Raw genomic sequence first — 110,662 nt, forward strand, 5'->3', positions numbered from 1 at the left:
TTTTGAGTGATTAGATTTTAGGGCTGCATGTGAGTGAAGTTGTTCTCTAGTTTCAGAAGCAGCTGAAGAGGCGTTTCCAGAGCCATGGCTCCTGTATGGATTTCTCCTCCTGGTGCCCATCACCTTCCTAATCGGAATCATCCTCATCCAGATGAGCCGATGCTGAGTTTGACGACATCTGGCTGTAACAGAGAGATTATGTGACTGAGATTTATGATGGAGGTTTCACTTTCTGTCATCTACTGTGTGAACTTCCGTTTCTTCTCTACAGTTTTCAAAATCAGTCCAGTCTGCCCTCTTTCCTTGTTATAAAACAATAGAAGGCTTTTCTGATTTTTTATCTCCATCTACTGGTGACTGAGGGTCGCTTCATAAAGGGGAATTAACTGGAAGAGTCAGAGGCAGTTTGAAAGGTCAACTGCACACATTTCTCTTTTTTTCTTTTTGTTACTTAGATTTCAATTTTTCAAGGGCATCAAAATTAAAACATTTTAAAAAGATAAAGGGCTGCATGATGTCAAGAAAAATTGTATTGCAAAAATGACCAACCTTCCAAGATTGTATCCAGGATGTGGCGAGTGATGGCGATGGCCCTCTTATAGCACGTAAACATGAGACGTCAGTCAGCTTGATCATAATAATTCTTTCTCGAGTTTCTGCTGAGGTCGTCAAAATCAGATTAGAACATATTAGCTAAAATCATGATAAAACACTTACAGCTCCATAAACAGGCATTTTGGTGAGAAAAAATGTGTAGATCAGCTGTATTCTCTCCAGGATTTTACCAATGAAACAATTGAAATTGATGCAGATTTTTGTGGCAGTGTATCATTGTCTTTCATGTCGGTTTTGGGAGGGCTTGGCTTTTCTTAGGGTGCTTAACACTAGAATCACAGACTCAGATCTGAGCACACTTGGGCCCAAAGTTTGGTTCTGTTTGGTCAGATTGAACGCAACCATCACCAGGCCTGAATGTGTTTGGAGAGGTGGTCTAGAGCAGTGTTTCCCAGCTGGTGGGTCAGAACCCAAAAGTGGGTCGCGAAGACCTTTTCTGTGAGTCAGGGAAAAAAAAGGCACCAAATTGTCTATGAGACTCTATAAAATATGCATGTTTTGTCCTGTTTCATTGCTTTGTTACACCTTTTGTACTGTCTGAGGCCCGAGCTGTAATATTTTTCATTAAATACATCTGATTGACCCACACAAATCTCCAAAATTTGGGTCGCAGTTCTCCTTGAGGAGTTGATGGTGGGTCCAGTGATTCAACCAGTTGAGAACCACTGGTCTAGAGTACGATTTAAGTGCTTTCTGGCACAGTATGCAAGAGATGTGAATGCAACCAAAACCCAATATGAGACAGAGAGTTGCAGCAGCTCTATGGTGTCTTAATGATAGTATTTTTTTGTGTCAAATATGGCTGCAAAGGGATCTCTGTGGAGCAGTGAAGAGGTGAAATGTTTGATGGAAATTTGGGTGGATAAGAACACACAGAAACAGGAAGACATTGTACATTCAAACTTTGGGGATTTTTGCTGCCAGAAGGCAGAATTTCAGTCACATGGTTAGAGCAGGACAATCAAACTGTGCCATAACACGCATAAAAATCTGCAGCATCAGCAGTTTCACAAAGCGGGAGATACAGGTACATCTAAAAAAAATTAGAATATCATGAAAAACTTCAATATTTTTTGTCACTAATTTCAGAAAGGAAACCCATATGTATATTATATAGACTCATTCCACACATGTAGAGTGAAATATTTCAAGCCTTTATTTCTTAAAATGATAATTATGGCTTACAGATAATGAAAAACCAAAATTCAGTGTCTCAGAAAATTAGAAAATTGTGAATAAAGTTCAATATTGGAAAGTCATGGTGTCACACCCTAATCAGCTAATTAACTCCAAACACCTGCACCAGTTAAACCAGGTGACCAGCTCTTGAAAGAGTCTTGGTTGTGCCAGACTTCTTCCATTTGAGAATTATGGAGGCCGCTGTGGGAACCTTCAGTGCAGCAGTGCTTGTTTTTATAGCCTTCTCCAGATCCGTGCCATGTAACAGTCCTGTCTCTGCACGCAGCTCCGTTGACCTCATGGCTTGGCTTTTGCTCTGATATGCCTTGTCAGCTGTGAGGCCTTCTATAGAGAGGTGTGTGCCTTTCCAAATTATGGGTTACCAACCTGGGGACTCTTATCAAAATACAGGAACATCTCTGACTCTGAATACTAATGTCAATATGATTTTTCATCTTTTTATTCTTAATAATTTGCGAAAGAATTTACAATTCTGTTTTCACTTTGTCATGATGGAGTACTGAGTGTAATTAATAAAAATAAGAATGATTCAGGCTGCAACAAAACAAAACTGATAAAAGCTTGAATGCATGAGAGGAGCTCTAAACATCTTTTACAACAAGAAAAACTTTCAGAGCAGCTCTTCACATTTCCTTTAATAAATAAATGCCCTATTCTGATAAAACTGCAGCATAGCTACACCCACCCTTCTCTTCACTGGCTGCCATGTTTACAGTCTTGCAGCATAAACCATGCTGTAATTATTACCACCTTGTTCTCTTCAAATAATGCTGATTGGTTTAGTCGTTATCTGGCTGGGACCAAATGTTTCAGCTTGAAGTTTTCCAAGATTGATCCGCCTGATGACAGAAGTGGAATCTAGCCAGTCCATTGGCTGCATGGTTATGAAAGCATTACTTGTGACTGAGACATTTCAAATATAAATCCAACAAACTTTAATTTTTTGATAACCAGATGTATTTTGACAGTTTTTAAATTAAACCAGGTCATCCTTATTGCATTTAACTCCATCAGTGAATTCTAACCTCACTAGTATTGATGCTCTGATTGAATTTAATCCACACATTTACAAAGATGAAAAGGGATGCTGCTGGAATTAGGGACAGAAAGGTCACCCACACATGCACACATAAACATACACACAAACGGTACATTTGCAAGGGTTGGGACGGGGATGCAATCAGCATAGTAATCCTCACTACTGGCATAATGAAATGGCCAAGAGATCAGTGAGCAGATTCACAGAGAGAGGACAGATTTTCCTCTGAGCTTAGTAGCAGGGCGATGCACCTGCATTCAGGATGCATGTAGATGTCAGGGTTTTCTATGACTGAAAATTGAGTTAAAGGAAAAGGGTTGTAGAGATACCAGAATTTAAAAATTAGATACAATTTAAGTATAAATCAAATGACAGTCCTAAGCACTTCAAATCTAGTTTAGTTGTTAGTTACCAAAAAAATGCAGGCACCTACTCCCACACACCTTGCACAAATCTGTAACAGTATACTGAAATGTTGCCAAAATATTTGAACAAATTAGACATTTCTTGTTCTCGCTCGCCCCTGAAGGATCTTGGTTAATAATATAACTCTCTCCTTTTTAAATTTCAATACATTTAGGTCAACAATGATTAAAATAAATACTGTATCTTTTTAGAGCATGCAGAAATAGAGTAACCTTGCAAAGCAGATGGATACGCCCGTTCCCGTGTTTCTCACTGGCAAATCCATCTCGCAAAGCTCCTGTCTGAACTGTTTGGGCCCAGTTAGAAAGTGACAGGACCAATCAGTGATGAGGGGCAGTATTTCAGGCTTGGTGGAGTCAAGCAAGCAGCAACAGGAGGCCGGTGCAGTTATGGTGGAAGAGCTTAGGGTGGATGCTGCTAAAGTGTAAGTTTTAGCAGAACTTGACGACATTTCTTCATTAAAAGAAGAACAAAGAACAGCAGTAAATTTTGAATCAGTACTTTTACTTCCACTTGAGTAAGTTTTGATAATGATTAATCAGAGTAACTTTACTTTTTACTTCAGTTCCTCACTCTTGTACTTTTTCAACCTCTGTTATCTGCACAGCAGCACATAGTGAGAGAATTATTCCACATTACATCCATAAACACCTGCTGTACACGGCAGAAACTGGAGTGTTGGCACTCATTCTGAGTGAGCTGGTCTTCTGTGTTGGAATAATTTTACAGTGTTGTTCCACCAGTGTTAGTTCAAATCTGCAAAGAATCAGTTGATCTAAGCTCTGCCTGGTGCTAATTCAAATCTGGGAAATGTACGTGCAGTTTCCAATCATGCAGAGTGTAGATTTGTTAAGCTGTTGCCTGATGTGCAGTGATCTCTGTTGGGGTTCTTCTGCTCATGTTTCTGGTGGGTTGTTGGGTTTTTTTATATATATGAGACACATTTGCACCATAAGTGAAGTTATCCACTGAGTTAGAGTTCCTGACTGTGACTTTAGGTGTTCCTAAAGAATGCATGGTGCATATTTTTATCAGTATGCATTGTCTTGCTATGAGGCTGACTCTGCTTTTGTATTACCAGAGGAGAGTCACGTTGACACAGATTTCTAAGAGTGACTGCAGCTCTGTCAAATTGTAAATATTTAACACTTTCAAAAGTGTAGTTCAACTATATAGGGGGGACTGATACACTTTTAGAATGTTAACTTAAACTCTGTAAGTTTAACTAATACTGTCAATTTTGCAGTTCATTCAACTTTATCATAAAAGTAACTTCTCTCTTGTTGTTCTTGCCGTAAAGGAAAAACATATTTTACTGTACTATAGCTACTCAGTGCCCCAAGTAAACTTTAAATCAAATACTTTTTACTTCTACTTTAGTAGATTTATAGACTAGTACTTTCACTTTTACTCTAGTGAATTTTAACCAGAGGAACTGCACTTTTAAAAGAGAACAATTGTTGTGTATACCTCTGCAAATGAGCTAAAGATGTAAAGCAAATCATGTTCACTCAACTAAAATTGAATCCTTGTTTTGTTTTACTAGTTATGACTGCCAAGCCACAGGCACAGCTAGTTATTTAAAAGTTAAAGTAAAATAAAAACATGCACTCGCACTTTTCCCTCTCTGTTTAGCTGCAGAGCCTGGATCAGACATCACTCAGACTACTGCAGCCTCCAGTAGATAGAAGGGAAGGTAAAATTCTATTCCTAAATGATCTCTTGGTGATCGTACAAAAATCAAAAGACATGCAAACGTAGAAGGCAAAAAAGGTGGTAATTTCAACGTGTAGCTGCTAACCTGCTTACTGCTAGCTTGTTTGTAAATTCAGGATGACACACAGGTGGGAACTATCAACAGTCATGCAGGGGGATTTCAAAATAACAGCATAGCTTAAAGGTGATAGTGTTGATGGATGTTTTTTTCTTTCTACTGATCAGATTAAATAATTAATCAACCAATCAATGTACATTGATTGATCGTTACACCCCTATTATACAGTAAGTGTGAGCATGTTTTAATACTGTATGTTCAAATGTGGATCTGAGTTAACCTTCAAAGCAGATGGATACGCCTGTTTCCTGTTTTTTTTCACTGGCAAATCCATCTTGCAAAGCTCCCATCTGAACCGTTTGGGCCCGGTTAGAAAGTGACAGGACCAATCAGCGATGAGGGGCAGTACTTTCAGGCACAGCAGAGTCCTGATGTAAACAAGCAGCAGCAAGAGCTGGAGCAGTTTTGAGGGAGAGCTTAGCGTGGATTCTGCTAAATCGCCAGTTTTATCAGAACTTAACATTTCTTCGTTAAAAGAATTAACAAACAAGTGAGTTGTTTTCTCTTCAAAAACGACAAAAGTCGAGTATTTACATGTCTATAGTCGCTATGTTTCGCGTTATTCCTCAGTAGCTGCACAGGCACAGCTTGATAGCAGCTCCCTTATGTGTTTTGTGCTCCATCACGTGTTTTGTTGCTCTGATTGGCCTGTAGAGATGTGACAGACAGAAAGTTAACCCAATCATACTCTGAGTGTTTTTCAAAGCCTCTGCCTTTTCTCAAACATTTCCTATTGAAGCTTTGTGTGAAACACATCCATCTGGCGTGTCAGGTTAGATCTGAGTACCTCAGAGCAGAAAGAGCAGAGTCTTTGGTGCCCCTTGGGGGTCCTGGATCACAAGTTGGGAACGAGTATCTTACATGATGCATTTACTGTATGTATGATGCTTGCTTTTGAAGATTGTATGCATATATGTGGTTGTATTTATGACATGTGTGAACTGTCTTCATGTTTTAAAGTATCAGCTGGCTGTGATCAGACATGTTTACTTTACTTAGCCTTGTTGTTCACTATTATGTAACACTGCTTTGACAAAGCTCAACCTATATTGTTGTTAGAAACTTTGATGATAATAAATGGAGAGCAGTGATTTTGGCAGTAAACCGAGCCACTCTTAGATCCACTTTAACATGATGATAATGTATGTGGGGCTGATATTGATAGTTGTATCCTTTACAAACACGTGGGGGTTTCTGGAAGGGATGAAAACATTACATATGATCACTGTTGCCATAACAACGGCTCTATACTTCTCTCTCCTCCTCCTCTCGTCTCCATCCCTCTGCTACTGCAGTGCATCACACCCCCTTCTCCCTCCTCCTCCTCCTCCTCCTTTATGCACCTCCCTCCCCCCAGCCGTCACCCATCCCAAAGACTGATTAGCGCGGCATCCTCGCGCTGACACATCATGTCAGTTCTGGACCTTTCTGGTTTCGTGTCTGCACGCGCGAGCGTCCCTCTGCGTTTTTTTTCATGTTTGAGGTGTCGCTGTGCCTGTCCGGGAGGAAGACTGGGGTCATCAACGGACACTGCCCACCGTGAATTTTTATACTGAAGGCAATAAGAAGAAGAAGGAGGATCTTCATTTTTTGTTGCTGTCCTGTTTTACTCCTAAAATCTCTCGGACGGTTCCCCGGTGTGAGGAGAAGCACGTCCGGGATCTGAGAGCCTGACGCGGCATGGAAGCCGTCAACCTCTGACCCATCTATAAGCCGAGAGGATACCAGTGAGAGGAAAAGCCAGGTTTATTTATATCAAAGTGATTTTGTTAATGAGGTGGCAGTAAAGGGACGCGTAGATTGGTATATTTTAGAGGAGGACATAGGGGGTTTAAGCGATTTTCAAAATAACTTGATTCCAGCCTCTTAAAAATAGAGACCTATAATTAATTTATAGCCACGTTGCTGGAATGCACAAAAGAATAGCGCGTATTTTAGCCTCCAAAGACGCACAGAAAGCAGGCTGTCCATAAATAGCCCCATTTTGCTGATCGATGCATGCCTTTGAGTCCTGTTTTTAGTCTTTGTGTCATGTAGTGGTGACCCATTTGAGACACCTGTGCAGCTGCAGTCCAGCCTGAGAGCTCCACATGCAGACAGCAGATGGTTTAAGTGATGTGCAAACAATGTGCATGATCTTGCTTGAATAAATCAAAAGCCTGGATCACAGCTTCTAGGTCCATCTGAGGAGCTATGTAAGAAAGAAGGTGCAACTTAGACCGCAGAAAGACAGCAATAACACTAAGATGAGGCAATAGTAATAGAATAATTGTATTTCTTCCAAAGCCAAAGAGGAGTTCTCTTTCTGCTTCCATTTCACTCACACTGTGACAAACACTGACCCTCCTTTTTTGGCCACCTGCACACGTGCACTAAAGGAAAAGCTGTTTTGACTTCCCTGCACAATCACTACAGCTTTTCGCTCCTTTTTCAATCAGCATCTTCCATTTTTCCATTGCACACTTTGGAGCAGATCTTCCAGTTGGGATAGCAGATCCTCAGCGTGAAGCCAAACAGGTCTAAGGGTGTGCCACGCTGTATAAATAGTTGAACAAAGGCCCATTTTGGATTGACAAGAGGCCGAAACCTGACACTGGGAGTGATTGCACCCTTTGGAAACTCTACACGCTCGCTCAGACAGAGGCTGGACAGAAACATAGATTTAGAACCTGGGAGGTTGAAGAGAAGAGGCACGCTGCTGCTTCCTCTCCTGCTGGAGCTGAAAGCTTTTTAAGAAGATCAACTAGAAGACCAACCCTCAAGTCTGTCCAGCTTTAATATCAGCTGGCAATAAGGAGGAGAAGAAGACAGGAGGGAGGACCACACCCAGAGTCCCAGCAGTCTCCTCCTCTCAGTGTTAATCCAGGACATCTCTTGTGTAGATCTGTCTCTTCCTCTGTTGTGAAGTGTCAGTGAGTGAGTGGGCGAGTGAGTGAGAGAGTGAGTGGGGCGTGTTGTGACGCTGTTTACGAGGCACCACCAGTCTTCTTTCTCCCGTCAGGATGTCTGCACTGAAGGACCTGATGATGCTGTTACCTCTGGCCCTCCTGGCACTCCAAGGTGAGTGGGCAGTGTTTTGTTACCATGACGATGCTGTGATGGAATCACCTCAGCATGCATACAACTACACCACCATCGAATGTAAAGTTTGTTAGTGTAGAGCTGTTCTCTGTCACTGTCTCATGCTGTTATGCATCCTTATCTGCTGATGTTTAATGGACATGTGTTGGGAGTGTTGAGCTGTGCATGTGTGAGTGTTTTTGATTCCATTATTGTGCTGGATTGCTCACTAAAAGCCCAGATGTTGAGGGTTTTTCATTTTTCAGAGTAATGAGATGAGGCCATGTGGCTGTTTAAGTTGATGGCACACACAAACTTAAACACAAATAGAAGCTGTTGTGTATTCAAAGCTGCTGAGCAGTGGCCATTGTACAGTTTTCTTGTGTGTTACTTTTGGATGCATTCAGTTCTGCCTTTATGGTGTGGTTTTGTTAGGGATGCTGGATATTATTGGCACTATATCGGTAACAGCAGATATGAACATTTCTGCCAATCTTTACACCTGATATTTCGACTGTGAATATCAGCTGTTTGCAGCAGCAGAGGACTCCAAATGAGGGCGAAAAAGGGATTTTTGCAAAGAGAAACGCTCCCAAAAGACCATGTTTAGTGCCGTCTATGACTATGCCAAGCATGCAAATTGCAAAAATAAAAACATTCTTATGCTACTTTTGCGTCAAAACAGGGCAGAAAATGGCAACAAACGGTAGAAGATCTGAAGCTTGGACGAGTGGTGTCACACCCCGCTCCTGTATGGTTTGGTTCAGTAGTTTTCCGTGGCCTAGCGCATTAAACCCTGATCGATCTTACCCAGGTTTCCTCAGCCATTGTCCATCCAGCCTTGTTCGTTGTGATGGGAAATCCATCTTTGTTTAGAGATTCAGATCATTTGTCTCAGCTCAGTAGAGCTGGCTGTTTGACTCCCAAACGGCTCTTCATTTGGCACCAGATTAGCTTTTTAATTGTGGAATAACAACTAAGGAGGGAGGAAAGGAAACTGGCACTCAAACTGGAGGTATAGCTCACATTAAAGAACTGTTTCGTAGCACAGGCTTGTTTGTGAACTGCAAATCATTACTCGATCACTCACCCCACAAGGTTTATTCAGGTGATGGTATATCATCATTTCAATTAAAAGCATTTTTGTAACAAAGTTAGGGTTTTTTATATGTTAAGGGGGCTTGACTAGCCTCTTCAGTTAAATAACTCAAGACTTGTCTTCCTTCATCTACCTAGACGATGCTAGACCTCAGGTCTGCAGGGCTGGTAAATCACCAGGTAAATCTAGAAAAAATCCTGTTATTTAAAGTGTAGGGATCAAACTGCAGCATGGAGGTCCATCTAGAGCTGTCAGGTACTAACTTTACTCCGTTCCCATTCATTCCTGGTGGCTGTCGCCCACTTCCTGACCCCTATCAGACATTCCTGCGTCAGCAGGATCACATGATTGCAAACAACCTATATCAGCTGTAAATATTAGTTTTATGAATGAACAAGTTGTGAAGTTTCAGGCAGGTCCATCAAGTCTTTTCTTTGTTAATCCTCATTCCTTAAACGAAATGTTCCAATATTTGGTGCACAAGACTCCTTTTTTGGTGTGATGGTGTTGAAAAAAATCATTGACTTCATTAGATTTTTGAAGACCATCATTTTTCTTTGTCAGCTTTATGGTTTCTCTCTATTTTTTTAAATCCTGCCTGATGAAACTTTCTGAAGACAGTAGTGATAGTGAGTATGACACAGAAACAAAAAGATGTTCAATGATAAAAACTGAAGAAGTTAGAGACAGAACTTTTAACTCACCCTTAAAATCCAGCAATAAGAAGAAATAGTTAATGAGAATGTCTAAAGATGCTTTAATCAAGTCAAGTCTCAGTGAGTTCTTGTTGAGAAAAAAAAGTTTAGGCTATGTTTTGTACATTTGTACATTTGGTAATAATCTGATGATCTGTGTTTACGCATTAAGATGCAACTAAAATGTTTTATAATAAAAACAGAAAGATGTGCATCAAGACAGAAGCAGCATTAAATAGGAATAGCAAAATAAAACACTGAAGATAATAACGGGCAAACTAAGATGATGATTCTGTGTGTCAACGCTGCATAAATCTGTGCATGTGCTGCAGGAAATTCAGCTTTTACACCACAAGAAAATCTAAACTTAGCAAGTGGATTTGTTTGGTCTCTTGTCAAAAATGCTTCATTATACTAACTCTATACCAGAATCATTTTATTTCAAGATGTAAAAAGGAAAAAAGAAAGCCTGAATTGTTTATATCTTGACTTGTCAGGGGAATGTGGCTTATGATAACTATAATAAGATAGACTTGCCTGGAAGTTGGACGTATACACTTAAGCAGATTTAAGTTTTTGCAGTGTGAATTTCAGTCAAGTCTCAGCTAGATGCCTGCTTTAAGCAACCACAACCCAGGGAAACAGGAGTCAACAAATTATTTTGAAAAGAGCAAACATTCCTTTAAATTTGTGCCAATCATCTTACTTGCTCTCATTCTTCTCCACTCCTCCTCCCGGCGTCTGTATCACAGCTCAATTTCCCACCTTCACAAGAAGCCATTTGCTGCCATTCATTCTTTTATGGCATGAAAAACACCCTCCAGTGAGATGGAGGCCCCCCTCCCTTCCCCAGCGACGTTCTGTAATCCATCACCTCTAAGTTACTGTCAGTCTGCTGACTGCCTCATGAAGCTCTGCACAGAAATCATCCTTCACCATCCTGTCGGTGAAAACTTATGATCATAGCCTCGTCTCTTAATTTACAACCTGGAGATTTATTTTGTAACACGTCTTCATGAAAACAGCCCACTGACATCACTTTCAAAGAACTGAATGCATTTAAGACTGAGATAAAGATCATAGAATAGAGGAACGGAGAAACAAATGTGATTAAATGATAAAACATGATGAGTGATATGTTGTTTTGTGGATAATTTTTCATAATGAGGGAAAAAACCTGTTAAAAGTGGTCTTCTTGGTTTGCACCATAAGCTACCCTCAAAGCATTCTGGTGTCCAGCAAGGCCCCTTTAACAGCTTTTCTCCCTCCTATTATGTTGAATTCATAGCAGTCTATGACTTAACCTCCAGTGTTTTCTCAGCCACAATAAACACGTCATGCATTCATAACTTTAAGTCTTGTGACCTGAGCAGAGGCCTAGAAGGCAAAAAAGCATGGAGCAGTGGCATTTAACACTTTTCACTCTGTGAAAGAGCTGTTGGAGAACTATTGGAGTGTCCATCCATCCATCCATTTTCCATACCACTTATCTGGTTTGTGATCGGGGGGGGCTGGAGCCTATCTCAGCTGTTATTGGGCGAGAGGTGGGGGAACTCCCTGGACTGGTCACCAGTCAATCACAGGGCTGACATATAGAGGCAGACAACCAGGTACACTCACATTCACGCCCATGGCCAATTTTGGAGTCACCAATTAACCTAATGAGCATGTTTTTGGTGGTGGAAGCTGGAGAACCCGGAGAGAACCCACGCATGCACGGGGAGAACATGCAAACTCTGCACAGAAAAGCCCTGACTGGGAGGCAAACCAGGGACCTTCTTGCTGTGAGGCGACAGTGCTAACCCTTGCACCGCCGTGCAGCCTTATTTGGAGTGTTTCTGTGGGAATTTGAGTCCATTCATTCTGCAGAGCATTTATGAGGTCAGGCACTGATGTTGGACGAGAAGGCCTGGCTCACAATCGCCATTCCAGTTCATCCCGAAGGTGCTCAGTGGGGTTGAGGCCAGTCAAGTTCTTCCACACCAAACTCATCAAACCATGTCTTTATAGTCCTTGCTTTGTGCATCGGGGCACAGTCATGTTGGAATTGAAAAGCTGAAAGCATAGCATAAGGGGCCCAGCCCAAACCATGAAAAACAGCCCCATACCACCATCCCTCCTCCACTAAACTTCACAGTTGGCACAACATAACAAGACAGGTAATGTTATCCCGGCATCCACCAAACCTGGTCTCACCCATCTAACTGCCAAACAAATTATTGGGATCCGTCACTCTACAGAACATGTTTCTTCTTCTCCACAGTCCAGCGTCAGCGTGCTTTACACCGCTCCATCTAATGCTTACCGTTGGACTCGGTGATGTGAGGCTTGCATATTGCTGCTCTGCCATGAAAACCCATTCCATGAATCTCCCACTGTAGTGTTTGAGCTTACATTAATGCCAGAGGTAGCTCAGAACTCTTCGGCTATAAAGTCAGGAGAGCATTGGTGACTTTTGTGCACCATGCACCTTAGCAGTCATTGGCCCTGCTCTGTGATTTTAATTGGTCTTCTGCTTCATGGCTGAGTTGCTGTTGTTCCTAAACGCTTCCACTCTCCAACAATATCACTTACAGTTGACTCTGGAATATCCAGCAGGGATGAAATTTCCCAAACTGTTTTATGGCAAAGGTGGCATCCATCACAGTACCAATCACTGAGTCACTGAGCTCTCCAGAACGACTTCTTTTGAATCACAAATGTTTTCAAATGGAGACATCATGGTTAAATTTTACACACCTGTGGCAACAGGTATGATTGAAACACCAGAAATTAATAATTCAACAGGTGTGGCCAAATACTTCTGTCCATATAGTGTATCCATTGTAAATGAAATGTTCATATGTCAGTAATATCATGCATGCTTAATTTAAACTAAGTTTTTGTCACCAGCACTTAGAAGGCTATTTATATTGCTAAGATTGAGAAGTTTGAATGAGAACTTAATTCCTGTGATGTTTTAGCTCTTGCATATGCACCAGAATTAAAGCTTACAAAAGTATGGACAGCTTTAAGTATTTTTGATGCTTTTTGTCAGTGATGCTGTTCAGGAAGTGAAGGGCAAGACTTTCTTCATTAACATCTAGGGGATTGCTAATTAGCTAGTTCAGGATCACTGTCAGCTGTTAGTCAGTGTTCTGGATCTGTTATGGTTTTTAAAGGATGGTCATATTTTGTTAAGACAACGATCAGCTGCAACATTAAAAGTCTGTTTGGCACTGCTGAGTGTGTGATGTTATGTGAAAGCTATAAATAGTCACACTGGCCCTCATGGTGGCTGCCATAACAAGGCATGGCCACTTTAATAATCAAGAATTTCTCCTGCTTTGAAAACTGTTGAAATAACTGAGGTAATTTTAACTAGAAATACATATATAACACAGGCGTGGACATTGTCTAAGTCATTTTTAGATTTCAGTGCACAAAATTCATCATGCTGTAGCTTTAAAACCAAGTTAAAACACAAACAGTGGGATTTTACCGTGACCACAAACAGGAAGCAATGCATTAAACCAGAGATTAACTGAGCACTTAACAGCCTACCATCTGCTCCATCACTCCACTGGCACAACAAACATACAAACACGTGAGGGTGTTATTCATCAACATGAACTGGCAAAATGAAGCAAAGCAGGCAGAGCGACAAGAGCTGAGTCACTGAGAAGACTGCAAAAAAGTTCAACACAGAAACCGACAGAAGCATCTAGTTTGTTTAAGGAGACGATGGGTTAGTTAATCACTAATCAAAGTACAAACATCTGGAACCAGACGCATGGATGAGGACAGAAGTGAGACTGAAAATTGGATAAAATCCTCAGGAAAAAAAGAGGACAGAGGAACAGACTGAGGGTGAGAAAAAATAGCAGCTTGTGCTTTTTTGTGTCTCTCAGTGTGGATTATCGTTTCCTAAAAATAAAACAGGAGATTAAAATTAATAAGCTGCTGGAAAGTGACAAGAAGAGACAAAAAAACTCTCAGTTAAATGTGATGAAAAGCTCCACCTACGCTCTTTCACACCAGGCTCCCTCTGAGTTAAGTTTGACGACGGAGAAAAAATGTGAGGAAAAAAAATAGAACAGCTCCTCTGTGAATAGAAAAAAATCTAGTTCACAATTAAAAACCAACATGAATCCACAGATTTCATTAAAACTTTGTTTTTACAGAACATACATGGATTAACATGTAGTGACTCTAAACCAATATGCTGGAAAGCTTGCTGCCTCGCTTGCTGCTCAGAATGACACCAAAGAAAAAGCAAAAATCTCAAGACAGCATAAATGTGGTGTTGTTTCATTGTTTATGGGGTAAAAAGTTTCATTAAAATTTTAACTCATCTTAAGAAATGCTTTTTCCACAGTTTTACTTTTACTCAGTGAGTAATACTGACTGACGGTGGCTGTGGAACACTTGAAACGGATATTCAAAGTCTTTGCAATTTTACATTGAGGTACATTTTTCTGAAATTATTCCACATTTTTAGACCGTTTTTGCAGGTTGGTGAACCTCTGCTCATACTTACTTCTGAGAGACTCCGTCTCTCTAAAATGCTCCTTTAATGCTAAATTACTGACCTGTTGCCAATTAACGCAATTAGTTTACTCACTTTACCAGCCTTTTGATGCGCTGGCCCTACTTTTTTGAAACGTGTTGCTGCTATCAAACTTAAAAATATTTTTCATGAAATTTTAAAATATCTCAGTTTAAACATCTGATATGTTGTTGTTTTATTGTGAATAAAATATGAGTTTATGAGATTCGCAATGAACTGCATTCTGTTTTTTATTATCATTTTACACGGTGTCCCAACTTTTTTGAAACTGGTGATGAAGATCCAGACTCCTAGCAATAGTCCACTGCTGAAATGAACTCTTTAGCTTCCTTGTAACAATATTGCTAAAAGACTAAAGACAGAAACTGACTTTAAAAACATGACTATGTAACCAAAGATGAAAAAGAAAACCTTATTTTTGTGACATAACAACTTTAACCACGAAACTGTATTTTTCTTTTTTTTAACATGACACTTGTACTCTGTCAGAAATGTTTACCGTAAAAATAATCCTTAAACAGGAACCTATAAATAGGAAAACAAGAGATAAAAAAATACTTATTTTAGGACAGATCTCTACTTTTTCATGTTGTGTAGATACAGATGATAATAGTCATAACATGAAGCCTTAAAATTATTGTCTGTAGCTCAGCGATGCTAAATGCTCGTTGAATGACGGACGTTTGCTTTCAGAGGAGAAAGGGAGCTCAGACAGTCTCCTGAATATCTTGGCTTAAGATAAATAAATCATGAAAGAATGTTTTTCCCTTTTAATAATTGTTTCAGGAGGATTTAACAATTAAAAACAGGCTAAAATTATGAGGCATTGTCACGATATTTGATTCAGAATAGGCCGTCATATGACAGAGTCATGTGTTGTTATCTGAAATGCAGACCAGAGGCTCATAAAGCCTCTAATACCTGACAGAAACAACAGAGACGCTTTGTTTCTGCAGTCACAGCCATTTAGTCTGCAAACGGTCTCCAGCTCGATCTTATGGTCAGAGAGAGCTCGCTGTAAACAGGATGTTTGAACAACCACACCACCTCTCCTTCCCTGGACCATTTAGACGTCACCTCCATTCCATCACCCCATCCAGACCACTGCGTCTGAACGGAGTAGAAATCACATTACAGAGAAGCTCATCACTCTAAGTAGCAGAGGGGGAGCATAAATGAATTATAACTTTTGGAGTAATGCACTGAAGCGCAATTTTAAGAAACCATTAAGCCTGATTTATGGTTTTTACTGTAAAACTCTGCCATGTGATGCTATTTGAGCTCATTGGAGTGAAGGATGTTTGTCCTGAGGGCTCAAGGCTCTCACAGATTTTGTTTTTCTGGAAGATCTTCCTTTAAAAATTGAATAATTTGATAGAATCTGGCACAGCAAAGGTTGTGCTTTCTTCTGGCTCGCTTCCCTGGTCAACATCTTCAATGATTGTACCAGCTGGTGTTATTTATCTTGTCATGACTGTTTCAGTCATAGTGGATATAGCGATCTGTATTGCCCATACAGTCAGCAGGTGCTATGAACAATAAGTCCTGATTTATGCACTTGATTTGCATGGCCTCACAGTTTGAACAAAAGCATGCATGTAATTTTTAGAGAGTCAAACAGTCGCTCATTTGTGCTCCAGCCTGCAGCTGCTGCCAGAATCTGCACACATCTTTTTCTATAGAGGGGTTAATTTCCTATTTGAGGCTTTTTGTAATTGCCACATTGATTGTAACCTGCTAATCTGGAGCAAGATACTGTGCCGTGACCTAATTGCAAGTTACATGTGCACAGATGCATTTATATTAAGTCCTTGTTCTTTCAGCTGTGTGCCAGAGGTCTGTGAGGTTGGGGGGTTAAAGAGGGGCTTAGAATAACAGGATGGTCTCATGCTCAGCTCCATTTTTATTTGCAGAGCTGAGAACTAACCTTTTACTAAGTAACACTTACAAAACAGTCCAGCATTTGCGTTTATCCTTAAGTTCAATTTCATTTTAAACAAGGCTGTGATCAACAAGGAAACATACAACTCAAACTAGATGTAACTACTGGAGGTTTAATGACCCTGATAGATATAATGCCGGCACAGTGAAAGCACCGTCATGTTCACAAGCGAGTGATGAGTATGTGGTCCAGTGAACTTGATCTCTGACATGCAACCTCCAAAATCAAATGAGGCCATTTTTGAGTCAGGGTGAGCATTTGTGCTGGAGAAGATCCATAAAAGTGTTCTTGAGATGCCACGTTCACTTGCAAGTCACGAGCATGTAACCTAACGGGCTCGTGCAAACACTAGATGGGACGTTGCAATGGAGCCAGAGTGCTTAAATACATGCTTGGTCTGTGCATAGCCTTAGAAATGTATCAGCAATGGTAATATCTCTGACCCTTTCCGCTTTCAAATCTGGAGGCTTTTTAAAAACAGCATGGAGATGAAGAGGGAGAAAAGCCTGGCTCTGCAGCTCTACCTACGGGAGCAAACTTCTCTTCTTCATGTTTTTTTTGTTTTGCCAGCTTCTTTCTATTCTTCGTTGGTTGTTTAATAGTGGTTAGCAAACACTTAAAATCATGACTGCCACCTGGATTGGCAGTAAACACTTTCATATTTGTATTCTTTTTTTCCCTTTCTTTAAATAGTTCAGGTGTACTTCAGGTGTCGTTTGACTACATGCACCGAAAGAGTGAATACAAATACCTTAAACCTTACACCCCAATCACTAATCCAATCCCTTTATTCATGAGTCACAGTGGACATTTTAAGGGTTTAAAAAAATCCGGAGATTATTACATATGAACATCCTGAAAACATAAAGTCTCCTGCCCTGCCTAGCACCAGTGTGGAGGCATAAAAAATAACCAGCCAATAGCCAGAGAAGATGCTGGTCAGTGTGGGATAAGGGGGGAGAGACCGGGTATAAAGGTATGCATAAAAGGTAATTTGTTCTATGGGATTTAACTATTTTATGAAAAATCAAGCTTGAAAGCATTCTCGGTTACGTGAATGCTATAATGAAACAATTCACAGCACTTAGGTTTCCCATAAGCGGTCCACTTTGTCGTCATACATCGGCATATTACCTAACTTGTGTTCACTCACTGCAGCGTCTGTATCGGCACTCCAGCCAGTCCATCTTAAACCAATAAATAAGCACATGCTATGGCCATTATGTCATGCAGAATCAGGCACTAATGATCACTTCGTTATCACATTAAAAGCTATTCTGTCTCAGACATTCATGATGATCAACATGACTTCATGGGAAATTATAATCCTTTTCATAATGTTACCAAACTTATTAATATATTGACCTTTAATTTAATACACAGACGAAAGTAGATTATAGTGTTGTTTTTGTGTGTGCTTATGTTTAAAAGATAATCCTGACGTCTTGTAGACAGACAGGCCAATAAGAAGATAAACATGAAGCTCATAAGAGCTGTCACTGCTGCGATGTTTTATCAGCTTGATGACGCACTTCCTCCCTCCTCTCATACACTTACTTCACTGAGGTAGTGCTTCTCGAAACTGAATGTGAGACAGTCTGTGTATGTGTGGCACAAGGGCAGACAAGGACGCGCACTTTATGAATCAGGACATGATGAACATTTTGTGTTTGGGGAGATTTTTAAACTATAGCTGGCCTGTCTGGACATAAAGACTGATGGACACAAAAGAAAATCAGCTCTTACGGTTGCTAAATGTTTAGATATACCGGCTGCTTAATAATGGAAATATGGCAGATTAACCCCAGATGGACTGTTTAACATATACATGCAATAGGTTATATTCTACATCCATAAGGGCAACACTATAGACAGTTTTTTGGAAGGCCAAATGCCACTCCACAAATAACACTGATTGGTCTGGTCTAGGGACAAGCATGCCAGCTTAAAGCTTTGCAAGGATCTGCCTAACAAACGTGGAATCCTGCCGATCCATTAGTTTGCCAAGCTTAAGGACAGACATCCCGTTTCTGGAAAATACATCCTTTTTATAAAACTCCTACAATCAATACTAATAATAAAACCCCTTGAATAACTGCATTGTGCATAACATCCAGGTATTATTTAAAGACTACCAATATCCCCTTACTATGAGGAGTTTTAGCCTCTTTTAAGTCATTGCTTTTGTTAAGAAGTTTGCAGCTTTGCTGTTTAACACACCAGGTCCCTGTCCGGGAGGTAGACCTTAACTCTTACCCTTACTAAAATTATAAAAAGGCACACATTCAAAATTATGAGTGTGTCTCAGAGGGAAAATGCTGCGGAAACACTGTTCTAAACCATCAACCTTTCCTAACTTCTTTGGCAGACCTGAAACTCAAACACCAGACTTTTTCTACCCACAAATAGGTCTGGGTTGGTTAGCTTTCCTGATGGTGAAGTTTTGTGTTTAGGGCTTTAGAGTACAGTTTGTTCTGTTACTGTAGCCAAGCCAGTCTTTGAAAGATGAGCATTGTTTAATTTCATTTCAGTCATTTTGGGCTATTTTTTAGTTTCAGAACAACTGTTCAGTGTTCAATAGCTGGCAGTTGGAAAGACATCTTCTGGTCCCCCAAGGTTCAGGAATAATTGGCTGTGGGAACAGTTGCACGGCAGCTTGCACCATGTTTCCACCAGCTGGATGTTAGTTCAAATGCAGCCTAGTTTAATACATGCTCTAACTTGGTTTTTATGATCTAACATTTAAGGCGTGGCTCAGGCTGAGAAAGTTACAACATGAGTTATAACTTACTTTACACTTTGCACTTAGTAGGTGTACTGTCTGCTCAATATACATAAAAAAGGAAATGAGGTGCTGAGATTTTAGTTGCAATGAATCATGTGTTTATTTTAGCATGGAGAGATTTGTCCAATGGGAGCCTCTAACCATATCTCAAACCTTGATGGCATACTGTCATTTATTACTATTATAAAAGTGACACTACACTCGGGTATGAAGGCCTACAACTAGTGAAGAATAGCCAATTTGTGGTACATAGCTCTGAGAATATCGTAGATCAGAGAGGCTCTCTTACAGAAAGGCAGGACTGAGAGGTAAAGGCTCAATCATAAATCAGTCTGATATTTCAGCACCACAGACAGCGCCATGGATTCATCAATAGACAGCACAGTTCTGTCTCTGATATTTCAGGGCCTGTAGTTTGGTCCATAGAGTTTCTCATGTACAAACAACAGTCAGACAGGTGATCAATGGAGGGAGCAGACCAGACTAAACATATTTAACACCATCCTCTACCCCTGAACTCTCTGTGCAGCCAGTCGATAGAGAGGAGGCTTGGCAGGTTAGCAAGGAAAATTCATTGTAAGCATTCTGCCAACACACAGACATCAGACCTTGAATCATCTATCCTTTAAGCATGTAACGCAAATCTGTTTCTAAGCACCCACATGCACTGATTAAACCGTCTTAATTTTGCATGTGGGAAAAGATTAGCTTCTATTTTGCAAAACTTCCCGTTTTCTCGTCACTTCTTGTGCTCTTGACTTCATCTTTATGTGTACATACAGAGCAGTATGCACCTAGTGCTGGGGTGTCTGAATGAATCTGTCATGTGTGATGGGTAACAGTGTCCTTGCATAAATGTTTTTTTAAGACGCTTGTAAAACTGAATTTTAAAGGAAAGGGAAGATGTGAATGTCAAAGAAACTGGAGGGAAACAAGAGAAAAAGATTAAAATGGGGCAGCTGTAGACAAGTCAAAAATCTCTCAACTGGATGGTCACGGTTTGATCTGAAATGTCTTTGAGCACAACACTTAACTCCAAACATGCAGCAGTGCCATGTGAGAGTGCTTTTATACCTCTGGGCAGCTAGGGCAGTGGACAATATGTTTGCAAGTTGTACACCCATCTAGGCAATTCTGAAAATCAAATAAATCTCAAGAACAATTTGAGGGATTTCCCTGGAACTTTGTACAAGTGTCCTCTCTAACTCAAAGATGACTTAATTAGATTTAGAGATCAGAGGTCAAAGGTTAGGGTCATTTGGCTACATGCTCATCTTTCAACCTTGCTTGAGAACAAAATATCTCAAGAGTGCTTTGAAGGATTGTCCTCAAAGTCAGGTTCTGTAGGTCAAAGGTCAGGGTAGTTGCCCCTTCTTTTTCATCTCTTGCTTGCAAAGAAATATATCAAGATTATTACCTCCACCAAGGAGGTTATGTGATCAGGTGGGTTTGTTTGTTTGTTTGTTTGTTTGTTTGTTAGCAACATAACTCAAAAAGTCATGGACGGAAATTTTCAGGAAATTTCCAGGAAATGTCAGAAATGGCATTTGGAAAAACTGATTAGATTTTGGGAGCGATCCGGATCACTGTCTGGATCCAGGAATTTTTTTTAAAGGATTCTGTACTGTTGGGAGTTAGGGCTAATGGCAGAGGTCTGCGCTGTTGCCACTTTACACCAGGAGATGGCGGACATGAGTAATTTATTCAAAGTTTTGGAGTTTGTAGAGTTTGAAAGATGCATGCCCAGTTGAGGAGACGAGTCAGAGCGTAACAGAGAGAAAGGCAGAGAATTGTAGAGAGAATACTCACAACGCTGGGAGGAATAGAGGAATATTCACCCTCTGCCATGACTTCCACACGTAGTGAAGCCAATGCTTTGCCTCACTGTGTCTCCACCACACCGGGGAGGGAGTAATCGGCGAATTAGATTTTGGGAGTGATCAGGATCACCGTCTGTATCCAGGAATGTTTTTAAAGGATTCTTCACTATTGGATAGGGCTAGGATAGGGCTAATGGCAGAGGTCTGAGTGCTTTTCTAGTTTTAAAGGAATTTCTTTAAATCTTTTACTTATATCCACTCTCACTAAATGGATTTACTAAATTGAGCATAAAGCGTTGGCACAGGCAGGCTTTGAAGTCAAGAACTGCCATATAATTGAGATCAATCGATCTCACGCAAGACCTCATCAGATGACTGCCACCTGGTTTGCTTTTAAGCGTGCGGTTGGCTAATTTTACTCACGCCATGTAACTTCTAGCCTGCCTACTCTTTGCTAGTCCTTTAGCAAGCTGCCTTTTTTCAACCCTCCTCCACCCCAGCTCCTCCTTTATCCATTGAGATCCTGACTGAAATACATTTGAAGAACAAGGTCAGATAGAAAAAAAATCTATTTTTAAAGAGTGCCCCTTCCAAGACAAACAGCAGCACAGTTGGCAAAAAGTGTGAATGGGAACGAGGTCAAACTGATGGATACAGTGTTTACCATCAGTGCGTGAATATGGTGTAAATCTCTGTGTGTAAATATACAGCAGCTTTCAGGCATTAGAAGATAAGAAAAGCTCTATACAAGCTTAAGTTCATTTATCATCGCCTTTGTCTACAGCCTCCCCTAGTGGGGCGCCAAAAATGAAGATAACCTGGTAATTGTTATGCAAAAAAGTCTTTTTTTTTTTTTTTTTTGTAAGGAAAAAGCCCCCCCAAACTTTTGAGGTTATAAAGTCGTATATTTACACAGAATCAAACTAAAGACTTCCGAGTTTGAAAAGTCAGGAATTTGCAAAACAATTATAAGAATTATTTAAATTTTCAAGTTTAAAAAAACTCTTACATTTTGACGCTAGAAAACTCAAAAATGTCAAGTTTTTAAAATTGTAAATTTACAACAGTCCTAAGACAAGCAAAAATGAAGTGAGAATAACAGACAACAAGACAGCAGAAAATTGTGTTGTTCTGAATCTAAACTGGTATCAAAACATGCTCACAGTTGCAGTATTTAAATATTTTTGTCACAAACATCGCTCTTTGGAGACAGCACTGAACAGAAAAGGTATTACTGGTTTCCTTTTCATTTCATTTAATATTTGTAAATAATATGAGAGTGAAATCTGCTGATGCTTGCTTCCTTTTCTTATTTTAGTTTTTTATATTTGTGTCTTTTATTAAAGCAGTGACACACTCTTCCATAGCATGACACCAAAGTTAATGTTATGAGAAATGTGTTCAACGATGGTCAGAAAGTTTTATTCTGTCACTGTTATGCCCTCATTACTTTAGAGCCTCTTAAAAGTCTTGGTAACTTTATTTTTGACTCACTGAGGATTCTCTTTGCATGCTTTTGTTTTTAAAAATCTGGGTATGAGAAATGTTTGATGTCTTATTTTGGTGTTTGGATCCCCTAAAAAACAGAAACTGCTCTCCTGTGAATGGAGTATTTATTTAAAGACAAGATGTAAAGACAGAAAATACGACAGGGATTCCTCTGGCGTGTGCTATTCTCAGAGCTGTGTCATTTTACCAGCTTTGTAGAATAAATGAAGGAGTTGCTCACAGAGCTGTTTGCTTCGGTGCTTTCTTGTTCCAGTGGAAAGTCTCTTGCTCACTGCGTGTCAAGGGAAATGTCATGGATGCTTGGCATTCCCCCCGGTTGTGTATGCCTACACTTTATGACGTATGTGTTTATGTCTGGAGTCACCCCGCCTTGGAAACAGATGTTGAGAACTTTGTCTATTTTTATTCAGTTTTCCTCCCTATCACCTTGTCAAAGGCCTGTTCAGCAAAAATCCCTGACCCTTTTTATGCTCACTTTATCTTCCAGTGACATGCTAAGCTAGCTAACCTCAGTGGGTGGATGGTCTTTTGAGCGGCTAAAGCTATAAGTCCATTTTTCTGCTTCGTCGGCCTCGTAGGTATTCAGATACTGATATGAGGGATTAACCAGTCAGCCCCCCGTCAGGAAGCAAAAACTCCTAATCTGCAATTTCTGGAATATCCGTTGCATAATCCCAAAGCTTAGATCCACAGATTATGCAACGGGTTTGCATTTCTGATGGCCTGTGTGTTTGTGACCTGCTGCTGAGGCAGTTTGGTGATGCCTCTGTTTAGTCTGCACTTCGGATGTGCAGTTTCTTTTGCATCTGCTTGCATATTTGTCTCCTCCTCTCTCCTCTGCTGTCTTCTTTACTCATTGTTTTCTTTACTCGCTGTCTCAGCTTGTGACAATCAGCAGCATCCCTGCTCACCTTGCACAATCCCACCTTTTGCCTTGTCACTGCCCACCCTCAGGATTACTGCCTCTCTGTCTCAAATTTTCATCTGTTTTTGTTCTTTCTGTCCTGTTACTAACTTTCTCTCTTGTCTTCTTTAGTCATTTTCCTGCTGTAACATGTGCTTCGTTCTTGTAATGTGTCTCCTTTCTCCTCTTGTATTTCCGAGCAGTCAGTATGCGAGCCATCTCAAACCCTTCTGTGCTTTCTGCATGTGATGTCTTGCTCTTGAATTTTCGTTCCTCGTCTTCGTACTCTCTGATTTTTGCACGTTAGAAGCTGACATGATCTAATCTCCCACAGACTTGAGTCAGAACATCATTATTTGGTAATGTTTAACCAGAAATGGAGCTGTGTCTCATTTGAAAAATGGCTCTTGGTTGATTTCCTGTGAGATTTTACAGGGGCACTAGGTGATGAATGACTTTCATCGACCTCTATTGGCAGCCGAGGATTAGCTGCAGCACTGACAGCTGGTGCAGCTTACAGCAGGCTGTAATTAACACAAACAATCAAGTCCTATTTGTAACACACAAGAAAGCTAATTAGAGCAGCTATCCAAAAGAAAAAAAAATCCACAAAAATGTAGATATGTATTTTAAGCTTTATTATTGAGAAAGTGCGCCTGTTCTTTCACAGATTTGGAACAGCAAATGATGTTTGACTCAGGTCTGTTTAATAATCTGGAGCTATTTTGTAGACCACCCCCCCAGAAAACCTGAAAACCGTTAAACCACACTTTAACTGGAGCCATTTTTGAAGGTTTAAACATTAAGGAATTTTCAACTGGACTATATTAGCAGGTCTCAGGACTGTGCAAATGCTGCTATTAAAGAAATGTTGGTTTATTACAACTTAGGTCAAATTCTCTCTCACTTTTGCTGATTGTTTTAACAAGACAGAAGCTTAACAAGATTAAAACAACTAGTGACCCAGAGGTTATCAACCCCACTGACCACTACAATACTCCTTTTTCACCAAGCCAGCCCCAGTGCTGGTGCTCGGGCAGAGCTGGAGCTGGTTTGAGGTTGGTTCAGTGAAAGACTAATAAAGAACTGCTTGCTTTACCACAGGCTGGAGTCATTATATGACCGTGTGTCTCTGTTTTTCTTGCAAAACTAGCACCAAAGTCCAAAACAGCAACAAGTAAAAGTGGTGTTGTGTAGCCGTTAGCTTTTAGGCTGAATGCTGAGGCCACCCGACACATGGGTGTGTATGTAGCTGACTGAGTGACTAAGTGAGTGACTATACTTTCAGAGCCGTACAGAGTTGTGTCAGCGGAGGAGTCACACCTATCAGCGTTATTTGAGAACAAAGCAGAAGCTATGGTAAATGGACTTGAGCTTGTATAGTGCTTTTCTAGTCATCCGACCACTCAAAGCACTTTTACATAGCAGGTTACACCTATCCATTCACTCACACATTCATTCACTAATGGCAGAGTTTGCTATGGAGAATTGGCCATCAGTATAAACTAATCCCATTCATACACTTCCATACCCCTTTACACACCACTAACGCTGCAGTGGGAGCAAATTGGGGTTTAGTGTCATGTCCAAGGACATCATAGACTTTAAGCAAAAAGTTTTTTCCTCCAAGCGCTTATTCATGGCCACTGAAAAGCAGCTAAGACCAGTTGAATACCACTGATCTATCTTCATTATCTGATCCTTAGTTTGAAGCTCAGCAGATCATCTTGACCATGTTTACATGCCTAAATGCACCCATGCCATTGATTAGACATTAATGTTAATAAGCAGGTGTACCTAATATAGTGGTCGGTGAGTGAGGACAGTGGAGTTGTTCAGATCTATACCACCTTGTCAAGAGATGTAAAAATCCTAACAGGATACCTGAAACTAGCCCAGAAATCTTTAAAATATTGGCATCAATTACATTCATTGAGTGTCTATGAAGGGATCCAAAGCTCATCAGACAAAAATAGGCTGGAAACTGACAATCAAAACTACTTTATAATGAGATTAGACACCCAGAAATTCGTTACTTTTCCTCTTTGTGAAGAAAAGCAGCATGCATACTACTATAACAAGGATCGCAGATATCAATCCTGTGATTCCTTTTAAGAGGCTCCATATTTCTGCATTTAACTCCTGAATCTGTACTGATATCCATGTCAGTCGAAGTTCAGGCACAGGTTTTGTGATTCTCAGGTTTATGCTGGGTTTGTTTAACACGTCTGTTTTTATATTTCAATGTGGTAGCAGTGGGTCTGTTTATGTTTAAGTCTATAATCTGCGGCCTCTAAGGACTTAAATTGTGTTCTTAACTTTGTCCTTTTCCTTCCTTGCCCCTCGTTTTCCTCCCCTTTTATCTCTTCCTTCTTTCTCTCTCTGCAGTACGTCAGCCAGCCTTTTCCCTACCTTTTCCCATGCTTTTGTAGAAATGGCTATTTATACTCAAGCATATGCTAACTTTCTCTTTCTTCCCTTCCTCCTCTTTCCTTCCCTCCTGTTTCATTTCTATGTGGTGGCATTTCTATTTGTTTTCCGGTGTTGCAATGTTGCATCCCAGGGAGCCAAAGTAGTCCTTTGTTGTGTACATGTGGACAAGGATGATAAGCAGCCCCTGTCAATCTCAACCAAACTTTGAATGATTCTAGTTCGTCCTGAATTCATCTGATCAGCGTTGTTTCCTGTCCTCTCCCTCCTTTCCTTCCACTCTTGTGAATCGAAACTAAAGCATCCCCAGAGGTGAAAGTTGAGAATTGCACAAGATCATTGGTTGAGAGCCAAGCTGAGGTCTCAGTGGAAACTGCAAGGTGCAGTGTGAGAAACATTTGGAGTTACAGGTGTGTAACTCCCGGCCGATGAGAAGTATGTGTCATGATGATAATGGCATATATAGATTCACGCTTCTATATATGAGTTTTAGCCCAGTCACCAATTGGCAGAATGCAAGAAATTAAAAAAAGCTCACTGCAACCTCTTTATTTCCTCTCAGTTTCACAAGCAAACACCTAAAATATAATTACTTTACAAATGAGAACCAAATTAATCAAATTCACAAAGACCTAAAAGCTGAAATGATGAGTGGAAATAAAAACAATGCAAGAAGGAAGCTATGCCCATAACAAAGAAAAAACACGCATGCAATGACCTTTGGAGATAAGCACATGAAACTACAAAAAAAAAAAAGCAGCTACTGTAGCTAACATTGTTTGTAAAGTGCTGTTTAGACAGCTTGCCTGCCAGTCCTAAGACACTGAAAAAAAAACAGAGCTCAGTCATGTATAAAGCTTTCCCTCGAGTCATGGGAACATGAAAAGGAGGACAAAGCCACCCACAGCTCTAACCTCTGAAGCCTGCGACCTGCATATAGAGACAGAGTAGTTGAAATGATCCAGATGGTTCCTAACTGAGCATTCTTCATGCTTTTTCACTCTGTAGCATCTTTGTGCCATGGAGCCTGCGTGGAGGTGGAGTCGGACACAGAAGCCGAGGTTGACAAAGGCTTCAAACTTGGCTGTATCTACTGTAAAATGAGGGGTGAAGTGGAAGCCGAGGCATCTGTCGAATGGTATTTCAAGGCCAAAGATGAGTCTGACTTTTCCCCTGTAAGTATTCATGGAGTCATAATGAAAAAGAAGTATTCAGTAGACATTTTGTAAATATGCTCATTTGAAGTCTTGCATATAGTTAGACAGGAAGATTGTCTCCACTTTAAAATCTGATAGTATACAGCTACAGCTAGCAGCCAGTTAGCTTTACTTACCATGAAGACTGGAAACAGCATGTGTGGTTCTAACCATGATTCTTCTAACCAAGAATGAATTTAGGGGGTTCCCTAAAATTTTAGTAACTCTTGTGTCCAGAAAGGTGTAGGTTACCCCTTACTTGCAATTCCACATACTTTGTGTCCGCAGTTTGCTTGACTGAAGGTCAATCATTCCCCAATGAATCCATTTCTGATGGAGCTGCACAGCAGAGTCCAGCTCTGAGCAGCTGGAGAGGAAAGATTACAAGATCAGAGGAAAGATACCAGTTCACATAGGAACTGGGAAATCTCACAATAGCAACAAGTTACTTTGCCTTCCTGAGGTTGTTTTGCTTTCATTTTTATATTACTCTGTACTTTTTGCATCTGCCATAGGTGAGTCTATGAGGAATTTAAAAGATTTATGTTTCCTAGAAAGGATGCATGGTGTCAGAGTGGTTTTATATACAGTACTGTGCAGAACTTCTAGGCATGTCTGGGACAAAAATTTAGGCTGAACTAAGGTGTATATCTGTCAACTAAGCTGTCTGAGGGCACTATTGGCCGTTAACCCCGGTTGTGCTCTGGATGTCTTTGCATATTACCAGGGGCTTAGGAAAATGCTCTGTTGAAAAAATAAACCTTTAGGACAGAGTACAGGGTGGATATGGCAAGTAAGCATGGCCTAGAGTACAATCCAGTTTGGTAGCAAGGTTGCCACAAGCCCCTGGTCCCCTGCTGTGGATGTCCCACGGGCCCAAAACTGCCAATGAGCTGCATCCGTTATCCTGGGGTAAAAAGGCCCTGACAAAAAAGAGGCCACTGAGCTTGACCTTGGCTGAGACACACGATACATGTGTGCCAACATGTCTCACGCCTGACTCCACCCCCCTTCCCACCCCAGATTGTGGCATGTCAGACCCAGCAGTGAATCCTTAGCATACATGCCTAATCCTTTTGTACATGACTGTAAAATCCTTCAGTTGACTGAAAAGTTATTTCTTTGTATTTATGTCACCCTATGACCTCTGTGACCAACTGATGGAATATAATATTCTTATAGTGAGAGAAATTTACATTCAGTGTGCTGATTTTTGAAATTGATCAGTTTGAACATGCTTGTTCCTGTTTGAGTCAATCTTTCCAACGTAGATCGACACATTTGGGCAGCGGTTTCTGCCTAAGATAGATCTGGAATGAATCTTGAGCATTGCGTGGCACTTCTGGCAAATGACACAGATGGAGCAAAGTGCCTGCTGGGGAACTGCAAAGACTGACTAGAAAAGAATTGATTTGCTCCATAGTACACTTAGCATGCAGATCGTTAGACTGAGTATGTGGAATTTTAGGGTTAAAGCTATCAAGCAACCAGTGGAGACTTCAGAGACATTTTTTCGCTTATTCAATGGCTAAGCCACACTAACCATCACATGACTTAACCTTGTATTTCATGTACAGACATATAATTGTAATCTGTGAATTTTAAGAGCACAAACCATGCTTCTGAAAAAAGTGGCCTTGGAAGTGCACTTGCAATTTTTTTTTTGTTACACAGGTGCAGGGATGAAGGCTTGATTAAAAAAGATATTTAAAAAGTTTACCGTCAAACTTGTGTCCATCCATTCCTTTAAACAAGCCTGTTTTCAACTTGATGACATAATTTGTGATGCATCAATGTAGAGAGAATTAAAACCAGCAAAAAAACCACAAACACATCCATCACAACAAGGCTATTTGCTTATCCATCAAGAAAACAGATGCAATGCATTTATCCCCAGAGAGAGCAGAGTCATACATTTTTCATGACAGACTTTTCCCACTCCTGTGTCAACTAGTAGACAGCACTTTTGCAAACTGAAGAAGTCCTCGCAAGGCAAAGCAAAGAAGCCATTACAGCTTGTAGCTGAAGAAGAGCAGTCCCCATTAGCCTGTTTAGAATCAGTATCCAGTAATTCACCAGAGAGAGCAGAGGTGAAGCCGTAACAGCAGCTCAGTCGATGCTGAAAATCAGCAGCAGAGGTGAGGAGGAGACTGAATGTCTATTTCCTCAGGAAATGACTGGAAATCTTCACAACCACTTTGTTTTATGCAGAGAGAATGTTATAGCACATTTTTGTTAAGTGAAATACAGCGTCAGTGTCCTTTTTTTCTTTATAACTGTTTTATGTATGCATTAACAATAAGCAACACTTGAATCATCCCCAAACTAGCTTGATCTATTATGAGCATGGCATTAATTTGTGTCTTGTTTGTAAAGACGAACACATTTATTAGTGAGTGGATACTGATATTGGGTTCACAGTGTAGTTTTACTATCAAAAATCTTTTACAATCAATATTTATGAAGAAATGAGATTGAATTCAGCTCATAAAAATCCTTTTCATTTCTTTTTTCTGATGATGAGAAGCATATCCATTTCCTAATTTTCGTTTTCAGAACTTTAATATCAAATATTGCAGTCTTCTTCCCATTGTCTAAGCATGTTTTAACTATCTCAAAGATCCTGTTTTAAGAATAGTTTTAAGAATAGGTTAACATTTACAGCATTTATGGATAGAAAATGTCATCATCAGCCTAAACACAACAAAGGAAAACAAATAGAATGAATAGCAGACAGACTATAACGTGCAACATTTAGATTTGAACATCCAGGGACTATGGTTTAGTCTTTATCACTTTTCCAAATGTTAGCTATCTCACTTTCACTAACGTAATAATTACCTGCATTCTGTATTTTTCTTTCAGATATATAGCTATGAATATAAATCATCCTTAGTCATTGACCCACGTTTCTCCGATCGCCTGGACTGGAGTGGCAGCAAAGACACCAAAGACCTGCAGGACGGCTCTATATACATCCGCAATGTGACCTTCAATGACACCGGAACTTACCAGTGCACGTTTTACCGCACCCTCAAGTACAACGGCTTTGACCATCCAACTAACCATACAAAGCTCATCCTTCTGAATGTGGTGCCAAAACGTAAGGAAAAGGGGGAAAGGGGTTCAATGGGGAAGTAAAAGTAACAGCATTACTCGGTGTGTTTTTTTTTCCCCCAGAAAGAAACAATTCCCAGCTAAGATGCTTTAACAGTTGTCAGGAGACAATTGAACATTAGCTCAGGGGATAACAATGCAGTGAAGTAGAAGAACAACGTTTTTGAGCCCACTTGAGCTAAAATACGCCAAATCACAAACAGAAACTTTCCCTGTCCAAAGCACTGTATAGCCTATTTTCCTCGCCAGTACCCACAGGACTCTCCTTTAAGGGGCCACACAGGCCAAAGTTTCTTTTGGCTAATATTATCATTATCACCAAGTGCCTTATGCAACTCAACTCCAAACATCTTTTAAGGCCAAAAAGTATTTAAGTAAGCAAAGAGGCATTCCCCAAGGTTCAACGTTCGGTTCTCTTAATTCTTGTACTCATACGTAAATGTTTTTCTCTTAACTATAAGGCTACGTTTGTCCTTAATGGGGTGCCAAATGTAAGGACAAGGAGGAGAGAAGGGAAAAAGGAGAATGAAATAATAGCATTTGTAGGTCTGTTCTATACTTCCAAGAACAAAAAATATTCCTTGCCGAGATGTTTAAACAGTAGTCAGGAGATAGACATAAGAGCTGGGGATAATGTAAACTTAGGTGGCTATTAGAATTACTATTACCAAGTAGCTTATGCAGCCCAACTGCAAAAACAACTTAATATCTCTTTAAGGCCCAAAAGTGTATAGGTAAGCAAAGAGGTGTTCCCCAAGGTTCAATGTTCAGTCCTCTTAATTTTTACTCAACTTGTCAATGTTTTCTTCTTTACTACAAGATCACATTGTGGAAAAACACAACAAAAAACTGTCTGGAACTTTGTTTCTAAATGGTGGGAATGTATTACTAATATTTACTTAAGAACTTCCACATAAATATGATTGAAAAAACACTCTCTTAAGTTTTGGAAAATCAAATTGGAAAAGAGCTCAGTAGCTGTTTGGAACATTTTTCAAAGCTGAGTTGGCCTTAGTCATATTTGCAGAACTTAACTCTTTTCTTATGTGTACATATGAAACAAATAATAAGGACGCTGCTGTAGATGTGGGATTCTGTTAGATTTGTCTACAGCATAACACTGAACCAATGCGTTGAGGATATTTTACAAGTATTAGCAGCAGGGTTCAGGAAATGATCAATTACACCACACTGGAACTAAGGACAGGCGGCATGAATTATTACAGGCCGCTTATTGAAAAACTGTATGACCTGGGCAACTCTCATCCATTTAATGTTACAAATTAAGTTACATTCAATTTCCATATGCACACTGACACCATATATCTCACCTTATCTTCCTCTGTCTCTGTAGTCACAAGGGGGATGGCATCCATCTTGTCAGAGGTAATGATGTACGTCTCCATCATTGGGCTGCAGCTCTGGCTCGTGGTCGAGATGATTTACTGCTACAGAAAGATTGCAGCAGCAGGGGAGGAGGCTCTGAGAGAGAGCGCGTGAGTTACACTTGAAACACAAACACATGCCAGCATTTCATTTCCAAATCCTGCTGAGCCGTCCAAATGTCCTGATCTCCCACCAACTGTTTTGACCTCTTGTTTTTCTTTCCAGACACTGTTTGGAAAGCAAAAACACAACCAATTTCACTTTCAATCTGCCCTTTTCTAAATAACATATTTCCTTTTCCCTCCAGCACCGATATATTCTTATTCTGATCCACTGATCTTGACTGTCTGCTTTTTTCCTTGTTCTTCTTTCTACCATACCCCCATCAGGGCCGAGTATTTAGCTATAGCATCTGAGAGTAAAGATAATTGTGCAGATGTACAAGCTGCAGAATAGCACAGGTAGGTCTGGATTTTTTTCCCCCATTGTAATTTCTGTATTCACTTTTTAATTGTGCCGTCATAAAGGTTGTGACAGTATAAATCAATGCAATTTAAAATCAATAAATAATATGGCCAATATGAATCAATTTGATAAACATATATATTGCAGCGCTTTAAATCAGCAGAAGAAATTACAGATTCCCTTTTGGCTTCTCCTGTTCATTATTGAAGGATGCACATTTATCAAGTGTCATGATGTACATCATATTTTAAGCTGAGGGTATTTTTATATCCCTACCTTGTATTTCTTCATTTAATGTTGTTTTCTGTATCCCTCGTATTTTATTTATGTTTAATATAACCCACTTTTCTTTAAATAATTTGTCCTTTATAACAGAATTTTTCATCTTTTTTTGGCAAATCACATTCAGCAAAAGAGCTGAAATTTATGAATACTTTAAGATTTTTCTCTCTCTTTTCATTACAAGCCAGAGAGATACCCAATTTCAAAAAGTTGGGGAGCTGTGTAAAATGTAAATAAAAAAAGAATGCAAATCTCATAAACCCATATTTATTCACAATAGGACGTATCAGATGCTGAAACTGAGACATTTTATCATTTTATTAAAAATGTAAGCTTATTTTGAATTTGATGGCAGCACCACATCTAAAAAAAGTAGGGACAGGGCCACTTTTACTATTGTGTAGCACCCCTCCTTTTTTAACATCAGCCTGTAAAGGTCTGAGAAGTGAGGAGATCAGTTGCTGGAGTTTTGAGAGAGGAATGTTGTCCCATTCATGTCTGATGTTGGATTCTAGCTGCTTAACAGTCCTAAGTCCTCTTGATGTTTTTGTCTTGGTGAATGGTCTGGACTGCAGTATGTGGTTAGCATTGTCATGCTGAAATATGCAATGCCTTGTCTGAAAGTGATGGTCTGAATGGGAGCGTATGTTGCACTAAAACCTTGTTATACTTTTTAAGCATTGATATTGTGTTTCCAGATGTGTAATGGAACCCAGTACCAGCGGAGATGTGGGCTTTTTAACTGTGTACTGTTAAAAAGGTAGATGGTCCCTCTCCTCTTTAGTCCACAGTACACAGTGTCTGTGGTTTCCAAAAAGAGTTTCAAATTTTGATCCACCTGACCACAGAACAGTTTTCCATTTTGCCTCAGTCCATTTTAAAGGGGCTGTGGCCCAGAGAACATAGTTACGTTTCTGGATCGTTCTCACATATGGCTTCTTCTTGAATTGTAGAGCTTTAACTTGCATTTATGGATGGTACAGCGAACTCTGTTGATGGACATTGATTTCTGGAAGTGTTCCTCAGCCCAGATAATGATTTTAGGGTGCGAGATCCCAATCATCCAGTACTGACATTCAGCATTGTCCTTGTCCCCACAGGGATTTTTCCAGATTCTCTAAATCTTTTGATGATACGATGTACTGTAGATGGTGGGATATTTAAGTTGTCACAATTTTACATTGAGGAACATTTTCCTAAAATTGTTCCACAATTTTCAGATGCAGCTTTTTCACAGATTATTGAACCTTTGCCCATCTCAACTTCTGAGAGAACCTGCCACTCAAAAATGCTCCTTTCATTCTCAGTCATGTTACTTACCTGTAGCTATTTAACCTTATTAGTTGCAAAATGCCCTGCTGTTTTTCATTAGTACTGCTTACTTTTCCAGCCTTTAGTTGCCTTGTCCCTACTTTTTTGAGATGTGTTGCTGCCATCAAATCCACAATGAGCGAATACTTTTCATGAAATGGTAAAATGTCTTAATTTTATCATCTGCTATGTTGTTTATGTTCTATTGTGAATAAAATACGGGTATATGAGATTGTCATTCTATACTTTTCACATTTTACACACCCCATTTTTTGTGTGCGCACATCTTGGGCCATGATACAGACTATTGTATGCTCTGTTTTACAGTCTATGACATCATCTGAACACATTTTCTATTTTTAGATAGAGCCTTGTTTGTTTTTTCCAAAAGCTAGAATAAATATACTTGAACAAAGTTAACCTTTGACCTACATCTGTCATTTTTACCTTGTTCCTTTTCCTGACAGACTTTTGTGGTTTTCTAAATTTCCAACTACAGGTCAAGGAAGACTTCAGGACTGCTTCCTTGAAGAATTTCACCTTCATGCGCTCTCTTCTCACCGTCACTAACAGCCCACCATCCTCTCCACATGAGGGAAAAAATGACTGACAGAGAGGTGGAGCATCTTCATAGAATGGTTTTTAAGACTTTCTGCTGAAGGACTTAACTGTATTACATACAGAGGGACAGGAAGGATGCATCACGTCCCAATCCACCTGAAACATAGGGGGCAGAGAGAGTCAGTGTGTAAATAGGTGTACAAGTATGCACAGATAATCTCTGAACATATGTAGAGTATATTATCAGCACTGTATATCCACCATCTGCATGCTAATAAGCTTTCAAAACGACTGGCATCATGCTCTTGATGTTCTGTCACAGCCATGGTTTTTAAAGAGTTTTTAATCTTTATTTTTCTTATTTTATTTAATGCCACGTGTTTGGGACAGGTTCAGGTTTTATAAATCTGATTTTTAATCAAAAACTGTGTTCCTTTGTTGATTTATAGCACTGTGGTTCAGATTTAGAATTGCTTCTAAATACTACATGGACTAAATCTGCCAGCTTTTTCCCTGATGTTGTGACGTGACTACAGTAAAAATGCAGAGAAAATACTGGAAGAACTGCTGGTGTTTGTCCAGGCGATTAAATGTTTAGGATCTATTTACAAAATCGGTATTCGACACTGTTGTGCATTATTTTACCAAATCTGGCTAAATTTGACGTATGAAATTTGACACTTTCAGATTCAAATCCCAGCTGACAACACAGATTTATGTCATTCATACTGTTGTGTTTTAACCAACAGATCTGTGGTGCATTTCCATATATGGATCTGGCCGGACTTGGCTTGACTCTTCTCTACTCAGTTTTAGTGTCAGGCATTTTGTTTTTTTAAATGTAGTCTGTTTATTGGTAGTACCTCTCACATAGTCAACAACATCCAGCTCAACAGTAAGGACGAACTCCTGCTGCATTTCCACCAGATGGTCCAGTTTAATGGGGTATGGTTTGGTATGGTAAACCCAAAATAGCTTGTACAGACACTCCTACCCTCACTGGATGGGTGGACTGTAGAGGGTTGCATATGATATCACAGGCAGTGCGAGTCTCTGTCATTCAAACCATTGGGTGGCAGAAAGGGTGAGCTGGTACTAGACTATTAATGTTGTTCAGTGTGGTCAGCACAGATCCTCAACTAATGGAAAAATGCTTGCAGCTACAACAGTAGCTTATTGGAGACACTAGATGAAGCTGGGCTATTACAGTAGCTACGACAAGCATTCATTTAGTGATTAATGTAAACTTCAATTCATTCCCATTCCTCTTATCTCAAAGCAAAATTAAGACCTTAAATTTCAGTAAACCAACCATATGGTAAAGTAATATCTGAATCTAATATCTGTATACTTACCACAGATTAAATAAATTAGCCTTTGTAAATTTACATGATTTCTCTTTGGTGAAATACTGAAGTTATTCCCATGAACGCGTCATAAAGTGTAACCAATGCTTTAACAGTTTATAAGACCCAATACCCAGTATTTAAGTTAAGAGCTGTACCATGTGAATTTGTTACATCTAATATAAAATTAAGGTTTAACTGGGGTTAAAAATTTAACTAGATTAACACACATTTCTGTATTAAGATTTAATAACAATAGAGTATTCTTTTTATAGATTAGTAAAAAGAAGTAAATGAATCATGGTAATACTGAGAATCAATTTTGCTGAAGTGTGTCTTTAGGCTCTACTTTGTGTACTTAAAATCAGGCCCATATAATATCAGGTAACTCATTTTATGACCACCTATCAATGTCTATAGTCCACTGTGTCTTTAGGAAACAGCATGGATCCCTGTCAAGTTCAAATATCCCTAATTTAAGAGGAATTTAGTCCATTTCTCTCCCATTTTTACCCCCTCCTCATAGAGCAGAGAGCTGTGTTTTGCAGATCAGTTGAACAATTGTGTTGTGTGTTGAAAGGGACTTTAGTGCAAACCCTCTATTGTTTGTGTAGCTCCACCCTTTTGGGACAGATAGGTAAGCTTGGCCCCTACAACAGGGGGCCATAAAAGTAGGAAGGCCAGTTATTTGGGACTGTTTCCAACTTTTAATTATGGGAACACAAATAAACATGTAAGTACATTAGAGTTTGAGAAGTCAAACCGCAGTATGGAGAAAACAAGGAGAAGGGTTTGATTCCCTTGTCTAGTGGTCAGTAGTGTCTTGACATCACATTTCAGTATCAGATCAGCTTCACTGGAGCTTTGCCATAGGTGATACTAAAAACATTAGCAAATACCAGGTACGAAATTACATAATTTTTAAATGACAACGGAAAACCAACAAAGAGTATGTCAAGATGAGTCGAGCCAGTACCAAACAGTGGAAAAGCACCATCAGAGGGATGTTGTTAGCTCATACAGTACTGTGCAGAAGTTTTAGGCATGTAGAGCGCTAACGGTTCTTCACAGATCCTGATGTTCCACAACCCCGGGCTGAAAAGAGGAGGGTGGGCGGCCAGAGTCAGTGACGACACATTTGACATGTATGTGTGTAGCTCAGCAGCCAAGGTCAAGCTTAACAGCATTTCTTTTGTCCGGGCCTTTGAACCCCTGGTAATAAACCCAGCAACCACCAACAATCTTCAGGTGCTTAGAACACACACACAACGACCAGGGGGTTGTGGCAACCCTCCTACCCGCCCTAACAGTACCCTAGACTATGTTTAAGCGCCACATCTACCCATAACTCTGCCCCAAAGCTGTGGTTTTTGTTTTGTTTTCATCAGATTATTTTCCCATGCCCTTGGTAATGTACAAAGACATCCAGAGCATGACCTGGGTTATGTCAATCCTCCTTCCCGCCTGATGGGGCCCTCAGGTGGGCACACTCGCCATTACACGCCTTAGTTCAGCATCAAATTTCAGCCAAAACATGCCTAAAACTTCTGCACAGTACTGTATATGTGAATGTGGAATGAGTTGCCATTTTTAGAGCACATAAAAAAAAAGAAATAAGTGTTGAATGCCACATATAATTTTTTGTTTTTTTTTTACCTGCAGGTTTAACTCTACAGGAATGTGACTGCACTTGCACATTTACCCATCAAGAGAAAAGTTATCTGTGTTTATTGTGAGGTCTAATTCATCTTAGGCTCCTGACTGGAGTTTCTTTGATGACAGCTTTTGGTTTAAAGAGGGAATAAAGTCATAAGGTATATTGTATGGGTATAAGTACTCAAAGTTTAAGTTAAAGGTAAAAATTTAGGCAAAATAAGGTTTGACTGGGGTTTAGATGTTTAGCATCTGGCTAGGAAATAAACAGAAATAAGATGCTGTTTCATCTCAAAATTTCTATTAATATATATATTAAGCTTTTCACTGTTTCCAGACTCATAAAAATGCCCAAAGACTAATATGCTACCTTTTGTATTAAAACAATCAAAGCCAAATGGCAGTGAAATTCTTATTTGGCGCATTGTCACATAATTTGTTTTAAAAAGAAACAATATCTGTAGTTTTAATTATTATAAAAATGGAAAATATTCTGATCTTCACTTGCATTTTTCAACCAAAAGTTCCTACCAGAGAGAGAAACAGAACCATCTCAATTGCACAAAATTATGGGCAGAATTCTGCATCATTTTTTTGCGCAATTTATAGAGTTTGCCTGCAGTAGTTGGTATTGAATAGCCTACATCCACTATCCAGTAACGGGTGCCTAGGTCTTCTATTTTGTAAAGTTGATAATATTGTTGGACGTTTAAAAGAAATGCATCATGATTTGGTAATAATTTGATGGCGTTAATCCTGGCTGTGCTTTACAACAAAGCAGGTTAGCTACAAATTCACAAGTAGAGAAAAATGTCCCTGAGGAAGAAGTGACTTCCTGTGATGTTTGAGAACATTATGTCTATACATTAGCATACATGTGTATACCAAACCCTGAGTAAAACAGCTGTACTAGTAAATATAAGGGCCAAGAAAGAGGAAAAGTTAAGCTTCATTTGTCTGTGTTGAAAACTGTCCTGCTGATTTGTTGTGTCACAAACATATCTAAGTGTCTTTGTAGAAATTCAAGGGCTTGGCTAATTGCTCTAATGTTACTGCCGTGGGCTTAACGTACCACAAAACCTGTCCAGTGTGCCTCCAGAAATAGAAACCAAAAGAGAAAAAAGGAAAGAGCTTAAAGTCTTAATTCAAAGCTTTGGTGTCAAATATTGTTAGAAAGTTTCTAATATTGGGTTAACACTAGATGGCAACCAATCACTGCCGTTCTGCATGTTTATGGATGAGTTTCTTTTGTACCAAAACTTTGATACATTTTGAAATACTGAAAAGAAGACACACGCAAACTGTTAAAGCACTATAGGAAAAACAAGCATGAACAATATTGGAATAAGGAGAGTGCAATATTATTTTAAGTTACACGAAAGGGTTATGAGCAGCCTAGAATAACGACAAGAAGAGGCATTTTAAAGGCTTAACAAGTTGATTTACATGCAGATTAATGATGGATGTTGGATATGTATTGTTTACGTTATCTAAACGCCTTGCCCTGCACAAAAAACGCACCCAGTGAAAACCACCACACTGCTCCCCACATTGTTGGTCTGCTTTGTGTGCACGTGTTTTCTTTCAGCAACCGATTAAACTGCAGATTTCACTTTACATGTAAATGTGGAAATGTTGCTTGCCACAATTAAAACAAAAGAGAAAAATGGGAATTACAGTGACACACAGAAAGAAATAAAATACTTGTGAGGAAATCAGCCTGGTTCTGTTTTGATTCTCTTCACCTCTATGGGGAATGAACAAAGTCAAACTTGACTCATGTCATGTGTGTCGCTCAGCAGCCAAGGTCAAGATTAAGTGGCATTTCTTTACAGGCCTTTCACTCCTGGTAATAACCCCTGTGATTGCCAGTGGTACATCCAAAGAAAAGTTGTGGACTTATTTTTTCAACAAATTATCTTCTCATGCCCCTGTTATGGGAAGCAGGACTAGAGTTGTGTTAATCCTCCAATCCTAAGAATTGATGCCCCCCCCGGAAGCCTCCGCGGATTGGCTTCAAGAGCTGTTTGAGTCCGCCTACTGCAAGCAGACTGCTGACGTCATACAGGGTTTGTCCAATTCTTGCTACAGTCTATGGGTGTGTCACACAGCCCAGCCAGTGAGCAGATTTCATCTGACCCACGATGTATTTTCAGAGGACAGTATAGTTTGGAAAATAATTACAGCTTATTTTCATTAATAAACAAAATTACACATAATTGTAGTAAAATACCACCACAAATGTGAATCATACATTAATGGTGTTGCAAAATTTGGCAGGTCACATAAGGCAAACTCGTATCTAAATTAAGAGTTGTTTGAGAGCAGAAACCGCTGGCTCTTCTTTGTGAGCTGAGCAAAATGACCCAGATCCTAAAAGAGCCTGAATTCCTCTCACTAACTTCAGCATGTCAATAATCTGATGTGATTGAGAGACCCCTAGCATCATAAGTGAGGTATTGTGTCTATTTGCATGAACATGGATTTGTTCTGTGGAAATTTTTAAAAAGCACGAGGGAATTATAAGTGATAATAGCAAATTATTCATGTTCTAAAATTTAAGGCATGAATTGCAAAGGCCCAGAAAGTTTTGGCCATAAAATTGGGATCAAATAGCTGTAACATTAAATTTTAGCTTCCCTGACATCATTTTCAGAATGGGTACTCTGGTATATAAAAACATGTACAATGACACTGATTGGTAAAGTAGATCATTTTGATTGCAGCCATTTAAAACACTTTATTTTCAACTTTTCTCTTCATACATCAAAACACAATGATAAAGCCTTGTGGATTATGTATTCAAGCTAGTTTCCCCAGAATCAAGATAGCACCAGTGACTTTTGAAGTCAAATCCAGACCCTGAGTCACTACAGCTGTTTTGAGACAAGGTTATCTTCATTTTTCATAAACTATAAAATTACAGAAGTAGATCTCAGATTGCTGTCAAGAGTAGGTAACGTAAGCAAGTCCCAGTTTAATCAAGAAAAAGTCTATTCTTTATCCCGCCTGTTCAAGGCGTTTCTAACAGTGGAGTCTGAGAAGTTCTCAAAATAAGCCTGCAATTATTTTGAGGAGTGAATAGCACAAGTCCTAAAAAGTTTCACGTATATGCTTGAGTGATGATCTATGTGTTGTTTTGTGGTGTCTCAGAAAGGGTAAGACATTTCAGACTTTCCACAGCTGTTACGTACACTCCCAGAACTAAATTATGAATCCAGAAATTGGCAGATTAATAATCAATGGAAATAACTTTGAACACCCTTCTTCACAGCTTCTTATGGGCCTCATGTAGCGGAAAGAGATTTCTTATTAGACGTCATAGGCTCATACTCTAATGCTCATAAGAAACTAGGGCTGAAACTGTTTGTTAGATAACTAAGAACCCACATATTTCCATGAGCTATTCAGGTTTATTAACATATTTGGTGTTTTCCTTGGTAAATTACAACCAAATATTTTGAGTTGGAGACTTTGGAAAAATAATATAAATATATTTACAAAGGCTTTCAGATACTGTGAAAAAAACCTTTCTTCTGAATTCGTCTCACTGATTACTATTGGGACCAAATCGGAAAGCTAAATAAATTGCAAAATGAGAGATTCTGACCCACCTTTTTTCACAGGAAAGACACAGACTCAAAGATAAACAAGGAGCTGTTGAATGTTTAGAACTTTTCATTTCTCTCCATGGTGTGGTGTACAGTCACATCTTTACAGTACAATCTCATCCCCGCTACTCATCCGTCACTCTCTCCCCAGCCCATCCTCACCCTCCCTCCCTGAATAAATATGACACCCTTTTGTTATTATTTTTTTTTTTTTGGTTGACCACGCACAGCATGGCCACATGCCTCTGTAATTGTATTTTCATCAACACAGGGAGAGCGAGTGAGCAGGTGAGGGGGAGGAGCACACAGAGGAAAGTGAGGAAGAGTGGGTCTGAGTGATGAGAAGAAAAAGAAGAAAGCGACGAGTGAGTGCAGATGGGTGAGATGTTTTGAGAGGTCTGAACGGAGAGCACTGAAAATTAACAACAAATAAAGACAACATAATAATAAAGATTGAAATGAAAAAGGAATTGAATAAAAAGAGAAAACAAGTGAATCAAATTAATTTACAAACACAAACAAAAAAATACTGCAAAAAGGATTCCCTTCTTCATTTGGGGTTACTCAGTTCTGGTTGGTCCTTTTGTTTTTAAACACACGGCCCAGCTGGACAACACGGTAGATGACTGGTTTTATATTTAAATTTCTACCTGATCAAGTCTATGTAACACCCTGAACCATTTAGGTGTTGTTTTGTCAAACATCCAAAAAGAAATCTGCAAAAACAAACGCTAATATGAAAATGTAACATCTGAAAATGTAACAGTGAGGACTCCTTGTGAACGCACACGCACACTTCTGTCAAATCAACCCCATCTTTGCTTGTTTTCACTGCCTCTACGCACATTCACACACAATTCATCATTATTATTATTATTATTATTATAATTATATACTACTTTGAAACATTCAAAAAGTACTAGAATCACTATAGCCATTATTGCTGTGACAAGTATCCTTCTTGTGTAGCTCCTCTTGGTCCATGACACAACAGCATAACAGAGCACGAAATATCCACCTACTGACTTCTTTAGAGCAGGACAGGACTTCAGATCAAAAAGTCAACGGTGATAATAAATACTGTAACAGTCCGTGACGCAGCTTGTTGTCATAACAGACGAACCAACACAGTTTATTTAAGAAGATAAAACCCGAACAGGACTGTGGAGAGTGAAGAGGTGTTTTGGATTAATTTTAAGATGTAAAATTTACATCTAAAAATGAGTGAAAACTAAAGTGTCTGTTGAAATGTTTCTCAGCTCCGTTCTTAGACGACTGACAGCCTTTGTGGGGGCTTAAATTGGACATGAAGAAGAACAAATCCCTGACAGAAAAGAGCAGGAGTTGCCTGCTCCTGTCAGCTGTCCCTCCTCTTCTCCTGGGTGTTTGTTCGTCACATCCGCACAGCAGGTGGCACCCCATATTTGTAAGTTTTATTTCAGCAGGCGTTGTCTGGAGGCAAAGGTATCTAACTTGTTCCCAGGACTAGGAGGAAAAGCTCCCACTTTCCAGAATCACTGATCCCTTCCTATTGCACCGATGAAACCTGTCAAGAGGGGAGCTGGAGTCTTTGATAGTCATAAAACAGGTGTTTCTGAAAATGAAGGTTAATTTGTCATTTCTCTTTTCTTATCTAGCAGTGGAGGTCAAAATCGGCCCACCAGTGGCCTGTTTCCTTACACTGCATACAGGAGACTTGCAGCTGTAGGTTAATTATTGCTGTGATCCTGATAGCTTCCAGTCTGAACAAGTTCAGTGGAGTTTTACTGGTTGAGGCTGAAGGCGAAAGTCGCCATTTCAAGTCAGTCAGGCGAGGAGAGTTGTGGGTAATGCAGCCTCCCTGCACATCCCACTCCTTTCTAAATGATTTGGAAATGAGTGAAAGAGCAAACTCAGTCCTGATTCACCAGTCCCCATTTTTTCTGCCAGAGTGTTCAGAGATGTTAGACTTGTGGGGAAGAGGCTAACGAGAGGATGTGGAGCTCAGGCATCAGTCAAGGTCTCTGCAGTTGAATCGTCAGGGGGATCCTGCTGCACCTCTGGGACCACGATGCCCCGGTGGAGCTTTTCTAAAGACTGCTTCATCTGGACATAAACATGGGTGGGTGATGGAGGGGGTGGGGTTGGGGGTTGAAGGGTGGGAGAAAGAAGTTGAGTCAGATTTACTTAATTACATAATGCAGTGACAATCCAGCACATTAGGAGCACAAGCAGTATGTATGACTCACTCACAGATTTCCTGCTGACTGTTCCCTGATGACATCCTCTACAAACAGTTTACTTCAGAGTCAAATGAACAGACACAAACACTTACCTGGTCAAGGAGCGTGACAGAAGACTGCAGGATCTGCTGCCATTTGCTGAGCTGAGCCTGGTGAAACTGTCTCTGCAGCTGTAAAACCTGAGCCCACTCTCCAGCTGTCTGAGGCAAAGGACTGAGAAAGGGAGGGAAGAGAACAGAGGGAAATCAGTCAATCAGTCAATCAATCAATCAATCAATCAACCTTTATTTATACTCGAGAAATCATTGAGGGGCACCCTCATTTACAATGATGTCGAGTCAATTACAGAAGAAATTCAGAGAATACAAAACAACAAAAACAGAGGTGAGACTGACAAAAGGGCATTACAATCATCAGACGGGTGATGATGAAACGACAATAAAGGTCACACTTACATAAAACAATTACAGACATAAGGTTGGAGGTTTAAAGTAACATTTCTAAAAAGCTCAAGAGGTAAAGAGAAATAAGGAAATAAGAGAAAAGTTAAAGATAATGACAAATGAAGAGTCTATAACAAGTGGAAAGGAGTTATTTTTCACCATCCTGGTGTAACTGAGTTTTTAGCCACTAGGGGGTAGAAAAAGGCCAGCTAATCACTCAGTATGTTTACATGCAGTTAAAGCTGATGCAGTTGTAACTCTACATTAGTCAATTTAACAATACTACAGTGCTAGTCACAGTAAGCCAGCACAGGAAGAGAATCTATTTATTGGAAGTATGTCCAGCTCTGCTAGGTAGGTGGGAATACAATTCCTTTCAGCTGGTGACTGTTAGACACGGCTCTGTAAGTTTTTTCCATGCTCTGCACTTTAATTGGCACAAATGCAGTGCATGTACCCTCTAGCTTATGGTGATGTCCTATGGGCAGACAACTACGCGTCTTCTGCCATGTTACCCTTTCATGCTTATGAACTCGGGGTCAAATCCCAGAGTAGGAACTGTGGAGCATGCACAAAACATAAAGGCTAGTTTAGCTGAATTTCCAACAGGTGGTCTGGGTTGACTGAGTATGGTTTGGTATGGTTCAGTACAGTAAATCCCAAGATAATTTGTGTTTCTACAGACACCCATACCCTCACTTCGTGTGTGGCAGTGTTAGCAATGACGTAGGAGATCCAGCATTTTGTTGTTTTCCTTCATTGGATGTAGCAGTTGATCAAAAGTTAAGAAGAAAGTGTGTCTGTTGTGTGTGAAGCTCCACCCTTAAGCTTGGCACCCCTTTGGAAAGGTGCCAAAAAGTAGGTCAGTACAGGTCAGTTATTTGGGATTCTTTCTAACTTTTGATAATGGAGAGGCAAATAAACGCATACTATGCTATACCAAATTGAACTGGACCACTCTGTGGGAACAACTGAGATATCTGGCTGAGATTAAACATACAAGAGTAAATAGAACCCCATTATTTGTTTGTGTTGGTCCATCTTTTGAGCAACGTCATATAAACAGACTGAGTGAGGTGTCACTTGTGGAGCTCATATGGTGAACTTATGAGCAACCACCTGCTTATTTCCACACCCAGTAAAAATGGAGAAACAGTATTATTACCATAAAGCTGAGTGGATAAGATGCACTTCTAATAACTTTTTCCATCTAAAACGTGGGCTGCATTCCAGCATAAAAAGCATAGACATTTGCAGTAAAGACTGCAAATGCAGCTGTCAGTGCAACACACATGCAACATACCATATCCCCTTTGGGGGACTCAAAAACAACTAGCTAACTTCTGGTCTCTGACAACCCCTCAGAAAAATCTCTATTTTTTTACCATAAGTAAAGGCTATGATATGTTAACCAGCTAAATGTGAACTACAATAAGAAAGTGTAGCAGTTAAAAGATAAAGCCCAAACATAATGTTAAAAATTGCAGTTCCTTAAAATATTACTTCACGCAAGCACAAATAGTGAGACAATCTACAATGAAGCCAGTGAGAATTAGTACGGGACATATTCGTGAAACATAAAAGTTTCCTGTGATGCTTAGTTAAATCAGCACAACCAAATTCAATTCGTTTTTAACTGCAAGGAAAGACGTGCTGCTGTGAAGCAAAACTGTGAGGGACATTTTGGACCAGTAAATAAAGTCCCAGTAAAATAAGCTAGGACCAAAAGCCAATTACCTCTGTAACTCTGAGTCTATATTTGGATGGAAAAGAGAGCAGAGTGTTTACCTGTCAGCAACAGAATAGGAGTGCCACGTCTCCAGTGTATGGGCTGCTCTTTCCAGAGCGTACAGCTTATAGAACAGCAGCATGTTGAGTGCCACCAACACGACCAAACTGACAGGAGAGAGAGAAAAGGATGGTTTATTTAATGTCTGGATATGGACTATCTAAATAGAAAAAAATAAACACATTCATTCATAATTAAGAGCACATCAGTGAGAAATTAAAAGGCAAATGCTAATCGTATGGGCAGAGAACAAAAAAAAAACAGTGTTTGTCACAAAACCAATCACTTTTTAACAACACAGTGTGAATTTATTACAGGAAAAATCCACCCTGGTAGAAGCGCCTGTGCTGTAGACAACTATCATGGTTATACTACTAAACACTTCCATTCCTGAACATCTAAAATAAATGTCCTCATGATATGATGCTCACATATACATAACAACTGCTATAATATTTATATTTTCATGAGTAAATAACGATTCGTTTCTGGACTTAGTAACACTGAACAGTCACACATAATATTGTAATAGAGAAATACAACATCATGTATTTTTTCATGATATGAGCCATACAAGAGTCAAAATTCTAAACATTCATGAGCAACTTTTCACAAAACACTGTCGATAAACGCTTGTAAGCTCAACAGAGGTGGAAGTGTGCTAAAAAAATTCAGTAGATACCTGAAAATAAAGAGGTCCCTCTGAAACACCCTCATAAACGGTGTGTTTACTAAGCAGAGAGCTGGTGTTTTTGTTTCATGGATGTATTTCATATAATGAGGAAGAAAAGCTGTTTAATATGGCAACACCTTCATGTTCATGTTGAAAGAAATCTTGCCTGAGGGCATCATAAGAGTATGTAAGGGTGGATTTTTCCTGTATTATCTACATCGTTTTCTTTGATCTATTTCCTTTTACAGCCAGTGCTATTAAATCAAAGCCTCTCATACGAACCTGATACAGATCCTATTCACAAGAAGTATTGCAGAAAAGGAAGGAAAAGAAGAGAAATAGCAAGAAAGGCATAGTGAGGCTGTTAGTATGCAGAGGATTGATATCCAGCATGTCTGAATAAGAGAGGAGCATTCAGACGTGGATAGAAACAAGACAGAAGAAAGTAAAAACAGTCAATAAACATACAATCAAACCAAAGATTTGATCACATAAAGCTTCAGAAATTCCTCTAATTGATAGAATAAAGGAAAGGATGTACTGCACTGGAGGTGGACAACATGCAAGGACAAGTGCATTAATGTGTAAACTTAACTAGTTTACATTAATACATTTGTGCAATAGGGGAAGACCGGTTCTTATTCATAAATTATTTGGAAACATTAATCTCTGTATTACATCACTCATAGTGTGTGATTTGAATGATAAATAAGCCATAAAGTTACAAAAATGTGTGCAGTAAATCATGCTTGAAGCAAAATAGCCTTAGGGGAAACTGAACAGGGATTCAGAGTCTGCTGTTCTTCTAAGACTCAGTGCCACAAACATACAGCAAATTGAGCATAAACTTACATAAAGCTGACAATGAGGAGGATGGTTGATATACTGTTTTGCCCTCCACTGCGAGTACGATCACCCAGTTTTGTATACTGAGCACCTGAAAAAGAAAAACAAGCCACGGTTTTAGGCATCAGGGATAAACTGTGTTTCCATTTCGTGATTCTAACAGGAATGATTGAGGCCTGGTCCCAATCATAATCCCACCCTCTTGGTGCTTTTTCCTGAAGGCCATAAAGACCAGAGCTACAAAGGCGAGACTTTAATCTTGTCCTTGGACATGGGACATAGTTAACATTTAATATTATCATGCTTTTCATTTTTTTAAACAAATTTGTATAAAAATGACCAAAAAAAGCACCATCCCTTTTCACAGAGCATTTCTGCAACAGCTGAAGATCCGTAATCATAAAGCCATTCAAACTGGATCTGCAATGGTTTAATTTTGGAGTCCCTGTCTGTTAATTCCAACAGCAACCTACGTTGTTGAAAAATGCTACAGCCCAATAACTTTAGCTCTAAAAACTTGTTATTTAGCTCTAAAAACTTGGTAATGTTATGTCTTTTTGTCTCTTTTTGTGATATTCCTTTTTGGAAATATTGGTTTTATTTTAATGTTTCCTCAATTGCATCTGTTTCTTTTTATGCATCATTACATCCAAGACACTTAAAAGATTCAACCTGATTCTGTTTCATCTATAATGAAATAACCACTAGAGGGCAGTGTTCTACAGAAGATGGATGTAGCCTTTTTGTTTGGCTGCATGACCTTCAATACTGGAGGCAAGGAGAGACATTCCCACATCAGTACAAACATTTCAACACGTATCCGTCCAGACTTACTGGCTTCTCTCCTGTCTCTTTCCTCTCCGACTCCTCTGTCCCCTCGCTCTCCTGCACCCATGCCTCCTCCCTCCCTCTCTCTATCCTTCTCGCCCTGCCGTCGAGAGCATGTTCGTTTACGGCGGCGCAGGGCTGGCGGAGTCTTTGCAGAGTCTGCCCCCACTGCTTCTCCTGTGGTTACCACGGAAACCTCGGACTGCAGTAGCGTCTCCAGCTTGCACACCTCGCTCTCTGCAGGGTGGAAAGTAAAAAAAAAGATGGAGAAATTAAAATAGAAACATAAAAAAGGAAAAAGAAAAGAAACTGGGGGTAAAGACTGCCAGGACACGATTAAAATGTAACTCAAGAATAAATGAGAGTTTTCAAGCTTTGTTACTTTGAAAACCAAAATATTTACCCATATTTATCTATGAACGGTAGAACTGTGTAACAATCATAAAAATCTATTGAGAATGAAAACATATTTATTTTAGGAGTTTAAAGGCAGAGTTAATTATTGTGGGTCAACTTAGGCCTGGGCAATATGGCCTAAAAATCATATCACGGTATTTTCTTGCCTTTGGCGATAACGGTATTATATCACGGTATTACAAAATTAAAAAGAGATAATGCTTTTCAATCCAAATTCAAGTGTTATTAACCCCCTTCTACACTTATAACAAGCCTTTGATGGCATACTCAATTTATTTCCAAGTATAGCAACAAAGAAAACATGTTTTACTTAAAGTCTCTCTTGGTTTACTTCTAACTGCACTAACTGCATTTCATCTCTAACCTGATGAGGTGTGTTAAGCTGCTAATGACCTGAACACATTTCCTAGTGAAGGTGTTCACAATAAAAGCGTTTCAGAAAAATAACAGCCGCAGACTTTTATTTTGAAGAGCTTGACGGAAGTATTGTGTTTAGCATTGAGTTAGCTTAGCTTTGGCTGCTGTACCGAAGAATACGGCTAGTTTACAGCAGCTTTTCTGACTTCATTTAACATCGCAGCCTGGATCTTTGACTCGCTGTGGACTTAGAAAAGAAAGTCATAAGTTAAAATAGACTTTTAAACGGTTGTTTATGCCGTTGTAAGAGGAAGAACTGCAGCGCTGAGCTCTGAGACCAGCCAAAGCAGCACTTAGCTTGTGTTACAGCCCCAGGCAGGGTGACAGAGACAGCACACTGACTTCGTTGCGGTACAGCCATCAGACTTTGAGAGGAAAAAACATGTGTTTTTGTGTGATGATGTCATTAACAAGCGTTATCGCAATTGGTCGGTAGTGTCCAAATCTATATCATTTATATACCGTGCACCCCTAGGTCAACTCAGCATGTAAAGTTAGGCCCCATATCCCTGGCTCAGCAACGCCAGAAGCTTCCTCTTGGATATGTGCTTACGATCTGTCACTTGGTCGCTACATTGTTGCAGGGTCCTGTCTCCATACCCTGCTGTTGACAGGGGCTCTAAATGCAGTCCAAGGTTAATGCCAAGAAATAATTCTGACACAGCAAAATGTAGGGAGCAGGGACCCTACTAAAATAGATACCACCAAAAATCTAAGGTGGAGTATTACTGAGGATCAAGTGACTTCTTTCTGAACAAGACAACATAGTTTTCAGGAAAACTGCACTCATTCTGTCCAGTACTCTGCTTTCGTTCTTGGTATTTGTGCACTGAAGGTTTTAAATTCTCCACATTTCATTGGATTCTCAGAAATAGTGAATCAGAGATACTCTGATCCCTGAGGAGAAATAACTGCACAATTATACAAAACTTGCTTCCAAAACATTGAACTTTGCTTGTTGGTACATGTTCTGGCCCTTGTTTTAGAAGTCATTTTGAGCAAAGATAGGATCTAAATAAGATCTATCACAACGCTCATCTAATAACATATTCATATGAAAAAGGAAACTTGACCCAAAAACTTAAAACCAACTATTTTTAGCTCTAAGAGCCTTTAACTGTCAGAGCAGAGGAAGTTAAATGCAGCTGTTGAATCAAAATCGACATAAACCAAAGTGATCTCATAAATTTGGCTTTGACTCAGGTTTTCCCTGCTGTTCGGTGTAATTTAACTTTTTGTTCATTCATCGGAAAAAGAGAAATAGCAGTGAACAGTTCAGTTTTGTTTTCAGGCTGTGTGCATACAGACATTCACGGGAAAAGCAGAATCATATGACTCACCCATGTGTCTGTAGTACTCTTCAATACCGCTCCAGGTGTTCTTTTCAATCAGTGCTTTCACCAAACTCCACGGCTGTTTCCTGTAGCAGATGTCTGAGGAGACTCTGAGTGAAGACAAGGCAAACAAAAATATCAATCTGTTTTTATATTATCTTGTACAAAGAAAAACTAGACTCACTACATACAGGTTTGACTTGTCAGTTTTCAGTTAGTTTTGTATTTCCTTTTTTGGTTTGGTTCCTAAATGAAGAAACCAGTGCCAATAGGACCAGCGCAACTTCCTGATCTTCAGAAATATTTTCTTTGATACCTATCAGCTCAGCTGACATTTCCAAGTTACTACATGAGAAAATAAGCTAGCTAACTACTCACAACTTTTTGTTTCCAAAGAAATCAGAAAACACACAATATACACACTACAAAACATCAGTTAGGGTCAGAAAAGGCTGGAAAAATATTTTTGTGATACCATCAGCTTTCACAATACTTCATCCATTACTCTCACATTCAATAGTACCTAACGAACTGAAGTTTCAGATACGCTCTTAACAAGTTAGAAGCTTGCCAACACACCTCTACTTAGACATGACAAAAGATTCAGAATTGTGTTTGATGAATGCTGTAGAAACGCCTCTTGTCTTTGTCATGATATTCCTCTCACTGCCTCCTAGGAAATACGTCTTAACAGATCTCCTTTGAACTGTCTAAATTCTAGAAATACAGGGAAACTTTCCTACAATTAAGAAAGTCCTCTCTTTTGTTTGCTTGCATCTGCTTTGGGTAAAAAATGTGACTGGTGAACAGCAGCCTGTTGTATCAGCTACCCATAGGTTATCTCTTAAGTCATGGCATTACACCCACATTAAGCCCTACCATGAAATTAGTTAAGTTGTAACTTAAACTGAGATTTAATTCATAACTTAAGCCTACATTGAAATCATCCCAGCTGGTGTAACATCTTTAATGTTAGTAGAGCTTAAAACTCCATTGTTAGTTAGAACTTGCATTCAAATTAAGCTATGTTTGAACTTAAGAACAGCTCAGAGCTGTAGTTTACTCAACACTTTGGCACTTTTTCATTCTGTCGTTTATCACAACATTCATGATTGTACCATTAAAAACATAATGTATCAAAGATTTATATCAAAAAATTCTGATAACCAAAGGCTGTTATAAAGAAGATGCAAGGGACCGAGAGCAAAGTATGCAAGTATATTAGAGAAAATTTGCTCCAAATAAAGATGACTATTGAGACAGGAAGACAGTCAAAGCCATAACTTGATTGAAACAGGTCTTTATATAACAGTCTACTGGGGCTGTAGTCAGCGGAGAAACGTCTGTGTCTGCATTTTATTTCTCCCTCTCTGTGATTGCAACAAAAAGCAGAGAAAGATGTCACACTCTTAGATCCTCAGATGCTAACATCAGTCTTTTGTTTGTCTAATTATATTAAAGATAGTGTGATCTTTTAATGGAAATATGCCTATGTACTGTCAAGCTGAATGCAGTATGTTTGAGCTGTATTGCTTGTAGTAAATAAAGCAACACACTCAGAACCTCTCCAGTGTTACAGATGACTATTTTGAGCAAAGCATCAAGGGACAAGGGACAAAATAAGGAGACAAAAACTCCACTGGGATCAAATCATTTACCACTGAGAGTTTCAGGTCCCTGAGGCTGAGGAACTTCAGCCCTCAACGACAGTTTGAACCATCTATTTGGCTGCAAACTGAACAGACACGTGTCAGCATTGAAGCTGTTAAGGAGGTGATGAAACATGGCAGTGCTCTCCAAGTACATGCTCAGTTTTACAACGTTTCATACTTTGAAAATGGAAAATATAAAACCAACCAACCAACAGCTGCTCCACAAACATAAGGGACGTGTGTTAACCTTTCATTTACTTCTTAACATTTAGTGCACCACATTTTCTCACTCATTTTTATGCTTTTACATTTCACTGTTGCAAAGCTGCAAAGATAAACCAATGAAGCCTTTAGGTGACAGCTACATGATTAACCACTAGCTCCTATGATAATGCATTAATGGCTTTGAGTAATTTTAATATAAAGTCTGCAAGTATACGTGCTTCAACCCTGCTGGAAAACTTTTCTGGCATGAGTACAGTCTTCCAGTTGAGAATCCTCTGTTCTAATCTTGATTTCATTGTCACTGTGTGAGCTAAAAGTTCACAGATAATCCCAATTACTTGGATTACCCCAATAAGATAACAACAGTCCTACCTGAGCCGGCTCTTGTGCTTGTTGATGGAGGTGAGGCAGTATCTGTGGACAGTGTAGAAGTAATCCTGGTACGGGATACCTGAGGTGATGACCTCCGAGTCAACCACAAAGCACTCGCCCCGAGCACTGCTCTTATGCAACGTCTGGAAAAAAGAAAAAAAAAAAAAAGAGGTAAAGTTATGAAAAATATATGGCAAAACGAGCAACAGAAACCTCTGCCGGTTATGGCCTCTTTTACACAAGAATTCTTCTTTTAAGCTTCTTTATGGCTGGTTGAATGCTTGAAAGTGCTCCATATCCAAACATTTTGATGACAGAAGGTGATTGGGAAATCTTTTCCCACTGTTTTATAAAGACATCTTGATATCAACAATCTGACGTTGGCAACAGGGTTTGTCAGCAGTCTGGAGATGAGAAGATAAGAAAGGCTTTTAACCTCGCTTAACACATCTCTCCATCTGAAAGATAAAACTCTGTTCACCTTTCTCCAAAAGTGACTGAGAGAAGATTAAGAACTTTTCATCACTTAAAATAAAAAAAAAACAATAAACAAAAGAAAAACACACAAAAAACACTCCAAAAAAGGAAAAAGAAACTAAATGGTTATAAATAAACTGACGACTGTTTTTTCAAGAATTTATACCCTGGGGATCAATGAAGTATTATACCACATTATCTTTTTGTACCCTCGCACAATTTCTGTCACTTTTCATATAACCAGCTAAAATCCATGTCTTAATAAAAATTATTGTGGACTGGCGCACAGATGGCCCAGCTGTTAGGTCATACCTCATGTACATGGACAGCCCAAGTTCAAGTCTGACTTGTGGCTTCTTTCCTGCATGTCTCTCCTCCACTCTCTCATCCTGTTTCTGACTATCCTCTTCTCTACTTAAAGACATGAAAAGCCCCAAAAATATATATGTTTAAAAAAGAATGTGGGCTGTTGTTTTTGAAAGATATACCTTTTTTATTTTTTGGCCTTTTGTGCCTTTATCAGATAGAGGAGGACAGTGGATAGACTCAGAAACAGGGACGAGAGTGGGGAAAGACATGCGGCAAAGGGCCACAGGCAGGATTCCAACCTGGGGCGCCCGCGTACATGGGACATGCCTTAACCACTCGACCATCTGGGTGCCCCAAGATATACTTCTTTTAAAGCAATATCAGTACTTCTGATTTCTAAAAATTCTGACAAAGTTCTACTATGTAAATGATGTTTTGTATCTGAATTGAGTACATTCTTATTTCTATTTTTCTTAAGAAAAAAGACTGATGTAAGCATAATTAGACATTATCATAGAAAGAATGCACCGGTGGAATAAAAGACAGTGGGCTTGTGCAAATAGAAATTAAAGGCAAATTAAAATCTTCACACAAATTCACAAGCAGTTGCAATACTGTGTTACAATATAACTGATGTTGCAAAAAGAAAAGAACCACTTTTAAGAGCTGACTAAACACTAGTGGCCTGTTGCACCACTTAGGCACAAGCTCTGTCTTAAAGGGACACAGGATATTACTAGCATGACACCAGATATTAGCTTAAAACATTAATGACTGGTATCAGCAGATATGAAAATGTCATTTCTGTCAATATTTACAGATGTATCAGCTGTAAATATCAGTCATATTTACAAGTTTGGGAAGTTTTTGCAGGACCAACAGACCAACGTCAGCTGAAGTCTTCTCTTTGTTCGTCCTCATTTCTTAAACTTTAATGTGTGTTAAAAGAATATAGGTTTTAAGGTTTGAACTACAAAAGGTTCATCTTTACTTGTGGAGCGTAACATTCAAACTAACCAAAATACTGTTGCAGATATGATATTTTCACTTCATAAGACCAATCAGCGTAAAACATCTTTTGATACAGCGTTTGTTACAGTGCTGGCTCCCATGTCAGACTGTCTAAACACTAAATGGTAGGGCTGGGCGATACGGTTAAAAAATTAAATCTCAAATTTTTTCACCCCAGACTTGACCATTTTAAATGACTTTTTGTTTTCAAATAAAAAAGACCACTCATACATGTTTCTGTAAATGTTATCAACAACAGTCACAAAATTTGACTGAATTTGCCTTTACAGGTTAAGTGTGAGCTGTAGATTTGTCTTTAAAGTGCATTTTAGAGGGTTATTTACATTAAAACTTAGGCTCTGAAAGTTTTTATCTGCTTAAGAAAAAGACTGAAAGTAAAGCTTCTGTCTCTCCATGGACTAGACAGGTAAACAAGACCATCAGAAGAATATTAATTGCTTCTTTATATGTATTTGAGTGCTCCTTGTCTCTTCCACAGAATCTGTGTCAGATAGAAAATGTTGGCAAGCAAACCCAAAACTACATTTAACATAAACTTCTACTGAGAGGATTCAGAGGGAATATGATTATTAAAACTGAGCAGGATGTTTTTCTTTGTTTGATGGGATGTTTTCCTTGAGTTTAGGATCACTGGTTACACGTGAGCAATATGTAAGAAAAAAAGTATCATTTTGTTTAATAAATTCCATTAATCAACAAACTATAACAAAAATGTTTAAAAAATATCGCAAGTATTATGATCAGTTCTTAATTAAAACCTAAACCTACAGCCACTGTGACGCAATAAATAATGATGATGGTTCTTTCTTGCTGTGCAGCTAAAAGTACTTCTGCCCCTGTAAACTGAAAACTGGGAGTATTAAGTCATCACACATTTCTAAACAGCTGGTTTAAACCTCTGATGAATGCTACCTTTCAAAATGATTTACAGAGGATTTTACACCCACACAAAGGTGGATGTAAGTTAAAACTAAAGCTTTTGTTAGAACTATCTCAGCTAGTGAATTATCTCGAAACTTACTGGAGTGTAAATTATTCCATAGTAAGTTAGAAGATGCAGTTAACTGGGCAACTTTTGAATCAGCACATTGCTGGTGCACCCCATAGCAGGTGTGGTCACTGTATTACAATGGCAGAGGACTTTCATTCATTTTTGCTCTACAAAAATATGTGGGTTAGAAAGCAAATCGACAAAAAGTAAGCACAAGAAAAAATGCTCTGAGCACCAGATGGGACCAAAGTTACATACTTTCAATGAAAACAGCTTTTACTTTGATTTGATTGTAAATAAAACACAAGTTTTTGTCCCGCTTTGAGTTGAAGGATTTTAAGGAATTATATTAGGTTTGATGGCAGCAATAATATGATCAAAGCAGTCATAAGATGATTATCAGATTGTAGATGTGTTATTCCTGAATTTAATTCTTCATTAATTCCATGCACTCCAGGATTAGGTGGTTTTGCAATAAAAAGTCTTCTTCAGTAGTGACACCTAGGCTAAAAACATTCCTTGGTCTAAAACTGCAGCTATTACAAGAAAGAAGATTCAAAAGACAAATGTCCGCTCTACTCAAAACCTGACATGTACAGAGTTTTAGTCCTGTTATTATGCCTTTGGTAAAGTTTGAGGACAAACTTAGATTCAAAATAAACTTTTAAAACAGTTTGTGTTTGCCCAGGACTGACCTGTGTCTCCACCACAGGGGCGGTCTTGGGGCCGAGGGGGTTGTTGAGGGCGATGGTGTAGCTAAGCACGCGGCTGGTGTTCCCACTGCTGCTGTCCGGCTGCCATTCACCCACCGACAGTTCTGACAGGGAGATAAAGACACGGAGAACATGAGCAAGTTTAGAGAGGAGAAAAGATAAAAAAGTCCAAGGAGATTTTGGGGAAAATTGAGAGAGAGTGAAAGAACAGGAGAGGTTGAGGATTTCTAAATGAAAAGGAGAGACCACAAGATTCAGAGAGGCTGAAGGGAGAGGGAGAAAAGAGAGAGAGAAAAGAGAGGGTCAATCCGTGCTCCTTCATGAAAAAAGAGAGGAAGAAATGCCCCAATTAGAGCTACACAATGTTCCCAGGCAGGCCGGGCTTCCAACTAGGGTAGCTACTGGCCAAATCAACTCCACAGCCTCCCCTCTGTCCTCATTTCAACTACTACAGAAAAATGTCCAAATTACACAGTACATCCATACAAAAAATGTTCTAAAATTCCATTACATGCAAAAATACAGCTACATTGACAAAGCAGGGCATAAAAAGAAGTACAGAAAGGAGGTAACAAAGATGGAGGTTGGTTAACACAGCGTAAAAAAAACCTTTGAGGCAGCCTCATTAGTGGGACAATACAGCAAGTTACAGCATGACTTTGAGGATTTGTGGGTTGTGTATTTTAACATTTGTCTTTATGGCTGGTCTGAGAACTTTTAAAAGGAAACCAACAGCCAAAAATGTTTCAGCAGTTAAAAATATCACAAAATGAGATGCATGCAGTTTCACTCTGCAAAAGCCATGTTTTTGCAATAGCCGAATTCCTACTAAACTCAGCAGAAAACAGTCTGAATTTATTAAAAGTAAAGAACAATGTTTAATCTTACTAAAGATGTGTCAATTGTAATAAACTGATGTTTTATACTGATGTTTAAAATAACAAGTTATTCACTAAAAAATTGCCTTTTCAATACTTCTTTTGGTGCAACACTTTGATAATACCAGCATTTTCTCTCATTTTTCTAAAAATAACATGAGTGTGTCCAACATGTCATACTGTCTGCCCAATAAGAACAACTCTTCTCTGAATCAGCTTTGAGATGTGCTAAATTTATAACATCACAGATAAACATCTGGTACTGACATTGACTCATTCTCATTTCATCTGGGTATTAGCCATGCTCTCAAACCATTTCGATGCAATGGGATGAAGCTCAAGCTAACTATAAGCTACCTTCTGACACAATGCCAGTTTAGTGTCAGAAAAAACTATCTCTATAGATTTATTCTGTATTAAGCAGACATTGGTATTTTGTAAAACATGAAGAATAGCATAAAGGCTAAATCTGCAGATAATATGCACATTTAGGAAGCCAACATTTTCAATACTTTGACAGTTTTTCAGGACCATGAGTGCTTAAACTATACATTTTTCAGTTATTTTGATGAACGTCAGTGAAGTAAAGTCAGTGTTTCCAACAGGATTTAAGGAGGACATTTTGAAGTTTAATACATCAATCTTGTGAACTTTTACAGCAAAATTAGTATGTCTTATTGATATTTTGTCTCTCTTTAAACAATTTTGTGTTCTTGTGGTAATTAAATCAGAGGTGTACTGACTATATTTTGATTGTCTGATACCAATTCCCAGTTTTTCCTTGTCTGACCTGCTGATAAAAATGTTGGATGATACAGATTTTCTTTCCTTTAAAAAATCTGTGATTGACAGTGAAATTTACCTTTTACCTTGTCTTTAATGGCTTTTTAAATGTATGTTCATAAAACACTGACGTTCTATGTTAAATGAAAAAAAAAAAAAAAAAAAACTTAAACAGCAGCAGGTCACATAACAACCTCTTGATTTTAACTTGATCTAATCTCCACCAGAAAACTGTCAAACCCTCTCATCTATTCTTGTTCACTTTTATATCAGAATTTTTTGAAAGTTGTTGCTATTTAAACATTTTTTAACCTAATAAAAGATTAATGATTAAAAGTTTTATCTATTTAAATGATGCGTGAATTTAATTTCTGTGTTACGTTCCCATTCTAGAGAGATATAATTAGTCATTATTAACACTGTTCCTCCCCCGTTGTTAATGTAACCTAGGTATTAATCATACATATCACAGACACAGAGAAGTTTACAGCAGTTATGTTCTAGCTCCTGATTCAATTATGAATTGTCTAAGAAATAACTAAAATCAAAGAGTTTCACTCAATTGGAACTAAAAATCTTTTACCTGACTGCTTCTCTCTCTATCTCTTTGCCTTATTTGTTAATGCAAAGAGTTTTTATAATATGTTTTATGTCCGCTACAAATACTGTTATTATTTCCTTACAGTGATACATCTGTTTGAGACACAGTCTCCCAAACCACTCACTCGCATGTTGATGTTTTGTCACTTAAAATGAGATTATTGACAGAATATTTATTAGATGACACATTAACGTGCTGTACAGTCCAGCCCGTGCATGCGTGACAGAGAGATGGTGAAAGCATCAGCAGTGCAAGCAGTGATTATATGCAAATCCTGAAAGCCAAGTTTGCAGGCCTTTTTTTTCCACCAAGGATCAACCTCATTTTGGCAGCAACACAAAAGACACTTGCAATGCACTTGAAACTAAGCTAAGTGTCAGAGAACATTACAGCATCAACAGCAAACATCATGTTCTTGAGACAGACACAAAGAATGAAGAACATTTTTTCTCTTCTACTGACAGTAGCCGCAAGGGTCCAGAAAGCAGCAGAGCAACAACAAACACTGTGCCATAACTGTCACCATCTCAACAGGAAAAACTTGCTCTCTAGTACAAAATGTCATGCAACAAGTCCACGCATGTTCTGTGGCGGATGCTGAACAGCATTTTGGGAAACCACAAAATGATAATCAAGATAATCACAGACCACACAGAGATACAGAAACATGGTTTACATGTATACAAGGCAACACTTAAGCACTTCAAAAATTAAACCCAGTAATACAAGGAACTTATGCCCTGTAGAAAGATGGTATGTGTCCAAGTAGTCTAATGTAATCTGCAAACTACTACTACCTCTGATTGGAGTTCTGTGAAAAAAAAAATTAATTACGGGAACATGTTTTCTGCCAAATTATCATGCAAATACATTCCATTTGTGGTTTTCTTTAACATAAATGAAAACTCTCATACTCCAAATCTTCTTTTGGACATCAGACAATCAGTTTATTTTTGAAGATGATGTCACACCACAGTGTGTTCACCAAGCAGCCTGGTTTGGTTCAGTGCGTTCAGTTCACTAAACCCTGATCTTGTCTGTGTTTCCAAGGCGTATCTCTATCCATTTCCCATTGCAACAAGTCTCTGTTTTTGAGATGTGGATCATGTGGCACAGCTCAGAAATAAGACCAAGACCGCTGGCTCCAACACAGCTCTTCATGTGGTATCAGTTTGATTTTCTTTATAATCTATCATTGTTTTTGTTAAAAGCATATGTATGACAAAATAAGGAGGGAAAGCTGTTGAAAAAGTGTTTTAGCTCAGTACAAGGACCCCTCAAGACTCTTAACCCCTTCATCTGGCTAGATGTGTCATACAAGGTCTGAGTTATTTTTGATATTTATCCACACCATGCAAATGGGTGAAGATGCATTTTTCTTCTCCATGTGTTTTAACATGCCAGCTACTTCCTCTTCTTAGTTGGTGGTTTGATAGCGGTTAGCAACCAGCATTACTGCCGCCAGGACTGGCAGATAAATACTGTCAGATTTGTTTCTTTTCCTTTATTTTTGTAACGGTTCTGACGTATTTGTCTTGTGACTACCTAAACTGAACCATGACAGTTCAGGACAAATACAAAAACTGTTACACCCCTAGATGTGACTGTGAACAACCTATGGTTATTATTTGGATTGAATAAGTGGCAGAAATTTGATGCTGTGTGTTTGACATTATCTTGACATTATTAATCACATCTGTGCAGTGTTTACCTACATGATAACTGGTTTTAAACACACCTACAAGCAGTTGGACCGTTTTTCAACACTACATTTGTGTGTTTTACCTACCAGTGAAGTGTCTTTGGGAAAAGAGGTGCTGGATGAAGTGTGTGTCAGCAGAGAAGAGCAGGTCATGGAGCTTATCTACACTCATTCGGACAATGGTGTTGATGTGCAGCCGCCCGCTTAGGTCAGAGCAGAATGATTCCACTTCACCTGAAGATTAGGAAATGAAAAGAAAAAGAAAATACATGTGTCTAATTTTGGTTTCTGGTCTGTTTTATAGATACATATAATATCAAGTAGTGGTTAAACATTCATCCATGTTTAAAGTCCTAAAAGTAGATCGTCTCCTGTAAACAGTGTGACACTTGCATGTTTTTCCAAGAGATTAATCTGAATCACTTAAGTTCAACTGTCAAATACATTTTTGGGTGTTTTATTTCACACAGGTCAGCTGGACAGGGAAAAAAATCAAAATCACTGCTTCACTGCAATCTGCTTCTACACCTCCTGCATTGACACCATTGTTAAAAAAGCCCGTCAGGTCATAGATTCTAACTTCAATTGGGCACAAAAAAATCAATAAAACAGTTATACAGACAAGTAGTATAAAAAAAATAACAATTTAAAAGATAGTCCAGGAGAGTTGATTAAATTATGTTCTTGCACACAATTAATGACAAGCCCTTCAACTTAATTTTTAACTTTTAATGATCATTTCTACACTGATATAAAACTTAAATGGTCTGATTATTTGATATCTAGATTGTTAAATTCACAAAAAAAAAGTCATACTGCATTAAAAACCATACTCAAACTTTTCTTCCACTTAAGTCTACTTTCCATATTGTAAACACTTTCTCCCAGTTGTGTTTTTGTACTGTAATTTCACTAAAACCACACTCACTTTCCTCTTGTGTATCTGAGGAGTTGCTCGGGTCTGTGGGCAGTTCCTCATCGTTGGTGATGTCCAATGAGGAGAGGTTTCCCAGACTGGTGGTCGGAGGGGGCAACATGTGATTGGCCGACTCGGACAGACTGTCCCCGCCCTCTTCCAGATTCTAATACAGTAAGGGGGGAAAAAACACCAGAGGACACTTAGCTAGAGGTTTGTGGGGAAATCACCCCAGTGTCATATGACTTGAGAGGAAAAAGAGGCTTCAGCTGAGCTGACCTCATGTTGACGCAGCATGAGCAGACATACCACTGCAGCCATGCAATTAATCTGGAACCGACATGCAGTCAACACAGCACTCCATTTATTCACTTTAGCTTAGCTGAGGCCTGATCGGCCTCTATCAAGATCAAGACTGAGGACACACAAACGCAGCAGCTGTTTTTGAGCAGAAATTGATTGGACATGGACTGAGCCAGAACAACTGCACAAAATTTCACATCCTCACTTAAATACATCCTTCTTTCCTCCCTGTTTTCTATTTTAGTATTTTGATTTTATCTTATCACGTTGTAGTCTATTTTACTGGAATTTGTCTGTTGGTTTAAAGGTGTGATTTCTTTACCACATCTATGGAACAGACCTGATTTGTGTTAATGATTTACAAAGTCACCAGTCTTCTACAAAGGACATGTCAGTAGTGTTTACATATTAGTGAATAACCCCAGCAGAGAGATTAAAAGTGGGACATTAGTTTTTCGTGTTAAAGAACATGTTATTCACTATTAATACCCGTTTTATAATGAAATGACTGAACTAAATGGATGAAATAATGTTTAACAGATAAAAGAGGAACCAAAGGTGGAAACACAATAAATGCAGGTGCCTGTATGCACAAGCAAAGACACAAAACAAATACAATCTGCTGCACATGTTGAAAATAAAGCTATTAAATGAACATAAAGCCTGTTTTAACTCAAACATTTCATACATAATAGATTCTATATTTGCTACCATGAGTCACAAAGATCCTGTAGATTAAAATACACCACAGTTGCACACAACACTAAGTGGATAACACACACTTAGCAAAGAAAGCACATACACATGATTCAGTTCAGTTGTTCTGACCATCTACTTGTGTATATTAAAGCTTATGTATTGCATTTATTTTGTTCAATCTTACAGCTTATGATATTCCAATATTCCAATTCCTTGTTTGTTTACGTCTCTTCAGGGCCCAAGCTGCTAACTTTGGTTGCATAGTTGTCAAACAGTCTAAGAAAAAAACGCTTAGCAGACAGATCTGCTTTGTTTTAGTTTGAGGAGGAACGTATTAACTCTGATTAAGAGACCACAGGCCATTAGTGTCCACAGAGCAGTGTGTGGATTCTGTTCTGCCATTAAGCTGATGCTAACTAGCCAGCTGTTTGCAAAAATCAGACAGCTGGAATGCAATTCTGCTGCAGCAGATATATTTGTGCGCAGATTTCTCGTCTATCTGTGATGAAACCGATTCCTAAATTCTGAAGGAAGCTGTACAAGTGTCTTGTAAATATGGTCATGACTGAGGCCCTTCAGGTCCTTAACTGTCTCACAAATTAAGAGATAAAAACACAGACCTCTAATGCAATAAGAAGAGGAAATAACACTAAACTGAAGGCTTGCTATTTCTGTGTTGTAGGAGTAGGTTGTCAAGAAGAAAAACTCACAAAGGAAGCAGCGGCAGAGGCTGGGGCAGAGGCAGACACGTTGGTTGGAGTGGTTGATGGCAGAGAGCTTTGGGAGCTGGGCGGACTGGGTTCAAGAGGTTCAGAGCTGAGTCTGCGTCCAGATGAGGAAGGCACCTCTATAGGCAGACAGGAGGTGGAGGAAGGAGGAGAGGAGCCCCCGAGGTTCGACGCTGAAGGAGAGGTGGCTGGAGCGCAGGGCACCAGGGGAGGAGGAGAGCTGCCTGTGGAAGGAACTGACACTGAGCTTAGGTCTAGGAGATCAGTGACCGACACCGACTCGTCTCCTGGCCTGGAAAAGAGAAGGAGAGGAAGTGAGTGAAGCAAAGATACATACAGAGAAAGTCACACTGAGGAAGAAAGACAGAGGAAGGGTTTGTTTTGACAGCTTAGAGACAGCTGTAAAAAATCTTTAATTGATTCAAATGATGGCTGAAATTAAGGAGACTTGTTCATTAAACTTAAATATATCACATGGGTATGGTTTGCAATAAACATATGCACAAGCAATCCCTGTCTGAGCGAGGATCCGCTAATTTTGTAATGAAAGGGCAAGCCAAACCCTCAAGCTACGTGTATATCATTTGGTCTTGTGATATTGCACACACATGCAGTGTAAAAACCTAGTATGGGTTATTTCTGCTGAACTATATTAGTCAAAAAAAGGATAAACAGCACATTTACATAAAAGTGGTAGTTTTCTTCTAAATTTCAAATGTTACTTTTAGTAATTATATGTTAAAATAAACAATGAAAATACCATTAACCCTTTATCCTCATACAAACATCACTCTCACACTCTCTTAAAGGCTGTAAAACAAGTCAACATTCCTGCACACATTCAGAAGACTGTGAAGTGTTACACCACCATATATTTGCATGTTTTCACACTCACAGTAAGCCGTTCATGTGCTCGGCGGTGGGAGAGACATAGTCGTCGTCTTCACTGGTGAGACCCAGCTCAGTTCCATAACACTGGTGTACGATGTGCCAGAGCTCTTTGGGGGATAAAGACTGTACAATAAACACAAAACTCTTATTAAATAATTAATATGGGTTGATGAATCAAATACTGACATTTTTTAAAATTGAACAACAGCTCTTGACCCCTTATCACTTCTAACATGTACACATTAGGGGAGTATATGCAGACACTTGGTGAGAATTAATGTCTGCCCGCTGTTAATGGTACTTGAATCCCAGAAAAAAAAGATGATATGGTACTTAAGTAGTCATTACATGACATAATCATAATAATAAATGAGTAAGTTTGAAAGCAACACTCCTAATTATAACCATTTTCTTGTACAAAAGTCAACATTTCTTGAAATATTCATGGTGAGCTGCATGTGTGAAAATCTGGGTTTTTCACCCCAACTTCACTCTGACTTCTTCCACTCAGTCTGAGTAATTTTCTGCATGAACTCAAAAGAAGCTCAAGTGAGAAGGTAGAAGTTAATATTCGGAACAATTAATCATAAGTGGGTGTTAGGGTGTGATGGTGTTTATACCACCTCTCTTTTTTCTTATTAAATGCTGAATTGTCTCACACTGCCTGTGATGTCGCATGTCAAAATGTGTGTCTCTGTTGGGGTAAATTCGTCATTATCTCGTAGATTATTGATCACATGCTACACGTTCAGTGATCGCTATTAATTTCATATAATCTGTGTCTTATAAAAAGTTTTCAGTACATTTTTTCTGAAACTAATTCATTTTTAGAGCCATAGCAATTCATATATTCCTAGATGAAAGGGATGGCACAAAGTCTAGGAGTGCTTTTCAATGAGTGAAATGTACTTTGGAAGTGCAGCTTTTAGAGGCCTGGAGGAAAACAGAGAGTCAGGTAGCAAAAGGTGCTTTCCCGTATGAATAAAATTTGCTGAAAACTTCTGTGTGAAATGCATGTGTCAACACAAACAGCTTACCTTTTTCACCCCAGCTTTAACTAAATTTTCTTGCCAGCCTGGTAAATTTCCATGATGAGTAAGTATGAGTCAATGTTTGATAGCAACAAGATATCTTAAGGCAAATTCAATGTGAGCAAGCAGGGGCTGATGACATTTCAAGGGCATGACTAGTGAGCAGCCATTGGATCTTCATTAAGGTAATGAAGATGCTTTATACTCTTCTCTGACAACATCATACTCTTGACTCTTGGACACAGAAATGAGTATATACAGTACTGTTCATAAGTTTAAGGCAGGTTTTGGTCAAAAAATGAGGCTGCAGTAAGGCAGAGACGTGGCAAGTAAGCTGCCTAAGGGCAACACTGGACAGGAAGGAGAATCTACACACACCCAGGCCATGCTCTGGATGTCTTTGCATGTTTCCATGGGTATGGGAAAATAATCTGTTGAAAAAATAACAGATTCCACACATTTAGGGCAGAGTAAGGGGTGGATGTGGTTAGTAAGCATGGCTTAGGGTACTGTCCAGGTGACTAGTAGGATTGCCACAAACCCTTTATCATGCTGTGGATGTCCCAAGGGCCTAAAAACAGCCAGCAGTCTCTTTGTGTTTTAGCAGGGGTGCATGATTATGCATACGATTACATATATTAGTGCTGCCAAAATTTCTGGTTGATTTCATTATGTCGTTATTATTATTAAATCAACCAGTAATGCAATCTTTCTCAAATTATTGACATATGCTAATAAGCACTAACGTGTACACAAAACACCGATAAAAAAGCAAAAACACGGTCATTATGGTCTCCGACTCTGTCGCTTATCTTAAGATTTTAACACCAGAGTCTTACAGCTTCAGAATTATCAGCTCAGGAAAATCCAGTGTTGAAGATTCCTGCAATTTTTAACTTTTCAGCAGTGCATGTGTGGAAACAAGTTTTTCTTTTGCTTGCACAGTAAACTAGTCAGTGCCACAAGCTCATAATTTGACTCTCTTGTTATGTCGAGTATGATTGATCTTGCTCTGTTTCTCTGTACTTGAACTGTAGACTAATTTGCATCTACTTCCAAGCTGTACAAATAAATGTCTACATTCAAACTCCCCAAATAACAGTGATTTAAATTGTTCTCCAATGCCTGCATTGTTGGCTGTCTCCTACTTCCTGACTCTGTTTTCTATTCTTAGATGGTAACCACTAGCTGTGTCACACAAGGATGAACTGCCAGGAGGCTGGGTGAGCAGGCTGTACCTTTTCCAACAGTGCGTTCTGCCACAGGCGGAATATCATCATGAAGCTGCGATCCCTCGCTCCGAAAGACGTGAAGAAGTGCTGAGAGGGAGAATATCAGGAGAGAAGAAGGAAGGAAGAAAGAGGAGAGAAATGTGATTTGATGGATGGTTTCCCTCTGTCAGGATGTTTGCTTCGTCACAGCCAGTGGAGATAAAGTTGAGTCAGCTCATTTCACGCTGCTGGACTGGCAAAAATGGACAATTTGAAGTAAAAAGTACCAACAGCAAACAGCTTTAATGCTTATGAATCAGCGTTGAACTGTAACAGACAGAGAATGTGTCAGTAGAGAAAAGAAATATGCTGGTGTTATAACAAATTTAAAGTCTTCAGCTCTTGTTTACTGAGGTAGTTTTATTTCTGCTAGTGCCTGACCTTCTCATTGTCAGTACTGATCTGGATGGCGTTTGGGATGAGCTTGGCGGTCTTCTCCTTGGTCATAGAGGTCACGTCTTTCAGCAGGATGGTGATCTGAAAGGAAAAGGAGAGAGATTTGTTGTGTGCTTACTGTAGCGTAGATAACTCTACGCGACACTCTTATCTCACGGAGGGCCTCAGTGTATCTATAATGATCTGCAAACAGGAGCATTAAAGGGCTCCTTATCTGAACTCAGGTGTGCCATTAACCAGGCTGCATGAGGCATATGTTTGACTGCACGCGTTCCAATGTTTACACAGTGTGTGCTTGACTTACAGTGGTTTCCCAGCGGAAGATGTTACTGTAGAAACAAAGCCAATTCTCAGACAAATAAAGGCGACCCTGCAGCAGAATGTCCTTCTGGAGAGCACAAGAATAGTCTGAGGAACGAAACAAGGAAAGAAGACGGATTAACTCACCCTTCTTAAGCCATGACCCATTTTTCTCTGCTCCAGAAACAATTAAAGAAGTGCAAATCATCTGTCTGTTCTCCCTACATAGCTAGACATAAGGTCTTCAAAATGTTGAATACTTTGATCACCTTAGATACCACAAGTGTTTTTCAATGCATTCTCCATCATCTTATCAAGAGACTGAATCAGAAAGTGCTTAGCTTAAAAAAAGACAACATCCATCTCTTAAAAAAGGTGCTAAGGAGAGGATGAATCCTTCAATAAATGAAAACTATTACGCACTGTCTTAAGTGTAAAAGCTTGCCAGTATATTTGTGCAACTCAGACAGTATGCAGGAGTTTGCTTACAATTTTTAAAAAGATGTGACCTTTCTTTATTTCAATGATTAGTAACATAGGACTTCTATTTTTGTTGCCTTGGTATCAAAAAAAGCATCAGTTTCATTCAATTTTCACCAGTATCCAATCTAAGTTTAAAATTCTGGTATCTTAACAACCCTTGCTAGCACTGCTTGATAATGGCAAACACATAATCACAAGTATGTTGATTTATATTAGGATCACAATTAGAAAACACAGTGATGTACTCTTGTGGCCAAAGTAAAACAATGAGCACTAAAACATTAATCACACATGGCAAAACCTATGGACAAACCAGTGGAACACAGCATGTGGCACATTAATCGTTTAATCTCATCTAGCCTACATTGTTTTCATGATCATAGGAAGCCAAAATGGTGATTAATAGTGAAACTGGATTAATTGCCAAGCCTTACTTTGTGCCAAAATAGGCTTTTCCATGTAAATATGTTGCACACAGATCTGTAAAATACACTGCTTCTATCACTTGATGCTGCTAACATTTGCATGTTATGCTTCATCTTCCAGTTTCCATGCTCCTCAGCTTTGATACAGACTACCAGAGAACCAGAGGCTCTCTCAATCTCTGTCATTTTGTTAAGAAAACAGTGACAAAAAACGTTGGTCCACAACCTTTTTCCATGATAAGGATTAAAAAAATAAGGAGCAAAAACAGACCTTTGGCAATAAAAACTCTGACGACACAAATATCGAAGTATGTTAATAAAGTAATAAGAGGTTAAAATGTTAGCAGTTAGTCATCAGAGTGTCAAAATCCATGATTTTCTCCCCCCAGCATGCATCTGTCAGTCTAAATACAAACAGAGCCTTGCTTTACTTCAGCTTACAGGTCGTTTTCACTGTGCGGTCCAGTTCACATTGGTACGGCATGCTATGTGTTTATGTGCACTTCCACTACCATCCCACTTTCTGGCACCCTTCTGGGGAGTGCCGAGCTTACCTATCCATCCCAAAAGGGTGGAGCTACACACACAATTCAGGATTTGCACTGACATCACTTTCAGTACACAACATGACTGCCCAGCCGGGCTGAGTGACAAAACGTGGCAGTCTGCCCTATGAGGAGTGACCGAAAACAGGAGAAAAACAGACTAACATTTGCTTAAATTAAAGATGTTTGGATTCGACAGAGATCATCGCTGTTTCCTGGACCACTGACACTGATATGTGGCCAAAAATCAATTTTTCAGACTTTATATGGGCCTGATTTCAAGTACATGATCTAATCTGTAAAAGATCTCAAATTTTATATTACATTGTATTTACTATAAAAAACCTTGGATACGTTCATGAAAATGTTTTAAAAAATCAGTATTTAACCACAAAGAAATCACGTTCATTACAAGGCCTACTGTTAATCTGTGATAAATATCAATTGACTTCACAATTTTCCTGTTGTTCCCCCATAAAGCTGTGTTATTTGGACATCCCGGGACTATTACATTTCTAAAACATAAATTTAGTTAGAAGGAAGAAGAATGGAGCGGAGTTTAGCTTGTATTCATCACTTACTGAATGCTTGTGGGAGCCACTATAATAGCCCAGCTTCATCTTGTGGTTTTACTGACGTGCTGTCAGAGCTCCAAACATTTCTATAAACATATTCCATCAGCTGAGGATCTGTGCTGACAGCAATGAACATCATCAAGATGTCATTATCTAAATGATGGCATTTTCAGCTGAAATAAAGCCATTTGCTGCTTACTCCCTACCGATTTCTGTGACCAGTTCGTGTAATCTGACTTGAACGGCAGAGACCCGTACTGCCTGTAGTGTCACCCTCTACAGTCTACCCACCAAGCGAGGGTACTAACGTCAGTGGAAATGCAAACTATTTTGCGGTCTAGCATACTGGAACTATACCAAACCGTACTGAATAAAACTGGACCACCAGGTGCTTGAAACAATGAATGACAAGCTGTTTAGACCAAGTGCAGAGTTTGGGTGTATACCTTTAAGACAGGATGAGATGCTGGCATGCTTCTAACTTTAAGTCCAGACGCGACATGGGTGTTTTAGATAGTCTTACCATATTCACAACACGTGACCAAAGAACTACAATGTAATTTGCTGAAGTATACATGTGGAAGGTGTCCTGGTTTTGGTGCCATTAGCTTAAACATGGAATAAATGAAAGTTGTTTTTTTTAATTTGAAGTTGGGCATTGACAGACAACAGCTGATGACCTCAGCTAGAACTTCAGCACAAAGGCAATGATTAATAGTTAGAGCCAAGTTTTTAAACTTTGTAATGGTTTATATCTCACATGTCTATCTACTACAGATGCTGAAAATTCTGCAGTTTTTTATGATTTTGAGTCACCAAAGTCAGGTACTACAAAGAAAAACCAGGGGATCGTTGTATTATCTGGTAATGTTTTGGTTAATCTAATAGATACTGTACTGTCTTCACCGAGAATGAAAAGTCATACAGAATACTGTAAGAAAACTTTAAAATGAAGCTGTGTTCTACACTTAATTAATGTCTGAAAAGCTTAGCGTAACCTCTTTCAAAGCATATTAGTAATGCATAAATTTTCAATGTTAATAAAAAATATGGCCAGCTTTGACTGTGACTTTTGACCTTAAACAACTGTCCTTACAGATAAACATAGTGTCAAGGTTTAATTTAGCATTTAATCCTTTAGGTGTGAAGCCCAGAAAAAACTGAGTTAATAACAACATGTTTTCACACATAACTCACCCACTATAAGTCGTTCTGTGTCAGGAAGTTTCTTAAAGAGTTTGCGAAAATCCTCGTTCCGCTGTTTGTATGTAGGACTGAGAACCTGAGGGTAAGGAGAGGACAGAGCACATGATGTTTGTCTTTACAACAGTTCATATCCTTGAGCTGAGCTGGGATGTTTACCTGAGCAAGTGAGAAAAACATTGTCTTTAACTAAAGGATGATTAGCATTTTACTACATCAATTAGTTACAACTCCTAAAGCCAAAAGCACACAAACATCAGCTAAGTACTGCGGTGTTTAAACAGCCTGCAGAGCACTGTTTATGTTTACTTACATTGTACCAGCTCTGCATTTTCTGTAAAGAAAAACAGAAAACATATCAGTTGTACAAAGTCAAAGTACAAAGTCACTTCAAACAATCACAGGAATATATGTCACAGAAATTAGTTTTGGTGAAGTAACCCACTTCAATATTTGTACTAATGTGGTCCTTTCCTTTGTCTAAACCTCTTCTATGTAACACTGAGGCTTCCTTATTTTCTAGCTGTGTCAAAACCATCAGCACTTCTCCATTCTTAAAACACAGGTGGCCCCGATGGGCTATGATGTGAAGTCAACAGGATAACAAGCTGTTTGTTTCACAACATTGAGCCTAAAATTATATGATGTGAAAGCTTAGACTGCACCCTCAGGCACACAGAAACAAGTACACTGTCTGGTAGAGCTGACAGAAACAGTCAGCACTGTCACAACTCAATTGTTGAACATGAAAGGCAACACAAATGTTAAAAAAACACTTTCATTCACGAAAGATATCAAGTATGGAGGAGACTTTACAGCGATGCATACAAGTAGTTTGTTGTTTATCCCTCCAAGAACATTTTTGATGTCTAATACCATTTTTGATAGAATATTTCTTTACTAAGTCTGACTAAATATGCAGTTTGAATTGAAGAAGGACAACAAAATGGTGTTTGTTTACATTTTTTTATGGTGGTGCTGCTTAAAAGTTTTGGTATTTCTGTAACACTTTCTATGCATTTCTTGGGGTTACATTAAGTTCTTCACTTACATTCATTAAAAACACCTGGCTTTGTTTTAATGCCAGGACAGCAATGAAAAAACTGAAAATGGTTTCTTGTATGTTTGGACATACTTAGCCTACAAGAACTGGTTCTGATTACAAATCCACAAGGATTGAGTGTTTTATGATGACAAACCAGATCACTGAAGAATAAACAGTCTTGGTATAATTACATGTTTAAGTTGTGTCATCGCTGCATCAAAGCAAACATAGAGGATATATAGCAGTCCTACTTGATCACTGAAAGTAGGTTGAGACCTTTATCCTCTCCTCTCCAGGTCCATACATCAATTTGTCTCTTAATGTTAATTCTTAAGCTCCACCTGCAGCTCTTTCATTAGGTGATTTTCTTACCTTGGCATTGCGGGTGAAATGGCGAGAAGCAAGTGGGTAGGCAGATGTGAGGGAGGAGGCAGATGGTATGGAGGGCAGGGGGCTATCTGAACCACCTCCTCCTCCACCACCACCACTGCTCTTCTCTCCTCCTCCCTCGCTCTCACTGGCCCTTCCACCCCCAAGGACCCTGCGCCGCAGGGAGGGGGAGCTGCCGGGGGTGCTGCGTGGAGAGTTACTGGCCGTACTAGAGACAGAAAAAAAAAAAAAAAAAAAAACATGGAGACAGAGAAAGATTTAGCTCAGGGGAGAAGAGAGGAAGCCCTTTCATATTTAATCTGAATTTTCTCTGTAATGCCTTTAATGTCATGCTATGAAGAAAGGCTGCGGGCGTTTCCTATTTGATAACAACATGCCATCTCAGACTGCCTACTGAAGACCAAAGAAAGGCCATGTGAGGCCAGTGTTATCAGCTGAACTTGCTTGAACGTGTACAAGCAGCCAGACAGTGAGGGTATTTAAAGCTGTTCAGTAATGGGTCTCAAAGGTGAAATGAGCAATACTAATCCCATAAACTTTCTGTTAGATTCAGAGAACATCTTCTCGTGGTCTGCTAGAGGTTTATATGTGTGCTGAATAAGACCCTGTTTCTTCTAAGAGCTCTAACCCAGACAGAGACATACAAAAGGTTACCAAGGACAGCAAGCCAGCTAGATATGCTTTTGAAGTGATATTACCCTCAGAAGTAGGCGAGTTTTGATTCTCAACCTAGCTAATGTTAGTTAGAAAGAACTGGCCACTCTTTAAATAGTTGCATTTGTTAGTACAATGATGAAGCATTGCTCATAGCCACAGATGTATCAAATAGTCTTTCTGAAGAATCATACCAAAGGTAAACCAGTTTCCTTTAGAAAAACACGACCCATGCAGAATAGAACTGAGGTTGTGCTGCAAGCAAATCCTTTCAACTAGACTTTTTTCAGCCAACTTAAATAAAGGAAGAGATATGAGTCTATGTTAAGAGTGTAAAACAACATTACCCACAGTAGATAAATGCTGCACAGACTCAATGACCTTGAAAAGAGTTTGTTCAGGGATCAAATGATTAGCTAATTAACAGACATTCAGTCACTAACAACCACACAACTACTGTCTCTTTAAAAAGACAGCATTCACTCACAACAAAGATGTGCAGATCCTGAAAAATTAGGGCTGATACTGATGTGTAAAAAAGCAATTCTGCCGATGCCAATACCAATGTTTTTATTTCATCACTTCGTCTGGCATAAGAATCCTATAAAGGGAAAGTTGTCTAACGTGTCACGATGAAAATAGAGGAATTTTCCAACAAGATGCTCCTACTTAATAACAAACCTTCCATTGATTCAGCAACGGGTATATCAGATGCAGTCATTACAAAGATTAGACACAACAGACAAACACTGGCAGCTGTTTGTCATATCATTTGCAAATGGCCAATGTTTATCAACAGGGCCAATACCAATGTTAACCTGACGCATCCGAGTATCCCTTACCACAATAGCCAGAAATACTATATGTCTAACATAAGGCACGCATAAATGAAAATATTTCCACCATGTTCCAGCCTGTCCTGTCCTCATCATCACCATCCTCTTGTTGCAAAAACATTTACATTAAATGTTCAGCTCACTGATCCATGACCATGTCTGTACTTTCACGCTATAACACATTTTCCACCTCATGCTTTCTTATTTAAAATCATGCAGCATTCACTATCAGTCAACTTGCAAAGTTGGCCCTGTCTCTCAACAAACAGAAGCAGTCATAAATCTTTGTCCACTCCATTATCCTGAGCAGACAAAATGAAACAGACGAAGCTGCCAAAGTGCTTCTTTGACTTAACTTGATGAAAGCTCTGCTCAATCACGCTACCTTTTATTGCAGTGTCTCCTTTTAACTACAGTCACTCATTTCATTAGCAAAGGGAGGCTTTATCTACAGGGTATAACATCTTTCACACAAACATATCCAATTAGCATTAACAATGACAATGATGTTATCAGCTCCTCAGTAATGATGATTTTATACCTCCTCCCCTCCTTGTTTGGCTGAATCCCCAACAAGGTTTCCATTTTGACTGAAAATTAGTTCCTAATTCTTTCTAAGTGGCTCTCAGTTTTCTTAATCCATCTTAACTGGAGTCTGCACTGGCTGGGGTGACCTAGTGTTAGTGCAAATGTAAAATGTGTGTCAGAGGAGCATGATTAAACAAAAACTGGAGAACTGCAGAGATGACCTGGTTGACAGGTTACATTCCCAGATAAATGAAACATGTTTGTTTGTCTGTCACATGGTCGGATTTCCATCTGTTTTTAGCTAGTAATGTTGTTCCCAACTGAAATCCCAGTATCACTTAAAATAACCACTAATCCTTACAGGATTTTATTTCATACTCTGCATCAATTTCGGCACTTTTTGGAGTAAAAGTAATGAAATTGTGGCTTTTTATTATTCTTGCTGATTACTGTGTATCAGTTTGTGATTTTTAAGGTCTCTTATTCAAATATAAATGTGTTTACTTCATTTGCACATTTTTGAACTTACAAACTTTACACATATTTAGCTGAACATTGTTTAACCTCCTGTCATACACTTTATCTGAGCATTAACCTTTGTTAAGCCAAAGTCAATTCTTATATGTATGAGCTATGGTGTTTCAAAACAAGGCATCATCTATCCTAGGGCACTTTCATGTGGAGCAGATGCATCATAGTTCTACAGAGACCAGACAAAGTGATGAAACTTCCCTTTAAAATGCAGAAACCTCAAGAGAAACAAGGCGATGAGTTGGAAGCTGTCTACAAAAAAATAAAGCAGAAAATGCTTTTAAAAAATCTTGTACTGCTTTTAATTCAGGGCTGAAGTAATTTTTGCCAACATGAGTTTGAGTCAACACATGATATACAGCCTACTAACTGATTTACAAGCTGGTTGCAGTTGTCACTGGTATGGGACAAGAGGGAAAGGGGATTTATCATCTAGGGTTTTCACGATACCAAAATGTGAAACATTTAATATAGTACTCATAATAATCAAACAAATCAATCATTTTTTCTGTGGCATGCTGTCAACAAAAACACAATTCCTAGTTACCTAATACTGTAAACTTTCTTGTTTTCAATTAACAAATGTTGTGATTTTTATGGATTCACACCTTAAAGCACACTTTCATGAATTACATGTATTTTTAAGCCTCTGTACTTTTTAATACTATCATTCATTCATTCAAATAACAGAGATGTATTGTTTAAAAGCATGTGCTATGGATAAGTATTGAAGTGTTAAAATCTTTGACAAGCTTATTATCATCTCTGTAGGCTAGAACAAGGCTTTGTGAGGTAAGGGGTCAGCTAAGGGTCATAACAGCTGAAATATTACATGTTCTGCAAGAGACCAAAAAAAAAAAAAAAAAAAACTGTATCTATTTTATTTTTAGGTGAATGGGGAAAATGATGTGTATCTCATTATGTTTTCTATGAAGCCATGACAAAAAAATCCAGGTCAATGGGCCAAATGTCACATTGGCATTTTTACTAATAGTCAGCCAAAAATGTCAACATGTACATGAAAAACAAACTGCCAAATTTGTGGTGAAATAAAAAAAACATGAACTAAAAAGGCTCTTCTAATAAATAAATAAATTTCCCAAATTAGACAAATCAGTCGTATAGACTATCTTGTGGTTTGCACGTTTTAGTAAAACTTTCAATGGTTCTTGCTTTAAACAAACTTTTTGTTGTGCATAAGGTCTACTTTCCCCCAAAATATATCAACATTTCTGCATAGAAAGATTATCTTCTTCATACCTCGTTTGAAAATATGCTGATAAATCTTAAAAACTCACTTTATTGCTCAGCCCTATTCTCTACATTAGAAGAACAACAACAAAAAGCTTTGTACTGAGCTATCTTTAGGTAAAACGCATATGGGCAGCATGCGTTTTAAACAGACTTGTTGTCTGATGTTCCATTTTAAAGAGTTACCATGTTAACTGGCGACTTGTCCGTTTAATTTCATAGATACAACAGATGTTGAAGATGGGAATGTGATGGAAATTGTTATTAAACGCACATTTTATCTCTATTTTTGAAATTCTAATAAAAAATTAATCAAAACTCAATTGTTAAACATATTTTCTGTACTAAAAATCTGTCAGAACTTAGACAACCTCAAACGCATTCGGCTTAAAGTCGCCAGTTAGCATGGTAACTCTTCAAACCGTAACACCGGTAAGGATACTGAGTGATGTGAATCTGTGTCAGCATGTGTTTATAACCCGGAGCTAAATCCGTCAGCAGCACAGATGTAAAGAGCTAACATTTAGAGGCTTTTTAAAATAGTGGCAGCTTCTCTCTGTCTCTCTCTTGTCTAGTGTTTTTAAATTAAATCTCAATTATTCTCTTTACCGTTACCAAATGAAACGCAGCGGCTAACGGGCAGCTAGCACACAAGCTAACCAAAACAATCAACTCTTAGTCTTGTTTACAACATGACGAAACATACAAGGGCAGATTCAAAGTCAAAAATGAGACCTCGGGAGGAGTTAGACGTCTATTTTGAGCTATAAAACCCTTGACTGTACAAGCATGGAGACAGCTGTGGTCAGTGAAACAGGATGTAGAGAGGGATGGATGAAGGAAGGAGGGGGGCTTCAGACAGACAGCGCGACCGACTGAGCACAGACAAGATGAAAATAAACATACAGCTATCACTGCTAATAGAAAACTGTGGCTGCACACCTGCACCTTTACACACAACGTTAACATATGTTATCAGGGAGGTTTATAAGCTGTGACTCATTTGACTACACCTAAAAGTCCATACACGGTGCACCAGGCAGCACATCATTATGCTACTCATCACAGCGGAGAAGACTCTCATTATAGCACTTACTCAAACATGTCATGAGGTGTTTACGATCCAGCTGATGTCCAGAAAATTACAAACACTCCCGCTGCTGTATCAATGTGGTATCGGTGTTCCTGTGTGTGTATGAAGCTAAAGCAAGCCAGGCGCTACAGGGGTGTATGTGTCCGCTGTTCCCTCCGCTCAGCCTCGGGGTAAAAATGCACCCATCGTCCACCGTCCCGCGGTTGGATGTTAGTTTCCCATCGCGGCCGACGCCCCTGCACCCCACAGACAGGTACCGGACGGACCGCTGCTCCCTACGCCGCTCACAGAACCCGTGAACGGGCTGCAGTCTCTGCGTCCATCCGTAATCCCTTTTGCAAACCAGGGAGAGGGTGGAGGGAGGTGGAGGAGGAAAGGGAGGAGGGGGAGGAGGAGGCGGCTCCATGTGTTAAGTGAGGCCTTGCTAATTTTTTTTACAGTGAGGTGGTGCTGGACTGGGAAGCATTGATAACAGATAAGGACGAGTCTGAACTGAAGGGGTTTTCTGATTACTGAGGAGGCAGTGCATATTTGAGTTTTTGTAAATTAACTATATAAAAAGCTATCATTTAGCTATCATTAATCAATTAATCAATAAGCAGTTTTATTAAATAGGAAACGTGCTTCTTTTGTGGGGATTCAACTATGAAATGAGGCAAACATAAATACAAAAAATATTTTAATTTTGTAAAAAAAAAAAAAAAAAAAAGGTTCATTAGTCTATCTTTAATGCTGTTTGAATGATTTGTCATTTCTCTGCACTCCTGGAGTCTGGTACGGAATTTGATAAGAATGTATGATAGGCATATAATCATAATTTTCTTTTACATTTACTAACACTGTTATTTTTTTATTTTTCCACATGTTAAGTTATGGCTTTACAAAGCTCAATATGTGTCCTCTGTCAGTCCAAAAACAGATCCTTAAAACCAGTCTTTTCTTGCCCCTATATTTCTCTTAAATGCTGCATTAGTGGCAAGTTACAGACTCAATATTGCTGTGCCAAGAGTAATGACAAAGAATTTTATCTAAACTAGAGCATGGATTTGCTCAGTCATTCAAGAAGGATGTGTGGCATTTCCAACAACGGTCAGCAACACAAAAGGCACTGTTTCAAAAGATGACTTGATCAATATAAACAATCAGTGGATTTGGTATCTTGAACAAACTTAAGTCTGCCTTCACCTCCAGAGACCAAAGCTCTTATTTGCCATGCCTTCCCTAGTTATTTGGGATTAGTAGGACCTGATAAGTATCAAAATTAAACACTGTATTTCAACAAGTAGTTTAAAAAATATGTCCTAATATGAGGACAGTGGTTTTATTTTAGTGTACAACACAATACACTACTGTGTAGCAAATTATGGGCAATTCTACCAAATTTGCACAAAAAAGAGCTGGAAATATCCTAAAGAGTAAGAAAATCCCTACAATTTTGTATTTTGTAGTCACTTTGACTTGTAAATTGTTGACTTCTTTCCAAAATCTCTCCAAGCTTTATTGAACAATGAAATGATAACAAAGTCCTAATGTCCTCATGTGAGTACTTCCTGCTTAATGTGTAGTAGCCTGCTACTATTGATAAAATTGTCAAATTTGCATGCCATGTCAAATTACACACTTTACCTGGCAGAAATCAACAAGTTTCAATAATAAAATCCAAAGACTTTTTGTGCATTGACCAGTTTTGTGTCCAGAGTGGCTGCACAGAATTTTGGTTAGAATGGCAGACATCATCATCTACACTCATAATTGTAGAGTGTCCACAAATGAGGCTGACCGGTCTTCGTTAAGCAAAATAAAGAGTAATGGTGCAGGTAACACAAAATGTAATGTCCTCAAATGAGGGCGTAGGGTCGTAAGCAAAGGCCACAAAATGTATTTTACCATTTTATATTGCAAAGCTTCACTTTAACTTTTAACTACTATATATTTTTACACCATGCCATATTTATAATTTAATTCCACACTCTGAATTATGAGACAAGCTTTAATTTAATATCTTGCTTCCACTTGTATTGCACCTTTATTATATTTTATTCTTAATGTAATACTCTTCTGTTCTGTACTCTATCATGATAAATATTACACTGCTGTTTACGCAGCTTGTTTCTATTAATTGTACCATGTCACTCTATATCACCAATTGTTGCTTTAACCTACCATTTCTGAAGCAGGGGCTCTATCACAAGCTTCTCAGCTTTGCATGGCCTATAAGTACCATTGTTGTGGAATTATGCGATTTATGTTATCAGTGTCAGCACAGAGAATTTTAACTTTAGATAGTTTGATAAAGAAGCTATACAGGGACTGTGAAGTTACAATGTTTTTTCAGCCAGTATGCGAAGGAGCAGAACAAATTGTGTAAGATATTCAGTGTGAATAAATGCAGTGAAAATAAGTTCTTGTTTAAAAGAGAATTTTTTAAATGAAATAAATGTTAAATTAATTCAACAGTGGGTATAAAAAGCTGTTATACTTTAGTATTAATCGCCTAACATCTGTTTCCAACTAACCTTTACAAAAGCAGAAGAAGAAAAAAAGGCACTTTAACCAACGCAACTTCCAGTAGGTGTGAAACAGCAGAGCAAAATTTAGGACAGAACAACACAGTCAAGATTAGTGCTGTGTACAGCATCAGAATACACTGAGGGAAATATGTAATTTGGAACACATTGAATGTTAGCTGTACATACCTCATATTTTACTTTATATTACCAATTCTTATTCAAATTTGTATGTGTACTTTATTATTTGCTATTGTCTTTTTGTTACTGTAATGATGGAATTGCCCCTCTTATGGAGTTATCTTATCTTACCTTGCCTAATATTCTCTTTTCTGTTTCTGTAATGTGGATTTTTGTAGATTTTGTCTGTTTTCTTAGTTTGGTCTGTGACAGCAAATTAACTATTTTTGGATAAACATAAACTAACCCCAGTAAAGTGAGCACATGCCCTTTACTTCAGACCATTATTTCAAGTACTGTTGTCTACCAAATACTTTCCACCTGCCTGCTCAACTCTACATCTTCAACTTTCAAAGCAAGTATTTTACACTCATGTTTTATCTTAAACTATTATATTCCTTTGTATTCTATATTTAAGTGTTTCTTCTACTGAATTTCTGTTTCTTGAATCCTATTTTTTTGTACGAATAACTTAACACTTTATTTAAGTATATCTTCATAAACTTAAAATAAAGATGACCCAGCGATCCACCTGGCTCAAATCCAAGGCCCACGCAATCCCTTAACCCTCAATCTCTCTGTCCATCCCTCTGGATTAGAGTCCACATCATAATCCACGCTGGGCTGAGCCAGGCCTGCATCTTTACCGCTCTGTCTCTCTTCGTGTAATCTGCTTTTCTGAAGTTCCCCAATGGCCCATAATAGTGTCAGAGTTTCATTGGCCGGGTGATTGGGTATTGAGAAAGGTGCAAGAAAAGAGACTGAGCAATGCTTATAAGAACAGCTTACAGGAAATGAGTAAACAACATGTAAATGTGCTACTCTTAAGCCCTTTTCCTTCCTGCCTACAAAACACCTCAGAGAGAGAGAGAGAGAAATATGAAGGGAAACGCTGTGAGAGAACAGATTATGTCTCATGATAAATTCCAAGATGAAACATTTCACCACGTAAAACACAGAAAAAAATATGTATATGAAAGCACTTTATCTAAGCTAAGCCAGGACACAACCATACTGTCAGTGACCAGAATCAGACGACAGAAAATCTGAGGAACTGCTGAAAACCAAAGTAGATTAATTATCAGAGTATGTAAACATACCAACTAAATGCAGACGGTGTAAACCAGGAAGGTCACAAAGCTTCCCTTTGATATGGAGAGGTCACAGTGATCATTAATCGTAACAAGTCAGCAGGGTCACTGGGTTGCTCATTGACCTTGCCTAACATCCTTCCTTCATTTTAAGCTAGAATTTCTCTCCCTAAAATGTTCATCTTCACATCATAAAGTCAGCTGATATGTGGTGATATTTAAAGGACATGCATTCATACTGAAATCATGTGTAGTTGTTAACATCATGTTTGAATAGAGGTTTTACTAGGGTTGTCATGATGCCACATTTTTTATTGACTTAAATTCTAGAAAAGATCAAATTAATTTGATACCAGTTTCAATATCAAAGCAACAAATAAGAAGTCCTGGACACCTGAAACCATATTCGGGTAACTGATATCTAAGGCTAGTTCAATCAAATGATACTGATTTCAATACCAAGGCAACAAAAACAGAGGTCAATTGGGACCAAGTAACTGTAAAATTCTTGTTTTTAATGACATAAAAAGCAGCGAATGTACATTGCCTAATGTGTAATAATGTATTTGCAACATGCTGCATACTGTAGGCATTCCAAACAGTTCTCTCTGTCTCTTTTACTTTGGCAGCTTTTGTCTAAAAATACGACTTAAAATCTGCAGTTTTTTTAAAGCCTCAGTACTTTTCAATACCATGAATCATTAAAATGACTCAGACTCCACCATTTTAAAATTAGTGGTATTAAAGTGTTGAAGTATCAAACATTTTTGTTGACTTGCCTCAAGGCAACTCATTTTTTATTCTTCCTAAAAGAATAATATTTTGTACGTTTTTGATACTCAAAAAGTAGACCTAAAAACATATGACCTTAAACTACTGCCTACTGCCTATCTCTGAGTGGTCAGAGGGTATCATCACAGAGTCACAAAGCAGGATGTCTAATAAGGGAATCAAACAACTCTTTTTGAGCTCCAAACTGCCATATGACAACCCAAACTCCTCTGTATATTTCAGTCTTATTTTATCTCACAGCTTACAACCATCTCTGGAACAAAACTCATCTCCTTTCTGTGACAAAAAAAAGCCACAAACCAAGAACCAGGTCTACTTTGACCTCAATGTCCTCCATTATTGTCATATCGAAGATCTCGGAAGTTTCACACAGCTATGAGAAGCCCACCAATGTTGTGAACGTACTATCAAAGTATATGCTGTAATTGAAAACAAAGTGTCTGATACCAAAACTGAGTAAAGTGAGGTAAGTCGAGTTAGTACCACATATAAAAACACACCAAATGTTGTCAGCCTTCCATTAGAAAGAGAGGAATTTGAAAATTAAAAAAAGCTGTTAAATACTCAGCTGCTGTGTCGGAAGTGTATTGATAATACCTGCATATTTTTCATCAGTGGACTTCAGGCTGTCCCTCTGCAAACTGACAGGTAATACATGTCAGTTAAAAACAGAAAAGATAGAAACCATACAGAAAAGCAATGTCTAAAGATGGAGGCCAATCATTCAGTTTTTATGCTTGTTTTGCATTGAGTTCACATGAAAATAAGTAGAACAAGGTCTCTTCATAAGCTGAGTTAGCCTTCCTGTATTGGTAAAGGAAATGTTGGCCATGCAAAACAAGTAAAGACAGCCTAATTAAGTGTTTTCCATACTGACTCTAAGGTGCTAGGGCAAACCGTGCAGTCCACTAATGAGCACCTGAAAACTGTGCAGAATCCATCAGATTGAGTTGTGCCTTTATTACCTCCACCAAGGAGGTTATGTGGTGTGCAGGGTTTGTTAAGTTTGTTAGTTAGTTAGTTTGTTGGCAACATAACTCAAAAAGTCATGGACAGATTTTGATGAAATTTCCAGGAAATGTCAGGAATTGCATAAGGGAGAACTGATTAGATTTTGGGAGTGATCCGGATCACCGTCTGGATCCAGGAATTTTTTAAGGGATTCTTTACTATTGGGAGATATGGCTAATGGCGGAAGTCTGGCTCTCTGAGTGCTTTTCAAGTTGACCAGTGTTTTTGCATGAAAAACAAGAAGCATTTACATGTTAGATTATTTCAAGTTCCTTTGAAGTGGTGAGCAGAGTGCTCTTTATTTCCCACAATTGTGTTTAAAAACAAAAAGTGAGGGAGATGCCTTCTGTGGATATCGATTGACTCTAACAATAGACAATAGGGTGTATTATGTGAACAAAAACACAAATATAGAGATGACCTGTAACTGCTTGTCAGTTTATAGGTTCTGTGCATCATTCTAGAGAAGGGGATGAAAAATATCTCTGTGGAAAAAACATTATTCACCAGCTCTGAGAACAGGATGAGTCATGAACATTTTGTATGTTCTACAGATTAATAATACCTACAAAATGTTTTTTGGTCCCTCTTTGGCCAGACTGAGTTGTTTAAATGACTATCGGCAAAATCTAATCATCAAATGTAAATCAATGTTGCTATGAGGACAACACAACACTTTCATTGCTTATAAGAAAAAGAAACAATGTGCCAATCCAAGCCCTTTAAATTAGCAACTGCTGTTATAGATTGGGGAGCACAATATTATTAGCATTATACACCCAATATATCAGCTGTAAATATTAGGGTTGAAAGATTTGGGAAAATAATCTGTGATTTCCTCCCCCTAATATTGCGAATTTGATTAGGGGTTGCCCGGTTAAATATATGTCTGGTCAATTATTGAGACCGATATTTGGCATTCAGTCTGTTATTAGCATCTGCATTTCCTTTTACAGATAATCTATGAAATCAATGAACTAAAAGTGTGCTACTTTAGCTCCACTGCAAAGTGTGTCTTCCGTTCTGGCTTTAACTTTACCCTCCACAGACTCACCAGATGTCCTGTATACAGCACAGTCTTATTAGCTTAACGCCAAATAGCCAATCAACACGTCAGCCTGGGTGTTCCTGACACAGTGAGTGCATGGCATCACTTCCTGTTTACCTGCCATTTTTGTGTTGTTTTATACCCTTTCTCATGCCAATAGAGCAATGCTAAATGTTAATTTTACTTCATTTTTTGATCATGCAATTTTACTATTACCACATCTAGTACATTTTGTACATTATAATAAATGCATATCAGTTCCAAATATCAATAATCAGTCTCATAAACTGCTTATTGGTTTCAGTTCAGAGAAAACAATATCACTCGACCTCTAAATGTGATTTTACTATGCAATATTTTTTAAGTTTCTTCTGTTGTGTATTTTTTTTTCAACAAACACAAGCAATAAATAATTTTATATTACAAACAGCACACTATTAGATAAATTATATTACACACATCTCAGGATAAAGAAATATTGCACGTTCTGCAATCTGAAAACTGTACAAGGCAAAATTGCAATTTCATCTAAAGTTTGATTAATTGCCAAGTAAATGTTGGTCGGCTGTGAATATCTGCAATATGCACAAATGAGTCTGTGGAGTTTTAGACAGGACTAACAGACCTATGTCAACTGAAATCCTTTTCTTTATTCATCCTCATTCCTTAAGACATGAAAAGGGTCAACTGATGTTGGTCTTTCCGGGCTGATATCGATACGATTATTAGTAGTGTATAGACCGATAACTGATATTTGGAACTGATAAGCATTTGTCATGACAAACAAAATAAACTTAATGTGGCAAAAGTAAAACATGCATGTTTAAGAAATTAAGGAAAATAAACAATTTACAACTAGCTCTGTCAACATGAGAAACAGCACAAGGCAACACAGTAGCAAAACAGGAAGTGATACTCCCTGTGTCAGTGTCACCCAGGCTTCAGTGTTGGTTGGCTGGTAGTTGCTGGTCATATAGTGTTGTGGTGAGACTGTTTAGTAAAAAAAAAAAAAAAACAGCAGAAGACACGCCTCGCAGGGGAGCCAAAGTAGCACACATTTGAATCCAGTGATTTTGGCTGATTATCAGCAAACAAAATGCTGATACCAGTAATCGTCTGAACGCCAAATATTGGCATCAATAATCAAATCAGCCAGGCCGATTGGTCTATCCTTAGTTTAAAGTACTGAAGCTTTTGGCCTAAATACATTTATCTATCAGTCCTATGATAGTCCTATGGCATTGTCCTATGAGCAAATCTGTATTTCCTTTCTACTGTCAAATTGTTAGCAAGTAAAAATTCGCTATTTCCTGGAGCGGAAACTTAAAAGAACACAAGACCTAAAAAACAGATATAGCCAGCTTCTAATAGCATATCATATTTTGTTATGAGGCACATACATCTCTCTTGAGAAGTGACCATTGAAAGCTCTTCACAATTTACTTTATGCAACAGTACATGAAAAAGAACATTTATCCATCTTAAACCATGAAACGGAGTACCTGCAGAAGATACCCTGTTCATCACTAAAACGATTTCAGATAACCAGCCTGATAAGAAATAGACCTGCATTTTAAACTTCTCTTATTTTGTTAAAAAACAATTTATACCTAGCTTTCCAACCAAAATGAAGCACTTAGCCATAAGAACGCTTTACATACTAATAAAAGGTGAGAACAGTTCTTATGTACCATAAAACAAATGCAGTGCAACAACAACGGAAACCCTAAGATGGTATGCAATGGTGTGACTTCAAACCCTGTCATAAATCCAGCTCAGTATCAAAGAAAACTAGGCTTACACCTAGACTGTGAACTTTAATATATGCCTTCAGACAGCACTTTGTTCCTCCTGATGTATTGAAGCCTTACTATATAAATGTCTGCTTTTTAAACTGATGATAAAAATCTACACAGGTTAACTGTAGTGAAATCTCTGACTCATCTCAAGTGGCTTTTGTGCTTTGTTATCCACAGCTGATTGAATCTGTTAAAAACTATCCACCTGTAAAAAAAAAAAAAAAAAAAACATCTGATAAAAGGTTGTAGGGATGGTGTGATACACTGCCTTTGAGACAAGTGCTAAGGCTTTGTTTAAGCTGTCCAGCAAATGTAAATCAACTGTGTCAAGCTGTACAAACACTTCAGAGTGGACTAGAAATTGTTATGGTTGTTTATTTTGCTGCTTATCTGATTTATGGCTTGCATAACCTTGTGCTGGAGCCTTGTTTTGAAAATTAAAGCTGTAAGGATTTTCCTGGTGTTGTTTTAACTTGTGTTTTCCTCTACATGCTGCTTGAGCTACATAAAAAGCTTTCTTCATTGGGAAACACATCCGTCAACTCTTATTCTAAATGCAGTAACTGATATCTGGAGAAGTTTCACTGCTATTTTGCCAAACATTATAATAGGATAATAAAATGATGTGTAAATGAATCAGACAAGGGCACAGCTGTTTATATGGAGCACAGGGAGATTCACCCTCTGCTTGCCCTCTGAAGCCCACTGCAGTGCTGCCTAGACCCTCCTCTGATTGGACTCGGATGACATCATCAGACACAGACAGTGTTCCCATTGGCTGAAGGTGATGTCATGCTTTAGGGGAAGGATAAATGGTGCATGAACCCCGCCTCTAGCTCCTTGCGACTGACCCAGCTCTGTTTTTCCTTGCTGTCACAACATTGGTCTCACTTTGTTTACAGTTTACATAACCTTGCTGCCTCACTTATTTAAGAGAGAGTATCGTTCTCAACAGCTAGTACTAATCTTATACTCTTTTAAACTAATGCAGGGCATAATATCCATGTGTTTTTAGTTTTAAGTACATGGCAGCAAGGACATCTTGCTCTATTACTTTAATGCTACTGGCCTGCTTTTTTATCCAATGTCACAGCGTACCATTAATCAACTTAATCAGGATTTTAACCATGTAATCTGTCCTCACTAGTTTTAGCCATTAGCTAATTATCTCCAGCCTGTCCAAAAATAGCTGACCTCATGTGCCAGAATTGAGAACAACTAAGCTCAAATCTGTCAGATGTAAGGCCTTTTTACTCCCCATTGACATTCACAAATTAGAGGCTACACACTCCTGTCAGTCACTGCAGGCAAAAATCTGGCCTCACAAGGCCTGAATGCAAATTGGCTGAGGTTTTACAGAGCTATAAACGTGAAATACTCATGAGACAAGCAAACATAGCACTGCTGATGTGAACAGTCTGTTCTAAACCAATGAACCCTGCATGCTTCTGGAAGATAAGCGAAACTATTTGCAAAGAGAAATCTGTTGGTTGAATGAATGAAGGAAGTACAAGCTGCAGCTTATTTCATTATCTCTTTCCTCATGTTCTTTTTAATCTCTGGCTGGTTACTTGGGCTAAGTCCAGCACACTAACCTGCAGCTGTCACAGTCAGAGTCTCTGCTCAGCAGGCTCCTGAGAGACCAGCGGGAGCGCCGGCTGGGAGAGGGACTACGAGACCAGGACCGAGATGGTGGTAAGAGGAGGTCCTGAGAGGGGCTGTCCTGTCCATGCTCTTCCCCTTCTGTGTGACAGGCTGCAAAGGGGGAGGGCGACAGGCTCCGATGTCTAATTGTGCCCTTATCTGCAGTTTCCTCTTCTCCAACTTTTTTACCCCATTGTCGTTTAGGAGAGCAGCCTTGCTCTTCCTCATTTCGTTTCTTAGTTCGGGTCCGGCTACGGTGGAAGCGACCTTGGCGACTGGAGCGAGCCTGTCTGGGGCTTGGTGAGCGAGACCAGGACTCTGTATCTGAGGATGGCGGCAGGACAGTCAGCGTTGGAACGGGGACAAGCTGCGCCAGAGTGACACTTTCTGGTCCCAGAGGAGAGGTCATAGTCATCATTAGAAGTTAAATTTCTCTTTCAGCCAAGGCAAGGACATCAGAAAGGGCTTGCTTCATCTTCAGAGCTGGCTTACCAAGACATTTAAGTCATACGACAGATATTTTGAACCAGGGTGAGCACATCAAGTCCTCCCTCCAGGCTTTCAACTCAGTGTTGCTTCATAAAAATCGATTTATCAAGCAACACAAACAGCAACGATGATTCATCATTCTCCATATTTCCTCTGAATTCACACCAGTGAAGTTCATTTCTTCATAGGTGGTGAAATTGCAGAACAGTTCATGATTGACAGCATAGTTTCCTGCACGCTCAAAAAGGTTACAGCAACAAGTGACAAAGCAATAATGAGGCCTTGCAGATATTCTCACAGGCCTTTGTGTCCATAATGAAATCCATTGTCAGTAATCCAATCAGCATATGATGGCTGAGAGTGAGTAAAATATCGTGCCTTTTCTGTTTTCTTTAGCTTGTGTGCCTCACTCCCTCCTCCTCTGCACCTCTTACACTGTCCAGTGTCACGCTCTGTCTTCAGTACTCTGCTTTCCTCCTTTAGGCTGACTTCAAGCTTGCATTTGTATTATCAGGCTCATCTTCTCAATAGACGAAGTTCATACAGAGACAGACCTGTATCTGGAGGAAGCTACCTGAGGAGTAAAAAAGAGCAGAAACTTTTTGCATTCACAAGGCCAGCCTGAATCTAACTACTACTTTTCTAGAGTATATTGCCTGGAGTATGAATCATTAATTAGGACTATTTCGGTCTGGTCGTTGATACTACTCTGGGAATATGAGGTATCATATGATGATGGTGATTAAATGGTATCAAATAACTGTTCCTGGAAGAAGGCTGATCAATACAGTTGATTTGTGGTGGGGTAATTTTAGGTACTGTTATAGAAGCCCATTTTTATGCAACTTTCTCCCTTAAAGTTACTCAGAAAACTGCCAAAACTAAGTGATATCGGGGCTGATAGAAATTATTGTGTGCTTATCAGTTGACAGTAGGGCTGGTCATTCAATTGAAATTAGATTAAATCATAACATATGGCCTACTTCAATTTTCAGATCACAGAAGGTGCAGTTAAGGTTAAGAGACACTCAGTTATGGTTTAACTAAGTGTCAAAATACCCATTTAATACATATTTTATAAGGCTGAGCAATTAATCAAAGATTTGACTAAATCACAATATGTCCTGCTGCCATTTTTAAATCGCAGAAGTTATTTCTTTAACCTGAAATGCTACTTTGATACATTTTTATAAATTTTTTGCATGATCTGCTCTACACATCATGCAACATTCTAGGGCTGGGCAATTCATTGTAATTAAGATTAAATCGCAATATGGTCTGCTGCAATTTTCAAATCACAGAAGTTGAAATCTTTCTTTAACTTGAAATGTGTCAAAATACCAGTTTAATAAATCAACTTTTTGCAACAGCAGAGATTTTATGCACATTATGCAAACATTCAAGTGCAAATATTTTTATAATGGTTTACAAAAATCTTCCTTTTTGTATTTTATATATGTTTTTCTTAATTAAAATGAGTGACATAAAAATAATAATGCCCTTACACAAAGCAAATGACGTCAAATTTGCAATAAGAGCAAAAATAGTATAGTATGCTCATTCTATCTGAATCTTATGAAGCCTAGCGTTACTTTATGAAAGGCAATCCCCCAGCTGCCATCAGCTGGTAGCTAGCTTCACCTCCTCCACCCCAGCCGCCGAATATTTCACAAAAATCCTACTTTCCTTGTCTTTGTGTGTTTGCCTATTTCAATGAGAATGACATAAAGTAATCATCCTCCTCGAAACATCAATTCATACTGAATTTCTAATGAGTCTAAATTAGGGGTGCACCGATTGCAATTTTCTGGGCGATCACTGATCACCGATCTTTAAAAAGCCTGACCTGCCGATTCAGATTTTGGCTGATACTGATTTTTTTATAACTGACAGCATACACCTTCAACGTTCCAATCTTATTTTATTGAATAACATTGAACAATACCCGTGAAACAATACAAAATTGTTGTTTTAACTGCACATGAGGGTGTTCCCTCGATTGGTGCACCCCTTGTCAAAATAATGGCAATTAGATAAATCTTAAGAATTGTTATGCCTTCCTTAAATCTACCAAACATTGTTTGTTTTAATATATAATGATGTATTGCTTGTTTTTTGAAAATCTATAAGATAAGCTACTTTAAAAAATAATTGAACATTAAATCATGATTCAATATTTGGGGGAAAGAAAAATCACAATTAGATCATTATCCCACATTGTTAAGCCCCTTCTTGACAGAATCATAGATATTTCATCTCTTCTTGCTGTCAAGAAGTCTCATATAAAACAGAATATGTTTTTAAGTTGAATACCAGAACTTTTGCCTTCCAAAACTGGGCAGAAAGAATACACACACTGTCTCACATGGCAAATACCAGACATAAACAACACCCTCTGAGAATGCATGGTTCACACAGCCAATAACAAGGTCTAACTGAAACTAGAGACTACCAAGGTTAGTTATATCTACATGAAAACATACTGCAGATGTGTCCTCCAACAGGGAATGGTTGTGTGTTTGTCACTCCATTGTTTGCCTTCAAAGCAAGGGCCCAAGCACGTCTGACAGTATTTGCTATGATCTGTTTGAACAAGAACAATCTTGGCACAGACTTGTTTGTCCACAGTAATCCCATGTAATCCCTGTGCAGCCTTCACTCTTAAGTTCATACACGCCTTACCTTTTTTTTCCATAAAACACAGGACAACTCAAAACTTCAAGAAACGCGATCACGCACAAAAACAGGGCGATTTCAATTGCAAGAACGACATTCAAATTTCATGAACATGAACAGACGATTATGGGTAGCCAGATTCATCACTACTTGTTGCTGTTTCCATGTTATCTTCATAAGCTCATCGCATTGACGATTATGGGTCAGGAGAAGCATTGCTAACCTGTTGAATAAGTTTGCATTTGAACGCCGTGGCGCACAATGTACCACAGAAATAAACCGCTTACTGATACAGCACAGAAACAAAAACTCTGCAGCATAGCACACTGGGGCTTGAGTTATATCCTACCTCCCATTTGACGAGTTTCCTCCGTTTCTGCTATCCTGCTCGGCCTCGAAAACCAGCCGAGCAACGGTGCGGGGGGTGATGTTAAAATCCACTTTTTCACATGAACACATCAACATACTTCGCAGCGCAAAGAAGCATCTGCCGGCTTCAGCTAACAGTTAGCCGTTATCCAGCTAACCAACTTAAGCTAACGTTACCCCCCGACCCGTGGAGGCCGACAGCTCAGGAGAAAGGACTAGCAGCCTTTAATTTTCAGCACAGAAAGTACTACGCCGACGCCTTCCATTTTCTCTTTAAAAGCACTCCTGTTTAAAACATAGGGTTTAAACTAAATTTAAAGCTAATGAACAAAGTTAGCTTGGCCTTAATGGCGTACTAACTGGGTTTAAAAGTGACAGACAATACGGTTTATTGTCGAAAAGTGAAAAGAGACGAAGTCAGTCAGTTGGGCGCTGAACCTCGTACGAGGGGCGTTACAAAAGATCACATCAGTAACGATATCAACCATTGTTTTTGTTTTAAAGGAGACAAACACACAAAAATCCACTTCTACCAAAAAAAATGGGAAATTCAAATAAAAAAAACATAGACAACTTGAAGAAGAGAACGCATCCATAAACATAAAAACGGAGCACCCCTCCGACAAACTTTATGGTACAGTCCTGGGAAATAACTGTTCAGAGGATGTGGCGAAAGGAGAAGAGGAGTGTTTACTTTTCTCAAAGCCCATTGAAAGCTGTTTTCTTGCATTACATTTTGATATATGAGTAACTAAAGATTAACTAAACTAGCTACACTCACTAACAGCTCCAACGACTGATAAGAGATTGTTTTAATGCGAAGAGCCACAAACGAATCAGTCCCAGACAGACTATTTCTGTTATCAACCGCGGCTCTAATGTATCTCTAACTGGAAGTCAACTGCATTTTTTTTCTTTACGCTCTTCATCACGAGCAACAGGTAAATGCATAGTTTTGGCATGATTTCAGAGCTAATTTGAAGGGAGATAATGTGTGATCAGAATTAGTGGACAGAGTCTTTGCGACCCCCTGTGTCCAATGAGGTTTATTGCAGCCTTTAACTGAAATATGATAGCCTTTACCCCATCATGGAAGCTACCACAAAAGATTCTTACAAACTGAATAAAGAGTATTGATATCAAACAATTACTCCCTCAAAATTGCAGTTACTATTATATTATAATTAATCAAGCAGCAACATGATGTAGAATGAGTATGCCAATTTGTGAATTGATCTCACCCCTCACTTCCTGCAGCAGCATCACTTCGAATAGTCTCATGAGGTGATAGTAGAATCCTGAACACATCCAGAGAGGAAGGATTTAGATAGGAAACCTTGTCTGCAACAGAAGAAAAACATATTTCTTTCACTTTCAGTCAAGATGATGCTTTTATGCAGAGAATAAGCAGCTGATAAACACGACCACATATATGATATTTTCTCAGTTGAGGGGAAATTATGATGATTTTAAAAAATTATATAGATTGATTATTTTAATGTTTATTGAGCCAGGAGTTAAACTGTCGACATTGATTAAATGTTTTTTTCCAAGAGTGTCATGGCTAAGATTGGCAACAGCACAGCTAAAGAAGTTTGTGACAAACAATGAGCAGTCGTCGTACAACTTAATATGGCGTACATGGATACATACATATATATAGCCATAGCCATAGCCATATTTGTCTGCCTTCAAAGTCACTTATGATCTTCTTAAAAGCATCAACTCTTTCATACCTTAAAGCAGTGGTTCCCAAAGTGGGGGTCAATACCCCTGAGGGAGTCACGAGACACTAAGCAGGAGTCACGGGATGATTTCCAAAAAAAGGCTAAATTTCCTCAATAAAACCTCAGTAAAAATTTGGAAAAAAAGGCTAAATTTGAAATAATTTAAAGTGGTATAATTCATCCATTATTACAGCTAAAATGAGTTCAGTTTACAATAAACAATAGTTAATAGAGATTCCTGCAGACCCTTGAAAAGTCTTAAATAGTCTTAAATTGCACATTTGAAATTTAAGGCCATAAAAAGTCTTAAAAACTCTGATTTTTACCAATGAGGCACTTTGACTAAGACATATCCTTCTCCAATCTTTGTTTTTTAGCCAATCTTATAGGATCTTAATTATCTTTCTCAGCAACATGTAAATATTCTCCATGATTCAGGGAATTCAGTATTGGATGTTCTAAATTTCCTGGGGAGGACACAAGAGCCCGCTCTGATTTTGTCTGACTCACTGTGAAATAATAAACTTGGTACTGTAGTCAAACACTCCAGTTTTCGAAGATCTGGGCTACAAAGATGCCCACTTAAAAATGCTTGCAGCCCTCCCTTATTTTGATCGGTCTTCCCTGAAAAACACTTTTTTTTTTTTTGCTTTGATAGTTAAACTGTTTAGAATCAGCTCAGCATACCCAAAAAATGTTGTTATGATAAATTTCAATATAAAGTATATTAATAGAACAGGGCAGTAAATGTGGCAGTAATAATATTTAAATTTGGGTGTTTATGACAAAAACCTTTATGCCCAATACCATTAGATATTTCAAAAACAGTTCATTAAATCAGTAAACTCAGCCCTGGTGTACCAAGAAATCTCATGCTTTTCATTTTTGACAGTTCACGTGCAAAAAGTGGTATTCATTTTTCTCATTTTCTGTCTTTAAAAGTCTTAAATTTGACTTTTAAAAGCTTGTAGGAACCCTGTAATAATGAAATTTGTGCTTTAATGACATTAATGTCTATAAAAGCTCCTAAAAATGTAATTTTGGACATGATCCATTATGACTTGAAGAACAGATTCAGAATGTGTTTTTTTTTTTTATCTTAATCTAAAATAATGTTTATGTTATGCCAGATTGAAAAGAAAAGTCTAACAAATTTTCTCAAATTATTTACAGGAATGAGTGGATAGTTGTCATTTTTGCTTAAATACTGTATATAGAAAATGTTGAGTTATAAAAGTGATTATCATCTTAATAGATGAACAAATGTTTCCCTCCTAAACACACCAGCTATCAAAAACATGAATATTTTATGCAGCTAAAAAAGAAACATATCTCTCACCTTATCTGCAGGACTTAGCAGATAAGTTACATATTTACTTTAAATACTAAAATAAGCAAAGAGTGGCAAAAGTAGCTATACATGTTCCTTGCTGAAAATAAAAATGATACAGATTTGCTGAAATGATTGTCAGGAATGGTCAGATGATCTGCCTTTTTGTGGAAAATCATCCAATTTTGAGTCATAGAAACAGTCGCTGCCTAGATTTGTGATAATCTGCTGAAGAAATGTGTCAATTCAGCTGTTTTGGATTAAAAGGAGCAGCAGTGTCTCTGTACTGTACAGGGATGACTTCTTCAGCTGTGTCACATTTCTAATCCCAACACCAGATCTGTACACACTGCATATTTCAGTCTTATTTCCATATTGTTCTGGCACACTATTCTAAACACACACCATGTCAGATATCCTCACAGTACACACTTTTAGAGGAGAATTTTGCAGCACTGACAGTGTTACATCCTACAGCATGTAGTCTGAAATCCTGCACAAAGTAATTGGTCTTTACCTGTCTGTTTTAATCTTCAGCCAGCAGCTGCTTCCTTTCAGATCGATGGTAGAGCATCACGGTGACTTTGCAGTTTCAAAATTGTCCATACGTTTACCATCTCCAGTCTTCTCACACTCGGTGTCTCCCCTCCTCCTGAGATCCTCCGGCTCCACTACGGCGCAGAGATCTGAAGTCTGTGTTACATACGCAGACCCCGGTAAGGCAGCACTCCAGGACAGCGGGAGTTGTGCTGCTGAGCACCTCTGGCTGCTGAATCGCCGACTGGAAACTCGATCTGTGCTAAAAATAAAAAAACATCACCAGCATAACGAGAAAGGAGGTGTGCCACTCGCTGTGTGTATGCTTGTGTGGGGTCACAGAGGGGCAGCCCACCCCCCCTACATACACTCACACTCACAGGTTTATCATATGTCAACATTTCCTTGAAGTTTCCCCCCTCGTGCGTGTCCCCAAGGTCTCCCTCTCCCTCTCTCTTCGTCACATGTGTGTCATTTTCAAGATAGCTCTGCAGATTTTTTTTTTTTACTATCATTATCATTCACGCGCTCACACAAGGTTAAAACAGGCAAGGACCCTTATCAAGAGCGCAGTGCTTTACTGTCATCTGGTTACATCACATGACAACATCCCTGACCCCCACTGCAGCCAAATACACAAACACACAAGCACACACACCAGGCTGTGGGACAGAAGCACAGCATATGTCCTACCCCTGAACACTGTTTTTCTTTCCTTTACATCAGAGGAGGGCGTGTTTAATCTGACAACAAGGTGATTCTCTTTAAAACAAAGTCATTACATTCATCATGTCAACACGCAGGCTGCAGCGACCACGTGAATCTCTCTGTCATGGCTGTCAGATTGAGGTCTTCAGTCACTGTCTGTTTTGTCAGCCTTGACTCCAGTGGCCTTGTTTTTCTGACAGGCATTGACTGACTTTGACAGTTAAAGACACTTTATGCTCGTATTTACACAGAACATTATCCAAACTAGTGTTAGTGCTGAACAACATTCATTCTTGTGGTAAAAGTCATAAATACATGTAGGTTATTGTACCTTTTCCATAAGAGAATGATCAGATAACATAATAACTTCCATTACCATACAAATAAGTCAGTATATACATATGATTCGCAGGGGTGTTCCTGACTTACATACTCAAATCCGATTGGCCAGATTTGTCCTATTTTTGATAAATCCTCGGATGTCTTTGCATAAAGGAGAAGGACCATCAAGCTTCTTTTCAAGGCAAAGTTCAAAAGCCAGCATCTGCAATGGTGCAGGAGTGTATTAGTGCCCATGGCATGGGTAACTTGCACATCTGTGAATGCACTATTAATACTGAGAGGTACGTCCAGGTTTTGGAGAAACTAATACTTCCATCTAACCTTGCAAAGCAGGTGGATTCGCCTGTTTCCGTGTTTTTCTCTGGCAAGTCCATCTTTAGCCAATCACACTCCGAGTGTTTTTTCAAAGGCTCTGCCCTTTTCTAAACACTGTCTATGGAAGGGTTTCCAGATGGATGTGTGAAACACATCCATCTAGCGTGGCAGGTTAACTTCCATCCAGATTAATTATTTTCAGGGACCTCCCTGCTGATTCCAGCAAGACAGTGCCACATTCTGCAGAAGTCACAATAGCATGGCTTCACAATCGAACATATAGGTACCTGATGAAAGTCCTGACCTGTCTCCCATTGAAAATTGGCTTTACCTTTTCTTTTTCTAGATTACTTTTTGTGGCTTGTGTTTAGATAGGGCAGCTGAAGAGAGACAGGAAATATAGGGAGAGAATGGGGGAACACATGCACCAAACAGCGCTAAGATCAGGAATCAATCCCACAGCCAGTGCATCAAGGACTACAGCCTCTGTAAATGGATGCTTGCTCTACCAACTGAGCTAAACTGGTGCCCAAAATTGACATTATTTTTATGTCATGATCAAGCATAAAATATGACAATGGAAACCCCACGCTGTTGAGACACTTGATATGCACCTTGAGTAGTAGTGTCTTCAGTAGATGCCTACAGGGTGTTAGAAGGAAAGGTGATGTAACACAGTGGTAAACATGCTACTGTCCCAACTTGATGTATTGCAGGCATCAAATTCAGAATTTGTTAAGTTTGAGCATTTGATATATTTTCTTTCTGCTGCATACACTTGAATATAGGTTTCTGTCCTTGTCTAATTTTACCAAACGTCCAAACTTTTTTGGAATTGGGGATTGTATTTACTGATATTGCAAACAGAAACAACAACATATTCAGACAACAAAAAATAATGCCACTGCAGTTAAATGTTTAAAAAAAAAGTGTCCTTTTTAACCATTGCAAAACTAATGTTTAAATAACAAGGTTTACACATGCCTTGGATTTTTAAAATCAGTCACTGCCAATCCCCTGATACTACAAATGAAAAGACATGTGGAATAATCAGGGTTTGAGGAATTCCTTTAAATTAATATGAAATAAACTATTTTTGCTGCAAAGTGCAGACCAGTGCAACTGGTGCATGGCAACAATGGGGATTTAATAAGGAGAAATTTAGCAAACCATGTATAACTAACAAAAAAAGAAAAAAAACACACACAAAAGGAGATACAATGAGTTTAAAAATCTAGTTCAATTAAATGGTTTGCATGCAAAGAACATCAGTTAAAAGTGCATGGGTTTTGTTTTGTTTTGTTTTTTTTTTCCCAGAATAGCATTCAAAGGATTTGGGAATAACACTGATCTATAATAGAGACGAATGTGGATCAGAAGTTAGGCCGTCTCACATCAGAAGGTTGTGGGTTTGATCCCCAGTTCCAGCAGTCACCTGTTCAATGGTCCTTGGGCAAAAATACTTAACCCCAGTTTGCTGCCACTGCTTCATCAGAGCGTGTAAACCGGTATGAATGCATTTGAGTGGGATTGGCTAATGCTGATGACCAATTCTCCATACCCATCAGTGTGTGACTGAAAAGTGCATGGAGTGAGAGTATGAATGAGGTGTGACCTTGCCCATGACTGAGCAATAGATCATACATAGACAGCCCCCTCACACACACACTCCCTTCCATTTCTCTCTCTTTCCTCTCTTTTTGAATAACAAGGGAGGAAGAAAACAACAATTATGATTTAAGATAATATATTTATTTACATTTATTTAACCAGGAAAACCCTGAGATTAAGAATCTCATTTACAAGAGTGTCCTGGCCAAGACAGACAGCAGCACATTTAACAGACACAGATGTAAAAATACAGAGAAATTACATTCAAAGAAAAACAAAATCAGATGCCTTCAATCTACTTTTAGAACAATTTAGAGACCATGTCCTGAGGACATAAGGTCTCCTGTAGCAGACCCATCTCAAAGCGGACTGACTGAGCCACAGAGCGAAGGCTGTAGTTTCCAAAACTTTTCACTTGACCTTAAACCTGAATGCAACCACACTAGTATGATTGGAAGCAGATTTAGAATAGAGAACAGAGAGACGTCTCGCACACTGCAGGGCTCCAAAAATATAATTATTTATTGCACCAACGTGACGTTTTGAGCAGAGTAGCTCATCATCAGACTCAGATTTAGAATAGCCTTATAAATAAGGATGTGCCAATGATTTAGCCCACGTGTGGTCAAAGAAGACCAACCAACTCAATCATACAGAATACAACGATGAGTTAATTGAAGAAAAAAAAAGAAAATACCTTCATTTTCTCTCTTACTCTTCCCGTCCCACCCATCACGTTCCTCCTTTTTATTAAGTCCGTTATTGTCTGATTACAATTAGGAGACCCTTTCTCAGTCACCCACCGGCCCTTTGGTGTGAGCTGGGCAACAGGCACACCTTCTTCCAATACCATATTTCATTTTTTTTTTACTATATTTAACCTGAATAAAAATAACTCTTTTCAAAACAAAAAAAAAAAAAAAAAAATGTATTTATGCCACAGTAAAATATGGCTTTCTTCAAGAAGTAAACCCCTTTTCTTAAAACAGAATTACCTTTATTAGGTAATGATAACAATATGGATGGACATATTCGGAAATTAATGTTTGAAGTCAGGGTGCCAGAAAATAAAACTGATGAAACTGAGACAACTTCAGGGGGAAAATAATTAAAGAATTGCAAAAAAAATAAAGTCTGCAAAAATTAGCAAAAAAATCTGCAAAAATTCTCAGCTTCTAATTAAGTTAACTGTAAGCCAGCACACTTCCACCAGTGCTACTGATCCAACACGCATGCATCTGCCTCTTTGATAAATCAAACTGTGGTTGGCCCAGTCTCTGGGTTTTTCAGGAGCCCAGCCAGCTCTGAGGGTCGGCCTGTGCCTTACTGTAAGCTGAATATTTGTGATGTGAACTCCTCCTTATGACAAACCAAACATTCAAAAACACTGGGTCAGATACTCCAACTCCATTTAAGTGTCTGTTAGCCAGGCACTAAGCCTCAGCCTTTCTTGTTACCAACCATGACCTCTGGAGAACAGAGCATGACTCTGGCATATAAAAATTAAACATTTACTTTAAGGTCATACAGCTTCCCCTTTATTAAGCTCTGCGTGTTTGCTTCCTTCTCTCAAAGCACGAGTTTGCCCCACCAGATTTGTTTAACAAAACATGATAGCCATGATTTTGCATCACAGAGCTGCTGCTCTCATAAAAGAATGATCATAAAATCCAAAAGACTGAATGAGATGACCAGCTGGAAAGAGGATGTGGTAGAAGAATGATAAAGAAAAAGTTCAGGATGTGTGAAAGTTCCCTTGTGTGAGAGAAGTCTTCTTTGTGAATCTATAAATAAAACAAACATGGCTCCAGTCTTCCTTCAGACGGTCGTGCTGGAGTTATGGATCAGGTCTCGTCAGCTCAGGTTTCCTGCATGGCTTTCGACACCCACAACATCCAACTCTCCTGGATTCACACGCTCTAAATTTAGCCACCTTAAAGTCTGACAGGCTGTAGCAGAGACTACTGTATAAGAACACGAAGACTTTAAACATTTTCTGTGTTTTGAGATTATTTTTTGTCTTTTGTTGGACTTCATGAAGAGTACTGAACTGATGAACTGACAGCTCAGTCTGGATTAAAGGGCGGACTAGTTTGTCGTGAGGAATCCAGGGTCTTTATGTCAGTAATGTAATCTTAATCCCCACGCATATTTCTCTGTGGGCTCACGTCAAGAAAAGTGCCTTTTTTTCTCCAACAGCAGGCAGAAATGTTATGCCACTTTTCTCTCTTAGTTGTCTTCGGTCTTTTTGGTGAGTACAAGATAATTTAGTACTTTAACTGATCAAAAAAATTAATGATACAATGGGTTAAAGTTGCACTTTTTAAGCAGTTTTCAATTAATTTAAGATTTTAATCATTAAAAACAAATTCATTATCACTTTAAAATGGTCTAATTTGAACTTTAAGCCTTTATTTCTTTTGCAGCAACCTGATCGACAACGAAATTGACCTTAGCAACTTTGTTGTATCAATGACTGCTCTACCTCTGTACTACTGGACAGTTTTCTCCGTCCTATAGGTGATGCTGTTGTGCTTATTATACTGTACATTCATACTTTTACTTCTATCTACAGGCCTGCATGTTGAAGATGTTTTGGCTCACTTGTAGTTTTAGTGTTTAAATTGTAAATTCACATGAGCTCATACAGCACTTTCCAAGTTGTTTAATTACTCAAAGCACCCTTACACCACAGATCACACGCATCACACCCATTCACTCTACATTCACACACTGATGGGGAAGGCTGTGACGTAGTGTCCATCAGCGTTTACTAATCCCGTGAATACGTTCCACATCTGTACACAAACACAAGCCACTGACGCAGCAGTGGGAGCACATTAGGGGTTTAGTGTCTTCCCCAAGGCCAGACTACCCACAGAAACTGTTGGGACCCTGAAAAGCCTTGTGAATGGGCCCTCTCCAGGTGTGATTTAGTAATATCAATGCATGTGTGCTGGATAAGTAGCATTAGTGCTACCTCCTGGCTAACACTAATCTCCTTCAGGAACCTAAAAGTGTGCAAACAAGTGGGGTTGTCAGTATTCATGCAGTAATCATGAAGTAACTAAGACATTTAATTAGTCCACTAATCATCTTTAATTGCATTACATGCATGCTCTATTTCAGAACTTCGGTGAAGCCACGGCAGTGTCTGCCTTCAGCCACACTGATGTAAAACAAGTCCACCACTGCTCCTTCATTTCCCACTTCCCTATAAGAGCTCACATACAGCTCAGTGGACAACAGGCCTGCCCACAGATTTGGCTGGGCCTCTGAAAAACCCAGATAATGGGTCCTCCCCAGTTGTGATTTATTGATAATGTCAATGCATGTGTGTTGGATCAGTAGCATTAGTGGTTGTGTCCTGGCTGGCACCAATGCTTTTTTGGGCGTTTTGGGTTCTGATATTAATATCATTTATTTTTGCTAACCCAATTTGCCACTTCTTATTGCCACTTTTAAATGATTTTTTGCTGCTTTTTGCCCCTTTTCCTCTTTTTAGCCAGTTTGAACATGTTTGCTGCCTTTTTGGCAATTTTTTTTTCATCTTTTTTGTCACATTCAACCTATTTTTGCCACCTGTTGCCCAGTTGTGCAAATTATTTTGCCATTTTGTGTCTTTTTTTACAATTAATCTGTTCTTTTCCATTACAGTTGTCTCATTTTTCATGCTTCATTTTCTGACATCCTGATGTTTGTGCACATTATAGCCTAGATATGAAGTTGACATTAATTTTCCAATCATTTAGGACAGTGTGCCTATCCAAATAGTTAACACGGTTCTGTGTTTTTTGAGATATATGTTTTGGGGCTTTTTATGCCTTGTTTCATAGAGGAGGACAGTGGACAGAGTCAGGAACAGGGATGAGTGGGGAGAGACATGCAGGAAAGCAGCCACAGGCTGGACATGAACCTGGACTGCCCGCGTACACTTGGCCATCTGTGCCCCAACATAATTCTGTTTTAAGGGGGTTACATTTTTTAGAAGGCTATATTGTACCAGAGCATAAATAAATAAAACATTTTATTGCTTTGATAAGAGGGGTTATTATTCAGTCTAAAATTTAAATATGGTTATCAAAGCTTAACTGAACAATGGACCATGTCTTTGCTGACCTCCATGTGGCTAAGCCCCAGAAAGCTCTCCACTTTCCCTCCTTATGTGCAGTCTCGCCAAGGACACATGGACATGTGACTGCAGAAGCAAGGGACGGATTGATGAAGGAGCCACAGCTGCCTCAAAGAGAACTCAGCACAATCATTTCTGTACAAAAAAACTTGGAAATATATCCATATGTTGAGTTACATTATGTTTAGTTTTATACCCTTTTTTTCTTTAGTAAAGCACATTGAAAGGTTCTCTATATAAAGCATTTGCATTCTCTTAAAACACACACATTATCTTATAAAAAGTTTTATGCCAAACAATGGTCGTCACAAGCATCTGATTATGCCCACAAAGGATAAAAACTTAGTTAAAACTATTCCCAAAGATCAATTCTGCATGTTTCATCGAGAGCTGCTCCTTGTCATGAACACCATTTCATCTCTCTGCTCCTGTCTCTTCTACCTTTCTTTCTGTAGTCTCTGGGTGTGATGGCGGCTGTTCAGAGGTTGATTCGATGACTGAAGCTGTGGCCGGAGAAGACTTCCTCCTGGGCTGCATCTCCTGTAAGAAACGAGAGGAGGTCTCTGCCCAAGCCACGGTGGACTGGCACTTCAGGCCACTTGGAGAGGAGGAGGAGTTCAGACATGTGAGAAAGTCTCAGAGGCGTCTGTTAGATGGGGTTTGGTTTGGAAATTATGGAGTGAAAACCAACATAACCAGTGTTATAAAGGCCACCCCAGTTTAAACACATCTTTAATCTATCACAATAAGCAAACCATTTATAAACCCCTACGAAGGAGGGCATCATCATCCTGGAGGGCACAGCCCCTTAAACAGAGAAACACCCTGAAATAAAGGTGATCAGTCACTAATGTTTGATTGTATGGCAGTTTTCATAGAGGATAATTAAATGCAAAGTGCTTTATACCAAATACACACAAAAGGGGACAGATTACATAAAACATGAACCAATTGTAACAGGAACTGAAGAGCTACAGTCATAAATTTTACTAGTTTATAGTGAGAAAAAACATGAGGAAGTGTCAGCAATAAGCTTAAAAGTCAAGTTTAAAAACCCACAAACAGCAAAGAGTAAAACAAGTAAAATGTCTGATTATACAGGTGCATATAAAACAGTTAGAATATCAATATCATATCATTTTGATTAAAATCACTAAGACTTCCATATATTCTAAATTTCACATTGTATGAGAAAAATCTAGCATATATGGACGTTTCACTTCCTGAATTAAAACACAGGAAGGAAAAAAAGAGAACATTTTCATGACATACATTTTTTTTAAGATGCACCGTTCATGGCAAATCAATGGAAAAAATAAACTGAACTTCTTTATAAAGTATGTGTGATACAAAAATAAGGCCAAAATTGTCTACATGAGAGAAAAAAGAATCAAAATGACATAAATTTTGAAAAATAGAGAAATCTAAAGCCACAAAATCAGTTATAAGTTAATCCTCTCCAGTGAAAAGGGAGTTTAAGTGACCTTCTTACTCAAATAAGGCCAAAGAAAATGTAAAAGAATCTAATAAATGCAGCCAATTAAACCAAAAATATAGATGTGGTTCTTTGGGTTTCTTTTAGAATTACTTCTTCTGCTGCCTTTAGGTCCTCAGGATGGCTGCATACATAAATATTAATTATTTTTCTGTCTTCCTCCTCTCAGATTTTCCACTATGACCACCCCACTGCTGACATCCTTGATGAGGATTTCAGCAACCGCCTGGAGTGGCGTGGGACAATGAACCCAGATATTCAGATAGGAGCCATTTACATTCATAACGTCACCTTCAATGATACAGGGACATACCGCTGCACCATCAACCGCATGCTCCTCCTGCCTCAGTACAATGAGCACGTCACCGTGGAGAAGGACGTGGAGCTTAGCGTGGTGGCTGTGGGTAAGCTGGACAGACCTGTGAAAGGATGTGAGCAGTGGTGTTAGCAGAAGTATTTACCTCTTCACTAAAACAAAGATTCAAATAAAGAAGTGAAGACATACTGCATTAGAAGCAGAGTTGAATACAGAAATACCATCACGGAGCAGCTTCAATCATCAAAAAATTACACATAATTCTGCAGAGAAGTGTTCACTATGACTGATGCATCACTTTTAATTATGCATGAAAGCACGAGCAGCATTTTACCTTTGAAGCTGGCGGTTGTAGGTGTAAGTAAAAATCACATAGAAAGATATTTCTGCTTTCTTTGTCAGTATTAGGGGTAACGTATGATACAGTACACAATATGAATAACATACTGACTTCAGTAATAACTGAGATACTGGAGGACATACAGGCGTCAAGATATCTGACTGATTGAAGATTATAAACTGCACCTAAATAGGTAACATGCAGAAGGCCAATCTTAATGCTTCAGCAGATCAAGACATTTTGGACAATGCAATAGTTCCAACTTTGTGGCAACAGTTTGGGAAGGCCCTTTTCTATCCCAATGCGACTATGCCCCACTGCACACAGCAAGGACCATAAAGACATGGTTTGACGCATTCAGAACTTGACTGGCCTGCACAGAGCCCTGACCTCTACCCCATGGAGCACCTTTGGGATGACCTGGAACAGAGATTACAAGCCAGCCAGGTCCCGTCCAACATCAGTGCCTGACCTCGTAAATGCTCTGCAGAATGAATGGGCACAAATTCCCACAGAAATACTCCAAAAACTTGTGGAAAGACAATCTAGAAGAGTGGAAGCTTTTATAGTTGCAAAAGGGGGGCAAACTCCATATTAAAGTACATGTATTTGATTACAATGTCATTGCAGTCCTTGCTGGTAAAATGGGCAGGTGGCTGAATACTTTTGTCCATATATATGCATGTCAGATTATGCAGTGTCATTAAGACCCATGTTTAAGCACAGCCCACAAGAAAACACAGAGAATAGCCTGTTAACTTACAAAACTCACACACTGGACAAAGATAAATGTTCGAGACGGAATCAACAAAGAGATTAAATTTACCGCTTTGTTAGCAGGAGTCACCAAGATCCAAACATCTTGAAAGTTCCTCAGAAAACATTTTTAGAGCATCTTCACCTCCATGTCTGCAGAGAACAAACAGTTTAAACCCAGGTGCACGTGCCTCCTCTTTAATGCTACATTGTTGGTTCCTGTTTTAGCCAATCGGGAGCTGACATCGGTGATCTCTGAGATTATGATGTTTGTGCTGATTGTGGTGCTGCAGCTTTGGCTCATCGTGGTTCTGGTCTACTGTTACAAGAAGATCTCAGAGGAGCACGAAGCTCGGGAGGCCCGTAAAGCTCTTAAAGCTCAGGCAAAGTGAGTCATCAATCTTTTTATGTGATGTATTACTGAGGTGATCATTTTAGATTGACATTTCATCCTCTGAACAGTACACCAGGGTCAGATAATGTCATTTAAATGAATACACTGTACAGCCACTGTTTGAGGAGACTCAACGTTGGCTCTCAAGTTTTCAGAACGTTTAAGCAGATTGCTTATATAAAAGCATTTTAGGATACATTTGATGAACATTTCCCCTTTTATTCTATATTTCCAGATTGTTAGAGTCAAAAGACAACTGTGACGGGGTGCAGCTAGAGTAAGTATGGATAAAGCACATTAACAACTTGTACATCATCTGATTCTGGAAAATGTGATATATGTCAGTGGTTCCCAGCCTTGTTTCCTTTGGACCTCCCCTACAATTATCTCAGAAAAGCTAAGTCAAAGTCAAAGGTCTAATCAGGGATTCATTTTTTTATGGACCAGTTTTAGAAGAAGCAATACCAACGATGGCTCGCTTTTGCTAAGTTAGCTTTAGCTAAAGCTAACTTAGCTAATTTGGCTACATAATCAACGTTACTACATAAGCCAGTGTAGCTAGGTTAGCTTTAACAACATGAGCTTTAGCAAACATAGCAAAAGATAACAGCTACGTTTTTAACAAAGCTTCATAGATAACATATCTGCAGAGCTTACTACTTTGTGAGCTTAGCTTTAGCTACATAGCTCTGCTAGCTGCATAGCTTATGCAGCTAACAGAGCTACATGAGCTACGCTGCCTGCGTTAGAATGTTTTCATAGAGAAGCTTGTCCTGTTAGCAGACTGTTGGCTCTATTAAACATTATGTAATCAGGTTTTGCAGGTCAGGTTTTTGACTTAGAGTCCTACTACCTTTAACCCTTACACTAAACAGAAGTTTAATCTGATTTTATTTTGAAATTTTAATGTGTATTTCTGTTCTGAGATATACAGTGTCTCAGATGAACGGTTTGTGAAAGTAGACGTCAGAATGAACGGGCTGCAGCCAAACTGATCTTTGGTGACCCCCTAGGGTGCCCGAACCTCGGGTTGAGAACCACTGATGTATCGTATGAGACCTTTTCTTAATATTTTTTTCTACGTTTTTGAATCCATCAGGTCATAAAGGTCTTCTCTGCAAGAGCCAAGCTTCGTCTCAGCACCAGGCGTGCAAACAAGGAAAGACCGTTTTCTGTTGAAGACGATGTTTTAAGCTGAACGGTACAGTTGTTATTAGGAAGGGCAGATGTTCTTTAAAAAATCAGTGAAACATGAAGTCTGTCTGGTTTCTATTTTATCATCAAAACAAAGAACTGTTTAAATTGCTGATGAACCTTTTATTTGGCTGATCCCTTCATGCTGGAAATCTAAGAGATGAAAGATAATCAGATTTAAGTGTAATGTATTTCTTTTTTTAACAGCTATTTGACAGAGTCTTAACAGCTGCATCTGATACTAACGAGATATGTGGATTAAAGCAAAACAAAATCTTTGTAAGCCTCTGAAACCATAACATATAGACACGAACAGTCTGCTAGTTGTCTAAATGGACGATAAATTGATATTTTTTGATAATGTATTGCATTTAAATTGTCACGTTAAGAATAAGCATCTTCTTAATAGCTTGGAAACTCTTCTAAAACATCTCATCAACACTGAATGTGCTGGTATGCCTCACATCCTTAGACTACTCTCCTAATCTGAGGAAAAGTGTGTCTATAAAGCATGATTTAAAAAAAACAAATCTTAAAAAAGTTATTATTCTAGAAGACTCAGTTCTGTGAATATGGTGGGTTTAACACAGCCAAGGACTTTTATATGTCTTCTTTAAATCAATTACAGACACACAACAGAGGAAAGAAGCAAAAAAGATGCATCCTTTATAACAAATTTTCCAAACAAAAGAAAAAACACCTTGCCAACTGCATTTTGATCTTTTTGAGTAACACCATGTCTGAAAAATGCCATATGAAATTGTCATTCTTTATTGTTATCGTGTTATGTGTCTTTTGTATTTGCAATGTAGTGAAATTTTAAAGATGTAATGTGAAAGTGAGACTATCACTGTTAAAGCAGCTTTACTGAGTGTCAGTCCTAAGCTGCATGTCTTAAATTTGTCTTGTCAATATGCTAAAACACAGTTGTAGCTGAGCCAAACTTCTCTTTTACCTTTCATCTTTATACATTTATAAATGAACCTCTGAATAAAAAAAGTTTTGTCTTTATTTGTCTAATGCATATGCTGCATTTGCTGTGTTGGCGAACATATAAATGTACAGTAAAATAACACTGCATAAATATTAACCCCTTCCAGTCAGCATTTAGTAGATTCACCTTTGGCTGCAATCACAGCACTCAGTCTGTGTGGATAGGTCTCAAACAGGCTAGACACTAGAAACTGAAATTTTACTCCATTCTTCTTTGCAAAACTGCTCAAGCTGAGGATCAGGTCTGAACAGCCCATTTCAAGTTCAGCCAAAGATTCTCTATTGGATTGAGGTCTGGGCTTTGACTTGGCCACTTGTGTTTTGGGTCATTGTCTTGCTGGAAAGTAAATCTTCTTACAAGTCTTAGTTCTCTTGCAGACTGAATAAGATTGTCCTCCAGGATTGTCCTATATCTTGCCGCATTCGTTTAACCCTCTACCTTTACAAGTACAGGCCAGCTGCTGAGAACCATCCCCACAGCATGATGCTGCCACCACCGTGCTTCACTGTGTCGATGGTGTACTTGTGGTGATGTGCAGTGTTGAGTGTCCGCTAAAAGAGCATCTTGTCTGATGACCAAAAACACCCTTTTTGGTCTCATCAGACCAAAGAACTCTTGCCCACTCAACCACGGAGTCTCCTTTTAGGTGAACTCTAATCAAGATTTGATATGAATTTTCTTCAACAGTGCCTTTCTCTTTTCCACTCTCCCAAAAAGCTTTGCCTTTGTGCTTTGGTGACCTCCCTTACTAGTCACCTGTTTGCACGGTCACTCAGTTTGTGAGGACGGCCTGATCTAGGCAGATTTACACATGTGCCATTTATCTGCCATCTCTGGAACAAATAACTAAACTCTGGGGGATGATCAGTTCCTTGGAAACTTTTTGTATCCATTCCCCAACTTGTACTTTTCAGTAATCTTTTCTCTGAGTTGCTTGGAGTGCTCTTTTGTCTTCATGGTGCAATGGCTGCCAGGAATACTAATTAATCAGGGACTGGGCCTTCCAGACACAGGTGTCTAGACTATAATCATATAATATATATAATGTGATTCCCTTTTCACTAAATGTGAGACTACTAGCACCAGTTGGATGGACTTCTCTTGAATTAGGTCAGTCACTTTAAAGGGGATGAATATTCATGCAGTCACTTATTTTACCTTACATGCTCTTGTTTTATTGACATTACTTTGAGTAAATCTGTTTTCACTTTCACATTTAATAGTTTTTTTGTAATTTTTTGTCCAAAAAAAATCTATTTAACAATGTCTTTATAAAAACAATAAAAGGGTAAAACATTCAATGGGGTGAATATTTTTTATAGGCACTGTAAAACTTCAATTTTCTGAACAAACAGCATCCTTTGCCTTGGGTGCAAATAAGAGCATATGCAAACATTTCTATCTTACATATCTCTGTCAGTTTCTGGTGGCACACAGAGCTTTGACAGAGAGTTTAAGGACATTTAGAGGTTATGGCTTTGTAACTCAATCCAGTCTAAGCTGTGCTGCAGACTGTCTAAACTACCTGCAGGCTGAAAGCTGCTTTGTTCCCAGTGAAAATAAGTCCTGCTGTAAAATGTGAAAACTGAGTATAAGAGAGAAGACTAACAGCCACGAATACTCATAACAAACTGGGTCATAACACCAGTCTTAGATCATTAAATATGCTGGAAACATTTAGTCCTTAATTACTTAATAGGTTTGTAAAACATTCATTATATTAAGTTGATTAATTATCCTCATTAGTTTCATGACTTCTTCCATTAACAATACCTAAATCTACAGCTATGAATGTTAATTTCATTATGATCATAGTGGACAATGAAATTGTTCTACATGGTAGATGTGTTCAAAATGTAACACTAGATAAGGAACATAAAAAACAGCCATTGGCCATAACAACAGCTGCTGATTTTTCAATCAAAGCTGCCACCATGGCTTTGAGACACCCAGGAATCCCAAGGACACCAGAGACTACTTGCATAAGTAATATGCTACCAGCTGATAGTGTGACCCATGCCAGACACATACCCATCCTTCTTGCAGACAGTGATGAAACGGAAGTAAATAGTCAGTCCTGAAAAGCCGTGTAGATGCTTTCAGTCCATTGCATAAGGCTTTTGAGGACTTAAAGACTGCTCTTATTAATACGTCCTTGTCAAAGTAACCCTATAAACTAATATCTTTGCTTCCAATCTCTCTGGCATCCATATTTCTCATCCATATTAGTTTTGATTATAAGCCTGCACTTTGTTGTGCAGTTTAGCATCTGCTGCCACCCACTGGCTTTTGTGCTAACTGTACCATAACCTAAGTATATTTCAAAACTGCTATCACAGCATTTGCTGCCATATTGATTCTGTAACACCTGTCGATGCACGTATCAGCAGGAAGTATGTGAAGATAGTTTGCCATATTGATGTTCTAAGTACAGGGTGCAGCAGTAAAAGGCCTTAAATGACCATAAACCATCGAATAAAAGCCCAGTCCAATCTAAGGATTCATCTCTTTTACTAGCCTGGTGTTGCTGCATGCTTACACATATAAAAGCAGGTCTCAATTAGAGACTCCAGTGCATTAATAGCAGCAAGAAACAAAACAGGATTAATTTTCAAATCTGTGCAAGGAAGACAGAATAATACAAGTGCATGTACCAGTGTAAGAAAGAGCGTTTAAGATCAGATGGAGATCCCCCTGTGTGTTTGAAGCCACAGACAGTGAGCACGGCCTCCCAGTCTCCTGAATAATGATCTGGGTGAAGAAATTTTACCTCAGAATGACGGAAAGGAAGAGGAGGTCAGTATTGGCAAAAATGGCATCCATGGGAGAGTTCCAAGTCAAAACAACAGCTGACCAAAAAGAACACAAAGGCTTTTTGAAAGACCATCTTGATGATCCCCAAGACTTTTGGAGAAATATTCTTTGAACTGAGGAGACAAAAGTTTAACTTTTGGAAGCTGTGTCCTGTTACATCTGGCGTAAAACTAACACACCATTTCATAAAAAGAACATCATACTAACAGTCAAACATGGTGGTGGTGGTGGTGTGATGGTCAGGGGCTGCTTTGCTGCTTCAGGACCTGGACCACTTGCCATAACTGATGGAACAATGAATTCTGCTCTTTACCAGAAAATCCTGAAGAAGAATATTTGGCCATCAGTCCATGATCTCGAGCTCAAGCACACTTGGGTTACGCAGGAGGGCAATGATCTGAAACACACCAGTAAAACAAAAGTAAGATTTTTGGAGTCGCTTTGTCAAGTCCAGACTTTGGTGTGGTATGACCTTAAATGCTTTAAAACCCTCTAATATGGCTGGCTTAACGCAATCCCGCAAAGAGCAGTGGGCCAAAATTCCTCCACAGGGATGTTAAAGACTTATCACCAGTTATTACAAATGCTTGGTTAATTTGTTCCTGCCAAAGCTGGCACAACCTGTTATTAGGTTTATGGGGCAATGACTTTTTCTCAGGCCAGGTAGGTTTGGGTAGTACTGTAGGTCATCTAGAGGCATCAGTAGGATGAGCCGTAGGGGCTTTTAAAGATTCTAAGATCAAATATCCCTACCCAAATATGCTCAAGCATTTTTTTCTGCTTGTATAGAACAGTGGACGGTGTATAGGACGGTGCAGTACTGACTCACTATAATATGCTTTGACCTTGCCCTGTGACCTCCCTGTTTCATTAAATGTGTTGACAAGTGTAACATGCAGGGTATCTCCTCTGCTTAAAAACAGAACAAGCATGAAGGAGGGCACAGTATGACTGAGAAAAGGAGGAGATTCCTGTTTGAGAGCAGCGGTTTCGTGATTTTAAAAGACTGACATCTGCTGATGCAAGTGACAGAAGAAACGGAGTCCACATTAACAGAAGGTAAGATTTTCTTTCTTCTGAGCAATGCTTTAACACTGAATTAGCCTCTGTAATTATTCACTTTCACTGTCATTGCAGCAAGGTCAGTCCAGGTTAGAGAAAATAAGTGATTCCAGCTGTAAAACTTAAGTTTGTTTTAAGGAATGAGAGTACAGTCTAACGTGTTGTGTATAACACGTTTAAAAGGTTGAGTGAATTTATGTCAAAATATCAATGATGTGGGTCTTTGATGTGTTGTCTCACTCCTGCTTATTATACCTCTTATATTTCATGATTTTTTTCATATACCATAGAGCTCAGCTGGCTCTTGATTTAAGCTGATTATAAATCAAGTCCTTTAAAAAAAGACACCAGAGGCAAAACAGCACACATGTATAGATTTACCCACACATTAATGTTTATATTTTCCCAGTATTTGCCAGTATTTTCCTTTCTTTTCCTTTTTTGGTGAATAATCATGATTCATGCCTCAGACTGAGGCATCATACGTCCCTCTGCTGTTTAAGGAGTGCTGTCTCATGTTTATAAATGAAGCTTCTTACACCCTTTTAAACATTTTCCTGTAACTGTGTGCTGCTGATATTATCATGCACCCCTGTACTTTAGATTCTGGTTGCAAAGAGGAAAAATGTGTCTATCCTTTGACAAATTCATTACTCCAACTGTGACTCAGAACTCATGCTTTTCTTATTCATCCAGAATCTCTTAGTTTTGATACTTGGTTATGACAGGACACTTAAACATTAATCACACTATAATATACAATTTAAAAGAAAAGTACAAGTGCATCTAAAAGAATCAGAATATTATGAGAAAGTTTCATTTTTTTGTTTGATTTTTTCAAGAAGGAAAACTTCCATATATTCTAGATTTACAAAATACCAGTCAAAAAAAATGTTTCTTTTGCCCAAATCACTGCATGAATTTGTCATGGCATGGAGGCGATCAGTCCATGGCACTGCTGGGGTGTTATGAAGCCCAGGTGGCTCTGTAGCAGTCTTCAGCTCGTCTGTTGTCTCTCATCTTCCTCTCGACATTTCCTCAGAGATTCTATGGGGTTCAGGTCAGATCCGTTGGCTGGCCAATCAGAGTAATACCATGGTCAGGAAATAAGGTTCTGGTAGTTTTGGCTTCACTGTGGCCAGGTGCCAAGGCCTGCTGGAAAAGAAAATCAGTATCTCCATAAAGCTTCTCAGCAGATGGAAGTATTAAGTGCTCTTAAATCTCCTGGCTGACAGCGTCGACTCTGCACTTGATAAAGCACAGAGGACCAACAGCAGCAGATGACATGACACCTTAAACCCTCACTGTCTGTGGAAACTGAAAACACTGGACTTCAAGCACTTTGGATTCTCTTTC

General features: G+C 38.8%; 3 protein-coding genes across 8 annotated transcripts; 2 read left to right on the forward strand and 1 right to left on the reverse strand.

Moving 5' to 3' along the window:
- Positions 1 to 7,057: 7,057 nt before the first annotated feature.
- On the forward strand, positions 7,058 to 36,802 carry scn1ba (sodium channel, voltage-gated, type I, beta a). Of its 2 annotated transcripts, none has more exons than XM_041793910.1 (6): positions 7,058 to 8,174; positions 26,916 to 27,082; positions 29,969 to 30,206; positions 31,575 to 31,716; positions 31,996 to 32,067; positions 34,132 to 36,802. In XM_041793910.1, the coding sequence occupies exons 1-5, from the start codon at positions 8,117 to 8,119 to the stop codon at positions 32,060 to 32,062; spliced, it is 672 nt and encodes a 223-aa protein (XP_041649844.1). In that variant the 5' UTR covers positions 7,058 to 8,116; the 3' UTR covers positions 32,063 to 32,067; positions 34,132 to 36,802. The 2 variants fall into 2 exon arrangements, with proteins under 2 accessions (XP_041649844.1, XP_041649843.1); XM_041793909.1 differs by having other exon boundaries at positions 34,164 to 36,802.
- Positions 36,803 to 39,944: 3,142 nt separating this feature from the next.
- Positions 39,945 to 92,938, reverse strand: gramd1a (GRAM domain containing 1A). Of its 3 annotated transcripts, XM_041793163.1 has the most exons (21): positions 92,814 to 92,938; positions 90,481 to 90,580; positions 85,657 to 86,768; positions 70,723 to 70,948; positions 69,619 to 69,639; positions 69,300 to 69,384; positions 66,079 to 66,182; positions 65,760 to 65,855; positions 65,346 to 65,426; positions 63,081 to 63,199; positions 62,168 to 62,477; positions 60,468 to 60,621; positions 59,627 to 59,773; positions 55,558 to 55,679; positions 52,054 to 52,196; positions 49,811 to 49,914; positions 47,643 to 47,873; positions 46,815 to 46,899; positions 45,289 to 45,396; positions 43,150 to 43,270; positions 39,945 to 42,920 (listed from the first exon to the last, which is right to left on the reverse strand). In XM_041793163.1, the coding sequence occupies exons 3-21, from the start codon at positions 86,121 to 86,123 to the stop codon at positions 42,819 to 42,821; spliced, it is 2,826 nt and encodes a 941-aa protein (XP_041649097.1). In that variant the 5' UTR covers positions 86,124 to 86,768; positions 90,481 to 90,580; positions 92,814 to 92,938; the 3' UTR covers positions 39,945 to 42,818. The 3 variants fall into 3 exon arrangements, with proteins under 3 accessions (XP_041649097.1, XP_041649098.1, XP_041649099.1); XM_041793164.1 differs by lacking the exons at positions 85,657 to 86,768; positions 90,481 to 90,580; positions 92,814 to 92,938 and adding an exon at positions 89,220 to 89,656; XM_041793165.1 differs by lacking the exons at positions 85,657 to 86,768; positions 90,481 to 90,580; positions 92,814 to 92,938 and adding an exon at positions 75,637 to 75,938.
- Positions 92,939 to 97,738: 4,800 nt separating this feature from the next.
- On the forward strand, positions 97,739 to 105,600 carry si:ch211-225p5.8 (uncharacterized protein LOC555567 homolog). 3 transcript variants are annotated; one of them, XM_041793903.1, is made up of 7 exons: positions 97,739 to 98,060; positions 98,236 to 98,329; positions 100,397 to 100,566; positions 101,606 to 101,840; positions 103,077 to 103,236; positions 103,478 to 103,519; positions 104,342 to 105,600. In XM_041793903.1, exons 3-7 carry the CDS (start codon positions 100,435 to 100,437, stop codon positions 104,346 to 104,348), a joined length of 576 nt encoding a protein of 191 aa, XP_041649837.1. In that variant the 5' UTR covers positions 97,739 to 98,060; positions 98,236 to 98,329; positions 100,397 to 100,434; the 3' UTR covers positions 104,349 to 105,600. The 3 variants fall into 3 exon arrangements, with proteins under 3 accessions (XP_041649837.1, XP_041649835.1, XP_041649836.1); XM_041793901.1 differs by lacking the exon at positions 98,236 to 98,329; XM_041793902.1 differs by lacking the exons at positions 98,236 to 98,329; positions 104,342 to 105,600 and having other exon boundaries at positions 103,478 to 103,523.
- Positions 105,601 to 110,662: the final 5,062 nt, after the last annotated feature.

The sequence above is a fragment of the Cheilinus undulatus genome, linkage group 8 (genome assembly GCF_018320785.1).
Source record: "Cheilinus undulatus linkage group 8, ASM1832078v1, whole genome shotgun sequence".
Taxonomy (NCBI): Eukaryota; Metazoa; Chordata; class Actinopteri; order Labriformes; family Labridae; genus Cheilinus; species Cheilinus undulatus.

Coding starts and splice junctions, on each gene's coding strand:
- si:ch211-225p5.8 (XM_041793901.1), top strand. CDS start 98,018: ATGTTATGCCACTTTTCTCTCTTAGTTGTCTTCGGTCTTTTTG. Junction 98,061..100,396: donor AGTTGTCTTCGGTCTTTTTG/GTGAGTACAAGA, acceptor TTCTTTCTGTAG/TCTCTGGGTGTGATGGCGGC. Junction 101,841..103,076: donor GCTTAGCGTGGTGGCTGTGG/GTAAGCTGGACA, acceptor TTCCTGTTTTAG/CCAATCGGGAGCTGACATCG.
- gramd1a (XM_041793163.1), bottom strand. CDS start 86,123: ATGATGACTATGACCTCTCCTCTGGGACCAGAAAGTGTCACTCTGGCG. Junction 66,183..69,299: donor CACAGAACGACTTATAGTGG/GTGAGTTATGTG, acceptor TTCGTTCCTCAG/ACTATTCTTGTGCTCTCCAG. Junction 65,427..65,759: donor TCAGTACTGACAATGAGAAG/GTCAGGCACTAG, acceptor TCTCCCTCTCAG/CACTTCTTCACGTCTTTCGG.
- scn1ba (XM_041793910.1), top strand. CDS start 8,117: ATGTCTGCACTGAAGGACCTGATGATGCTGTTACCTCTGGCCCTCCTG. Junction 8,175..26,915: donor GGCCCTCCTGGCACTCCAAG/GTGAGTGGGCAG, acceptor TTCACTCTGTAG/CATCTTTGTGCCATGGAGCC. Junction 31,717..31,995: donor GAGGCTCTGAGAGAGAGCGC/GTGAGTTACACT, acceptor TACCCCCATCAG/GGCCGAGTATTTAGCTATAG.